The sequence below is a fragment of the Solanum dulcamara genome, chromosome 12, assembly GCF_947179165.1.
Source record: "Solanum dulcamara chromosome 12, daSolDulc1.2, whole genome shotgun sequence".
Lineage (NCBI taxonomy): Eukaryota > Viridiplantae > Streptophyta > Magnoliopsida > Solanales > Solanaceae > Solanum > Solanum dulcamara.
In genome coordinates, this window is record NC_077248.1 from 66,756,422 (window position 1) to 66,898,151 (window position 141,730).

The 141,730-nt window shown below is 34.3% G+C and overlaps 16 protein-coding genes, 7 non-coding genes and 1 pseudogene across 27 annotated transcripts; 6 read left to right on the top strand and 18 right to left on the bottom strand.

Moving 5' to 3' along the window:
• Positions 1-5,604: 5,604 nt before the first annotated feature.
• On the bottom strand, positions 5,605-7,979 carry LOC129875864 (uncharacterized; annotated as a pseudogene).
• Positions 7,980-9,621: 1,642 nt separating this feature from the next.
• Positions 9,622-12,517, bottom strand: LOC129877415 (protein LHCP TRANSLOCATION DEFECT). The gene is made up of 2 exons (XM_055952912.1): positions 12,231-12,517; positions 9,622-10,092 (listed from the first exon to the last, which is right to left on the bottom strand). The coding sequence occupies exons 1-2, from the start codon at positions 12,483-12,485 to the stop codon at positions 9,835-9,837; spliced, it is 513 nt and encodes a 170-aa protein (XP_055808887.1). The 5' UTR covers positions 12,486-12,517; the 3' UTR covers positions 9,622-9,834.
• Positions 12,518-12,622: 105 nt separating this feature from the next.
• TRNAM-CAU (transfer RNA methionine (anticodon CAU)) lies at positions 12,623-12,694 on the top strand. Its single transcript has one exon. It is a non-coding gene; the product is annotated as a tRNA-Met (tRNA).
• A 2,901-nt stretch (positions 12,695-15,595) lies between these two features.
• Positions 15,596-19,266, bottom strand: LOC129877073 (uncharacterized). Of its 2 annotated transcripts, none has more exons than XM_055952550.1 (2): positions 18,847-19,266; positions 15,596-16,924 (listed from the first exon to the last, which is right to left on the bottom strand). In XM_055952550.1, the coding sequence occupies exon 2, from the start codon at positions 16,874-16,876 to the stop codon at positions 16,376-16,378; it is 501 nt and encodes a 166-aa protein (XP_055808525.1). In that variant the 5' UTR covers positions 16,877-16,924; positions 18,847-19,266; the 3' UTR covers positions 15,596-16,375. The 2 variants fall into 2 exon arrangements, with proteins under 2 accessions (XP_055808525.1, XP_055808527.1); XM_055952552.1 differs by lacking the exon at positions 18,847-19,266 and adding an exon at positions 17,757-18,783.
• Positions 19,267-20,557: 1,291 nt separating this feature from the next.
• LOC129875974 (microtubule-associated protein TORTIFOLIA1-like) lies at positions 20,558-28,428 on the top strand. The gene is made up of 7 exons (XM_055951240.1): positions 20,558-21,507; positions 23,849-24,040; positions 24,560-24,662; positions 24,744-24,797; positions 24,892-25,337; positions 25,416-26,297; positions 27,838-28,428. The coding sequence occupies exons 1-7, from the start codon at positions 20,791-20,793 to the stop codon at positions 28,033-28,035; spliced, it is 2,592 nt and encodes an 863-aa protein (XP_055807215.1). The 5' UTR covers positions 20,558-20,790; the 3' UTR covers positions 28,036-28,428.
• On the bottom strand, positions 28,416-32,057 carry LOC129875975 (probable serine/threonine-protein kinase PBL23). Its single transcript, XM_055951241.1, has 5 exons — positions 31,802-32,057; positions 30,827-31,008; positions 30,351-30,540; positions 29,661-30,052; positions 28,416-28,925 (listed from the first exon to the last, which is right to left on the bottom strand). The coding sequence occupies exons 1-5, from the start codon at positions 31,956-31,958 to the stop codon at positions 28,629-28,631; spliced, it is 1,218 nt and encodes a 405-aa protein (XP_055807216.1). The 5' UTR covers positions 31,959-32,057; the 3' UTR covers positions 28,416-28,628.
• Positions 32,058-33,317: 1,260 nt separating this feature from the next.
• On the bottom strand, positions 33,318-36,498 carry LOC129876313 (protein PLASTID MOVEMENT IMPAIRED 1). Its single transcript, XM_055951724.1, has one exon. The coding sequence runs from the start codon at positions 36,300-36,302 to the stop codon at positions 33,636-33,638; it is 2,667 nt and encodes an 888-aa protein (XP_055807699.1). The 5' UTR covers positions 36,303-36,498; the 3' UTR covers positions 33,318-33,635.
• Positions 36,499-38,694: 2,196 nt separating this feature from the next.
• On the bottom strand, positions 38,695-38,775 carry LOC129877992 (small nucleolar RNA R21). Its single transcript, XR_008763697.1, has one exon. It is a non-coding gene; the product is annotated as a small nucleolar RNA R21 (small nucleolar RNA).
• A 259-nt stretch (positions 38,776-39,034) lies between these two features.
• On the bottom strand, positions 39,035-39,114 carry LOC129877997 (small nucleolar RNA R21). The gene has a single exon (XR_008763700.1). It is a non-coding gene; the product is annotated as a small nucleolar RNA R21 (small nucleolar RNA).
• A 369-nt stretch (positions 39,115-39,483) lies between these two features.
• LOC129877993 (small nucleolar RNA R21) lies at positions 39,484-39,563 on the bottom strand. The gene has a single exon (XR_008763698.1). It is a non-coding gene; the product is annotated as a small nucleolar RNA R21 (small nucleolar RNA).
• Positions 39,564-39,904: 341 nt separating this feature from the next.
• Positions 39,905-39,984, bottom strand: LOC129877995 (small nucleolar RNA R21). The gene has a single exon (XR_008763699.1). It is a non-coding gene; the product is annotated as a small nucleolar RNA R21 (small nucleolar RNA).
• A 271-nt stretch (positions 39,985-40,255) lies between these two features.
• On the bottom strand, positions 40,256-40,338 carry LOC129877998 (small nucleolar RNA R21). The gene has a single exon (XR_008763701.1). It is a non-coding gene; the product is annotated as a small nucleolar RNA R21 (small nucleolar RNA).
• Positions 40,339-41,497: 1,159 nt separating this feature from the next.
• On the top strand, positions 41,498-45,147 carry LOC129877420 (vacuolar protein sorting-associated protein 22 homolog 1). The gene is made up of 7 exons (XM_055952918.1): positions 41,498-41,653; positions 41,764-41,874; positions 42,828-42,963; positions 43,287-43,441; positions 44,014-44,121; positions 44,616-44,705; positions 44,828-45,147. The coding sequence occupies exons 1-7, from the start codon at positions 41,603-41,605 to the stop codon at positions 44,930-44,932; spliced, it is 756 nt and encodes a 251-aa protein (XP_055808893.1). The 5' UTR covers positions 41,498-41,602; the 3' UTR covers positions 44,933-45,147.
• Positions 45,148-51,349: 6,202 nt separating this feature from the next.
• LOC129877604 (protein FATTY ACID EXPORT 5-like) lies at positions 51,350-55,375 on the bottom strand. The gene is made up of 3 exons (XM_055953127.1): positions 55,003-55,375; positions 52,956-53,043; positions 51,350-51,740 (listed from the first exon to the last, which is right to left on the bottom strand). The coding sequence occupies exons 1-3, from the start codon at positions 55,199-55,201 to the stop codon at positions 51,668-51,670; spliced, it is 360 nt and encodes a 119-aa protein (XP_055809102.1). The 5' UTR covers positions 55,202-55,375; the 3' UTR covers positions 51,350-51,667.
• A 1,492-nt stretch (positions 55,376-56,867) lies between these two features.
• LOC129877044 (purple acid phosphatase 18-like) lies at positions 56,868-62,177 on the bottom strand. The gene is made up of 5 exons (XM_055952523.1): positions 61,995-62,177; positions 59,810-60,478; positions 58,302-58,490; positions 58,137-58,225; positions 56,868-57,267 (listed from the first exon to the last, which is right to left on the bottom strand). The coding sequence occupies exons 1-5, from the start codon at positions 62,130-62,132 to the stop codon at positions 57,048-57,050; spliced, it is 1,305 nt and encodes a 434-aa protein (XP_055808498.1). The 5' UTR covers positions 62,133-62,177; the 3' UTR covers positions 56,868-57,047.
• Positions 62,178-62,984: 807 nt separating this feature from the next.
• LOC129877020 (reactive Intermediate Deaminase A, chloroplastic-like) lies at positions 62,985-66,398 on the bottom strand. Its single transcript, XM_055952495.1, has 6 exons — positions 66,147-66,398; positions 65,385-65,500; positions 65,240-65,284; positions 64,427-64,500; positions 64,286-64,335; positions 62,985-63,415 (listed from the first exon to the last, which is right to left on the bottom strand). The coding sequence occupies exons 1-6, from the start codon at positions 66,328-66,330 to the stop codon at positions 63,321-63,323; spliced, it is 564 nt and encodes a 187-aa protein (XP_055808470.1). The 5' UTR covers positions 66,331-66,398; the 3' UTR covers positions 62,985-63,320.
• Positions 66,399-67,286: 888 nt separating this feature from the next.
• On the bottom strand, positions 67,287-68,048 carry LOC129877119 (protein translation factor SUI1 homolog). The gene has a single exon (XM_055952598.1). It carries the CDS (start codon positions 67,981-67,983, stop codon positions 67,516-67,518), a length of 468 nt encoding a protein of 155 aa, XP_055808573.1. The 5' UTR covers positions 67,984-68,048; the 3' UTR covers positions 67,287-67,515.
• A 4,541-nt stretch (positions 68,049-72,589) lies between these two features.
• LOC129877048 (autophagy-related protein 8C-like) lies at positions 72,590-75,761 on the top strand. Its single transcript, XM_055952526.1, has 5 exons — positions 72,590-72,748; positions 74,284-74,339; positions 74,433-74,485; positions 75,061-75,179; positions 75,474-75,761. The coding sequence occupies exons 1-5, from the start codon at positions 72,712-72,714 to the stop codon at positions 75,566-75,568; spliced, it is 360 nt and encodes a 119-aa protein (XP_055808501.1). The 5' UTR covers positions 72,590-72,711; the 3' UTR covers positions 75,569-75,761.
• Positions 75,762-78,570: 2,809 nt separating this feature from the next.
• On the bottom strand, positions 78,571-78,643 carry TRNAF-GAA (transfer RNA phenylalanine (anticodon GAA)). Its single transcript has one exon. It is a non-coding gene; the product is annotated as a tRNA-Phe (tRNA).
• Positions 78,644-79,369: 726 nt separating this feature from the next.
• LOC129875970 (uncharacterized) lies at positions 79,370-84,587 on the bottom strand. Of its 3 annotated transcripts, none has more exons than XM_055951233.1 (4): positions 84,232-84,587; positions 82,728-82,888; positions 81,413-82,249; positions 79,370-81,124 (listed from the first exon to the last, which is right to left on the bottom strand). In XM_055951233.1, the coding sequence occupies exons 1-4, from the start codon at positions 84,494-84,496 to the stop codon at positions 79,481-79,483; spliced, it is 2,907 nt and encodes a 968-aa protein (XP_055807208.1). In that variant the 5' UTR covers positions 84,497-84,587; the 3' UTR covers positions 79,370-79,480. The 3 variants fall into 3 exon arrangements, with proteins under 3 accessions (XP_055807208.1, XP_055807207.1, XP_055807209.1); XM_055951232.1 differs by having other exon boundaries at positions 82,728-82,891; XM_055951234.1 differs by lacking the exon at positions 84,232-84,587 and adding an exon at positions 82,488-82,579 and having other exon boundaries at positions 82,728-82,853.
• A 2,614-nt stretch (positions 84,588-87,201) lies between these two features.
• Positions 87,202-91,640, top strand: LOC129875938 (uncharacterized). Of its 2 annotated transcripts, none has more exons than XR_008763250.1 (7): positions 87,202-87,521; positions 88,196-88,262; positions 89,002-89,048; positions 89,468-89,555; positions 89,917-90,065; positions 90,159-90,259; positions 90,626-90,712. XR_008763250.1 is itself a non-coding variant. In XM_055951188.1 (7 exons), the coding sequence occupies exons 1-7, from the start codon at positions 87,300-87,302 to the stop codon at positions 91,305-91,307; spliced, it is 732 nt and encodes a 243-aa protein (XP_055807163.1). In that variant the 5' UTR covers positions 87,213-87,299; the 3' UTR covers positions 91,308-91,640. The 2 variants fall into 2 exon arrangements, 1 of the variants encoding a protein (XP_055807163.1); XM_055951188.1 differs by lacking the exon at positions 90,159-90,259 and adding an exon at positions 91,233-91,640 and having other exon boundaries at positions 87,213-87,521; positions 89,917-90,050; positions 90,626-90,724.
• Positions 91,641-92,520: 880 nt separating this feature from the next.
• Positions 92,521-96,148, bottom strand: LOC129875937 (chlorophyll a-b binding protein 7, chloroplastic). The gene is made up of 5 exons (XM_055951187.1): positions 95,989-96,148; positions 94,649-94,843; positions 94,087-94,124; positions 93,198-93,712; positions 92,521-92,742 (listed from the first exon to the last, which is right to left on the bottom strand). Exons 1-5 carry the CDS (start codon positions 96,042-96,044, stop codon positions 92,725-92,727), a joined length of 822 nt encoding a protein of 273 aa, XP_055807162.1. The 5' UTR covers positions 96,045-96,148; the 3' UTR covers positions 92,521-92,724.
• A 12,728-nt stretch (positions 96,149-108,876) lies between these two features.
• LOC129877847 (uncharacterized) lies at positions 108,877-112,559 on the bottom strand. Its single transcript, XM_055953382.1, has 3 exons — positions 111,937-112,559; positions 110,109-110,195; positions 108,877-109,511 (listed from the first exon to the last, which is right to left on the bottom strand). The coding sequence occupies exon 3, from the start codon at positions 109,507-109,509 to the stop codon at positions 108,877-108,879; it is 633 nt and encodes a 210-aa protein (XP_055809357.1). The 5' UTR covers positions 109,510-109,511; positions 110,109-110,195; positions 111,937-112,559.
• Positions 112,560-125,596: 13,037 nt separating this feature from the next.
• LOC129877421 (uncharacterized) lies at positions 125,597-134,772 on the top strand. Its single transcript, XM_055952919.1, has 9 exons — positions 125,597-125,894; positions 126,581-126,652; positions 127,601-127,690; positions 128,152-128,194; positions 133,459-133,565; positions 133,790-133,885; positions 133,971-134,161; positions 134,288-134,357; positions 134,510-134,772. The coding sequence occupies exons 1-9, from the start codon at positions 125,694-125,696 to the stop codon at positions 134,606-134,608; spliced, it is 969 nt and encodes a 322-aa protein (XP_055808894.1). The 5' UTR covers positions 125,597-125,693; the 3' UTR covers positions 134,609-134,772.
• The last annotated feature ends 6,958 nt before the right edge of the window (positions 134,773-141,730 follow it).

The window sequence follows — 141,730 nt, forward strand, 5'->3', positions numbered from 1 at the left end:
CATGTCTGAATTTCATTAAATTTTTATGTGTTATTGATAATATTACCTTTAACTTTTCAACCCCAAAACTAGCAATGAGGGGAAAGGTGCATTAAGGACATTCCTGAATTTCATTAAATTTTGGCAAAACACATGCACAACCTCTCTAACTTGCCCTCATTTTTTGTTTTGACATTATTCTTGTTTCATTTTAACCCTTCAACTCCATTTTATGTACCATTTAAACACAAAATATTAATTTAAAATTTTATTATTTTTATATATGCTCTTGAACTGCAGTTTTGCATTTTAAAAATCAATGTTCGTCCGATGGTTTTCATCAAAAAAATAAAAATTGATGGATGAACATACTTTTTTTAAAAAAAAATTATTTTTTTTTGAAAATTTTTCTGTATTTTTTCGTGAAAAATAACTGGCAAAAAAATACAAGTATAACTACCAACAATACTAATACACCATATTCAAAATTTTACGTTTTTTTAATCAAAAGATTCATCGTGAATTGTAAACTCTGCAGTTGAAATAAGGTCCGCCCAAATAAAATAGTAACAACCCTTCAACAAGGGAAACGAGTGTGGGGTTTTTGTGCTTTAACCCACTCTAACACCTTGTTTGGATGATTGTTACCTGTTGTATTGTATTACATTGTTAATTTAAATATAATGTTTGTTTTTATTGTTACTTAAATTCTATTATATCGTATCGTTTAAATCCATCGATAGGTAATGAAGAAAATACTCATTTTATGTAACGATCGATTTGGTGTGATCACGTCGTTACCTTAATATTTTCTTCTCATTTTTATCTCTATTTTTTATTTTAATAATTATATTTCATCTTTTACCATATATATTTTCATAGAAGCTCTACCCCATACCTTACTTTTCTTATAAGTTTATCTTTCAAATCATGAATGCGTGACATTATGTAACGACAACTCGCAACCAAGTATTTGATTTCAACATCGATTTTATAAATTTTTAAGGGATACAATCTGTCCAAACACTGTATTCATTAAAATAATACAATACGATATAATACAACACAATACAATATAATACGATACATTATGAAACAATACGTAACAACCATCCAAACAAAGTGTAAGGTTTTAAATTATTAAAAAAAGGCAAAAGGAAGAATGATAATTGTCTCCCCAACAGAATCCTCAAATGTAACTCCCAAAAGATTTTCATCACCATCTAATTCTACAAGGATGTTGTTGGGTTTAATTGATACCGAATGAGAAATGGATGGAAAAATGAGTTGTTCCCTCTTGCTTTATGAAATAAGCATTTATCTCACATAAGTAGTGGAAATAAAATGTCTCCTACTTAAAAGTAGAAGCACTCCTTCATGTTGCTAAAGGGTCAAGAAAAGAGTCTCCACTCGCACAGTCGTCGTTGCTCGGCTCGGCTTCGGCTTCGGATTTGGATCTGATTGATTGATAATGTTTTTGGACCAAATTTCCTTCAATTGTAATTAATTATTATTTAATTAATTGAAAATCCTAACCCGTGATCTGATCCATTTTTTTCTTTTTCGGATTAATTTAAAACATTTTCTTCTGAAATGTTGCAACCTTTTCTGAAAAGTTGCAAATCTTTTCCCAACGGGCAGAATTTTCTGAAAGGTTGCAACAGAATGTGGGTCCTCAAGTGAAAGATCTAAACGACCGCGAGAAGAACCAAAGGAAAGTAAACCAACCGAAGAGGATCCAAGGCGTAGCAAACGTCGAAGGATATCTACTTCCTTTGGACTAGATTTTGTGACATTCTTGCTTGAAAGTGAGCCTCAAATATTTAAAGCAACAATGTCTTCTTCTAATTCAGCATTTTGGAAAGAGACAGTCAATAGTGAGATTCAATCAATTTTGAACAACCATACATGAGAATTGGTTGATCTTCCTCTTGGAAATAAACCTTTAGGATCAAAATGGATTTTTAAAAGGCAAATGAAAGCTGATGGCACTATTGACAAATATAAGGCAAGACTTGTGGTAAAGGATATAGACAGAAACAAGGCCTTGATTACTTTGACACATACTCGCCGTAACTAGAATAACATTTATTCGGGTGTTAGTGGCACTGGCAGCCGTATATGGTCTTGAAATCCATCAAATGGATGTCAAAACGGCTTTCTTAAATAGAGAATTGGAGGAAGAAATTTACATGGAACAACCTGAGGGTTTCGTAGTTTCTGGTAAAGAAAGGAAAGTGTGTAAACTTATTAAGTCACTTAATGTACTTAAACAAACACCTAAACAATGGCATGCAAAATTTGGCCAAACAATGTTGGCAAATTGATTTAAGATTAATGAGTGTGACAAATGTGTTTACATTAAAAATACTCCAAATCATGAAGTCATTGTTTGTATATATGTTGATGACATGTTAATAATGAGTAGAGATATTGCCGATGTGAATGCTACGAAACGTATGCTTGCTAGTGAATTTGATATGAAAGACTTAGGGGTTGCTGATTTGATCTTAGGAATTAAGATCCATAAAACTCCACAAGGTCTAGCATTATCACAGTCACATTATATTGAAAAGATACTTGATAAGTTCAAGTATTTAAATTTCAATATTGCAAAAACTCCAATTGATGTAAGTTTTGCACTTCAAAAGAATGAAGGTTAAAGTGACTCACAATTGGACTATGCACGAGTTTTGAAAAATTTGATGTATATTATGAATTGTACACGACCAGATATAGCATGTGCTATTAGCAAGCTGAGTCGATTTACGAGTAATCCCAATCAAACTCATTGGATGGCAATGAAACGAGTCTTGGGGTATTTGAAACACACCCAAAACTATGCTTTGCATTATAATAAATATCTTGCAGTAATTGAGGGATATAGTGATGCAAAATGGATCACCGGATCATCTGAAGTTAAATCCACAAGTGGATATGTTTTCACCGTTGGTGGAGGAATAGTGTCTTGAAAATCATCAAAACAGACATGCATCGCCCGCTCTATAATGAAATTTGAATTTATAGCTTTAGACAAGGCCAGTGAAGAAGCTAAATGGCTCCGAAATTTCTTGGAAGATATTCCATTTTGGCCCAAACCTTTGACACCTATATGTATACATTGTGATAGCCAAGCGGCGATAGGTAGGGCAGGAAGCGTTATGTATAATGGAAAATCGCGTCACATTCGATGGCGATACAATAATGTTAGACAACTATTCTCTAGTGGTGTTATCACTATTGACTACGTAAAGTCAAGAGATAACATATCAGATCCACTAACAAAAGGCCTATCTAGAGAAGCTGTTGAAAGATCATCGAGGGGAATGGGGTTAAGGCCTATGACAAGTCATCATGGCGGTAACTCTACCTAGTAGACTAGAGATACCAAGAACTAGGTTCAAAGAGATCAAACAAAGTTATGAATACGGTTCAACATTGTCAAATAACTCAACCCATTCTCGTGATGATGACAATGTTCCGAAACAAGGATAAAACCTTAAGGCTTTTTAATGAGTTAATAAAGTATTAATGTTTTTTTTAATGATTATCTAAGTTTGACAGAAAATGACTAGATAATGTGTCTATAGGACTACATGTTTAGAAATCACCTATGCGAGTGTGAAGTATAAGTCGTTTCAAGGGAATGACGGTAAAGGCCCATTCTTTATGCATTCACGAAATCAGGCGGTGTTCATGGCTGAAACGAACATAACCGTGAGAACCATAGATGGTTGAGGGTTAATTGTGTGACTTATGTTGACTAGTTATACAACAAAGTTCGACGGTTCAAAGATATGCATCTACCGATTGATCGAGTATATCCTATATAAGTTCACTATGGAAAGTTCAAAGGGAAATCTACTTATCCAGATGCAATTAATCTTCGCTTGTATATCACACTTATCCGTACATTCCTTTATCTTATAGTCATTCCCATTCATGTGGGGGATTGTTGGGTTTAATTGATAGGTTGAATGGAAAATGGAGAGAAAAAGAAGTAGAGGAAAAAATGAGTTGTTCCCTCTTGCTTTATGAAATAAACATTTGTCTCACATAGGTGGTGGAAAGAAAAGGTCTTCTACTTAAAAGTAGAAACACTCCTTTATGTTGCTAAAGGGTCAAGAAAAGGGTCTCCCCTCACGCCGTCGTCGTCGTCGTCGTCGCTTGGCTCGGCTTCTGCTTTGAATTTGGATTTGGATTTAGTCAAATGATCTGATTGATTAATAATCTTTTTGGACCAAATTTCCTTTAATTATAATTAATTATTAATTAATTAAAAATCCTAACCCATGACCCGACCCATTTCTTTCTTTCCCGGATTAATTTAAAATATTTCCTTCCGAAAGGTTGCAACCTTTTCTGAAAAGTTGCAAACCTTTTCCCGACAGACAAAATTTTCCGAAAGGTTGCAACCTTTTCTGAAAAGTTGCAAACAGACTATATATTTCTGTTGATCCTCAGAATTGTTCCTTACGAAAAATTTCTGACAATCATCTTTTTCTTCTTTTCTGCACTTATTAAAAAAACGTGTGATATACTGCCTTCGAGTGGTTCGTAGTCTCCTTAATTTGCTGTACCGCTATTTTTGGTGAGTAAATCGTTCTATCTTGGGAGGAAAGATTCCAAAAACCTCGGGTACGTTGAGGGGATAATTTCGTTAAGGACATACTGTGCATTTATTTGGCTCGATTTTTGTTCTTACATAATTTTTCAGATACTGTTCTTATTTTTAGTTTCTGTCCAGTTTCTGTCTTTTATTTTCAAAAATTATTGTTACTGTTTCAATATTTTACAATACAGATGTTACGAGGCTGACTTGGGCACCGCCAGATCCATATTTCTTTCCCAAAACAATCCTGAAGTTTGTCGTTTCAATTTATTTGTCTTAACTATTCTTATATATCCTATCAAACGAGCCATTATCGTTTCAATTTATTTATCTTAATTATTATTTGAACAATTAAAGAATATATTTTTTTGCCATAATTTTTTTCATATACTTTTGAGTTATTAACTTGAAATTGAATAAAACGTATTTGACGAAACGTTTTACAAAAAAAAAAGCATAAAACGCATTAGATGAATGCGAATTATAAACAAAATGTAATACGCATTCGATGAATGCGATTTAAAAACAAAACATAATACGCATTTGACAAAGCATAAAACGCACTTTACGAATGCGATTTATAAACAAACTTGAAATTACATTCGACGAATACCATTTATAAGATGCATCGGTTTAAGAGTATTTATAAACGATTTAGAAATTCCATAGAATACAAGATTTATGCTTTCTAATTGAGATCCGGTAGATAGTGAGCTTGTCCCTCTACCCTTCTCCACTAAACTATCATGCTTCCAAACTCGTAACACATGTAACAAACTAGACCACGATTTGAAATTCAATGGATAATAAGGGTCGTTCCTTTACTTTTCTCTACTTAAATATCAGGTTTTTACCAAATGCAAGATTCGAACTCATGATATACACATAAAAACTAGACCACAATTTGAAATTCAATAGACAATGATCTCCTCACTCCATCCTTCTCCACTTAAATATCTGACTTTTACAGCAAAACAACCAAACCACAGTTTGAAATGGCGTTACATGAATCTCTAGAAGTCAATAATGGGCTCACCAATGGTGAGATTTTTCTTGACAGTCCAAGGCAAGTTAAAGAGCTTTGCTATAATGAATTTGAAAATCTTATTCACATTGATGTTATGAGTTGCACTTGAGAAAAATAGAGTTGCTTTCATTGCCTTTGCATATGCCCTTGCCTACAAACACAATTCAAGAATTCATAAATAGTAGTACAATAAAACATTTCTATAACAACATCTTATTGTCATGATCAAGTTTTTTTTTGGAACCGATTTTTCATCTTAGAGAAAAAGTCTCATTTTTTGCAATTGATTGCTAAAGAAACTCCAACATGAGGGTAATTTCCAATCATATTTATAATTTGAGGGGGTAAATATGAACAACTTTACGAAAAAATTTGAAGTTTCATTAATAATAAGTGTATTAATGAAGTAAAAGTTTAATTATAGATTCGTTAAGAGAATATTGTTTTCCGTTAAAATATTTCATTCATGAATTTGAGACTTCTAACTAAAAATGTATGTTGTACATCTTATCCATCAAGAGTTAATGATGATATAATATTATCACTCCATTCTTAATCTGAAGTTCCAACATTGAGCCGAATGAATTTTTTTGACAGTGACACTTTTCCTTTAACGAGACTTACGCAATATAAATTTTGATTACTGTTGTCTTGAAGCGAGTACCAAACACCGAATAAAAATATCTCAATAACTATACTAAATGCAACATCTAAAAATTGGTGGTACCTGAGAGACAACAGTCCATTGAATATCTAAAGGAAGTTGAACAAAATCATCAAATTTGGTCCCAATTAGTATGGGAATAGCAGTCTGCAATTTATTTTTATTTTTTAAAAAACAAAATCATCAAACCAATAAAGTATCAACCATATGTATTGTTGTTATTTTTTTAATTTTCTTTTCCAAAAGCTTAACTCGACAATTTTATCGGGCATCTATCACTCTATCAGTATTTTTTATCAACCATACTTGATTAGGGATAAAACAAATATCTAATTAGGGAGAAAAATATTCAGAAATTGTGTTTTTATTCCTACAAATTATAACAAGAAATGTTGATTTTAATTCTTGTGATAACTGACTAAACACATTTGATTTTCATTTATTTTAAACGTACACTTTTAATCCATGTGTCACAATTCACCTGTATAATTAATTTTTTTGAATCACATAAATCAATTAATTAATGAAAAATATAGCAAAAAGAAAAAGAAAAATAATAATGGAACATACCTCCAACATCCCAAATTGTAAATGCAATTCTTGAACCTTTTATGGCTAATGTTTTATCCATTAAATTCAATCCCTTCATTTTCACTCACTTCTTTTCTTGTTCATCACCAACATACTTTATCTAAATAAATAATTAAAAAAATCCAAGAAAATGTGAAACAATAAAAGAAAATCATTAGTTGCATATATATATATATTATGATTCAAACAAATCATATATAATTAAACTACAACAAATATGATGGGATGAACGAGATTCTTCCGTCCTCAATTTAATCGAAGGTCTAAGGTTTACAAATCACAAAACGGAAAAAAGTCATGCTAGAAAGGCCTCGTAGGAATGACGTCCACTGACCACTTTTGGACACCACAAATGAAACTCCATGATTTATATTATCTCGGAGTTTGATGTTGATTTTCAAACTTCAAAATGATTATTTTTTAATCACAAAAGGCTAAAAAGTGATTTTATTTTTTAAAATCTTCTTTCATGTGTCGCATAAATTCAAATTATTTAGGCAAGTAGGTACCAAATAATGAATGGTGAAACAAGAAATAAAGACCCTTAAGTAAAAATCTTGAGTTAAAAACATAATAAATAAATAAATAAATTCATAATAGAAAACACTTATTTTTAAACGAGAGCATGATACTTCACGAATCTGAATTAATCGGTCAAAAGGTATCAAATACCTATCATGAAGTAAAAAAGATACTTAACCAAAACGTTTCATGTTCGAGTACCAAGAATAGTGAAATTCATATACCAAATGATCAAACAAAAAGAAAACAATTAATAAAAGAAGAAATTAATTAAAAATCATAAAACTTACCACAAAAGTTGTTTTCCCAATTTTGCAGTCACTCAAAACACTCTTCTATGCAACTAAATCTGATTCATCATCACTAAATATTTTTGCAGTCTCTGAATCAACAACTTTTAATTCTTGAGAAATATTTTTTGTAGATAACTTCTTGTACTTCTTAAATTTCCCACTTGAGCAAACTCTAATTCTTTTCCAAATTGATCTAATTTTTTTCATAAAGATTGATGTCTTTTCAACTATTTTCCACTTTCTAGTGTTGATCTTAATTGCTTTAATCCGCCAAAGTCGATGATTCATCATTTTTAATCAAAGGTCTTGATTGAGCCGAGTCTTACGAAGTGATCTCCCCTCCTTATATAGGCGTTATGCACGAAGATGAATTAATCGTGCCATTGAATATTGAATATCAGATGATTAAACCAAAAAAAAGAAATAAGTCTATCTTTCTAGTGATTAATTTTTCATGGATCTTTTTTGAAAAAGAATGAGAAGAAGAAGTATTTATGTGAGTCTTGGGATTGGAGAAATTTTCGATAAGAAATCACTTCCTCTTTTTATAAAAAGAGGTTTGATGTAAATACGTGATGAAAGTAAATATATATTGGGAAAAGGGAGGGGAAGGAGTGAGATGTACAATTGCCCAATGACGAAAAAGTCCTACTAGCTTTCTTTCTTAGTTTCAACGTTACTTGAATATTTTCGTCAATTCACAGTATTTTATCTAAAATTTGTATTATATCATAAGAAAATTTCCGTGTCATGATGTTACTTTTTTTTTTAAAGCAAGACGACAACAAAAAAAAGGAAAGTGTTTGTTGTCTGATACTAATATTTGGGTCTTAATAATACAAATTCTCATCGTATGAATGAAAAAAATACGTCCTACTAAAATTTTTTATATTTCAGAACTCGAACTTAAGAAATGTAAATACATGGTCATTAGTTTTCTAAAGTAATTTCTTAATATGTCAAAATATATTTTGTTGGCACAAATATATGTTATTTATAAGTATCAACGTTAATATTAAGGATCAATACCTAGGAATAGAGAAAAAGAGGAAATAACAAGTAATGACATTTTTATATGTGTTTTTCCAAAAGAAACAAAGCACTAATGAATTAAGTGAAGTTGTTTCAGACATTACTTAATTATATCAGACGTTAAATATCTTTTCATTCTTATTTGTAGGTTTTAGAACGCGGGATTGTATATATATTTGTCAAATGACAAAAAAGTCTTACTCACTAGCCTTTTCGATTTCGATGTAGCTAGGGTATTTAGATCGATTCATATAATTCCACCTAAATTTTATATTATATAATAAGAAAATATTTGTGTCACGAATCACGATGTTACCCTTTTTTTAAAATTATTTTGGTAAGAACCAATATTTTTTTTAGAGAAATTTGTTTTTGTTCTTATTTGATACTCCATCAATTAAAGGAAAAGTACTCCCTATTGAATTTTTTTCGATTATCAAGGCTCAAACACAAACTTCTAATCAAAAATTCTAAAATCTTATCCATCCAGCCATAATTTCACATAATAATTACTTTGAGAACAAAACTTCTGAAAGGAGAACATCATATTTTCATAATTTATCTTGTTAGAATAAACAATGATAGGATAATCTTTAATAGCTTCATTAGTTGGTCGATTCCTCTAATCCCTCTCATTAATCTTTTGGAAAAAAGAAGTGATCTAAGTTCAAGATTTTGGACATGGGGATAAATGAAGTGTTCTTATGGGAAGAGTTATTGCATCTTCAACCTTTGTTGCTCGGATTCTTCAAAATGCATGTCAGATCCTCTAAAAATAGTTCCTTATTAAAGGATTCAACAATAATTTTGAAAAATCCGAGCAACAATAGTCTCTGACTATGACTATGAACTATTTTGTTAGTAACAATGTATGAGAGCATAGGAAACAAGATTCTAATGCTTCACCATCAAATCAAACTTTATAAGTACTCAACGAACGTTACAAATCACACAAGGATAGATTAGAAACCTCTGGTAAAATGCCCGCCCGTAACCTACAATTCTGAAGCATGCAAAGCTCTCAAAACAGATACAGAACATAGCTCACATATGGTAACATGGCGTTGATCTAAAATATGGCGAAAACTAATGCTAACAACAAAACTTGATATTCTTACGCCTTCTGGGCTTTAAAGTTAACGATGAAATCTTTGACTTCACCGTTAGCAGCCCTATCAAGGGCAGTACGTCCGTCTGCATCTTTGACTGTGGAATCTGCTCCGGCTTTCAGTAGTTCTTCGATTTTTGGCAAGTCGCCTTCAGTGGAAGCCATCAACAGTAAAATATCGACAGGGTGTATGTTTTGGCTTAAAAGAGCCTCCATCTTGTCATATGTTCCTTCAACTGCAAGCATGCCCATGTAGTTGAAGTACTGCAAGAAGTTACACGAAATTCAGTGAGTCTTTTAAAATAAAATAAAAAGGGGGCACGGGAGTACAAGGGGGAGAATCGAACCCTCACCAACAACGTGAAAGTCCAGGTAGCTAACCAACTGAGTCACAAAGATTCCTCGAAATTCAGTGAGTCGTTTCCATGATAAACAGATTTTCTTTATGAAATTAGCGCTCTCCACAAAATTATGGTGAAACTTTGGCACTATCAACCAGTGGCCGAACCAGAAATATATATAAGAAGATTCAAAACATAAAAGTTTAGATTCAAACGTGTGACCTAAAGTAACTTCTGAACTCCCTTTACCATGACACAAGATTTTTTTTCTAATGACGAGAGCATTCGACGGTTTATATGTAACCAAAAACAATTTTTTTACCCTATTTACACAGTAAAATAATTCAATTTAACTCCTTACCTCTTACTAGCTTCGTCCCTGACATACAAATGCTCAACAAATATTACTTTCAGAGAAACACACAGGCTCAAAATGTCACACCTGCTCAAAATTTGGGTAAAAGACACGTATTGCCATGTCATACACGGGGATTCATGCAAGACACCTCTGTCAAGTGGAGGTGTTCAAATGGTCGACCACTAGGAAAACTGAGGTGTCTAACCGAAAATTTGTGCCAAGTTTGAGGGGCTATCCATGTATTTGGCCCATAGATTATACACACTGATCAAAGGGTTTAAGGACTCATCTACCCAAGATACCAGCCAGGCACTCAATATTAATATGTTACACCATGTCGATCATCGTTTCTTGTTTACTTCACTTTAAATTTACTTCATTAGATTCAGTAACATATAATACATATATATTTGAATCATTAAAACGAAAAAAAAAGTTATCACATTATCGTTTTGTCAACTAGAGTTTGTTGAATGATATTTCACAGTAAGTTATGTAGTTTGTTATTCATAAAGCTCATGACTTTGCTCAAAAAAGAAAGAGAAAAAACATATACAATAAATCACCATAGTCTATGTCTAGCACTGACTGTAAATCTTGAATTCGACTATGCTCCTACAAACAAAGTCATATGTAAGCATGTTTATATATATATTATCTATGTAGAAATTACTAAAATCTGCAACTATTAACGTCCAAACCCATAGTTCCAAAAGATAAATCAGTACACTAAGCTCAATGCTAAAATTTTACTGGCCGAACACATCAAGTTTAAATCTTGAACTTGGCTATGCTCCTATTGTCCTACATAACAGAGGCAGACATAGCATGTTTGCTACGGGTTCAACTACCCAGCATTTTCAACACAGAGCGAGTGTGTGTGTGTGTGTATATACCCACTGCACTAAAGCTCACGCTATGCATAAGGTCCGGAGAAGGACCGAACCACAAAGAGTCTATTATACACAGTTTTACCCTGCATTTCTGCAAGAGACTGCCAAGACCTCCTGATCGCATAACAACTTTTTTACTAGTTACGCCCCCTTCATATATCATCTAGGTAGAATGTACTAAATTCCAGAAAACCATTTTTTGAAGGTCGAACACATAAAGCTTCCATCTTGAACGCATGACCTCCTGATCAAACGACAACAACTTAACCAGTTACACCAATACTCCCCTTCATATATCATCTATGTAGAATGTACTAAATTCCAAAATACCATTTTTTGAAGGTCAAACACATAAAGCTTACATCTTGAATACATGACCTCCTGATCAAACGACAACAAGTTAACCAGTTACAGCCAATGCTCTCCTTCATATATCATCTATGTAGAATGTACTAAATTCCAAAAAAATCATTTTTTGAAGGTCAAGCACATACTCCCCTTCATATATCATCTATGTAGAATGTACTGAATTATAAAAAAGCAATTTTTTCAAGGTCGAACACATAAAGCTTAAATCTTGAACTCTGACTTAAAAAAGGCAACCTGGTGCACAGAGTATCCCAACTGTGTGATGTACCATACATCTCTTTACATCATTTATGCAAAAATTACTAAAATTTTCAAGAAATATCAAATTCCAAAACCCATAACTCCAAAAGACAAAAACTTTAACAAATTCAATGCTAAAACTTTAATAACCAAAACATAAAATTTAGCATTTGGAGGGAAAAAAATAAAAGAAAACCCCACCTGTTCAACATCATCCCTATCAAAATCATCACGAGATTGACTACCATAAACTCCAGCAGTTTCAGCATTTTGTCTGAAATTAAACCAACAAGTAGTTCTTGAACCACAATTTGGCCCCAATCCATTTGGTCTACACCATCCTATTCTTTTCAATTTTGAAACACCTACAAAACAAGAATTCAATTTTACAGAAGAAAAATTGGGTCTTGAAGAAGAAGAAAAACTTAAGTGGAGAGTACAAGGAATTGAAGCCATTATTGTTGTATAAAGTGATTCTCTTGAAGCTCAAAAAAATCTACCACCTTATCAACTGTGTTGTTGATTTTTGGATAGAATTATTTGTTTTTAGTTTTTGGTTAAATAAATTTGAAGTATAATACATGGACAACAAAATCAGAGTGGCGCAGCGGAAGCGTGGTGGGCCCATAACCCACAGGTCCCAGGATCGAAACCTGGCTCTGATATATGTGGAAAAAAGAGCAAGCTTCCCAAACCAACTTTTTTTCTTTTTTTCATTAGAATAATGAAAAAAATATTCTTTTAATTTGTTTGACTTATTTTGATTTGACGCAAATTTTAAGAAAAATAAATAAGACTTTTGAATCTTATAATTTTAAATTAATGATATGTTAAATATATCAAAATATCATTTAATTTTTACCCTTTGGGATGACCAGTGGTTTGAGCTTGAGATTTTCATGTTGGAGGTCGCTAGCAAGGGTTTGCCTTCTGGATCGAGCTCATCGCACCGAGCTTGTCTAGTTCGGATTAACTTTTTTGTGTGGTTTGCGAGCTATAGAATATGAGCAGGGGTTTTACCCTGTGCGCATCCAAAGAATAGAGACTGTGGGTTTTCCTTACCATAAAAAAAATGTCATTTAATTTTATGGTAATGAATCGTTCTTTTTAAAACGAACTAAAAAGAAAAATGAATCAAGGAAATTGAAACAAATGAAATAGTAATTTACTCCTATCTCATGGAGAAGAATTATGAGATATGATCAGCATAAATACTTTATAGTTTAATAATAAAGTATTTGTTGGTGATATATGTGAAAAAAAGAGCAAGCTTCCCAAACCAACTTTTTTTCTTTTTTTCATTAGAATAAGGAAAAAAATAATCGTTTTAATTTGTTTGACTTATTTTTATTTGACGCAAATTTTAACAAAAATAAATAAGACTTTTGAATCTTATAATCTTAAATTAATGATATGTTAAATCTATCAAAATGTCATTTAATTTTTACCCTTTGGGATGGCCAGTGGTTTGGGGTTGAGATTTTCATGTTGGAGGTAGCTAGCAAGGGTTTGCCTTCTGGATCGAGCTCGTCGCACCAAGCTTGTCTAGTTCGGGTTAACTTTTTTGTGTGGTTTGCGAGCTATAGAATATGAGCGGAGGTTTTACCCTGTGCGCATCCAAAGGGTAGCGACTGTGGGTTTTCCTTGCCATAAAAAAATGTCATTTAATTTTGTGGTAATGAATCGTTCTTTTTTAAACGAATTAAAAAGAAAAATGAATCAAAGAAATTGAAACAGATGAAATAGTAGTTTACTCCTATTTCGTGGAGAAGAATTATGAGATATGATCGGCATAAACACTTTATAGTTTAATAATAAAGTATTTGTTGGTGTTTATAGTTATAATAAATTTTCTTTTTTAAGAAAAGTCAAAAAAAATTGTGAGTTATACGTTCAATAAAGAAATATTTTATTGATAAATTGACAAATGACAATTAACGTTACGTAAAACTAACTAATAAATAGGTTGCTCAAGCAATTGGTGGATGATATTGTGTAGCATTTATCAGCCAGGATGAGTAATGACAATTTAATAACTCTAATAAGTGTAATTGTCAAAAGTCAGAAGTAGGTTAACTGATTGAAAGCAGATTGAAAGCACCGTCAAAAGGAAATGGTGCAACGGATGAAGATGTTTTTTTTTTTAATTAGAAGTTTCGATTTTAAATTTTGATAAGAAAAAATCTTCAGTAGAGAATGCTTTTGCTGAATGGGCTCTAACACAGTGTGAATTTAAATTAGTTGAGCTTCAATATAACTATCAAATACCGAATGAAAAAAAATTTAATTGATAGAAGTTGAATAAAGACTTTCAGTGAACATTAAGCTATCGAGAAAGTACCAAATATTGATAGTAACAAAGGTTACCGACTTTCGATGAATATAGAGTCAACGAATTTAAACGAACAATGTCACGAATCTAAGATTACAAAAGCCTTCACCAACTTAGATAGGCATATAGCATTGCAAGAAAATGGAGGAGAGGATCAATCTTTCCTTCTATATGAATTTTAAATTTGTGGATCTCCTGATGATCATTGTTTGCTTGCTGCTCTCTTTATTAGTGTTAATCTCGCTAGTGTTGAAACTGATAATAAACAGTTAGTGTATTTGATAAAAATGGTGCCAATATAAGTTAACCGAAATATCTTCAAAGCTATTTACCAAAAAAAAAAAATATAAATCTAAAGTATGTTTATATGGAGAAATAATTAGTCCAAAATGAATGATAGAAAATAAAATGGAGAAATAATTACTCCACAATTTATATTTTATTGTTCTCTCAATAAAAGGATAAGAGTGGTGCAATTCTGAATTCACTCGCGACCCCACTAAAGAACTCTTTCATATTTACATGATCACCTCAATATAATCAATAAATTATAAAAAAAACAATAAATTACAATTATTAATTTCAAGATTAAATTTCTTTAATACTAAAGTTTAAAGTATAAAGTTTAAAATACCATCTAGTACTTTTCATCTCCCTTGTCACTCTAGAAAAGTTGATAAATAAATATTTTCAAAGAATTCAAAATTTAGTGTCAATCGATTCAAAATAAATATAAATATATATATAATTCGACTCAAAAGTAATGAGAGCAATTGAACCTCTAGAATTTGTTTTAGATACACATGATTGTGGCCCAGAAAACACAGCTCATTTGCCACTGTTGATAATTAGATCAAGTTGTACTATTAAAGGGCTAAAGCCATAGGCAGTTTAATGCCTACACATATGCCTATGGAAAATTGTATTAATTACACTGTATAACTCAAGTGTATTTTGAGACTCCTTATATTCCGCTACTGGTTATAGGATGTTATTGGTTCAACCGCAAAAACACAACTTTTCAAACAAAAGATAACATTGGTTTTATCGTGCTTTTACTTTTTTATAATTTGACTCTTTAGTGAAAATTTTATTGGCTTTTTCGTGCCTTTACTTTTTTATAGTTTGACTCTTTAGTGAAAATTTCGACTCTACCGCTGGTTAGAGGATGTTAGGATCAACAGCAAAAACATAACTTATCAAACAAAAGGTTAAAAGGACAAACTCATCACCATCCTATTCAAAGTTGAAAAACAACACATAAATGAATGCACAAGTAGTTAGAAGTTGAGCAAATTTAAAGTCTATTTTTTAACTGCAAGCACATGAATAAGGTGATCATAGGGCCTCCCTATCTTCATTCAAGCCTATAGTTTTCACTTTATAACCAAAACAACCAATTCTCATCAAAACAAATACTTCTTTTCAACTTCATACTATAATTTTCCCTCATATAATGCAAAGATATGAGTATAAAGTTGAGAAGATTGCTGCAAATAATTCTCTTGTTGAGATAGGCAGCAGAGGAACCGTCGGATCCCTCGTGTTACGAGAAATCGAGTACTTCAATAAGCTACAACGAAACCATCACAACCACACTCACAAGGTATGTTGCTCGAACTCTATAAAAATGCTGCCCACTACTTTTGGAGTATCTGACATGCAAAACCAGTCGACATTTTTGAGGAGTCTGAGTAGCATAGCTCACAAGCCACGTCAAGTTTTGGATGTGGCTTCTACTAGCAGACCGAGGCTTGGATCATTGGTCGCGAATCCCAACAAGAAAAGAAGGACTAGTAAGTTGATGATGCCTAGCATGTGTTCAATGGTAGAAGTTGTAGAATGTAATCAACCAGCTGGTATTTCAAGATTCACTTACAGGAATCTAAAGGCTGATGTTTGAAGCTTGTTGTGTACCTAGACCCTATGTTGCTTGGACTCTTCAAAAGTGTTGCTTGGTTCGTGCCGGATTCTTCAAAAGTAGTGCATTTTTGGAGAGTCTGAGCAACATAGCTTAGACCGAGCTGTCAGATAGCTTTGTGAAACGGAGCTTCTTTAGGCTATTTTTTATAGGGGTAGCCCAAGTTCTGTCCATACTTCTGCATTTTACATCGACGATTTCCACCATGTAAGGTCCCTTTCTGTCAGGTTTCTTGCTAATAGGAGTTCCATCTACTGAAATGTTTTCTGATTCTAGTATTGGAATTTGATGCGTTTTTATGCTGTTGTGCTTCGTCTTCCTTAACGATTCGGGGCTTTTATTGTTATGCTTAGATGTTGTTCCACTGCTGCTTGCTTCATCACTTGATGTTCTCGGCTTCATTCTCTTTGGACTTGTCGCGCTACCAGCAATGAAACCACAAACAGTAGGAGATTTATTCCTAGATGATGTTGGTGTCTGAGAAGACAGTTTCTTGGAATCTAATTCTCTTGACATCAAGGCACTAACTTTACCGGTAGTTCCTACTTTAATCGAACCTCCACCGACTTTGGTGGCTTCTAACGTTTGAACCATGATTTTTCAAATTTTCTTGGATTGATCCAGCAGATGTTTAGTTAGACCCTGCAAGGAAGTAGCAATCACAGCATGAATAAATAAGTTTGTATGACGGGATGAGCTACAAAGCCAAGATTGCCACGAAATCACGGTTAGCATAAACTTCAATTTGCTTCTTAGAAAAAAGCCAATATCTTAATGTTATTAAGATCAAACACACACTCGGAGAGCCGTAGTATCTGCAACGAATAGGCGAGCAGTAATAATCTATGTTGCTTGGACTCTCCAAAAATGCTACCACACCCGTGTCGGATCCTCCAAAATTACACTAGTTTTGGAGAATCCAACACGCGCTTAGCGGTATTTATGCAGAATCGGAGCAACATAGGTAATAACTATTAACAGATAGTCATTGGAGGGCAGATACAAAATACAACTTCGACATAATAGTGATCTGGAAACCATAAATACGGAAACATAACTTTCACTACCCTGCAAGTTGTACTAAAATGTTGGCGAGCTCATCGCAATTTCTCAAAATGACAACAGAAAGGGAGAGGCAAAATGGATTCATTACTAGGCAAGTACAGCGTCTACTTAGACAGGCAGAGGAGTTGAGTTATCTTTGCTTATATTTGCAGTTCAGATATATTATATGTAGCTCAAAGGAAAAAAGATCCAACACGATTACCAAATTAAACGCAGAATTACCAAGAAGTGTGAAGTTTAGTAAAAATAATCATGTGTTTTCAAAAATTTCTAGCAAACAGAACTAGAGCAAAATGTAGTAGATCAATTGATAACAAATTGAATAGGAAAAATTAGCCCATTAGAGCTAGAAGACCCATGAAGAAAGTTATCAACTTTTTTCTTTGCTTTTCCACCCGGTATTTGGTACCTGCTTTTGGGGCCCATCTAATCTGGATTCATGTCGGAAAGTCTCACTTTGGGAGTAAAGCAATCCTTACAAAAGCAACTCGATACCTAGACTTTTGATTAAGAATGGATGAGTACTTACCACTCTACCACAATCTTTGGTGGTAGGTTGTCAACTATAGATAACGCCAAGGCAGCATATCCCAAATCATAATCAAGATTATAAGAGCCCAAAATTGGAAGGAAAAAAAACATGAATTTGAAATTTTATAAAGTCAAACGAATAGACAGCTCTAAACTGAGTGACCACAATGCACTAAACTTAAAATCTCAAAGAATAACTCGAGAACCGCAACAAGAAACCATGAAAAAAAATTAGTGATAACAAAGTTCTTAACAAGATTACGAGCACTGTAAAGATCCATATTCCAAATAGTATCAAGATCATAAGAGGAACCCAAATTTGAAAAAATAAAAAACATAGAAAAATTGGAACTTTCCAAGGTCAAATGAATAGAGAGATTCAACTGAGGCAGCTACAACTTTGCTTGCGAGTTCGGTAGAACCTAATAGTTTTGGCTCAAACCTTGTATTTATGTTTTCACTTAATATGTATAAATAATTAATCAAGAACCCAATAAAATGCTTTTCTAGAATCCGAAACTCACAAACACAAAATCCTAACTCGGCATCTGAACTTAGTGACCACAATGCACTAAACTCAGGAACCCCAATATTGTGAGAAATGGGTCACAAAGAAAGATTTGTCAAACAAACCCCCACAAGAATAGAGGCCTCGGATTCGACCCCGACTACGGAAACATTTCTATTACCTCCCTCCACCATGGCTTCTCCATACGAATCCGAATTTAATAAACAGGACACCAAGTGACAAACAAACAAAAAAAACTGTAGATAACATCAAAGCAATGTAAAGAACCATATCCCAAATAGCATTCAAGATTATAAGAGTAACCCAAAATTGGAAATAAAACACATAACGATTGAAACTTTATAAAGTCAAATGAATAGACAGATCTAAACTGAATGAACCCAACAAATAAACTATGAAAAAGATTGGTGATAAACAAAGTTTATGAGTCAAAATTTACCAGGAGAAGTAACAAATTGAGCTCTTAAAAGTGTTATGAGAAATGGGTCACAAAGAAAGATTTGTCAAAACAAACCCCACAAGAAGGATAGAGAGTAGAAGAAGAAAGCAGCAAGAAAGATGCAAAACCGATCATGCCATCATCAGCTTAAAACAAACAAACAGGATAATAAATATTAAGTCTTCACAGAAGCTCTCAAATTTTCAAAATTTTGTGTCAATTTCAAGGTATGTTGTGCTAGATGAAGCATCAATCTCTATGTTCAATAGAAGAAGATTTTAAAGGAGACATGTCACATCTGAGAAGTGGTTAAGCTCCCCTTTGATTTTTCTGCTTCTTATTTTATTCATTTCTTGGTTGTTGAATAAGTATTCAGTAAAGGTCATAAAGACATGATATGATTTAGGTTTGGATTATTGAGAACACCTATTTAGGTTGAAAGTTAGTAGATATTGTACTATTGTTCTGTTTAGAGTGATTGATATTTGTTATTGTCATTATATTAGTATTATTGTCGATTTTGTTTTGATATTTTGATTTTTGTATTATTTTTATTGTCATTGTCTTTATCTTATTTGTTCCTCAATTTACTTGAATCAAAGATCTTTCGAAAATAATTTTTCTACCTCCGTGAGGTAGTAGCAATGTTTGTCTATACTCTACCGTCTCCCTAGCTTCTGGGATTTTTCTTGAAGATGACTTCTTTTTTTCTTTTTTTTTTTGTATTTTTGTTTGGCAATTTGAAAATGTAAGGAGTATTCGAATTGTGGAGGCGAGATTTCTTATCCTCGAATAAACGAAAAATGGTATTTTGATATTTGTAAAAATGAAAATTTTTCGTAAAAAACTGACGTTAAATTATGTTGATATTTTGACCATCTTCATTTATGTAGTGCTCATTTTAATTCTCTTTGATGCTCTGTTAGTGTTATAAAGATCCTCCATGGAAGGAAAATCATTTTAATTCAACTCAGATTTGACTTGACTCTTTAGTGATTTCAATTTCAAATCATGTATGAAGATGATTATGAGGTGGTTAATTTTTATTTTATTTTTTATAAATTTAGGCTATTACTCAAATTTGAGTCATCAAAAATGGCTATTTATGCACTTGAGCCGCAATAAACAGGTGACTCAAAGTGCTTAACTTTGGGCTTAGAAATGGGCTTCGGCCTAGGTCATTAATTAGGCCATAAATGGGTCACTTGCACTTTAGGCCCTATTTTGTGTTGTAACATCTGCTTACATTTTATCTTTTTCAAATTTTACTTTGAAGAAATTAAAAAAAGGAGATTATGATGAGCTTGAGTCGATTATTTTCAAGATTTATTTTTTATTTTTTTTATGTAGTAAAATCACCTTACAATATGAAATTTTAAGCTTTTAGAGAAGAAATGTTCTTGGTGGATGAAAGACTTGAGGCACTTTTTATTTATTAATAGTCGTGTGACCATGATTCTCTATCTGATATTATGGATAATGATATTTCGTGTAGGCGCACTCTCTCATAATAACAATACTATAATAGATGAGAAATATCAAAATAAATATGCTATTATATAGAAGTTTGATTTGTTATTTTTCTTGACTAATAATCTCATGTTTTCTATTATACTCAATAAATAAGATTTTTTTTCATCGGATCAAATGACGATGCTACTGTTATAGAGATGTTTGTTTTTCCTTGTAAATAATTGAACCAAACCCGTAAAAATTTTGGCTCCACAACGCCCCCGCCCCCCTCCGCACCCCCACCCCTACCAGTGTTCACTCAGAGCAGATCTCCTTTTCCTTTCAAATTTTTTCAATCTGCTCTGTAATTTGTTGCTTCCTTTTTCAGTAACCCAAAATCTTCTTCTTCTTCCACTATGCCTCCTCAGTGACCTCCAAAATCAACTCACATTGTGAAAAAATCCTATAATTTCTCACAAGATTCAGGTTCAAATGGCTTCTCAAGTACCCAAATCTTCAAAGTCTTCAAAACCCACAAATCAATCGTCATCATCCGCACCACCTTCAAGGTCATCATCTTCGTCGTCATCACTTTCAACCCATTTAGCCATGATTGAGCTGAAGCAAAGAATCCTTACATCTATCTCTAAGCTATCAGACAGAGATACCCATCAGATCGCTGTTGAAGACCTCGAGAAAATCATCCAAACCCTCTCAAATGACGGCGTTTCAATGCTCCTTAACTGTCTCTACGACGCCACAAATGACCCAAAACCCGCTGTTAAGAAAGAAACCCTTCGTCTTCTCCCTACAGTATGTGCTTCGCACGGCGATTCTGCGGCGACCCATTTGACGAAAATTATTGGGAACATTGTTAAAAGGCTGAAGGATTCGGATTCGGGTGTTAGGGACGCGTGTCGCGATGCGATTGGCTCGTTGTCGTCGCTATACTTGAAGGGTGAAGGTGAAAGTGGAGGGATTGGGTCTGTGGTTGCTTTGTTTGTGAAGCCATTGTTTGAGGCAATGAATGAGAATAGCAAGACGGTTCAGAGTGGTGCTGCTTTGTGTATGGCTAAAATGGTGGAATGTGCTTCGGACCCACCTGTATTGGCTTTTCAAAAGCTATGTCCAAGGATCTGCAAGTACCTTAACAATCCAAATTTCATGGCAAAGGCTTCTCTGTTACCTGTTGTTTCAAGCTTATCACAGGTTCTTCAATTCAGCTAATTGTTTACCTTAACATTAGTCTACATGTTTATTCATTTTTGAAATGTAGTGTTGTACTCTTCATATTAGAAGTAAACCTTTTGTGTTGGTGTTGCAGGCCAAATATAGAGTAATAGATAAATAGAAGTGTCCCATATCTAAAGGCTTAAACTTTGTATGAGATAGCTCGTGTAATTCACCTATGAAATCTCAATGCTGCGGAACAATAAAATATTTTGGCATGTTTGGTCCAAAAGCATCAGCTTGCACGCGAGGCTGTGTGTTGCAGACCTGAAACAAACAAATAGAAGTATTCTATCTCCAACAATTTAATACATTTAGGCTAGGGGATTCACAGAGACTAAAAACTTGCTTGCTTTAAGATGTCCCAGTATTGGGCACACTTCCATTTTTTAGTCTATTGAAAACAGAATGTCATCTTTCTATGTTTAGGAACAATTTAACTTTAAAATTTGCATTTGATCCTTGATGAGATGCCACATAAATGTTTAAGGCTTGTGTAGGACCACATGTTTCAAAATTTTTTCTTTCTTTCTTAAACTCCATGCTAGTCAAACGGTGCCACATAAATTTGGATGGAGAAAGTACTTATTTGTTGTATGTTTTTTTCAACTCTCAAAGTGAATAAAACACTAATTTTTCTTAATGATGTTTAGCTACAAAATGAGAATCAAATATCATTACCTATCTTTGCCTTATGTACAATATTGAGGGATTGACTATAGGCTTTTTGGGAGGAAAAAATGAAAGCCAAACTGGAGTCTGGTGAAGGACTTAAAGGTTGTATGACATTTACAATGTAGTGTGCATGTAGTGCTCCATGTGGAAATGATGATTGCAATGTCTAATGTGTCTGCTTGAATATTCTGTGCTTCTGGAATTGTTTCCTGTCATTATCATTTGATGTCAAATGCCTCTTTTTTCAAGGGAGCAGCAACTAGTCAGTTGTTACATACAGTAACCTGCTATACGTATTCTGCATAATTAAGATAGCATTTCTGCATCTTTCTAGCTTCTCAAAGCACTTATACCTCTCTGGCCTTGTTTCACAACAAAATGATTATTAGTGGATTTAGTCGTCCCCCAAGCTGCATGTATCTTGAGGAGTGCATTCAATTATGAAATGCAATTAGCATAATTTGAACATGTAGGTGATGATCAGGTTTAAATGTGAGTATAGATAGATCTGAAGTAACTAGAGAGCTGAATTGGGTCTAAAAAGGCAAAAATGCAGGGAGAAACATTTGTTTTTGATGTTAGTTAAGTGGTACTTTTGGAAAGGGCGGTGCTTTCTAGGATTTTTAGTGAAGCGGAACGAAGGATTTGAAGTCTGACTTTGAGAGGAAGAATGTTCCGTAGTTCCATAAAATATACCCCTAAATTAATATGATGGTGTGAAAATAAATAGAAGGCCCAAATTTGTGAAATTCTTAAGGAATAAATTTAAACACTCCACTGATGGTTTATCAATCAAGAAAAGAAATGTTCCGCTGATGCATGGATCAATCCGATCAAGTTATGTTCAAATACTGGTTTATTCATCCCACCAAAACAAGGTCGTCTCTACTCGTGAACTCTAGGCTATTCCAAAGCTCTTGATGCATAATCTCTAGGGCCATTCTAGAATACTTGAGTCTCCAAAGTGAAGAGAGAGACTGTTTAGTTACCTTAGAAAGTGAATATAATGTTAAGGTGTCAACTCTCAAGATCTGTGAACAGTGAGGATCTCGCATTCTGCATATCTAAAAGAAGTACAAATGGTAAATTCAAAAGTTTTTGTGGTATGAACAAGGTATAAATTATATCAAATTGTAGTATTATACCATAGTTTGAGCATGGTTAAGTGGGTCACTAGTATTCCATGTAGACTGATTGGAGAAAGATTAGGAATATGTTTGTTTTTACTAAAGATATTTTGTTAAGCATACGTATAGAAGAAAAAAAATGCATTTTCTTAAGAGTGTAGTCTGGTTATACCTTTTCTTTATAGTTTATAGGCATGAGGTCTAGTTTTACCTGACATATCTGTATTTCTTTTATTTTTGATAGATGTTTGGATACTTGTAAATTATTCTTCGGTGATGACTTTTGGTTGCTTATGGTCGTGGCTGAGGACTCATCTTTTTATATTAGATTTACTGTCCTTATCCCAATATTGGCAAAATCATATTAGTACATGAACTACGCTTTGAGATAATGCACATCTTTGAATTTTTCTTTCTTCTTGTGCATAATATTTGGCATCACATATAATGGAAACTTAAGTGTCATCTTTAAAGTGGTTGTGTGATATTTAAAGCTTGCAGATATCATATTATTGCAGGTAGGGGCCATAGCACCGCAAAATTTGGAACCTTTATTGCAGACCATTCACGAATGCCTCAGCAATACAGACTGGGCAACTCGTAAGGCTGCAGCTGACACATTAAGCGCCCTGGCGTTGAATTCAAGCAACTTGGTAGCAGGGGGAGCCACTTCCACTTTAACCATGCTTGAAGCTTCTCGGTTTGACAAGGTACCTTCCTGTAGTAATTATGTAATGTAGTGTTAGGGTAGTTTCTTAGATTAGTTTGAGGGGTAACTATAATCCTAGTTTGGTAAAAGCTTGGTCAACAGTAATGAGACCATGCCTAGTCAATGTTTCCCTTAAGAGAGAGTTGGAATGATTTAGATCTGGCATAAGTATAGTACTGAAGGCAAAAGTAGGAAGTGCTAAAATTGGTGGATGATCTGTAAATGATTGTACCTTATTTATGTCGTGTAATGCAATAATAACACTTCTGTTGACACGATTATCATGGAGCATCCCCAAACTTGAATCTAAAAAATATAAACTGCATTCTGATGAACCAAAATGAAAACATGGACGAGATAAGATTTATCCATATCCTTGAACTTGAAGTTTGCAAACAGATGACAATGATATGCTAAATGTTAATTTTGTGGCTACATTCAACTCAGCAATATATGCTATTTGTTTGTCATTGGAGGTAATTTTGTTCTTGCAAATCTAAAATGTATTTGGGTTTTTCAGATAAAACCTGTGAGAGATAGTATGTTGGAAGCTTTGCAGCACTGGAAGAAAATTGCTGGGAAAGAAGATGGAGCCATAGATGATCAGAAAGCTTCATGCCTTGGTAAGCGGGGAAGCATGAAATTTTATATGCTGCTTTAGATCTAAGGATTTCTTTCCTGCTTTAATGGGAATATGCTTTCAGATGGCGAATCTTCTGAATCTGCCGGATCGTCAGAAAAGGACCTCCGAAATGCTGGTGAGTGGAATGAGACTTTGGTATAGGATTCATCTTAAACTTTTTCAAATGATCTCTTTCCAAAACTAAGGATAAGAATTTTTCTGATAAACAGTGGGCATATTAAAGAAGAGAGGTCCTGCTTTATCAGACAGAAAATTGAACCCAGAATTCTTTCAGAAACTTGAAGAAAGGAGTTCAAGTGATTTGCCTGTGGAAGTGGTTGTCCCTCGCCAATGTCTTAATGCATCGAATGCACCAACTGAAGTAGAGTCTGAGCCAGACAAGGCAGAAACAGGACAGAGAATAATGAGGAAAAGCCAGTTTGATGCTAGGTATAGTAACACGGAGAGTCAAACCTCTGGGGTAAGTGGCAGAGAACATGATACTGTTGATGAGGGAGATTTGAATCAGAGGGAACAATCCAGTTACCGTGCTGGTTTTGCCAAAAATGCTGGTCCACCTGAGGGGTTTGTGGCTAACAAAGGTAACTGGCTTGCTATTCAAAGACAATTGTTACTTCTGGAGAGACAACAGGCTCATCTGACGACTATGTTGCAGGTTTGACTAATTAATTTGTTTTTTTCAAAAAATGGTTTCATTAACTACTTCTCTATCGACAGTTCTCCCAAATTGCAGGATTTCATGGGTGGATCTCATGGTAGCATGGTGGCTCTCGAGAACAGAGTACGTGGCCTCGAAAGAGTCGTTGAAGATATGGCACGTGATTTATCCCTTTCAGCAGGTCGAAGAGGTGGTACTTTTACTGCGAGATTTGATGAATCTCTTAATAGGCCTATTGGGAAGTATAATGGCTTCCATGATTACTCTAGTACCAAGCTAGGTAGAGGTAGTGAAGGGAGCATACCATTTGGAGAGAGGTTTGTACCATCGGATGGTAACTCATCGGGAATGAGGGGAAGGAGCCCACCACGTAGATCTGATAATCCTGATGCTTGGGACTTCCATTCATATGGTAAAAATGGGCAATCAGGATCTAGGAGAGGTACAGGTGGTGGTCCCATGGATGCTAGGTCATCTAAACTAGAAAACGAGATAGATCAGGTAGGCACCAGGAGGGGATGGGCCAAAGGAGCAGGACCTGTTAGGTTTGGCGAGGGACCTTCTGCCAGAAGTATCTGGCAAGCTTCAAAGGATGAAGCAACCTTGGAGGCGATCCGTGTGGCTGGTGACGACAATGGAACTGCTCGAGGTACTAGAGTAGCTATTCCAGAATTAGAGGCTGAAGCGCTAGCAGATGAAAATAATATGCAAGAGCGTGATCCAGTTTGGACTTCCTGGACCAATGCAATGGATGCATTTTCTGTGGGTGATATGGATTCAGCTTTTTCTGAAGTTTTGTCTACTGGAGATGATTTCTTCCTTGTGAAGCTGATGGATAGATCAGGCCCAGTGATTGATCAACTCTCAAATGAGGTGGCAAGTGAGGCTTTGCATGCTGTTGCCCAGTTTCTTCTGGAGCCAAACCTGACAGACATCTGTTTATCTTGGGTCCAACAGGTACAAAAGTCTCTAATGCCCTGGTAGCAGCTTTTTTGACTTTATGTTAATATAGTATTCTTCTCCCAGAGTAAGTTGTGAAAGTAGAAAGTCTCTGCTGATGATTACTAAAAATTTTCATGTAGTTTTAGTTGTTCTTTTAGGGTAAGAGAGTAGACATCATGGAGCTCCTCTGAGACACATTTAGCATGATTATCTTGCCTAATAACCTATATTGATTGGTATCCTTTTGTTGGTTTGAGGTAGAAACATTTTGGACATATTGCTGCACTGCCTTTCTAATTCTTCCAAGAGCTATTAATGTGTCATGACTGAAGGAACTAAATCTAAGGGTAGATATGTCATGCTGTTTGTTCTTGTCTAACAGTTATGGAGATATATGAGGAATACTATATCAATTGCATGCATTAACATTTATATTTTGTTTGGAACCTGCTGCTACCTTGTGGAACCATTGAGAAAAGGCATTATACATAGATAGATACTTTAACTTGGCCTCAACTGGCAACTAAACACTCCAATTTTGAATGTGCACATCTAAGCACCTCAATTGGTCTTCAATGTGTCAATTGAACACTCCAATTTACAAAATGATTTAGACACCTCCAAAATTTATGTGTCACGTCAACGCCGGGTGTCCATGAGACACACTAAGGATGAGTTGGAGAGTTTAGTTGCCGGTTGAGACCAAGTTGAAGTGTCTAGATTGCCAGAGACCAAGTTTGAGTGTCTGTTTATGTATTATTCCTTGAGAAAACAACTAGTACCTCAATCTCCTCTTACCCCGCACAAGCAGTCTGACGAGTTGAGTTTTGCCTGGGAAGGGGGATGCAGATTACATAGCACTTCAAGTAATCGTGGTGTCCGGGTCAACTTTCGCGCACCTTGACTAATTCCGCGGGATATAACCTTGTCCACCCAGTCTAGGACAGATGGAAAGAAATCACCTAGTGTTTTTGTCTTTATTGAGATTTGAACATAAGACCTCATAACTTTCAACCCACTTCATTGACTACTAAAAATCTAAAGCTAAACCTTCTATCATCCACTTAGTCTTTTAAATGATGTTTCTCCAATTAGGTAGGTCGTGTCTGGACTGCCCAACCGTTCTGCTTTTAGTTTGTTTTTTGAAAAAAAATGTGTTTGGTTAGGGTATTGAAAGAATATCTTTTGTTTGTGCTGGAAGAATTGTTCTCGGAAGAGCCTTTTGATTGCAATTTATTTTATTTTCAAAGAAACAATTTCCTGATTATATGTTTTCTTCCAGAAAAGAAAACAACTATTTCCAGAAAACTACTGTTTTCTATAATAGAGCAGGCTATACGTTTAATTATTTCCCACATTATTTCTACTTCTTCTTCTTCTTCTCTCTCTCTTTCTCTCACACACGCACAAGCAACCCACCCACCTCATAATCTGTGTTGAACTCCTCTGTGGCATCTATGAAGTGCGAACCACTTAAGCTCTAGCTTGATATATATTGCATTTAAGTTTTTATACTGACTATATAATGTCCTTTTTCTTCCTATTGTAATTTCAGTTGCTAGAAATCGTCATAGAAAATGGACCTGAGGTAGTGGACCTTCCTATGGAAGTAAAAAAAGAGCTGCTGTTAAATTTGAATGAAATTTCATCATCAGTAGACATGCCTGAGGATTGGGAAGGTGCAACACCGGAGCAACTGTTGTTGCAGTTGGCATCTGCGTGGGATATTGATCTGCAAGAGCTGGAGAAGTAGTTGTGTGCTACTAATTCTCCCGTTACATGAAGTTAGTGTCTCGTGAATTTTCTCCGGGCCAAGCACAATTTACTTGGAAGCAATTCTTTTCCCAGTCATTCACCCACTGTATGAAGTTAGTGTAGTGAATTTTCTCAGGGGCTTGCTCAATTTACTTGGAAGAAACTCTTTTCCCAGTTTACTAGTAAAGTTTGCAATCATTTTTGCATTGCTTGATATTTTGAGATTTTATGTAAATTTTGTCAATGCTTTATTCTTCGAATTCGTATACATGGCAAGTCTGTTTCGCTTGCAAATCACAATTGTGCTGATATTCTACTCCTAATTGCGAATTGTTCTCGCAGCTCAATAGTGAAGTGGTCCATTAAATAAGACTTATATTTTTCATATATAGGTAAGTTGTCCATTTAACATTGATAGATTGAACTTTAGTCATGTACTATCTTTGAATAAACTTGAAAAGCTACATGATTTTGGTCATCTATATGCATTGTATATACATTAGCCTTCTAAACTTTTTGACCCGCTGTACAAAATCTGCAGAAACTTCACAAGAAAAAAGTGTTGATTATGCTTAGAAGGCTTCAGTTTTGTTATGTATCAACACTAGCTTCATTAGTTCCAATGTTATCTGTATTACTTTGCAATGGGGTTTTTGGAGTGTCTGCAGTTTCCTCCTCGTCCTCGCCCTTCTCCTTTTTCTTGTTCCCTGCTAGAAACGCCAAAGCAGAGACTACATCACTGATCAACGGACGAACACTGGCTTCATTTTGTAGGCACATTGCTGCAATTGCTAGTGCTTGATACAGTCCCTTCCTTGGATAGTTCCCTTCCAACAATGGATCCACCATTAAGTGAAACTTTTTCTTGTTTCTGAACAATGGTTGTGCCTGTCAAGCAATTTGTATAAGAGTTTAACATTCATACACTGATACTAGGCCTTTTTCTAAGATTATCAGGTCACCGAAAAAATAAATATGTGTATACTATCCATTCCAGCTACGGGTTTGGTTAAACCTAATATTTTTGGCGTAGACTTTGTATTTGTTTGAAGAAATACATTTAATATGTGCAAATTATTAATTTAGAATTCGTAGACTCTTGAACTCGTTAACTATAAATTAAGGATCTACCTCTGAGGTCAGAGTTGCTACTATGTGACAAGGAGGTCATATGCTTATCCGTGGGAATGGTCTCTTGTAGAAGCATTAGATAAGGCTGCAAGATAAACCTAATGTGGTTCGGGCCTTCTTCGCAAAACATGATTTCGACATAATACAAAGATAGATACTTTAACTTGGCCTCCGCTGGTTGTTGAACCCCCAGCTTTCATTGTGACCATCTAGACACTTTAACTTGACACAGGTGCATCTCGCGAACACCTTAACTTTGAAAATGCACACCTTTAAGGGGGTGCATTCTAGATGAGCATTCTTAAAGCTGGGGTGCTTACGGGGCCAACTTAAACCAAGTTAAGGTGTCTATGTATTATGCTGCAAGAGTTCTGTGCACCATGCTACTTTTTTTTAGTGGATATAAGTTTGGCATGGTTCATAATAGTGAAAAAGAAGTGGAAACTCAGTGCTTAAGCATTTTATTAATGACATTGAGTTCTATTAACTTACCCACTGAACAAGATTCTGTTCTTCACTTGGTTTTGAGGTGTCAACGACTCTTCTTCCTGTGATCATCTCCAAAAATACAACTCCAAAGCTATAAACGTCGGATTTCGTGGTCAATTGTCCTGTGGAAGCATACTCTGGTGCACAATAACCATAGGTTCCCATGACCCTTGTGGACACATGACTGTTATCACCAGTTGGACATAACTTGGCAAGTCCAAAATCAGAGAGCTTTGGATTGAAGTTCTCATCTAAAAGTATGTTAGATGCTTTAAAATCACGGTAAATCACTGGAGGATTAGCTTTTTCATGCAAGTATTCAAGTCCTTTTGCTGCTCCTTCTGCAATTTTCATCCTTGTATCCCAATCAAGTGGTTTTCTATCTGGACCAAGTTCTGCCAAACAAGGAGATTATATAGTCGGTCATTAATCAAAACGTCTAACTTCTATACACTGACATTATAAAGTTCAGCCTCATGTTAGTGGCATTGTTATTCTCAATGCTCAAATATGTGCTTTAAGATAATGATTTAACAATGTAAATCTATGTTACTCGGATTCTCCAAAAATGAACTGCCTTTGGAGGATCCAACATGCACCTGTCGACATTTCTTAAGAGTCCGAGCAACATAGATGTCAACTACTTCATGGACACATATTTTCAAGATTTGTAAAGACATATTAATACATTACCAAGAAGGTGGTCTTCTAGTGAACCATTTGGCATGTATTCATATACTAAAATTCTTTGGTCACCATCTGAACAATATCCAACCAAATTGACAAGATTAGGGTGATGAAGAAGACTCAATATGAGAACCTCCACAAGAAACTCTCGAGTTCCTTGGAAACCATTCCTGTCATGCTGCTTCACAGCAACATCCTAAATCAGAACAATAAAAGATGAAGAAGTTAAACCTTTAGTCACCACAAAGCATTTTGACTCGGCGTTTGAAACAAGTAGTATTGTGAGACCTCTCTATCACAACATTCACTATAATGGTCAAGTTTACTTTTGTAGCCGATTTTTCATGTTATATGTTCTGTATATGTAACATCATTTCACTATAGTAGCCAAAAAGTGACAAACGACGTCATTATAGAGAGGTTTGACTGTATATATAATAGTGAAGAGAGGAGAAAGATAAACAAAAATGACAGGAAAGTACTAGATTCTTGCTTTCAATGTGGCCCTTGTACACTCTTCCAAAGCCACCTTCACCAAGCAATCGATCGTTGTTGAAGTTTTGAGTGGCAATCTTCAACTCCAGGTACGAGAAGATTTCTGCAGAAATTTTGCCTTTTCCAAGTTTTGCTATTTCTTCTGCTATGTACTTCCTTCTGCTGCTATCTGCACACCAGGTTTACAATCTTGATTTGTAAAATATGAATTACAACAATGTTTATCATGTGAAAGCTGGAGAAAACTTAGGTCCCTTTGGAAATTAATTGGTTTTAGTTATGACAATACCAAGAAAAGTTATTCAATGAGCTCCCAACACAAGCATTTCATATGGTGGTTCGACTATTTTTATGTTGGCTGTCAACCTATCAAAAACATCAGTTTTTCGATGAACTTTCAACAAAAGCATTTCATATTGTGGTTCAACTATTTTTATGTTGGCTGCTAACATATCACAACCTTCTTCAATGAACTTCCAAACACAAGCATTTCATATTGTTGTTTCGACTATTTTTGTGTTGGTTGTTAATCTATCGTAACCTTATTCAATGAACTTCCAACACAAGCATTTCATATGTTGGTTCGACTGATTTTATGCTAGCTGTCAACCTATCGCAACACTTTTCAATGAACTTCCAACACAAGTTCAACTATTTTTATGCTGGTTGTTAACCTATGACAACCCTTTTCGATGAACTTCCAACGCGAGCATTTCATATGGTAGTTTAACTACTTTTATACTGGCTACCAATCTATCGCAACCCTTTACCATAGTTAAGCTCACACAAAACATAGTTTTTCAAACACATGCATTAATGTGATTTATTTACATTTGATGTCACACAAATCATGTTAGAATTCAAATACAGAAAGGCAAAATTGTAACAATTTAAAGACAATGCCATTCCAACGAAGTTACAAAACAACAATAGATGAAACAAAAAGGAAAGAAAAAAATTACCAGTTCTAATAGAAAGATTATCAAAGGAAGATAGAGATTTGTTGTTTTTATGTTCTTGATTGCTCTTTTTCAAAGTCTTTTTATGAAAGCTTTCCTCCTTTGAAACACAACATCTAAAACAATTCATCTTCATTTTCTTCTTGCTACCCAATGTCATACCTAATATTCACAGCAATCATCAAGAATGTATTTTTTCAAAAAAAAAATTGTTAGCTGATTTCGATCATGAAGTTCTTGTTTGATCAGCCGTTGTCAGAACACCACAATATTCATCTTCCTGGGGTTAATGTTCTTCGGGATTTGTCCAAATATATCCTTATTGTTGCAGAATTTAATAATGAAAATTTCAAGATAGGACATCAATAGGAAGACATCAACAAAATTGATAATCCACATGAAGATTTTTATTTAAAAAAATGAAACCCCTTTGATCCCAGAAAGAACCAGTTTCTGGTCTTCCAGGGAATCAATTTTTTTTTGTGTTTTTTTTTTTCTTTTTCTGTTGGCAAAAATGTTTGTTTTGTTTCCTTGCCCTTGAGACACAACAATTTGTTTGGTATGAAAGGAATGTACCAAATACATTTTATTCCTTCATTGGAGATTATTACACTTGCCAGAAAAATATTTCTTTGAAAATAAATAATTTTCTATGAGTTTTTTTTATATATATATACATCTGGTATCCGGCACGCACTATCTTGACTAATTTTTGATTCGTTTCGTGTAGGAAGGAGGACACATTCCCTATTCCCTATTAGGAAATATTTTCATTCTTACGATTCAAACCCGAGACTTTTCCATTGAACAATATGAATCCCTTAGTCATTAGAGCATGTTATGTAATTAGACATCTACATATGCATTTTCACAAAGAATTGATGTGTACTTCCTTCAATTGATTAGTTTTGACTCAAAACATGTATAACTACTCCCTTTGTCGCGTGTTACGTCACACACTTTTCTTTTTAGTTTGTCCAAAAAAATATGACACATTTCAGTATTTCTGGTGATTTAAATTCTAACAATACTGCTTTACGGATACCGAGTATTAGGAACAAGAGTTTAAGTTATATGTACCATTAATATAAAGACTTTCACATTATCAGATCACTCAAAGGATATTTTTGTTGTTTCAAACACAGAATCTTGCAGTATTTTCTTCTTTCAAACATTTCTCTGCATTAACTATTGATAGAGTTTTACTGTTTTTTTTTATTTTTCGTTTTTCTATTAAGATGGACGTTTATTTGGAGCAGCCCATCAGGCGTTACTGGACTTGGTAAGCACCGACTCGTTATCCTTCCACTGCATAGAGCAAGAACTATTTGTTGATCTGTGAAAACAGCCTCGCGCAGTTTTACTATTACTACTGTTATTTTTTTGTGTGAATTTTGTTTTTGATATGTGGAATGCCTATATGACCTAATTTGAAAATGTGTATATTTATGTAGTCTGTCTATAAACTAACTTTGGCATATGTGTTTATATATGTTGCCACGTCTTCAGTACAAATTACAAATTGACAGTCATTATTATTACTCATAGAAAAGACACAATTAATCTCATTTACAATCGTGAAAAAAAATAAAATACAAACTATGATGTCGAGCACACGCCCTGTGCATAGCACGGGCTGTGCTCTCCCGTCTAGTTGTATAAGAAAGCTGATGCAGCATTTCAATATTTTCCTATACTAGAAATGGAATAGAGTCTACACAACCATGAACAAATGCAAAACATTATATAATTTCCCCCCCTTTTTTTGTTGCTTATATCTTTGGAATGTGGAAAGAATGACGAAAAAACGATGTACACCACCCTTGCTGCTGTCTGTCTACATGATGAACTTGATATTGGGATTTCTTATCGATTTCAGCCACATATCAGCCATTACACGCGATGATATGCTCCATAGCTTATCTTGGCCTTTTAGTGGTGAAGTTTTCTTTACTTTTTTCCCCATTTTACATAGTCCATAAGCTACTAGCCACTGCATTGCTGTCAATTTCTGCTTTTCTGTGTCCCACGCGTTCTTCCTCCCTCCGCTCCTGACTTTCAATCCTCCAATAGCTAGACACGCGATTTTAAACTTCTTTTCCTCATCATCAAAGTTGTTAGTTTCCTCATCCATAGGAGCAGCTTGAACCAGTGCTATCATAGGTCCTCCAACTGCCTCGAATTGTCTCAACGGATCCCTCAGTTGAACCACAACCGAGATCATTATACTATCACTTTTGTTATCTTTCGTCCAGTCTTCGAGTGGGACTGCAGAGTCCAACGGATGACCATCATCATCTTTCTTGATAGCAGAAACGTCGAAAGGAGCCTCTTCTTCTGGGATATCTGCCTGAATTTTCAATGCTTCGATTGTCATTGCCTCCATTTTCTGCAGTGTGAACACAAGAATCTCATCCACTGTCAATGGTTTGTCACTGATGTTCCATATCCCTGTAGAGATCCTCTCGTTCCGGCTTGAGTTCATTGCTGTTGCCATTGATTTCACTGCTGCAACTGTCTCAGCAGCGGTTGAGCTGGCCCCTCCTTCTTTGTTCCTCCCTTGAATAATTGCTGAAGCAATGCCTTCAAACGCTATCTGCTCCGCTGTTTTGCCAATGAGTTCTTCCATTGGCATCATCGATATGATCTTGGACGTAAATTCCTCTAGTCCAACAGCTGCCATCTTCTGGAACAACTCGAATCCATTCATAGACGACGGAATTGATGGAAGGACAAATGGTTTTGACATCTGCATTGCAAGTTTTGGTATGTCTTTTCTCAAAACAACGGTATTAAGAGGATTCATAGCTGCCAAAAAACCGCCATTTCTTGTTTGAACAACACATCCCAACCCCTTAGCAAGATCAGGTATAAATATGCCCGATTCTCTCTTTTCATTGTCTTCATTTCCTCCTCCTCCGTGCAACTTCAACGTGGGGGTTTCTTGATTATCTGTCTTGAGCTGATTAACGTCTGGATCTTCGAGCATTTGGAGGAACTCCCTTGTCACGGTTTCCTCATCCGCATCCAACCTTTGGGATTCAGAGTCATCCTCCTCCGTCTTGACTTGATTTTCGTCTTTAAACATTGATTCAAGTGCTTTTATTTGTTGAGCAATGGAATCAAGTGCTGATAATCTTGTCAAATGCATTTGATCATGCACGACTTCCTTGACAACCTCATGGCTTGATGATACCGATCTTTTATCAGAATTTCCTTCTGATCCATCATCTCCTTCTTCCTCCTCTCGTACCTCTTTTGTTGCTTCATCTTTATCATGACTTTCAACTCCTTTATCTTGAATTTCAATTCCTTTATCCACTATATCGAAATCAGGAAGATCAAGATCCTCTGCTTTCGACTCTGGCTCCTTCTTAACAGGCTCATCGTCATCTAGATTAAGCTCATCAATCCCTTGAAGATTTGCTGTTGTTCCTGTTTGTGAAGGTGTCCAATTAGCTGAACTTAAACTAGACATTCTTGGACTCGGGACACTAAAAGACGTTTTCGACTGCTTTCTAGCAAATGAAGACGAGTAACTCTTCGTGTTTTTCGTTCCTCCTTCAGCCTGACTATATATCCCAACTCCACCATCTTTCTCCATGATCTGAAATCCCAATTTGAGTACCAACTCTCCTCCTTTTGCCTTCCCTGAAAGAGTATAACTCGTATCCCATTGGCGTATCCGGTTTCCTTCAAAACTCTTTTGGATTGACTCCTCAATCATTTCACTCAAATCAACCATGTTTTTCCCAAAATCAAGTTCCTCTGCATCAACTGCAAAGACGAAAATGGAAAATGGACGGGGCTCGAATTTAAATCGAGCCCCTCCAGTACTACTACTACTGCTGCTAGTAGTACCCATCGCGGATGTATAATAAACATGACACCTGATAAAAAGTGTTTCTTCAAAATCTGCAGCTCCTTGTGAAACTCTAGATGGCATAGTTTGTACTGCTCCATCTTTAGTTTCTTTTTTTCTTACACAAACAGATAGTCGTAGACCGTTCATGGACGCAGGTAGTCCCTGAACGGTCACGACTTCAACTGAGAATAAACAACTCAACTTTTGCTTACCAATGTGAGCAAGAGCGCGAATTGGTTTCCAATTCCACAAGCCTTTCTTCTCGGAGTTCGAATCAGCACTCTTGCTATCCAATTTCTTAACGAACTTCGCGTTACTTGTAATGGTGTTGGTGTTTTGTTGTGTTATATTGTCCTCACTCTGGATGTCCAGCTTAGGCCGAGAACGCCAAGGGGATAACGACATCCTCCTGGACCTCGGTTTAGGATTGACAACGCCACTGTCAGTGTCGTCATTTTTTTTAGCACCACCGGTTAGGGACTCGATTGGAGGGATCGAATCTCGAGGCAAGACTAGGGAGGCGGTTCTTCGGGTTGTTGTAGTGTGTGATGGTGGTTGATAGAGAGTTTCGCTAAGTGCTTCGAGTTCTTGCAATAATTGTGTATTGGAATTCCTTCTACTTGTTGTGTAATCCGCCATTACAAGAAGCGTATGATACAACAGATAACAACGTTTCTTGATTGATCAACCAGAGTGAATTATGTGCTTTGAAATTCACAAAAGAAGAAAAGAAGTTTTTTTTTTTTAATTTGTAATCTTTTTGGAAAGATTTTGCAATGTACTAAAATGATTGATTGGTTAGAAATTTTGGAAGAGATATGAGTTTTAAGTTAGGTGAGAAGATTGATGTAGGCATTTGAGGACTGGAAAATTCTGTAGGGATAGATTACTTGGTGCTTTGTGAACCAGGTATTTGCATGAGCTTTGTATGTGATGGATAAGGCAAGAACGTTTGTCTCTATATCTATGCCCTACCCACCCACCCCACCTCAAGTAGGGGCCAAACTACATGTAGTTACGGGGTCCGATAGAATTCACTAGCTTCGTACACATATTTACCTTCTGTTATGTTCATAAAATCTTGCCTGTTAGGCAAAAAGATAGCAAGTTCCGAGCTAGGACAATTATTGTATGAGGTCTGCCTAATTCTCGAGGTAGAGACTCATAATAGATTGATATAAATATCATGGTTGTCCCATTATAAAACTAGTTTGAAACCAATAAGTTGTTGTCTTAAAATTATGAATTTGCCTCTACCTGCTTGAGATCTAAAATCCGTAAACGTAACTTGATCATCTCAATTTATGTGATATTATTTGACTAAGCATAAATTGATCTAGAACCCATAAACTTAACTAGATCATCTCAATATATGTGATATTATTTGCCTGAAGACTTTTCAAATTTACGATTTAAATTCTAAAATAAGTCATAAATATTTATGTAATTTAAACAATCTAAGTAATGTCAATATAAAATGTTTAAACCCTGTTTCGTTTACCTCCAAGCCAAATCAAGGAGTTTATCCTAGAAATGTATAAACAACGATTTTTTCTTTTCCTGTGGCCATCCCAATGAGTCGAAACTAAAACTTTTATTATCTATTGAATAATAATTAAAGTAAGCCTTGAATTTGACCCTCAAAAGTTTGATACAAATAAACGAAATTTTTGTTTTGACCCTCAAAGCTTTGATACAAATAAACGGAATTTTTGTTTTTACGTCGACGAACAGTATACCCCATTTAATTGTGGTAGTTGAATAAATGAAATTTGACGAACTAATTGATTGACTTTCATTCAGTTATTCTTTCCGCCCTTTCTAATCTATTAATAACAAAACAATTTTTTTCAAGGTACGAAATCAAAATTCCAATGATTTTTGCTATTCTAACCTTTCCAGCCATGATTTTTCATATATATTTTTACGTATTGAGAAATTATATTTTACTAGATACGATCAGAGCTTTTTGAGTTTTGTACATATCTAGTTCGGTCTTTGCCTTCATATATTTTGTGCTATATTTCTTGGACTCTTATCTTTTGAACCTAGGGTCTATCGAAATCAATCTATAAATATAGAAGTAACATCATCAACATGAGTTGTGGTGTAATTGTATAATTGTTTCATCCTTAATCAGAAGTCTCGAATTCAAGTCCTGGATATAGATATAATTATATTGGGAGTGCCACCCCAAATGAGTTATGCAATGCGCAATCCAAATTTAATCAAAACTCTAATGCAGGACCTCCCAACACCAAAAGGAAAACCCAATAAAATATATAACATCAACAAACATTCTACCTTCCCCAAACAGCACTCATGGGAAGTCACCGAGTATATGTTATTGTTCCTTGGACCCTTGACGTGGATGACAACTAAAAAAAACAAAGCAACAAACAATGTCAAGAACAATCATAACATGTACTCTTTTTTTGGGGGGACTCCACACAATCTAACACAGGAGAGACAAGTATATCAAACAAAGAAAGGATCTGAATAAGTACCTTTGACAGTATCTATTCACCACATCCAACTAATAAAACTAGAATATAGTACTACACAATTGACAGTTGAAAGTTTAAGTTTCACAATAAATCTCATACATCAACTCAATAAACATCATATGTATAAATAATAGAAAAATATTTAAAGATGAGTAAATTACCATATTACTTACTATCTAAAAAAACAATAGTAATCCAGAAGGATGCCTAACAAGAAAAAACACACCATTTTTAAGCAATAAAAACTTAAAAATAGTTTAAAAGTAACATCTGAGTGTCATTGTTCATGCAAGTCGACACAACTGTAACTACAACAACAACAAAACATACCCAATGTAATCACATAAGTGGGATATGGGAAGGTAGAGTGTACGCAAATCTTACCCCTACGTTAGGAGGTAGAGAGGTTGTTTCTAATAGAAAACGGTTTCAAGAAAATCAACAAATGTAACTAAAACAAAAACTAGTTTTTACTAGTATCAAATCCCTTTGTGAAGTAGAAGAAACAAAATAAAGAAACAAGAAATCCCTCAGAGTAAAGCTTTTCATCAATGGTCATCAGGCCACTACTTTTAAATTATTCAGCTAACTTCATCACAGGGATTCAAATACTTCTGAAAAAACAAGACACATTATAACACACATCACAGTTATAAACAATATTCTAAGACGAGGTAAATCAGCATATTATTGACTAGTACTCCAGAAGGATGATGCCTAACAAGAAAAATGACACCACATTTTTGGGCAAAAAACTGGTTTAAACGTAATGTTGAGTGCCATTGTACATGCAAACTGATACTACATTTGTGGTAAACTAACGCAAAAACTACTTTTTACCACTTAATAATAAGTAAACAAGAAAAACCCTCAGAACAAAGCTTTTCATCAATGGTCATCAGGCCACTACTTTTAAATTATTCAGCTAGTTCATCACAGGAATTCAAGAAACATCTGAAAAACCAGACACATAATAACATATCACAGCTATCAATAATTTTTTTAATCACCTGTCGCAATATAATTTCATTAATTGGCTTCGGTCCACAACCTTAAATTTTCAAAACTATTATTTATGGAGAAGCAGATTGCATATTACTGACTAAGAAAACATTAGTACTCAGAGAAGAATAACACCTAACACGAAAAATACCCCATTTTTTCAGCAATTTTTTTTAACGTAACATCAAGTGCCATTCCACATGCAAATCAGCAATACAGTCTAAAGATGTGGTAAAATTAAAGCAAAAACTAGTTTTTAATCATATCAAGTTCCTCCTGTTAAGCAGAAGAGACTGAATAAGTAAACAAAGAATCCATCAGAACAAAGCTTTTCATCAATGGTCATCAGGCCACTACTTTTAAATTATTCAGCTAATTCATCACAGGGATTAAACAACAACAACGACATACCTGATGTAACCATAAGTGAGGTCTAAGGAGGAGGGTGGTGTGTACAAAACCTTGTAAAGAGGTTGTTTTAGTTAGACACTCAGCTCAAGTATAACACAAGACATATTATAACATATCACAACAATAAGTAATTTTACAAGATGAGGTACATTATTTATTACTGACTAGAAAACAATAGTGCTTCAGAAGGATGATGTCTAACAGCAAAAAGACACCATCTTTACGCAGAAAAATTGTTTAAACGTAATATCAAGCGCCACTCTACGTTCAAATGAACACAACATATGTCGTAAAATTAAAGCAAAAACGCAAATGCAGAAGAATCCCTCAGAACAAAGCTTTTCATCCATGGACATCAGGCCACTACTTTTAAAATATTCAGCTAGTTCATCACAGAGATTTAAATATTCTGAAAACAACACAATTTATAACATATCACAGCAATATAAAAGAAATTTAAACTGGCTTCACTCATTGGAACAAAAAAGTTCAGAAATTTTCAAATTGCAGCAAATAATTAGAATCTTAACTTGTCTATCAACTAGTTGAAGGAAAAAATACTAAGAAAATTCATGTTTTTTTAAATTTATTTAACAGCAACAATCTAAAAGGACACTGAAATTATTCAATTTAATTTGAAAAATTCACAACTAAAAAAAAGTTAATATAATTCATCCCTCAGAATTGATTTAGTCTTCCTTTAAAGGTCAGTCTACTTTTAACGTTAAATTTAAAAAGAACTCATCATAGGGATATATCATGGAAAAAAAAAGATTAAAAAAGTAACTAAAATAAGCATCGCTCGGAATTAATTTACTCATCAAAAAACAATACTTACTGTCTCCGCACAGCTGAAATTTCAAGATTCAAATTTCTAAACTTTGACAATGAATTCGGACTAATAACTTTAGAATGCACGTAGAGAAATTCCGATAAAAAAAAACTTAATTGAATCTCGAAATTCCAATCAAACCATAAGCAAAATATAAGTATCCCAAAACAGAAGAATAAATACTTATCAACATCAAATGTTTGCACCAAATCAAATAATTAACTGGAAGAATCAATTAAAGTAACACAATCATCTTACTTCAATTGGTGTAAACACTCGATGCAGCTAAATCTTTACGAAACAGAACATGGAAGATCTAAATATGACAGTGAAATTTGCTGAAAATGTAAGAGGAAAAATGAGGATAAGGGCGGCGGCGGCGGCGGCAAATATAGAGTATAGAATTATAGGGTTTCTGTTATATAGAAAGAAGATAATGGGGCAGTAAGCCCAAATCTTGATCAAGGCCCACTCTATTATTTGGGCTTCACCGATTATATTATAGAAAAATTCCATAAATAGCGCTATTTTGATTATGCTATATTTCAATTGCACGAATACAATATGTGATTATAATTGTTCAAAATGTAGCAGAATAAATGTATTTGCGTGTATATAATCTCATGCTAACTTAAAATTGTGGATACTATTATAACTGTATGTGTAGTCAACTATATGTATATGTCTGTATTTTCAAAATAGAAGTTGAGCATATACGTGACCAACTATTTGTGGATAATTGTAATTGTGATTTTTGAATTTACAAATACATGCAAATGTATATATATGGTACAAAATTACATAATCAAAATATATTTATCGAAGGATAATCAATTAAACATCATTTATTAAAAAATTAAATTATATATATAATATATATATATATACCATGCATGACGAAGTCACAAATTATGCCTCAATTTTAAAGCTATAAACAAAGTATAAAACAATAATAATGTTGTAGCATGCAAATCATGTCATACCGATATAAATATCTTAAGTAAGTGTTGATCATATATATTAAATATTTTTTGTTTATTCGAAATTTTTGACATTGGAGTTAAAAGATGAAATTGTATTTAAAAGAATATTTTATTTGATCGAAGAAAATAAAAGGAAGAAACAGCTTAACAGGTAAGAGGAGAGGAGAGTAAAGACCGACGGAACTTCACATAATCAGCTGAAGGATGAGACGGAGACCGGGAATCGGCGGTTTGCAGAACGCCGCGGCGGCTAGGGTTTGTGATCTAAGTTTATTGTTTTTGATTATTATTTTTTTTCGAAAAAAATTTGGTATATTTTGTTGTTTAATTATCTGTTTTTTTGTTTTTGCGATCTTCATTTGAAGGATCAATATCGATTGTTAGGGGAAAATGTTGCGAAATTGAGAACAGATCTTATGAAAGAGCAGCTCGCTACTTTTCGATCTCAGCTTGAAGACTTCGCTCGTAAACACAAGGTTTTGCATTATTTTGTTTTTTAGTTGATCGAGCATTTTTTTTATTACTCCTTCCGTTTCAATTTGTTAGTCTAGTTTTAACCTACCTTCCCGAAGCAGAGCCAGAATTTGAAGTTAATGAGTTCAGGATATATTGGATTCTTAGTTAATAATATGTACATATTCAATGAATTTTATGACGAATACAGAGTTTGAACCAAAGCTGTGTGCTGGGTGAACCTATTGCGATTACTCTAGCGGCCATGCTACCTTCGACTTTGGTTGAATTATCTGGTAGGAATAAGATGATTAAAGCATCTGATTTTGCGAAATTGAGATATCCATTCCTTATTTTCCTTAAATAAAAAACCAATGTATTGATAAACTACAGAAAGAATAGTACTGTGAATCATAAATTCTTTTTGTAATTAGTACTTGTAATTTGTAAATATTTAAAAATATAGTTTGAGAAAGAACTAGATAATTCCCGAACTGTCACGGTCTCATATATGTTGTGAGGAAACATGTATGTGTCTAACTCTAATTATCCACCTATTGATTATTCCGGAAAAGACATGAAAAAGATACATTTTCAGTTTATTATGGTCAACTTGGGATTTATGTGTGGTTGGTTATCTTAGCAACGGGATCACGATTGAACTCCATCATTTTTAATTTTCTCGAAGATAATGGTATTGGGATAGTATACGTGGTGTTTTTTAAGTTCGGGCAGCAAGCCAGCAACCAGGTCGGTTGAGCTTGATGGGTATTTTCCCTTTTCTTTTCTAACTGGAGTGTTGTAAAAGAGGATCCGTTGTGCGTTCTGCCTCTTTGGTACTTCTCTAATTAAATTTATCTGCATGCATTTTACTTGTTTAACAAAGCATTTTAAATAAAAGAAGAAAGTTTTGGTTACTACAAAGCATTTTAAATAAAAGAAGAAAGTTTTGTTTACTCCTTGTTTCATTTTTCAGAATGACATTCGCAAGAACCCTGCATTCAGGGCACAGTTCCACGAGATGTGTGCTAAAGTCGGAGTAGATCCTCTAGCATCAAACAAGGGTTTCTGGGCAGAACTGTTGGGGATTGGTGACTTCTATTATGAACTTGGTTGGTATCAATCTCCTCCGTAATTTTGGTTATTGCAAGGCATGCTTAGCAACTTCTTTTTAACGGTACATGAGAGGAACATTGCATATTATTTCACACTGCAGTTTGACATGTGGGTTGTAACTCAGCAGTTTTAATTCCCGTAGTTATATGACATCAAACTTTGAGCAGTATTCTATCTAGTGGCTCGTGCCTGTTATTTTGTGTATATTGTGCTTAATTCTTGTTTTTTTTCTGTTGAATATCCACAAATCTCAAGTATTATGATTTTGTTGATGAATCTCCAATAAACTGGACTTAAATGTAGCCACCTGTCTAGGCAGGGGTACAGATTATTGAGGTATGCTTGGCTACTAGACCCCACAATGGAGGTTTGATAAGCTTGGATGATCTTTGTAAACTGCTTGGTCAGAGACGGAAAGCTGTTCGCGAGACAATATCTGAAGATGACTGCTTGCGTGCTATAAGCAAGCTGAAGGTATTGGCTCAACCTTTTATGTTTCAGTTGGCAGTAGCTGAATGATGCATTGAGCAACTGATGCTAAATATACCAGATCCTCTTTTTCCCATACTCTGAAGAGCATATTTCACATTTTAGTGCTTTGTGCATCTAATTATGAAGATTCTTCATGTTTCATACTTGGATACCAGGATATTTGATTTTGCTAGTTGCTCCATTTAGCAAAATAAAGTAGAAAAAGAATTTGTACTACAAAACCAGCCTGTCACCAAAAAATTGGTGAACTACAGGATGATTTTTTTTTTTTTTGGTTAAAACAAGTGCCGTCTGTTTTCTTAAGTTTTTATAGGTCCTTAGCACACGAAGCACCCAAGATAATGGTGAACATATATGTTGCAGGTCATTGTTGCTCATTCAATCCTCATTTAGATGGAAGATAGGGAAAGTACAGAGCTATCTAAAAACATGATCTAAAGTTCGTCATTTGATTCATTTCTCTTGAACGTGTAGTAACCGTTCATTCTTTTTGGACTGGTATGTTTTGCTATTGTTGCTCGAACTATAAGCTAACATCTGATTGCATCTTTCAGGTATTAGGTAGTGGCTTTGAGGTGATTACAGTGGGAAAGAGAAAGCTTGTTAGATCTGTCCCTACCGAACTGAATAAGGATCACAATGAAATTTTAGAGCTGGCCCAGGTATAACCTTTTGTTCTTTATGTTCCTCCAGATCAATGTTGGTGGGTAATTTCTCTCTGTGGACAATTTGTAGTTAGGTAATTTCCATGCAGCAAAAAAATGTCACTTTAACTTGACACAGTCATTTTTCCCCTTGTAGTATTTAAAAATTTGGTTTCTTCAACCAGTCCTGGACTCTATTTTGGCCACTTAAAGGAAATCTGTCATTTTGGCCATCCAGTTTTCCTATTGGATCCATGAATGTTACTAAAAGGTTTACATTAGCTTAAGAGAGTTTTCCCCAGATTGTCAGTGCTGACTTTGAAACATTGCCTAGTAAGTGCAGCTGAGCTTGCTTGATTATTATATATATTAAAAGAGGAAGGGCAGTAGGGCGTCCGGGAGGAGGTTTCGCACCATGCTCCATTAACCCTTGGAGTTTTCTTGATTATATGTATAAAAAATAATTAAAAGAGGAAACCTTGTGAAGTTGTTTTCTCGTGCCTTTGCTGCAGGCTCAAGGCTTTGTGACCGTTGATGAGGTACAAAGACGCCTAAACTGGTCTTCAGGTCGTGCAACTGATGCGCTTGAAACACTGTTAGAGGTAAATTGTTGATGTTATTCCTTCTACTTCTTTCCTCCTGTCTTTCCATCAAGGCTCTAAATATTGCTTTCTAGATTTTCTTGTGATTGGACTAACAAATATGGCTCTCATGTATCCAACAGGAAGGGCTTGCCATGATCGATGATGGACATAGAGATGGCAAACGTCGATACTGGTTCCCTTGTGTGTCCTCTGTCTCCACCTATGTAGGTGCAGACACTCTTTAGCGTTTTCCTTGTTCAGTTATGAAAAAATATTTTGCTTTGCACCCCAAACGTGGAGGATTGATTTCAAATAGAGATGCTACTTTTTTATCTGTTTCCATGGTCCAAAAAGCTTTTGATTTGAAGATATTGCATATGTTTGCTAAGTGTTTTACCCTATTTATGTAACTCCGTACAGTGGAATCATAGTGTTGAATCATTCGTTGTTGTTTGTCTAATCCTGATAGCATATTTTTATGGCATACACTGCAAGCCAAATTGGTATTATAAAAGTTGTGAATGGGTTGATAGTATTGCTGAGGGTCTATTGGAAACAGCCTCGCAGGGGGTAGGGTCGGCCTACATCCTAACATCTCCATACCCTACTTGTGGGATTACGAGATATGTTAGTTGTTGGTTGAGTCTTCTTGTTTGCTGGAAAATGTTGTTTTGAATTCGTTTGATAACAGACTAATATGAGGAATGATGAATAAGTTGGAACTGTATGATCTCTCTTTCTCATGACGTCGTGCCTAATTATTTTATATATATGGCCGTATTCAATTTTTGAAGTTGCTAAAAAGTTGTCACTTGCTGAAAACTAAAAAGTCATGAATTCAGGTTTCATGACTTTGAAATGATTAAATGAAGGGAGAAGGGCATGATGTATCTTGAGTTTGCTGTTTAGGGTTGATCCCTCGTTATTACTGTTATAGGGTCAGAATTTTTTAAAAAACTAATATTTTTTGTGGCTATATTGTAATTAAAACTATTTTTCTGTGGCTGTATTTTTGTTTAGTTTTTAAATTTGTAAAAATATTTTGGGCATCTATAATAAATTATACAAGAAAATTAGTGAAATAATAAATTTGATGAAAAATAATAAATTCAAATTAGTCGCTAAATCAAAGAAGTCAAAAAAAAATGTATGGAAAGAATCATATGTACCTTTACATGAACTATTTTTTTAATAAAAATCTAAAAAACTTAATTTTTTAGAATTAATTTTTTCACTTGCATTTGAAGAAAAGGATATATATGAGCCATTTGTGTAATAATATGGATATATATATGAGCCACTTTTATAACGAGTGATACATCAAATATAAATAATAAAATTAAGATAAATATATCAGGCCCTTTACCCTTAAATTTTTGTCATGGCGAACAAGGTGATTATTGATCACAAGGACATTTTCAATGGATATACCAAATTCCAGGTCGAACGAAGTCGGACAATAATGTTAAAGAAAATCAACATATAACTTTTAATCATTTTTTTTACGAAATCTTTATGGGGTCCTCCATAAGTATTCAGGGGATCGGTACTTGTAGACTCGACACAATCCATAGCATATTCATAGCATTCAGGGGTCGTGTAAGCAGAATTAGGTGATTTTCTCATTTTTCGTATATGTTAGTCCATGAATATTTTGGAGATATGATTAACGATCAAATTTTTTTTAAAATCGTTATGGGAACCTCTGTAAATGCCCGGGGGAGTAGTACGTGATTGTCTCAGCACGATCCACGACATATTAATTGCATTTAGGGGCCGCAGAAATAGAATTGAACGATTCTCATTTTTCGTTTCTCTTAACCTATGAATATTTTGGTGATATGACATTCAATAATATTTTTCTAAAACCTTAATGGGACCTCTATAAGTACCCGTGGGAGAAGTACGTGTTATCTAAGCACGATCCACGATATATTCATAGCATTTAGGAGTCACACAAGAGAAATTAGATGATTTTCTAATTTTTCGTGTGTGTTAGCGCATGAATATTTTGGTGACATGTTTTGGTTAATTTTTTTTCAAAACCTTTATAAGACCCTTCTTAAGTATCTGGGGGAGAGTACGTGCAGTCGAGGCACAATCCACAACATATTCATTGCATTTATGAGCCGCACAAATGGAATTAAGTGATTTTCTCATATTTCATGTATGTTAACCCATTAATATTTTGTACGGCTTTTGATCAATTTTTTTCCAAAATCTTTATGGGTCCCTCCATAAGTATCCACGTGAGTAGTACGTGTAGCTTCATCATGATCCACAGCATATTCATAATATTTAGTGGCCACACAAACGGAATTAGACGATTTTCTTATTTTTCGTATGTGTTAGCCCATGAATGTTTTGGTGATATCGATTTTGGTTAATTTTTTTTGAAACCTTTGTAGGACCCTTCGAAAGTACCTGGGAAAGCAGTGCATGTAACCTCGACATGGTCCACGACATATCCATAACATTTAGAGACCACACAAGCGGAATTAGGCAATTTTCTCATTTTTCGTGTATGTTAGCCCTTGAATATTTTGGTGATATGACTTTCAGTTAAATTTATTTAAGCCTTTAAGGGAACCTTTGTAAGTACCCATAGAGGAGTATGCACAAACTCGGCCCGATCCACGACATAATCATAAGATTTATGGGTTGCACAAGTAAAATTTGGCGATTTTGTAGTTTTTTATGTGTGTTAGATAATGAATATTTTGGTGAACGGACTTTCAGTCAATTTTTTTTGAAATCAGAATGGGACCCTATGTGGGTACTCGAAGGATCAATACGTGCAGTATCGGCATGATCCACTACGGATTCATCGCATTTAGGCGTTCGCACAAGCGAATTATGCGATTTTCTCATTTTTCGTGTGTGTTAGCCTATGAATATTTTAGTTAACTAACTTTTGGTCAATTTATTTTCGAAACTATTATGGAACCCTCCGTAGGTACACGAGAATCAGTACATGCAGTCTCGACATGATCTACGGTGCATTCATAGCATTTAGGAACCGCATAAGCAAAATTAGGTAATTTTCTCATTTTTTGTATGTGTTAGCCCATGAATATTTTGGTGAACTGACTTTCGATCAATTTTATTTCGAAACCATTATAGGACCCTCCGTAGGCACTCGTGGGATCAGTACATGTAACATCAACATGATTCATAGCGCATTCATAACATTTAGGGGCCGCACAAGCGAAATTAAGCAATTTTTTTAATTTTTTTGTGTGTTAGCCCAATAATAGTTTGGTGAACTGAATTTTGGTCATTTTTTCTGAAACCATTACAGGACCCTCTGTAGGTACCTAGCGGATCAGTACGTAAAGCTCTGGCATGATGGATGACATATTCACAGCATTGAAGGGCACAAACAAAATTAGACGATTTTCTCATTTTTCGTGTGTGTTAGCCTATGAATATTTTGGTCAAATTATTTTTCAAATCATTACGTGACTCTCCGAAAGTACCTAAGGGATAAGTACGATTAACATCGGCACGATCCATTGTGTATTTATAGCATTTAGGGATAGCACAAGCAAAATTAGATAATTTTCTCATGTTTTGTGTGTATTAACTCATTAATATTTTGGTGAAACTGGCTTTCGGTAAAAAAAAATCTGAAACCATTATGGAACCCTCCGTAGGTACCCGAGGGATCACTACGTGCAGCCTTAGCATGATCCACGACACATTCATAAAATTTAAGGCCGCACAAACGAAATAAGACAATTTTCTAATTTTTCGTGTGTATTAGCCCATGAATATTTTGGTGAACTAGCTTTCGATTAATTTTTTTCCAAAACTAATACGAAACCCTTTGCAGGTACACGGAGGATTAGTACGTGTAGCCTCGACACAATCAAAGATTCATTCATAGCATTTAGAGGCAACACAAGTGAAATTAAGTGATTTTCTAATTTTTCGTGTATGTTAACTCACTAATATTTTGGTGAACTGACATTCAGTCAATTTTCCCCCCAAAATCATTACATGACCCTTCGTAGATACCCGAGGGATCTTTAAGTGTAACCTCAACTTGATTCACTGCGCATTCCTAACATTTAGAGGTCATACAAGTGAAATTGGGCGATTTTTCTCATTTTTCGTGTTTGTTAACACATGAATATTTTGGTAAATTGAATTTCGATCAATATTTTTTGAAATCTTTACAAGACCCTCCATAGGTAGGTTGATCAATTTTTTTTGGAAACCATTACGGGACCCTTCGTAGGTACCCGAAGGATTAATATGTGTTGACTTGGTAGGATTCACCATGCATTCATAATATTTAGGGGCCGCACAAGAGGAATTATGTCATTTTCTCATGTTTCGTGTATCTTAGCATATGAATATTTTGGTGAAATGACTTTAGGTGAATTTTTTTTCCAAATCATTACAGGACACTCCATAGGTACATAGGGTATAAATACGTGTAGCCTTGACACGATCCATGGCTCATTCATAGCAATTAGGGGTCGGCCGCACAAGCGAAAATATTCATTGGCTAACACAATGAAAAATAAGAAAATTATCTAATTTCGCTTGTGCCGCCCCTAAATGTTATGAATGCACCGTGAATTATGTTGAGGCTATACATACTGATCCCCCAGGTATCTACGGAGGATCCCGTAATAATTTTAGGAAATAATTAACCAAAAGTCAGTTCACCGCCTGTGTGGCCCTTAATGTTATAAATGCACCCTGGATCGTGTCGAGGCTATACGTACTGATCCCCTAAGAACTTACGTAGGGTCTCTAAAAGTTTTTTTTAAAAAATTAATAGAAAGACATATCACCAAAATATTAATGGGTTAACAAACTAAAAATGAGAAAATAATCTAATTTTGCTTGTACAATCCCTAAACGTTATGAATATGTCGTTGATTGTGCAAAGGCTACATGTACTATTCCACCGAATGCTTATGGAGGTTTCCATAAAGGTTTCAAAAAAATTGATCGAAAGTTATATAATCAAAATATTTATTGGATAACACACACACAAAATGAAAAAAATTATCTAATTCCGCTTGTGTGGCTCCTAAATGATATGAATATGTCGTGGATAGTGCCGAATCTACACGTAATTCTCTCTCGGGTACCAACGAAGGATCCTGTAAAGATTTTATAAAAAAATTGACTGCAAGTCATATCACCAAAAAGATTTATGAGTTAACACACACGAAAAATTAAGAAAATCGCCTAAATCGTGTTGTGTGACCCCTAAATGTAAGATTAATGGTGTGGATAATGTCGAAGCTACATGTATTGTTCCACCAAAATTGTTACGAAGGGTCCTGTAAATATTTTACAAAAAATTTAATCGAAAGCTATATCACCAAAAAAAATCATGGGTTAATATACACGAAAAAATTTAAAAATTGCCTACATTTTGTTGTGTGACCCCTAAATGCTAAGAAAATAGCGTGGATCATGTCAAGGCTACACGTACTGTTCTCTCAGGTCGTTACGGAGGGTCGTGTAAATGTTTTGTAAAAAAATTAATTGAAAGTCATAACACCAAAAAAATAATGAGTTAACATACACAAAAATTGATAAAATCATCCAAGTCCTATTGAGTAGCCTCTAAATGCTAAGAAAATAACATGGATCATGCTGAGGCTAATACGTACTGTTTTCCCAGGTCATTATAGCGTGTTCTGTAAATATTTTGAAAAAAGTGTCCAAAAATCATAACACCCAAAAATTTATTGACTAACACAAATAAAAAACTGAGAAAGTCGTCTAATTCCTATTGAGTAACCCATAAATGCTAAAAAAAATATTGTGCGTCATGGTGAGAGTATATGTATAGTTCTTCAGGTTATTACGGAGGGTCCTATAAAGGTATTGAAAAATGTTTTTGAAAATTATATGATCAAAAAATTCATTGACTAACACACAAGAAAAATTAAAAAATCGCCTAATTCTTGTTGAGTGGCCTATAAACGCTTAAAAAATAGTGTGAATCATGATGAAGCTATACATATTGTTCACCAAGATCATTACGAAGGGTCCTATTAAGATTGGAAAAAAAAGTGTCCAAAAACCATATCACCAAAAAATTTATTGATGCCACACAAAAAATTGAGAAAATCACTTATTTCCTGTTAAGTGACCCTAAATGCTAAAAATATGGCATGAATAATGGTAAGGTTATACATATTGTTCTTCCAGATTATTATGGAAGATTCTATAAAGTTTTGGAAAAATTTTTTCTCGAAAACCATATTACTAAAAAGTTCATTGACTTTAATACGAAAAGTAATATTACTAAAAAGTTCATTGACTTTAATACGAAAAGTAATCAAATTCATGAATTCAAGTTTCATGACCTTAAAAACTAAACTAAATGAACGAAGTTTGTCATGGTGAGCACGGTTGCCCCACAACTTAAAAGAGTTTCTCTCCCTTCCTATTTGCTAATTTCTACTACCTTGTCCACCATCAACAATAATAAATTCAGTGTAATTTCATAAGGATGTACGCCCTTATTCCTACGTTTATGTGTATAGAAACTATTTTCGATAAATCGACTAAAATCCAAGGATAAATATACAAAAACGACATTCAACACAGGTTTCAGATAACCTATCTATAAAAGCTTAAGCAGATGAAAAGAAATCACTAAATATGAACCTTGACTCATAGTCTTATGGTTAATCTAACTATTTTATAAATTTCTTTCCAAGTTGTTTTTGGAGATTCACTTCATTTGTTGATTGTAATTTCATTTAACAGCCAGAAATTACACCTTAGCTGCAAATTCAAATGCTGAATCAAAGAAAAAATGCCAAGAACAGTACCACAAATTCAAATTCTACTCATTGAGACAATGCTGTTCAGTTCAATAAAATAAAATAAAACAGTGTGTAAGTTTGGCCGTATACTATACGCAATAAGAGTCCAGCTCTTCTCAGTACAAACTACAAAGAGTCTGGAGCTGAAACCGCGGTTATAGTGAAATGCCATTATTCAGCTTTAGAAGGGAAATGGTTTCCACCCGTGGTGATCTTATAAAGGTAAAATACAGTCATTACCACACTGCAAAAGAAGATATCAACTCAGCATTATCGATACTCCTGATAATATTTTCGCAAGATATGAACAAACAGATTACCCACAAACCAATAATGAAAAAGGAAACTAAGCATGACAATTTGGTGCATTTTCTAACTTCTGTAATCCACAATAAAATTTTTACCATATACATGTATTTTGATAATAATGATGTCTAGATTAGTTTGCGCACCTCGACCTTTCCACCGATACCTGCTACCTCCAACCGGGTAGCTCCGCCCACCAAGATTTAGGCAAATGGGAAGAAATAACCTAGTTTTTTTTTCTTTGTTGGAATCTAATCCCTGTCCCCAAGACTAACATACACTTAATTGACCACTTTTCTTATTTTTACCCCTTCCAGCCTTAGGATTGGAAGTGAGTGGTGCTTATCATGTGAGCAACTACCACAAGGTCAAACTGTTAGGTGCAATCCACAATCAATTATATTATGACTACCCATGGGGTTTCGTTGTGATATCACGCAAATTGACACCACGCCTTCCCAGATGTGGTGTATTTCATATTTGATCATTTAATGGCAGTATTCCTCCCTACATTGTGAGCCTATGGTTCCCTGTGGCCTGTACTAACCTAAAAAATGAAAAACATACTCTTACAACCCAAGGTCAAGGTCAGTATATTCAAGGTCAAGTCTGGCCTTGATCCAGAAGGAGATTGGCTGGGACGGAGCTCAGGTCCTCGAGAATCCATACACTGCCAGGGAGCGCATAAAGGGGAAGGTCAACTGCTGAACATGTGAAACTGTTCAGTGTTCACTCATGTTAATCATGGGTAGTTAGAGTTGGAAAGTTTCTTTCTGACTATCTGCCATAGACGGAATCAGAGAAATATTTTTTTGATCTAGATGAAACTTGTGAACTTGCATTGAAAAGGTTAAGTGGATCAAGAAGTCTAAGAAAAAACATTACTTTACTAATTGGATAGTTTAGTGATCCCCATAATCTAGGAAATTTGACATTACTGTGCATAGCAACCAAATGTTCAGTTTGCGACTAAGGTAGTCCATAGATATAGAGACCATGATAAAGCAACTTGACATATTATATGTAATATGCATCAAGTGAATCACGCCACACAAATCTGAGATACTTATGAACGAAACAGAACAGATAAATGAAATACTACCACTAAGTAAGTTAATAACACTTGTATGAAATGCATTCTATTTGGTGTTACCTGATACCAGCAACGACACCAGCTGGCATTATCTTTGAAGTTTGCATGTACCGCTGTCCCATGATCCATGTTAACATAGCAGCACAAACTGTTTCAAGCGAAAAACAAGTTAAAGTGGAGATAATTTGTCAAGCCAAAAAAACATAGGAAATTCAATGTGATTGCAAGCAAATGAATGAAGCTTTCACTCTTTTACCCCTTCGAATCAGAATATGATCATGATTACATAAAACAAACAAAAACTTAAAACACATTTTCCCCATATCTTCTGTTTCTACAGAATTAAACTATAAACATTTTGGTAAAAATATTAAGATTGAACTTGACACTGCAGACTGCTTGGCATCCAGACTGTTAGAGGGATCTATACCAAGGATGTTGTGACTTTTGGTGGCATTGGGAAACAACAACATACCCAGTGTAATCCCACAAGTGGTCTGGGGGAGGGTGGTGTCTACGCAGCCTTACCCCACCTTGTGAAGGTAGAGAGGTTGTTTCTAATAGACGCTCGGCTCAAAAAAACAAGCATGTAAAGCAAATATAGTAGTGGAGACACCATGTTGAAAACAATGAAGAAGAGAAAAGTAGCAACGAAAAATATACGATAACTGAAGCAAAGGATCTTGGTGGCTTTGGGCAATGCTTCAAATTCATATTAGTCATCTTAACTAATTCATATTGCTGCTTTAAAGCTCTAGGTGATATGCTGAATAAAACAGAACAGAAAACTAGGAACGTGAAGAGGAATACATAGAGCAGTGAGTTCTTAAGACATTCCCGTGCAAGTTTAGTATAAGACTATGCAGTAAAGAATGTGACATTACGCTGGAAGCTAAAGAATCATGATTGAAGGAGTTGCTTAAACAATTGATGCATTGTTTTTCTTTAAAAACCTTCTTTATGCATCTTTTATAGCTGTATGGAGTTGATGATAATTAGTAAGAGGACAAATTGCCTTTTATCTCCCTATGGCTATCTCTCTGGCATGTGACATACACTTTCTCTAATACAGGTTAAAACAAAATGCATTATGTGACCTGTTCCGCTTTTACCATGGCTATAGCATGATCAGCGTCATGCATCACCTAAAAGTTGGCATTTGGACAAAGAAAAAATTATCAGATATGGGTACAAAGAAAAGAATTGAGATATACACAATAATTCCCTTTCTATTTGGTCTAGTTAGTTCTGAAGTTAATTTTTTTTTCCTTTCGGAGAAATCATAGCACAATCCAGTACTTATTCAAATGAAGCCATCAGTTTCCCATATGTTTAGTATCATTATTCACTTTCCCCGAGCCTAACAACCAAAAATTTCTCATTTCGCGGAAAGGTCCAATACCAATGTCTTATCATCTACTGCAAATCATACAATAGCTACACATAAACTTCATAAAACAGACACATAAACAATCAAGGAGAAAAAATTTCTCCCTTTAAGATATCTAAAGCAGAGCAGCAGAAAATCAGACCTTCTTACAGTACATAGAATCAGGCCTCACTACACTGTGTCAACATATCATGGAAACAAAACCATAGCCAAATCTAAAGTTAGGCTGCAGCAGTGACCATTGCTCGGACTCTTCAAAAATGTCGTCGGGATGAATGTCAGATCCTCTAAAAGTAGTGCATTTTTTTTTGGAGGATCCAACACAATACAACAATATTAATGGAGAGTTTAAGCAACATAGGTAAAGACAAAGTCATAACTTTCGCCAAGAGGATTCAAAATATAAAGAAGTACTCACAATGAAGCTAAGATCGAAGACGATTCAACATCTAATATATATATATATATAGAGAGAGAGAGATAAAGAAAAAAACATTAAACTTATATATACAATATAATATTTCAGTGAATGTGATTTGGATGAACCCCTTGCGCCACCTAGCTCCTCCCCTGCACCCCCTGGCTACGGGTTCTATAATTCCACTGCCTTAAATTACAGTAATATTCACACCATATGACTGATATAATATTTTTTTACTTACAAAAGAGTAAAGGGTACAATATTTCAACTTTAAATTTTTTGAATTTCTTCTATACCTGTTTCAAGAATCAAAGCAAAGTAAGAGTTTTTGCGCTTGTGAAATGCTTGGAGACTCAAGTAACCAGCTAAAACAAGCAAAAAACCAGTACCCAAACCTCCACCTAGTGAAGCTAAGCTTCCTTTCTTGAAATATCCAAAAATTCCACCACACACAAGAATCAACCCATAAGGGATTGTAAAGCAAAAATCATGCATTTTTCCCAAATGGGGTATTAGGAAAGATTGATATGTCAACAAATTTAGAAAAAATTTGAGAGATCAAGAAAGAAAAGATTCAATTTTTAAAGGATCTTGGTGGGTAAAATTTGAAACTTTCTAATTTTTGGAGGTGGGAATTGGCATATAATACATCTGATAATCAATTTGGTCAAAAGCTAAAAGTCTCATGTTACCTATTACCTAACCTCCATTTTTTTTTGCTTGATTGGTCTAAATTGTCCTCTTGCTTGTTGTTGAATTACATTCTTGTGAGGTTGATTTACAGCTTAAAAGAGGAAGTGTCAGGGTAATATTGTCAAGAAATAAACTGGTAGACATTTGACCCAGTGTGCTTGTGGAGTTTGTGGGCAGTCCACACGACATTTGGAACAATTTTGTCTTTTGTGTATTGTTTTTGTTATTTAGTGTTAGGTAATGTCTTTAAAAAAAAAAATCAATTTTTGTGGTGCTCAATTAAAGTTATGTCAAATATATCAAAATATTTTTTAATATTATAGCATTAAACATATCATATAAAAATTGAAACTAAACTATTGTCAAAAAAAAAGGGTCATTCTTTTTAGAATAATTTTTTTTAAAATGGAAGGAGAACTTCATCTGTCCAGAGTTATGTGATATATTTGACCAAGTTTAAGGGGAAAATAGAGATAAATGATCAAGAAAAATACATAAATTATTTAAATTCTTTTTACAAGTTTCATATTTTAATTATGAACTGTTATTTTCTTTTCTACATGAACTATCACTATTTATAAACACACTTCAATTATCAATTGTTCACTTTTTTTACTTGAACAATGGTGATAGTTCAAGTAGGATAAAAGAACAATTGATAGTTGGGATGCGAAACTTAGAAAAGAGATAATTAAAGTGTGTTTTTAACCATTAACTTACAAAAATAAAACGTTTAAATTGATAGTTTAAAATAAATCGTGGACATTCGTGTGATTGTTTCTAAATTAAGTTATCTCTCTATCTCAGTTTATATGATATTGTTTGACTAGACATGAAGTTTAAGAAAACAAAGACTTCTAAAATTTATGATTTAAAATAAATCGTAGACTTTTATGTGGCTATAAATCATACTAATAAGAATATAATGAAAAATTTATAGTTAAATTATTTTTTAAATATAAAAAAAGTAGCATTCTATTTAAAACAAATTAAGAAAAAAGTGTGTCACCAACCCAAAATGGCAACTAACCTTTTAAGCTACTAGTATAAAGCATCTTCAAAGGCGGATTCGAACTTGAACCTGATGGATTCAACCTATAAAATTCTTAGTATTAAACTTATACTAACTCTTACACACATAATACTAACTCTTACATTATGTGTGTGGGATCTAATTTTTTGCGATCTTTCACATATAAATTCATGTTCCACATCAAAATATATTTAACTGAGTTTGGATAGGGATAACTCATGACAATAGTGAAAGAAAATGGAGTTCTATCAATGTATTCAACTGCTTTCTCATGAAAAATAGTACACTATGTATAATACAAGTTTGCTTTTCTAAAGAAAATACAAACAAACGCAAAAACTAATGCTACTTGAAATGTTGAATATTTCCTTTCTGTACGAATGTAACTATCCACAAATGGCAACAATAATACAAACCACCTGACTAGTATTCTAGTGGTGAAACAAGGATTTTTACTGACGAGATTCAAAATATAAAAAATAAAACCAAAGAAGTTGAGGGTATAAATTCAACATCTATATATACATAAAAATAGTAAATATAGTGTGATTTTCCAGCCAATTGGATGAACCCCTTAGCTCCGCCCCTGTTATAAAATTCAATCGAGGGGAGGGACTAAGAGGCCATAAGAATCCTTCTCATTTCATGGCTACCTCTAGTATTGCACCCTGAACCAATCAATGAGGTTATCCAAACCTGATCGGACCTCACTGATTCATCGTCATCGTTCCTATGCCAACTCCAAAAGGCATGCGTTGAATTAACCATCTTAAGTTCACCATGACCGAAGCTTGCTTCGCGAAAGACTGACCATTCTGGTGAGGGCTGTTTGTACCTGTTGAAGGTGCCAACACATGTAAAGACCGTTTCATATTTTAAATAACGATTCTATTTTGTGTTTTTAACTACAGTTATCGACACAAAGAACAGGAAAACAGAATCTTATAGCTGGGAAAAGTAACAACAACAACATACCCAGTAAAATCCAACAAGTGGGGTCTGGAGAAGATAGTGTGTAGGCAGAACCTACCCCTATTTTATAGCTAGGACTAGTGGCACGTTAAAACTTCTGTAACTCAAAATGAAGGGGGAGGTAGGAAACCTATCTCACCTATGGGGAACTGTTCATTAAGTTTCCAGAACAGTTTAACGTGAGCTTTTGGCTTCACAAAGCCTGGAATTTTAGGAAAAATATTTATTGAGAAATAAGTGGATTTCTTACTTATTTTAAGGTGTTCGATAAGTAAAAAAAAAAAAAGAGTCTCAAGAACATCTATATTAATCTACGAGAACATTATGGGGGATGGGGAATGGGATAGGGAGTGGGAGGACGTGGGTGGTGGTGCGGGTTGGGGGAATGGGGGTGAAGAGACACAATGAGCTTGTAATGCCACTTATAAAATTTGTTTTCTTTAGTTCCACCAGGGAAGTCATTTTCCTGATTTTCAAGGAACTAGTTTTTCTAAATTTAGCCAAATTGAAAAACTTTATCCGGAAGATGTTTTCCTTCATATACCAAACACACCCTATGTGCTTGCCTTTTTACGTTTTTAATTTCTCCTTTGTTGTCAAAGTCATTCAACCACAATTGATAAACTATCGAGCTAAATCCAGGAACAGAAAATATACATACCATTAAAGAATTGAACTATTTGGTGCTACAGTTTTCAAGATGACGGGAGAAATTACTATAAGAATACTTACCTGTGAGCTAAACCTTCTCTATTTCCTCCATCGCCAATTGTAATGTGGACAGCACCACAAGGATCGGATTTACCATTGTAAACTCGTTTCTGTTGTCATCAAAGAAAACACTCAATTGGATAAAAGAATATTCAAAGAGAAACAGTATAAGCAATGCAGGCATACCGTTCGTTCATAAGCATGAACATGCCCAGTGAACACTAAATCTGCGCCAGCAGCATATAGCAAAGGCTCCATAGATGCCATCATGTCATCACCTTCACCTTGATGGGCTCTGTTACTATTATACCATGGCATGTGGAATAGCACAACTAACCAAGGTGTTCTTTTACGATCCACTTTTAGAAGATCAGCCTGCAGATCAAGGTCCATAAGTGAACTAAGTATGGAATGTGAAGAGATTAATTCTTAGGTTAATCCATATATAATACTCCCTCTTCCCAATTTATGTGAGGGGGTTCGGAGTACGAGAGTCGAAACACTTAACTTTGACTATAAATCAGGTATGGATTCTCCAAAAAAAAATTACATATTTGAAAACTACGCGAAAAGAACTACAAGTCAACATAGCTACTGTTCCAAAATATTTTTAAAAAATTGAGAAAATTATACTCAAAGAAAAAACAGATTGACTCGCAAAGCAGCAACACTTCCACAACACCTCCACAGTAAATGGGACGGGGAGAGTAATATACTAATAAAGCAGATAGCATTAGGTTGGGAGGAGAACTTCTAATGGTTATATGAAAACTACAAATAGAAGTAGGTCTTTATGTATCTAAGTTGTAGGTTAAGGAAGATTACATAAAGAAGCTACTTTGGATCTCAACCGACTCCCCAACCACCAGCACCAGATTCTTGCAGGATTTTCTAGTTCAAGTAGGGAAATCACCAACTTAGCATAATCAACATCTATGTTGCTCGGATTCTCCAAAAATATTTCTGCACCCGTGTCGGATCCTCCAAAAAAAGAACTACTTCAGACATGTATCACAATTTAATATTTGAACAGTCCGAGCAACATAGATCAACATGTTGGACTCTAACAATCCAGAAAGTATAGATTCTTAGTAGGCGTTTGGACATAAAAGATGTGATATTTGAAAAAAAGTCATATTGATTATTTTTTTTCTTTGAAAAAGAGTATGTGGAAGTTGAAATTTCGACATGTATTTAACTTGAAAAAAGTAGGTGGAATGAGTGGGGAAAAAATTCACATGAAAAACTTGTTAAAACCGCTTTTTAAAAAAAAATAAAAACTTGTTAAAACCATGAAAAACTTGTTCAAACTTGAACTCATCTTTAAAATATTTTTCAAAAATCACTCCAATGTATAACTAAACACTTCTTTGATGTTTTTTCCCTTAGTCTAACTGCTTAAAAAGCCACATGCCTCAGGTCATTCACTCTTCACCACGTGTACTAGGCTCTTTTTATGTGTAAGCTCCAAAGTTTCTTAATATGAAAATGGACAAAAATATCGTCAGATCTAAAAGTATAAAGCAACAAAATTATCTTCTGTTTCATTTGGCACTTCCTAAGGATTGGAAATTTCCTGAAATGTCATATGTGAAACTGTAAAACAAAAGCAACTTAATCCCTTACTACATGATCATAAATTCCTCAAACATAGTGAGTTTTCCATTTCAGGAATAAATGAGAGCTCATCTAACCTTCAGCCAGCTATATTGATCAGAATACTCATCATAAGGAGTATAAGAACCAAGCATAATGATATGAACCCCAGCGACATCAAATGAATAGTATAGATTTGAAGCAGATCCACTCTCCGCAAATGGCATCTTCCACCTTGAGTTATAAGAGACAAATCCATCCTCTAGAAATAGTAGGCTTTCTTTTTCATGATTCCCTTCTGTCACCATCCATGGCCTAGAACTAGCGAGCGGCTGAACGAGTTGACCAAATGTGTCCCACCTATGCTGTAAATAATCAGCATAAGAAAGGTCACCAGGGAGCAAATGAACGTCGTATTTGCACTGGTCTATGTGGTCCAAAGTTGACTTAGTCCATCCAGTCTGACCCAAATCACCGGCCACAGCAAAAGTAACTGGAAACTTAGAGGGTGGAGTTTTCAGCTGGAATTCAAGACCTTCTCCTCCACATCTATAGAAGTAAGTGGTATTTTCTTGCAATGGTCCAATGACAGTGTGGTGTATCTTCCCCGAACTATATAATAGATAACTATACTTGGTGCTTTCTCCTTGAGATATAGCACTATATTTTCCGGGGGATGTTCCATATTCAACAATAGAAGGAGAAGATCCATCACTGGTGACCCATGTGACCCGCATGTGTTTGTCCCCAGCTAATGAGATGTGAACCTGCAATGAGAAAATCAATTCCCTTGATGAAGTCCACACGCTCAAATCATGAACCCAATGCAAGGTATATCACTTTACAGATTAAAATCAACAGGTCTTTTGAAAATTTAAAAATAACATTAATAACATATTTAAACAAACATAAATGCCAAAAAAATTATATAGTTTTGGGCAGCTTACAAGCTTTACTGGTGTTATCAAATGGTCCTAGGGCATACCAGGGCTAATTTAATTATAATTGTCGTAAAAAGAAACACATAGAGTCCATACTTGTAATTGGCAACCTGCCTTTCTGTGAAGAAAGATAATATCGACTCAAGATCAGTCTTGAGTATTAAAGGAACCCAAAGCTGGTGAAATTTATATAAGCAGACTTAAACTGATCGTAAAGGCATAACTGTCCTTAAGGCTTCCACAGAATGCCTTTCTGTATGAGCATTTCGTGGAAGCCTTAACGAAACAAAATAAAAATTGATGATTAAAAGTCAATTCTTTCTCTCTTTTCTTATGTGATAATGATAACGACCAGGTCGTCTTGTTCACACACTTGTTACCTCCCAATAGATGTTTGTAACTCTGTCCACCAAATCTTGGACAAATGAGATAAAACGACTTACCATTGTTTTGCTCTACTCAGGACGTAAATCCTGGTCTCCCTCCAGACTCATTAATCACTAGGTGCTAAAAGCCAACTAATTCTAACAAGGGAAAAGGTCTAAATTTGACCATGTACTATTTGAAATTACTAAAATTTGCTCGGTTAGGAATTTTAGTTCATTCATACCCTAGTTGTTAGTAAAATTATCTCTTATTTCCCCCTTGAGACTAATGGAGCTCTAGCGTAAAATGTGGACTCCACATGCCCATATCCTTCCTAAAATAAGGTCTAGATTTACCCTTCAACTTGACTATAGTTTAAAATTACTCTCAAATTGGAGTGTCGGAGTTCTGTTAGGGGTCAAGGGCAAAAACGAGACCCTTTCGTGAGGCCCAACGAAAGTTCCTAACAAAGAAAATACTATTTTTTTATTTTCATTCTGTTCACAACAGAAAGATGAAACCAACTCCGCCTATGTGACCTCCATAGACTGCATCAATTAGCTGGTTCCAAGTCCAGACTAACAAAATGGAAATTCGAGCGAAATCAGAGTAATAAATCGAAGAAATGAACTTCAAGTCCACATAATTAACGAGGTAGAGGGAGAAATACATGTCCAAACATAGCTTCAAACTTCCAAGTACAATCTTTTTCAACTTAGCTGGCCATAGCTGAAAATTTGTCTTCAAATATCTATTTAGCCATGAAATTTGATCTAATTTTGAAAACCCGATCTTCAAATATTTTCAAGTCTCAAAAGCTAGTCAGAGCTAGTTTTGAATTTATGATCAAACGGGAGCTTAATTTGAAATATTTATTTTTTCCAAATATCACCAAATTCATGTCCAAAAACCTACTAAATCCACATAACTAACAAGGTAAAAGGGAGAATCATTTAACTTCGTTGATAATTTTTACCTGCTGAGGTTGCGAAGAAGCCTTCGGATTCCATGGGAAATGGATTGTTTTCCGGGGCGGCGGTCGGACATAATCGCCGGCGAATACAGTTCCGGCGATGAACAAAATAGCCGTCAAAAGGCGTAGCAATATCTTCATTGTTAATCCCCTCGACTGATTCGATACTCCCAAGTGTGTGTATAATATACCAAACTTTGGAATATTTTATCCTTTTAAAAAAAATTAATTTGGGCCAAAATATTTTTTAAATAACATTTTTGTGACTATTATTAAAGTCGATATAGAAAATTCATATAAATTTATTGTCAAATTCATAAAGATGTCTTTTTCTTTTCTTGACTGGTTAATAAAAATAATACATCATTCTTTTTAGAACTTGTTCGTGGTCTTTCACAAATACGAAATTGTTAAAAAGATTTTATATATATAGATATATTTTTTAATTGTACTGGGTTATATTTACTCACTTCCTCGAATAATAATGTGTTTGAAGTAGAAGATCAAACTATAAGTTGACTTGGCTTGTCAAGTGAGTTAACTTTAGGAATGTCAAAATTTAATTTAAGAAAATATAACTCAGTTCAAGTTGTTTAGACCTTGTCAAATTTAACTAAAAAATTTGGGTCAAACTTATAAGATACTTATCAAGGCATAAAAGAAACATAACTTGTTTTTCAATATTATATTTTTGGTCGATATAATTTAATTTCAGCGGGGCGAGGCAGCAAGGGATAGCTTCTAAAGAGCTGAAATTTAGGGCAATGTTTTATTAAATTTAATTGCATCAACAAATAGGAAATGATCAAACTGCATAGGCTTGCAGCATGAATTCTTTTGTGTACTAGGAAAGCAAGTTCTAAAGCTTCTTCAAGAGATAGAAGTTCACATAAGAAACCTATGTTACTTGTACTCGTAAAAATAATTGTTATGTGTGTCGGTTCTTCAAAAGCTATAGATGTATGAAGAATCCAATATGAGTACGACAATATGTGAGAGAAAATTGGTCCAGTATAAACATCCAATGTGGATAATCAGGATCTCTGCAAAGACAAAACAGGATACAGTAGGGCCAAAATATCACCAAGTTTGTTCTTCACAACTGCGTGGCACAATCGGATGTAATACTCACTGCCGCTGAGTTACAATACGTTCTCAAATAAAGTTTATTCTAAGCTCCGGGTAGTTGGAGCTGAAAGAAGGTAGACAAGAGCTCCTCAACTAGTAGCTAACTCCCGGCTTATTAAATTTAGGATTTAGGCTAGGAAGTCAGAAGACTTTCTCCTTTCGAGGTCTAATCAGAAGTTGAATACAATAGTTAAAGGGGAATCATAATGCTGCAATGCACTCGACTTCAATCCTTGCATTCATTGGCAATGCTGCTACCTGATAAGTTGCCCGAGCTGGTGCAGGAGCTTGAAAATCTGCAAGATAGCTAAGTTAGATTTACATCATCATGCAATGTTAAATGAAGCCGCATTGCTAAAGAAGACATTCTTTATAAAGTGGCTAGTTCTAGTATAAAGTGGACAAAGATTTAACACTGAATTTCTTTATTTTCCATGCAAAACAGGCTTTAAGCATTTTCTGCTCAATCTTTGCTTCGCTATAGGTTTTGTCTAACAAATTAGCAATTTCAACTACTGTTGAAGACAAAGAGTGACCATACTCTACGTGCATTTTGACTCCAAGAATTTAGAGGATTATATGGATGGTTTTCCTATTTTATAGCACATCAATTTGAGGTCTCTAACATAGTCTAGTTACTAATAAGGGACTAGCACAAACGAAAGGTCTGTACAAGTAGCATTCAAGAGCTGAATACAATGTCATGATTATCGACTAAAAGGTTTTTTACGTCGTCAGAGTACACATGGTCCATTACAGGCGCTCATGGTTGCCAACCACTTCTGCCTTTGAGGTCTCATCAAATTGTCGTATGCAAGAGCACACCAGTAGGCCTTTAATTGTTTTAGGCACAATCTCTCTGATATCCCTAACAGAAATACCAAAAGGAAACTAGGGAGGATGAAGAATGAGCCTTCATGCAACCAACAAAGCAGGACGAAGAATGAACTTTCATGCAGCCAATTAAGAAGTATGCTACAGAATACATCCAGTTTTATTGTTCTTAAATTCGTACACATTTATCCATTGTTTTAAGTTCTGTATTTAATTCTTCAAGATGATCTTGCTAGTGAGAAACAGAGGGTAGAATATCATCCCAGATGGAATGTTCCAAGGCAAAACATTATACAAAAATTGAAACTAGTTTTTCCAGTATCATGACTCACATTTAGCATAAATCTCATTCACTTTCTGGAAGTCGTTCAGATCAGCTAACCTGTAGAGAGAGAAGTATTAAAAAATAAATTAAGACTACAATGAGAGAAAAAACCGAAGGGGGTAGGAGAAGAAATAACAAAAGATCATACAAGATAGTTGTCTTAACAACTGAGGAGTAGCTAACGCCACTTGCTTTAAGTATCTCCCCCATATTCTTGAGAACCTGGATATCAATATTGAGCTCAAAATCTCAAGAGTCGGCATATTGAACTAAAAAGACAGAGTATTGACAACCTAACTATCAAGATAAAATCAAGAGCTGTTATTTCTCGGCTATCTACTGCTTTTGTTTTTGGTGGAAATATTTGAGAAATTACAAGCAGATACAGAGAACAATTTGTGAAATCAGGTCTGCAGCTCCCCAGCTTGCCGCCCTTCTTTTCCATTAAACATTTTAAAACAAACTCTGAGTTATGTCTTATACGAGAAATGCAAAGGTCAAACTATTCAATATGATGATGGATTTTAACTACCTCTTTCTGTCACGTAAATTCAGAACCAGACGATTAGCAATGCATGACTACTTAGAATTGAGGGCTAGACTGATATAATAGAGTATAAAAAAGCACCTACAACTGTCATGGCAATGATATCTTCAGATACATCTATAAAGCTGGAGAAAGAGTTTCAATTCTCAAATTTTGAATTATCTGGGATAAAGCATAGAAGTCTACTTTTTGGCAACACAGTTCTTTGCTAGCTTGGCAGCTGTAGGCAAGAAGAATCTTTTACAAGACAATAACACACCCCTACATCCCAAGAGAAAAGAGTCATACCACATTACACCACATGGAATTCCTAGATATGTTTACATCAAAATATTTATCCAATAACGACTAATTGGAGCCACAACTTTCAAGAAATGACATGAGCATTCTAATCACATCTAAGTACCAAAATACCTGCTCGGTTTGATCCTCCACACTTTCTGAGACAAATTTCCCAGTCTGCATTCAATCATAAGTTAGTAAAAGATAGCAAAACACAGACTGTTTCAAGCTTATGATAATAAACATTTGGAATAACTGATGTGACAATAGCACAAACCTCTGGAATAAGACCCAGACATCCAGAGACGAAAACAAAATTATTAGCTTTGATGGCTTGAGAGTATGGTCCCAGTGCTGCCGGAGCCTTATCAGTGTGAACAGCCTCCTTTACACCTAGTCACACACAGATGCTCATTAATAAGGTAAAGAGCATTCATGTTCAAAAAGCAATTAAGCATCAATTGTTCTGCATTGCACCATCAAAACTCTCATGTCATTGGTGATATGCATTTTTATCTTTTGGATAAGGCAAGATAAGTGCTTTTAAAAAAAAACAAGCATTAAAAAAAAAAAAAAGAACATATTGCTTTTCCTTTTCTAAATAAAGGATTATGGTCTACAGACTCTACAACCAAATTTTAAACTAAACTTTAATCTCAAACACAAATATTCCACTAGTGGTCAATGAAGTGGCTTGAGTACTATGACATGTTAGATTCAAATTCCAGCAGAGACCAAAACACCAGGCCAAGTTCTTCCCATTTGTTCTAGCCTTGCTGGACAAAATCCCGTGAAATTAATCCAGGTGCTCTCACGGACACCACCGGTATAAAAAATTATCAAAAAATAATTATTTTGTAGAACTAAATCGATAAATTAAAACAAAGAAAACGTCAGAAATCACAAAACAAAAATTTGTAGTACAACATCAAAAATATGCTTCAGAAGCAACAACACTCATCAATCAAATTCCCAAATTTTATTTATATCTAAATCAATCAACTCAGTCTCCATACAAACTATTTTGGGAGTGACTCACTGGCATCAGTGGAAATGCTTAAGCAAGCAAAGGGTTTTGATCGAACTGATGAAGACCCAAAAAAATTTGCCCCAGCAAGTGACACACAGCCCACTCCAAACACTACCGGAGCTCGGCTGCGTAAGGCGGCGACGTCCACTGCCGGAATTTGGAAGCGACTTGCTGCGGCGGCGGCCCACGTCATTTTCCGATTCTGTTTGCTATGGTTTTTTCTTCTGTTACCTGTTTGGCTTATTATTATTCCCTTTCCTTTTATTAATTATGGCGGCCTATTTTCGGAATATTTGGTATGGGCTACGACGTCTTATGGCCCATTATAGACCCCAAAAGTCTTGTTAGCCCATTTATTGTGTGCTACTCTATAACCTCGAAAATGATTGATCATAAATTCAATTTATATATATATACAAAATTCATAGAAAATATTTACTGACTATTCAATGCAGTTTGTCAAAATTGACTATACAGTAACAGTATAGTTTACATATACATGAAATATACACTGACTATATATTATGTTACATTCAAAAAGTTGAATATAGCTTAGCTATTCATTAAGTAAACACTGACTATACATGAAGTATATATTGACTATTCAATCTCGATCAAATCAAAATCACCTCTAAACAATCTCAAATCTTAAATATAAAATCCTCTCGATATTTCGAATCTTTTAATATATTATTCGCTTGAAACGATTCACATTTGTGGTACAACAAATCAGAGGCGGACCTGCATGTATAAGTGGACGTGCACTCGTTCACTTCGAAAAAATCATGTATATATATATAGAGAGAGAGAGATCTATTTTGAGAAACCGGCAGAAACTAGCATGCACCGTAGGGAGCACTGAACTGCACTTGGGCTGTTGGTGCAAAGCCAAAGCACCCACTACGTAACCAAGGTTCGATCCCTACTAGAACCTTATTTTCCTTTTTTCTAGAACCCTAGAAAAAACTCACCTTGAGTATTTGAGTTATCACACTCAATTGTTTTAAAAAAGTTAAAGTTTACATATTACCTTTAAAGGCTTAAATTTATGTTTTTTCAAGTATTAGCTTAGAGCTCATATGTATATATAAAATTGTGAACTCATTTATCACGATATGTTAACTTAAAGTCGTTATAAAACCCTGCAAATTTCAAACCCTCAACCCGCTTTGTGAATGGCATAAGTACAAAGAAACTGATGTTATTCTACTAAGGCTTGTGTGGATAAGAAATCACAAAATCTCTAAGAAATCCAAATATATTACTGGAAAAGAAAGAGCCATCCTAAGATTTCAAAGTAAAAAACACAACCAACACATAAAAAAACTAACCAATCTCTCAAAAATTACACACAACTACTATATTATGCTTCTAAAACTTAGAAACCATGAATCTTGATCTGTTCCTTCTTGACAATATCAGCATTCACAAGAAACTGTGAAACATTCTTGCGTTGATCACCTTGTAATTGTATCACCTTCCCAAGTTCCTTGTCCTGCACGACGTTGCCATTGCAGCAAAACTCTTTCTTGAGGTCTTTAAGTAATTTTTCGTAACTGAATTCTTTCTTCAGCCCTTGAATCGTCGTTAAGCTTTTCCTATTATTCCTCTGTTGTATACGAATGTGCACATACTCCTTTGTTCCAAAGGCACCCACGTTCTTGGCCTCCGTGAATGGATCAAATGTCATTGGGATTTGAACATCATTGAATCCAAGGAGACCAGAATGGGAGCCTCTGTACTTGGCACCAAGGGCACGCGAGCCCTTGGTACCAGGGGAGTCTGAGTCATTGGACTCAGCGAATGGATCAAAAGAAGTTGGGACTTGAAAGTTTGTATCGACCATATTGTATGTTGTTTGTATGAGAACTTTATAAATCCGATGTGAAATCAAAAAGTTGAGCTGAAAAGAAAAAAAAATCAATGTTAGATACTCAATAAAATAGTGAAACATCAAGAATCCAATTGCTACAAATAAAAAAAAATTAATCTTTCAATATGCATATTCAGAAATACAAATTTTAAACCTTTAACACCACCTTTAAAATTGGCTATCAATTAGTACGTCAATTAACTGACCTACATTGTGTAAAAATTGTTTGTAGATACAACAATACAACAGCATACTCAGTGTAGTCTTATAAAGTGGAGTCTGATAAAAAAAGAAATAAATAAAGTGCAAATACTCAATGAAAAAAAAAGATAGAAAACGTTATTGACCCGCCAACAGAGTCTAGTACGCCGGAAGTAAAGTACCTCACGACAAAAAGATGAAAGAAAAAGTAATTTTATCTTAAGAAAACTTCCATAGTAGACAGGACGGAGCTAGAAAAAAATTAAAGGTTCGACAAAAACATTAAAGACATTCATTAAATACGTAAAAATAATTTATTCAGAATTAAATAAATCGACAAACAACAATTGATTGAAGAGAGAGAAAAAAGAACTCACCTGTAAACACCAATAAAAGAAAGGAGGACTAAGATGGAGGATGAATGAATAAGGTTTCGATTATTTATAGGGTATATATAGGAAAAGTTATAACGGTTTTTCCTTTTCCTGGTCAAATATGGATTTAACTTTTTTGTCCTAATAAAAAAAGGAATTCCAATTCTAATTTGACAAGGAAGAAATTTTTGTAGGAATTTATATATATATAACTTTTAAAAAATATCAATTTTTTTATTTTAATATTAGTTTGATTTTGTTTTTTTTATTTTAAATAGAAACCTATTTCAAAAAAGTTATAATAACACATACAATTTTTAAGACCGCCTGACCAGCTTGTACGGATCTTTGATTATTTCACTAATACTTAATATCTTTTACCAACATAAATATTGAAATTTTAAAATTTATATGAGAGTATGCGATCGAACAATTGGGGAATTGTTTTAGTTGTGATAGTTAAACTAATGATATGGGTCATTTTAAGTCTGGAGTTGATATGTAAATCGAAAGCTATCCAAAAAACACAACAGGGAAAAATCTACTCAATCAGAATTCAAGACCGGAAACAGAGGAAAGAAACCCCCATGACTATTTACTTCTAAGACCACTGCGCCTCAGCTGACATGACTAATGAAAAGGAGAAAAAAGTACTTGCCATGTTCATCAAACTCAATCAACTAACTTCCAAAATTCAAGTACATATGAAAACATAAATATTTACAAACTTTCAAGATTCACAAACTGATCAAAAGAAATCACGTAACATTTTACCTAAAAAAAAAATAAAAAATCCAACAACAACACCAATATTCAATTGGTACCAAATTTTCAACCTTTTTCCCAAACATCCTCCAATGAGACCATCATTGATGATAATTTGCAAATTTATTCAAGAAATCCTGTTTTTGTTAAAACAGCATTTCTTACCCTACTTAGATCTCTCCCTTTTAATGTTCTTCCAACACCTTCACACACTGAAAAAGAAGAAATTTCTCTTCTATCAATCCTTTTAGCAAGCCATTCATGTGGTGGCATCACATTTTCTTCAATTTCTTCATCATCATAATCACTTACAAAATTATCAATTTCATTTTTTAATTTTGTACCATAAATCTTTGACCAATCAGGTATTTTTACTGGAGCGGAGTGATGGACAATCTTGAATTCTTGAATTGAATTCTTGTTTTTTGACTTTGGAATCATCTTGGTTGAAGTGGGAATAATTAGCCTTCTTGGATTCAAAGTAGTAGTTGTAGTACTACTTGTTGTGATGAACTTGGAACTAATTTGATTTTTTTGATTAACAATATCATCATTATTATTGTTAATATTATTATAACCCCAAATGTCTTCTTCTTGAAATTCTTCATTCTTGATTGATGCCATACTCTGAAAAAAAAAAAAATTCAATCAAGTCAACCAAGTAAAAATTGAATCTTTTTTTTTTTCCATTCAAACATAGAGAGATGGGGAAATTGTGGTAGGATGAAAAACATAAATTTCAATAAAAGTCAACCGTCTTCTCGGGTCGAGTTTTAGGTATGAAAAAAAATATGATAGGATATGCTTTCTCCGATGGACCTTATATTATACAAATCTGAATTAGTTGAGCTGCAATTTAGATACAATTATGTTGCTCGGATTTTTTTAAAATGTCGATGTATGCGCGCTAAATCCTTCAAAGTAATGCATTTTTGAAGGATTTAACACAAGTACTATAATATTTTTGAAATGTTTGAGCAACCTATGTCAAATATAAAACCAAACATATAATTAAGCAAGGACTACTTACCAGAATGTACTTTTTTTTTCTTCAATTGAAACTTCCAACAGAGAGCTTATTGCTTGAGATTATTTAATATCTGCATATATAGTAATACAATAATTTTAGCTTATTGAAAAGAGAATAAAAAAGAAAAACAAAGAACTAAAAAGAGATTAAAATAATATTTTTCTTTAATAAAAATTTCAACAACATGAAAGAAAAAAAAAAACTCTTACATTAAATCCTCTTAAGAACTCTATACATAGAGAGAGAAATGTGTAAGCAATCAAGGGGAGAGAGAAAGACCTAAAATTTTGTCCTAGAGATGTCTTAAATAATAGACTTTATTTGTATTTTATTCATTTTTTTTTATTTAAATAAAAAATTAATGATGTGATAGGGGAAAGTTGATAAACATGGAATAATGGAAAATTTCTTGATAAGGAGGATTTTACCCTTTTAACGAGTTTATCGATTTTGTGTGAACTGAGTTAATAAATTTTGAATATCAAATTAATATTATATTGATATTTTTTTAAAGATATACGAATTTTTCAAAACTTATACTTAAGCATCACAATAGAAAATTTACTAATAGTTCGTTATATCTTGACAATAGGATGTGGTATTGATTTTTCACATCCAAAATTTTATCCCTTCTTTAATAAAATTAACTATTATATCTTGTTTATTTGTTAAATTACAGCACAACAATAATATATTTAGTATAATTTTATAAGTGATGTTTGAAAAAAAATATATACATAAATTTTATCCCTACCTTAATTATTGGTTAAATTACGAATAAAAAAATCCAATTTCTCAAGGTGATTTCGATGAAGCTTTGATAATAACGACTTTTAATTAATTTGCTTGGCCAAAATAATCTAGTCACCCTAATTAACTTTATCTATATAGACAAACTTTTCAAAACAAAAAAATAATTAAAAAAAAGTGTTTAATTATTTTTATTTCCCCAAGACCAGGAGATTTTGCTAAAAGACGTGCATAGCACGTTCTGTAGGATTTTACAAATGCCATAATTCTATTTATTTGACTTGTAATTAATCTTAATTAAGATATTAAGTACTTATCTAAGTTGTAATATACTATTTGTTTGCTCATTGTCAAAAAGGCAATACAATAGTCAACATTTACATGCAATTTACATACTGAATAATTGTTTCCACTATATTCGTTCTGTGCAATGTTATAATTAATGTGTTAAGTATTTCGTTCAAGGAATATATTTTCAAAAATAAAACTCAAAAAAATTGACAGAAACCCATATAAACAGTAGATTATGTGAATTAATAAAAAAATATTTTAAATACAAATATTTGTCCAGAACAATTAGGGATGACCATAATTATGTCTTTATAACACAAACAATAATTCACTTCATTATCAATTAAGCTTACCTCTAGCAAATCAATAAATTTAATTTTAAAAAATAAAAATAGAAGACTTTAAGTGGAATTTTTTTCTCATCTCTATTAATCATCATATTGCTATAACAAAACATGAATATCGAACGCAATGTTTTTAAAAATTTAGTATATAAAATCACAATCTAATATATACATATCAAATTCTACAATGTGTTCGTTGATCCTAAAATGAAATTCTTTATTATACAATTACTTAAATATTTTCGATTTCTATCAATTACTTTGTTGAATGCCTTCTTATTGATTAAAAAAATATTTGGCCAAAAAATAACCTTCATATATTATAATCCGACATTATAATTTCGATATAACTCATTCACCAATCAAACTATCCATCGAAAAGAATGATACATGCACATGTCTTACCCTACCTTATTATATTAGGCTAAAAAAAATACTATCAAATAACATAAATAGCAAAAAAATTGTACCTTTGAATGTGAGTTCTCTCCCTAAAGCCTCTTTCTTTTCATAGCTCTATTAAATCTAAGGATCAAAGTTTGTTAAATAATTAACGAAGACCAAAAGTGTTTGACAAACTTAAAAGACGAAAACTAATCAGACTTCGTAACATAGTTTAGGAACTATTTTAAACTAGTTTCAAACACTAACAAAGATTATGATGAGGTGGTAAATATTCTTTTATCTAGTAAGAGGTCTTGAGTTTGAGCCTCTTGATACGAAGTTGTTTGTAGCTATCGGACAATTGTACGAAAAGAAAAATAGTCCCAAACAGAAAAGGACCATTCTTGTCATTTCCTCCCCAATTGATTAAAAGAGTTTTGTTCAATCAAAACTCTATACTTTTCATCTTCCTCTTCTTTAATTTTTTTTTTCAGATTTCCCCTTTTGCTGCAAAACCCTAATTTTACTTTGGATATTTCCTAATCGTAGCTAATTCATCACCATGGCCAAAAGCTCCTTCAAATTGGAACACCCTCTTGGTATATTCTCCTATTTATCAGTCTATTTTTGTGTTATTATTGCATTTTTGGCTCAAAGATTCCATCTTTAACTTTTTTTAGCTCAAGAATTTGCTTGATCCACTAGCCAGTTCTTTTCCTTTTCTGTCTTTTTTTCTATTTTGGTGTTCTTTTTTTGATGGGTTTGGAGGTTCTGTCAAACCCTTTTTCCATATGCTTGATTCTTGATTGCCTGAAAAAAGTTACTTACGATAAAAGAGTTGATATTGAAAAACACACCTAAATTATCATTTTTTTGCGAGTTTCATATCTTAACTATACGTTGTTCTCTTTATGTACCTAAATTGTCACTCCTTTTGTATTAAAACACACTTCCGATGCTAAGTTGGTCAATTATTCGTTCCCAATCGACAAGAGGTGTGTGTAGGTCAACTTAGTATTGAGGTGTGTTTTAATACAAAAGAAGTTGCAGTTGAGATATGAAGCTTGCAAAAAGGTGAAAACTTAGGTAGTTAAATAGAACAATGGATAGATGAGTTATGAAACTCGTGAGAAAGTGATAGTGTTTAGGTGTGTTATTTACCATTAACTCAAAAAAAAAGAAGCTACTATCCTTTTCTTTTGGGATTTTTTCTATTTTTTGTTCTTTTTTGTTTTGGGGAGGGGGGAGGAGGGAGGTGTATTAAAGATGTTCTAAATCTTGTGTCTTAAACTTTGCCGGCCATGTAGGATGTTGGAAGTAGGAAAACTTACTAAATATAGAAAGATACACTATTTTTAGAATGGACTAAAAAGAAAAGTAAGACACTTAAATTGGGACAGAGGGAGTAGTAGTTTACTTTGCAACTGGGGAGTTTAAATTTAGATCTCTGCTCTGTTACATGTTTGCGTCATTATAAGTCTGTTTTTTCTGTAACTTTCCGCTGGGCTGCTTCTATTTGTGTTTATTTTGTGGAAGCATGAATATTGTTGCACTTCTAATGATTTTTGAAAATTTTGGTGCAAATTTGCTAACTGTTACTTATCGAAGGAACTAAATGGTACAAAGTGGTGTGCAAAATTAATGGGAAAACATAGCTTTTGGAATGTGCCAGTGTTTTTTGTACCAGAAATGGAAGTACAAAAACAACAGAAAGCAATAACCTCTCTACCTTTGAGGTAGAGATAAGGTCTATGTATACTCTACACTTCCCAAACCCCACTTCGTGGGACTACTACACTGAGTATCTTGTTGTTGTTGCCAGTGTCCTCAATTTAGTAGAAGAATTTGGTTCTTAGTGCCATGAGTAAGTCGTTAAAATTTGTATTCAATGCAATTGATCCTAATGCCACAATAATGAGCTAAATGGTTGTACTCGTATAGGGGTCGGCATTGGACTTATCGTGGCTACCTGTCTGTACTCTGTTAGTTCAATTTTTTGTCGTTTCTTTTCTTAGATGCGTTATAGCCATTGGCTACCTCATCAACCAATAGGGATCACCGATGTAAACATTTATATTTCCTGTAGTCTAAAGTATGTTCCTGTATTATTAATTTTGGTGGTGAATTGTTCCAGAAAGGCGACAGGCTGAAGCTGCTCGTATTAGGGAGAAGTACCCTGATAGAATTCCGGTACTAATGCAATTTATCTTTCATTGTTGATATTAAAGTCAAAAGGCACTTTTTTTAATCTACATTTCATTGTTCTCTTCCTGCCATGCTTAGGTTATTGTGGAGAAGGCTGAAAGAAGTGACATTCCTGACATTGACAAGAAAAAGTTAGTCTTCTTGATATTCTTCTATGCTTTGTCCTTTATTATGTTCACACTCGTTATGCTTAGTTTTACTCGAGTTGATTTTGTTCGATAATGAGTCTTTTTACTTTCTTGAGAGTGTTGATGTGGCTACTGTACTTTTTGAGCTACGACGTGACTGATGCATGTTTCTTATACATCTTTGTAAAAAGTTAACGGTATATCAAAAGTATTTTCTTGGGCAGCAGATCGTTTTTTTAATATTGTAAGATGTAGCGGTTATTATTTTAGCTGAAGGAGGAGTAATTTGCACTTGGAAGGAGATATTTAGAGAACAAGATTGGTGTTATTGTCTGTTCTAAAGCGTATAAATGAAGAGCTCGATCTTTTAAGATATTCCGTCTTCATTTGGAAGTGGTATGCAGCAATTGAAGACATTGCTTCAAATTGTTTTTTCAAATATCAGCCAATTCATGTTCAAATGCATACTTTATAATGCAACAGCATTTTGTGATACTTTGAATGGAGTGGTCCGTACGCTCCTCCCCCCTCGCCAAGCATTTCCATTTATAAAAGTTTATTAATCACAATTATTGCAGGTACTTGGTTCCTGCTGATCTAACTGTGGGGCAATTTGTTTATGTCGTACGTAAGAGAATAAAGCTTAGTGCTGAAAGGGCTATTTTTATCTTTGTGAAAAATATCCTTCCTCCCACAGGTGAGCATAATCTTACCACAATCGTCACTGTGTTCTTTTTTTTTCTTTTTCGTAAAACTGTAAATCCTCGAGGGTCAGTGGCAGACGGTTCGAAACTCTGTGGATAATGCACCCGTCCCTCTACCTCTATCCACTTATATACTGGGCAGACAAATGCTTTTGTCTGTCTGCAACAGGGTTCAAACCTGTAATGTTGCTTTCTTACCACTAGACCAAAGCCTGGAGGCATAATTGTCGTTATGCCTTGCTCAACTCTTTTCTTTTCTGATTGTCTTTATTTCCGACCTTTTACAGCTGCCATGATGTCCGCCATTTATGAGGAACACAAAGATGAGGACGGCTTCCTGTACATGACATACAGTGGAGAGAATACATTTGGAACCTTCTAGAATGCAGTCAAACAGCTCTCCCTGTGCAAATAACTCTCTTACTAGAAAAAACTTGTAAATTCGTTCCATCTCGCGTTATCTTTCTTCTAAAAGACGGAATCTTCAGTCTGTTGCATACTTGTTTTACTTTAGTTAACATCGACTGGTTTCATGTATATATATATCTACTCTATGAAGTAACTCATTTTCCCTCTGCTGTTGTGTGATCTTGTTGGTTTCTTTTCCTTATCTTTTCCCCTTATAATCACAAATATTTTGATGTTTCCCCCCCTTTCTTGCAGATATTGAATGTTAGATATCATTTGGACTTTGTTATACTTTTGTTGTTTTTACTGCGCTCGTCTCCATTAATGTCAGCATGACTTGCTTCAGTGTTACATTTCCTTTTCGTACTTGATATGTTTTACTTAGCCGCAGAAACAACCATTCTACCTTTACAAGGCAGAGATAAGATTGTGTACACACTATCCTTCTTGAACCTCACTTGTGGGATACACGGGGTATGTTGGATTTTGTTATACTTAACTGGATAACATTTGATACTTAAAACTACTTGGAGATAGTCAATATCGATGGAATAGTCGAGATGGGCACAAGTCAGACTTGGATATCACCATTAAACAAAAAATGGGTCACATTCATTTCTTACACTTCCCTGCCATCATTTTACCTAATTTATTGAGTTCAAGATTTATTATTTATACTTGTTCAATGAATCTTTTTAACATAAATATAAATTTTAAATTTAAATTATTAGGTTCAGATGAATCTCCTAGGCCTCAAGTAGCAGTGAAACATTCTTAGATGCAATATCTCTAACTTGAAAAATTTGAAACAAAACAAACAATAGAATGTGAGCGTTTGATTCCACTCTTGCTTATTGTTTCTCTAGATTTTGGAACAACAGACATACAAACAACTCCCTTTCGATAGAAAAGAATAATCAAATCAATCTCGTTGGCTAGTCAAACTCAAAAATCTTATCAAACTGAAAAATTGAAGACGACCACGGTTCGGCCTTGAGGTGTACTAATTAATAAATCACAAAACCAACAAATATTTTCAATGTCACTTTTTCATACTTGAATTTGGATGAATTTCGAATTTAACTGAATTTAATATTTTATGTGAAACTTTTAAATATACGTATAAAAATTATCAAACATGATGAAAAGTCAAAATTCCTGACGCATTTTATTTATTTATTTTTGACTAAATATTGGACATTCCCACTAGTTATTCTAATGTTTGGCATATTTGTATTCATAATATCCATGCATCTGTACTCTATAATGCATTGGAATTTTCGCCCTTAATTAAATGAGATCACCCTATTTCAACACGTAGTTGTAACAACTTGCAACTACGTAATTACTTTTCCGACTCAAATTATTTGTCATATTATTTTCTTATACATCTCTTAAAATAATATTATCCTCTCATTTTATATTATTTGACTTTTATACTAAAAACATAATTTTCTTTTTTACTTATCCATTTTAACAAATGAAGAGATCTTCATTATTTTTCTACATACTATCCTATAAGAGTTCGTTTGGTTGGAAACAAGTTATCCCAGAATCAGCAGCCTACATAAAGTAAAAGTAATCAAACTTAGAGTTCTAAAACAACATTAATAAAGTCAGTTTAGTAAAATACACCTTTCACAAAAATATTTTTAAAAATTATACAAAGTCAACCTAAACCAAGTAAAATGAAACAAAAACTAATGAACATATCTCGTATTCATTTATTTGTCTCGGTATAAACACCTAATACGAATAAATTTTCCTAATATACTAAAGAATGAGTATAGTTATTTGGTAGGCCATGGCACCTATAAATTGACTATAATGTGTCATTTTCACATAGAAAATTGCATATAGCAAGCTGGAAATATCCTATGCCTTTCTAATTTGTTCATATACTGTTGCATCTATCCATATATATAGTGCTTAATTTATCATTCACCAAAAAGTACCCCAATTTTTTCATCACAAATATATGTATAAATTTTTATCTTTAAATTTTGTGTTTTTATGGCTTTGTTCAATTTTTGTAGCTATTTCTTCAAATCCTCAGACTCAAGAAAATTTGTCTGCAATGGTGATGTTTGTGTCTTAAAAGATCCCATTAAGAACAAAAACAAGTCCAAACGAAGCTTTAAGATCTCATTTCCTTTGCTTTCTTTGTGCAAGTCGTGATGAATATTACGATGGACGGTGATGTTTGGGTCAAACTTGTGCACAGAGATGGACAGAGGCGGTTTTAGGATTTTAGAATTTTTGAATTTTAAGATGCTGATTTCGAGTACTAGTAATTGAATTCTAGTACGATTAGTCATATTTAATGAATTTCTTAATAGATATACTTTGTTTGGGCCGAAACTGCTGAGTTCTGTCGAAACCGTATCCTTCAGGATGAAGAAAGTGAAGTAAAAATTCCACAGAATTTCTTATCTTTGATCCGTACACTATATTCGAATATTAAGAAATTCATTATATGTGTATAAAAATCTATATTGGTTGGATCAGCTTGTGCGTAGTGAAGAAAGTAAGTTACGGATTCGTTACAACTCAGTAACGTTGAGCCCAAATTTTATTCTGTATTTATGTTAAGAATCTTTTTGATAAATACCTATAGATATTAAATTTAGAATAATCCATTGATCTGGGTGTTGTTCTAGAATTTCGAACTAATTATATTTAATATTTATGCGCATCTCAACTATTTCTCTCCGGTAAACAAATCTATTGTGTAAATTTGTCTACCAAGAGCCCAAGACTCTCGCAGATGGGGGAAATCAAGCACTTTAAAAGATTACATTAAGTGTTTATTATTATTATTATTATTGTAATAAGGAATGTTAACGCAAAAAATATAAAGTTTATATTACTTTAGCTAAAAAAAAAAGACAAAGAAATTAAATAAATTTCGACAAACAAAGAGGAAATTTATGCATAAAAAATTGTTTTGCACAAACTGTAAAAATAAAAAAGTAATGCGGTGAACGTGGATCGAACACGTGACCTTCAGATCTTCAGTCTGACGCTCTCCCAACTGAGCTATCCCCGCTCGTTGTTAACATTTCAATTATGATTAATGTAACAGCTTATGTCATAGAAAGATCATTTTTGCCACCAGTAGTGCTATATAGTAATGGCAAAACTAGAAATTTAGCAAAGGTGATTCAAAGTTTAGTGTGTATATTTAGAGGAAATGGTTTTGTGGCTTTTTTGAAACTCTTTCAACTGATTCGCAACATCTTGAAATGTTTAGGCCAAAACAAATTGTTCCTCTCCAAAAGTGCTTATGTGGAAAATTTCATAATAAGCAGTTTTAAATGTTCGACCAAACAAGCTCTTCTAGCTCATAGTCTTTTTCCCCCCTTTTCTATAAATAGAGAGATTGGTTGCTATTTTAATTATATTATCCTTTTTATAGGAGGTTGATATAATGTAACATTAACAAAATTATTCAGTAAATAAAATACGAGAGATCTTTGTTCCATCATCTTCTTACGTTCCAAGTTGTTGGATATGAAATTGGGTTGATCTTAAAAGCTTAATAGATTTGTTAATCACGTACGCTTTAAGTACAATAATTACTCAAACGCAAAAAGTTATTTTACACAATGAAGCGTAAGGATAAATTAGTCGACAGAATATAATCCCGAAATAATTTAATCCGCAAGTCATCAATAACCCACCGTCAAAATTGGTTAATAGTAAATGACAACTCCTTTACCAATTAACAGATGAAACAGTCGACCAGGCAGAACACTTGAATAGCACAGAGAAATAGGAGGATGAAAATCAGAATTATCGAATAGTAAAATCAAGATTCAACAAACAATGCCCTTTACACTGCATAGGATTCTCAGGTAATGTACTAAGATTGGCAGTTCCTCAACTATGTCCTAGTCGCCATTAACATTGCACGGATTTTGGCCCTAAGATCATCTGATATCTCGGTAGATTCAGACGGCTGAGACGGGGCTCTTTGCTGGGAACTAGATACGTCGACTGAAGCTTCTCTGCTGACAGTACCTCCCAAACTTCCTCTTGATTGATCTGACACTTTGGTAAGGATCTCACCTTCTTCCAGTTCTTCTCTTTCTTTGGTACCTTTCTCATCCTTATCAGCCCTGTCATACCGCTGCTCTTCATCATCAGAAGAGCTTGCATGCTTATGTTTGCGCTCAGGTTCATCGTCGCTAGAATGTTTTTTCCTGCGCTTGTGTCTATCTTTGCTCCGATGGGAAGTTTTATGCGGTCTATCAGACTCATCATCGCTAGAATCCTTTGTCCTGTTTTCATGTCTGTCTCTACTGCGGTGGGAGGTTCTATGAGATCTATGTTTCTTCTTGGATTGCTTATAATCTCCCTCATAATCATCTTTCCTATTTTCACGTGAAGACCGATGACTTGAATGCTTTTTCCTTCCATGCTTATGCTGTCTCTCTACATCTCTTTGCTCATCATCATCTTCAGGGGATGAATGCCTTTTGTGGTGTTTCTTTCTTGATCGCCTATTATCTTCATCATCTTCACCGTCGTCTGCATTTTCACCATCTTTGTGTCTATGACGGCGTGATCGCTTCTTTTTTCTGGATCGCTTATCATCCCTTATCTCTTCACTTTCTTCATCTTCATCTTTTCTTGAAGAGCGGTGTTTCTTCCTGGAGTGTTGGTGCTCTTCCTCCTGTCCCTCTTCCTCTTCCTCTTCATCCTCATCTTCATTTATACCAGATCTTGACCTGTATTTCCTTCTTGATCGCCGCTCATGCTCTTCAGCTGTATGTTGCAGTTCAGATTTCTCATTTTCATTCGACACATTATTGTTATTTAATGGAGCTGTACTGCCTTCTCTCTCCACAGCAGCCAATTCTGCCAGAGCTGCACTGCGTTCTCTTTCTTTAGTAGCAACATTAACCTCTGTAACGGAACCTGATACGGCGGATTCCACTGACCCTCCAAGTGAATCTCTTTTGGCAGGAGCGGCTCCACCTTTTAACAGGGAAACAAACATCTTTGCCCTTCTCAGCCTCTCTGCTTTTAGCTTCTGCTCTTTGTTCAAGTGTGCTTCAGAGGAGTCTGCTTCACTTGCAGCTTCCACAGCAGCAGACTTTGCAATTTCCTTCACCTTTGGAATCGAAACACTATGTTCCATCCTCCTGTCAGACTTCTGACCAACTTTATTGGGCCCAGATGGAGGGACATTGAGAAAGCTTGAGGTTTGGCCACCCTCACTGCTGTGACCCTGACTATCACCGTTCTTAGATGAGCCTGAGATGATGCTCAAATTGGGATTCTTTATACCTCTAGTGGCTGCCTGAAGGATAGCGGCGGCGGCAGCAGCATCCACATTGACCCCAGCCTCTTGCTCTGAAGTTCTAGTCAGAGAGTCTTGTGTTTCCTTCTTGGATTTGCCAATCACCATCTTAAACTTCTCTTTCTTATCAAATACATATGGCAGATCATACTCCGCCGATCTTAAAGAGGTAGAATCACTTTCCTTCAAAGAAGGCCTCTTTTCTGATCCATGGACTTTTGACTGCACAACAAAGAGGAGAAAAGGACGCAATGTTAAAGTAAATTCCACACGCTTCTTTCCAAAGGGAAAATAGTATAACCAGGTTCACATGCATTAGCTACACCAATAATACAGAACCAAAGAGAAAAATACTGCTAATTGTTTTTTGTGCTAATAATTTGTACAAATAAACAGATGCTAAGTTCAAGGAACTAAAATAATTGCTCAAATTTTTTAGTTAATTGAAAAAACTTTAGCCATGTGAATGCAGAAGAACCCATATGTCCCAGACAGAGTAAGAGCTTTCACCTCTTGAGCTTTCTGGAGTACTTTCAGATAGTATGGGTGATATTGGTTGGACGGAAGGAGAAATGGGAATCTCCCATGTTTACTGTCCTGTTCCATAAGAGTTGACTCAAACTGCTTCCCATTCCGCAGAATGAACTCCACTATCTTATCAATCAATTTCTTCAGTTCAGATGGAGGCTCCACCAAAGGTCCAGACTTAGACGCTGCTCCTAGACCAGAAATGTCTGCCTTTATCTTTTCTAATGCAGCAGAAGAACTAAAGTCATCTTCCTTCTGCATGCTACTTCTACTTCCACTCTTGGAAGCACTAATCAAATTATTCTTTTTCAGTGCAGGAGCCTTTTCTTTATCTTTACTAGAACGAAGAGAATGAGTAGAAACTTTCTCATTCATTTCTTTCTGACCATTTTCACATGCCTTAGAAGTAGATTCAACCCTTTCAAGCGGACGGGTGATGCTCGAAGTATCCAAGGAATCAACTGCTGCACTGGAAACTCTGGATCTAGGATCATCCCCATTTGCAGGCTCTTCATCCTCCCCGAACCCATAAACAGAACCAAGCATAGATAAAGCACCTCCAACACCATCATGTTCCTTGTGCTCATTAGAAGTCTTTGTTCCTTCACTTTGAGCGTTCAAATCACTATCAGATTGTAAAAGTTCAGGATGATCAACAAGAAACCTAAAGTATGCATGAAGACCATGGTCAGGCATTAAGAACCCAAATGTTGGATTGTTTCCCTGCTTCACTCTGAGTACAATTTCTGACTGCCCACCATGTTTGCTCACAAACAGAGCAGTCCTTGCAATTATTTGATGCAATTTTTCCGTTGGTGGCTGCAAAAAGATAGAAAACCAAAAGCAACAAAGACTCCATTAACATGTAGAATTCACAATTCCGGATGAAAATAAGCTAGAACCTAAGATACAATCTGAAGCTTCAAACATATCAATCAACGAGTATGTGTATCCATTACTAAAAGTAAAAGAGTAATATCAAGTGACTAAGGGAAGATCCCTCTCAATTAGCAACAAATTGTCCTTAAGAGAAAACTTTTTATATTCCTAATCCCACCTGCACTGCCCCTTGGTCATGCATCAAAAGGGAACAAGGTGCCTGTGAGTGGCAACCTTAGATCAAAGGAACTCCATCCCTGCTCCGAGCATCTGAAAACTTAGACACGGTGAGCCTTAGAATAACATATTGTTTAGACAACTAGTAGCATTGGTCACACGGGAAAACCTCGTTAGCATGTAAACACAAATATCCAAGCTTTATGAGAGGCAGAAAAGAAAATGAAGAGCACAAGCTTACCAAGCACTGAAGAAGGCTTTCAGGCACTGGAAAGGAGGGACGGAAGCCAGAGCTTTCCCGGGCCTCCGAACTTTTTCTGTCAGCAAAATCATCAGTGTTTCCATATGAGAAGCCAACAGCACGATATGCACCAACATCTGCTGACTCTTCACCTTCTTCTACTTCTAAAGGGAGAAATCATAGGATCATATTCATATAATAATATCCAGAAGCAGTGTAACACTCACAGAAGCAACAGGAAAAAGACTCCAGACAGAATGAAATCAGGTTAAAATAATGATACTGGCATTGATAAGCAGTAACGATCTTACTAGTTGTAAGATACGGATATGTATATAAAAGGTCCTATTGTGAAGCTTTAAAAAAAAAAAAACTACAGCCGCTAGCTAGCTAGCCAGACAGCCAGCATGCTACATTTCCACAGCCTGCTTTATTTTAAGATACTCCAACACCAAAATATCCTCCCCAGAAGTCACTGCCTGCCTATAAAAACATTTTCTATCAACCCCAATTTCATCATAAAATAAAATCATTATTCTCAGATCCCCCCTTGAAAGATGAATAAGAAGAAACACATATAATAACCATCTAGGTGAGGTTCACAGCATTATAAGCTGAAGGATATCTAGGGCAATATACAATAATTAATTTAAATAGAAATGATACCATCAGAGGAAGTTTTCATGACTAACATAATACCAGACAGGCACAGAATGGACCCTCGACTATTCCCCGAGATTGTTCTATATATTATTTTACGTTTTGCAATGTAATCAAGTCTGTTCACTACAGCAAATGCACCCAATGGATACCAGATCCTTTTTTTTGGTTGGATGGTTGGTTTTGTAGGGGGGGTCCATTGATAGAAAATCCTATTAGTGAGCATCAACATAGTTCACGCAACAAATTATTGTAGATGCGGATCCAGCATTTTAAGAGTTGAGTTTGCATAAAATGGTTTTCCAGGCCAATGAATTCTTTCGTGCAGCATTACATGTACCTTATAGATGCGTTCAACATAAATAGTGTAGAGTAAAGAGATAACTACAAAGTAAATACAATTATCAGTAAACATTAAGTCAGCAAACTTAAGCATAAATATATCTAATTCAAAGCAGTTCCATTATATATATATATATATATATATATATATGTATGTATGTATTTCACATTAGAAATGAAACTTAACTAGCAGAAAGAATCACTTTACAAATATTAACATCAGCTAGACACTCGTTATAGTTTATGGACTGTTAACTTTTTTTTTATCAAGGTTCAGTGTTAACTTCGAAACATTTTATGCTAAAATCAACAATATATACACGAATAATAGAAAGAACATATTAGCAGATATTAACATCAGCTAGCCACTCATTATCGTTTACCGGATTGTTAACTCCTAAACATTTTTATGCTAAAATCAGCATAATATATACACGAAAAATCATCCGCCCAACGTTTGAACAAAAAGTAAACAAAGGAAGCAAGTAAGAGTTAAGTTTACCTGGTTCATCTGAACGCGGAGGAAGATCGAGGTAACGTTCATGATCGAGCTCGAGCTGAATCGAAGCATCGACGAGGTTAGACGAAGAAGAAGAAGAGTGGGACCGCCGCCGGGAAGGTGGAGGGGCGGAGAGAAGGTGGCGAACATCGTAACGATCAATCTGGAGAGAGTTCCATTCGACAAGAGCGTCACCGGAGTTGACAAACGCTGCCATGGTGTCGTCGTCGAAGAGGAGAGCATGGAGGCCGACCACATCTAGATCCATCGGACACCGAATCGCCCTTAATCTCTCTACGGTCTCCGATAGGATTCGAGTGAGAAACCCTAGAGAATTAGGAACTCTTTGGTGAATTGGGAATTGAGAAGATTGATTTTTTCTTCTATTGGATTGGGCCTGTTGAATTAGGCAAGTGGGTCAGGTGTTGGGCCAGTGTCTATTTAGTATGTTCGGATCACCTTCCCTACATCTCAATTAAAATATAATATAAACAATTTACAAAATTAGCACACGTTGGAATTGGTCAAACAAACAACGTTTATTAAAGAAGTTATATAGTCGATTTTTGAAAAGCTAGCCCGTTTGGATGATCTTTAAAAAAATAATTTTTATGTATGAAGTGTTTTTAGAATTTTTAAGTATTGAAAGTTATTTTTATAAATAAGCAGTTGAGTGTTTGAATAAAAGTGTTTATGCTGAAAATAAGTTGTTGATGTGTTTGGCAAATAAGTGTTGTTAAGCACTTTTTTCTGTCAAAATGACTGAAATACCCTTAAAGCTATTAATACCATAATAAGTTCATTTAAAAGATTTTTAAATTCTAAAGTTGATTTAAATCAAAAGTAATTTATATTGTAAAATCACTTTCACTATAAAATGTTTATTTAAGTTATTTTTTTATAAATACATGTTACTTAAGGGGTGTGCATGAGCTAAAAGAGACACTTATTTTGGAACGAAGAGTTGTGTATTAATTATGAGAATATTAATTAAACCATTCTTCTTCCTCCAACAGATATATCCTATGTTAACGGTGATTAAGGGCTCAAATTTGTTGTATTTCTTAACAAAGCAAAAGGGAAAAGCGACGCCGCCATGACTGCAGATACCAATTTGCTATTCAAAGCCTTAACCGGGTTGCCCTGCCAAGATACGGGTCGAATTTTTCTCTATGTCGTGATTGAACATAGCCCTAAAAGGAAGCAATCAATCATCATAGCCCCTTTACAACATGAGCAGCACAAAGAAAGGAGAAAGAAAAAGAGAAAAATCAAGAGCAAGAAGGGTATTTAACGAGTGTTTGGATGAAGGTATAATGTTTGTTTTTCTTGTATATTTCAAAGGGTTGTTGGTTTTTTGTTCCATTAATGGAGAAATCACTGGCAAAACAGAGATGGGCAACCACCCTTTTACAGAAAATCCTATTTTTCTCTGTCGCCTCATTCTTCTTTCTTTTTTGTCCATGCTCGAATTTCTTGGCTAGTCACCAAGATTGAAAGTCTGTTTAGCAACCCAAGCAGAGTAATCAGATAAAGCCTTTTTATTAGTGGCAACGTTGTAGAACCAATCAGCTGGACCACTGGGTTTAGAGGCTGCGCTGTTGTAGAAGATGATGAACAGAGATCGTGGAGGCTGCGTTGTTGCTGAAGAAATGAGGAACAAATGTGAATTTTAGGGCTTTAGCTGAGAGGGTACTTTGGGAATTAAAATAAAATATAAGGGATATAGAAGTAATTTCTATGGTCAACGAAAATGCCTTTAAGCCATCAAAAAAAGTTAGGATTTTCAACTTTTCATTTTTGGGTGACTTTAAGAACTTTATGACTTAAATTTAGCATTTTAAGTTGATAGTCAAACACCACAATGAGCTAAAAAAAGCTTATAAACCAACTTATAAGCCCATCCAACGAGCTATTAGAATTAATTCACTTTTTCATGATCAACAATCAACTAAAGTGTTCTATACTTCTTTAGTACTCATACAAAATTTGATGGTGCCGATTGGTCCAAAGGACAAAAAGGGGAAGATAGGAAGAGCACCATAAGGAAGTTACTCCACTCTATAAATAATGCACTACAAATTATTCTATCATTTTTTAATTACTTTTTGGATAAAAAAATGTGGATTATTGTGGGAAAAATTAATAATAGTTTAAAAAAAGAAAGTTTTTTTGATGAATATATGAGAATTTCACCTTATAAGTTTTCGACAGTATCATTATGTTGATTAAAAGATAACTACAACTAATGCATTTTTTATTGGTAAACAAATCATTCCACCTAATTTGTTAACTTAGGAGTCATTCGGTTTAAATAAAGTTATATAGAGCATTGTAAAGATCGTTGTGAAAGTTTTTGAATATGCGTCTTATTCCTTTTAGACTCGATCAAAAGGAATTGACACAAGCTAGGGCGAGACAAGGCATTGCTTGTGTAGAAACAAGGTTGCGGAGGAGGGCAGATGGCCTATGTATAGCATAACTCTAAGTTGGAAGTTTAGATTCAGTCAAATGTTTATTGGGCCACATGAAGGGGTGCTGGTTAGGGGTTGTCTTGTGTGAATTATTTAGATAGGCGCAGATATTATATATTCAAAGACCACATATTCGAGAACACTTTAAATATGTGTAATTTTTTACTATTACAATTATAACTAATAGATTTATTGAATTTTATGTTGTGTATGCCCCATTAAAAAGAAGAAAAGCCTCCTAATAGGGATCCTCTTTATTATTTAATCTAAGTGTTGCACCAAACAAACAAACGCACACAAATATCTTTCATGAAACACATTTTTGTATTCTCATTTTAATTTTAATTTAATAAGCTTAAATTATATTAAGTAAACATTACGTACAAACTTTTTTACTCTCTTGTCCATTTCAACCATATTTTTTTAAATTTTAAATTACTACTTCCTCCATTTCAAATTTGTATTTATTTCCACACAAGTAACGCATCTCTTTTATAGGAAAAAAAAAATTGTTTGAAGAAGAATTCAATTCTATTTTGTGGCTTCTATTTCGTGACGTAAAACAATCAGCGACCAAACAAATAGCTGGACAGAGAAATGGCTGCTCCGGCTGCCGAGGGTCTAGCCGTGACGGCGCTACGGTCAGTGCTCCACCGTGTCCGTCAGGCTGCTGAAAGGTCCGGCCGCCGTGCTGATGACGTGAGAGTGGTGGCGGTGAGCAAGACGAAGCCTATTTCTCTTATTACCCAAGTTTACGAAGCCGGTCACCGGTGTTTCGGTGAAAATTATGTACAAGAGATTATCCATAAGGCCCCTGAGGTACTCATTTTCAGCATTGGTATTGTCAATTGAGCTTTAGATTGTGACAAATTGTTCCCAAAAGAGAGAAAAAATGATTCTTTTTTTAAAAAAAAATGGAATGTGTATTAATAGAGCTAAATAGATATATAAAGGATTCATATAGCTGAATTAATTTTGGATTGAGACATAAATGATACTCTTTCCATCCTCTTGTTGAGTCAATTTGACTAATATTAGATCAACTCAATATTTTAGAATTTAAATTTAAATGAGTACTCACTCTTTCAATTTATTTGTATGAGTTTGACTTGACATATTGTTTAAGAAAATAAAAACACTTTTGAATTATGTGTATATATGGAATGTACCAAAATGTCCATCTTGTGGTTTTAAATGCTTCACGTGGTAAGTTACTATTAAAGAGTTGCCAAAAAAAAACGGAAAGGTGCATTCTCTTTGAAATGGATCAAAAAGAAAACTAAGACAAACAAATTGAAATGGAGGGAGGCAATTATTCTCATGTCAACATGTTTGAAAAAATATACTGTAATTTAAAATGTTGATCAAAGTTCACAATAGTTGAATCTCGAGAAGGGGAAAGTGCCACATAAATTAGGACAGAGGGGGTTGTTGATAGTTGTGGATAGATTTTTCTCATTTTGCAATATTGATTATGTGTTGTTGATATGCAGCTTCCTGAGGACATAGAATGGCATTATATCGGGCATTTGCAGAGCAATAAAGTGAAACAACTCCTGAGTACGGGCTCATCTAAGTATTTGTGCGACCTTTTGTTTGTTATTATCCAACTTCCCTAAATTATCCATCAATTGACATCACTTCTCTCTCTCTACTTTTTGTGGTTTTCCAATGAGAGGTTGGAAGTTGTGTGTATGTATGGTACAACTGCACAACTAGTGGGTTCAGTGGTACTCAACAAAGGCTTCAAAATTTTGAATTCGCCTCTTGTTGCTAGCAATTAGCATCTGTTTCCTCAATGATGCATAGGATCCTATATTTGGTTAATTTGATTCTTTTCCAATTGTGATCTTGGTAAAATACTAGTCTGCATAATTTCCCTCAATGTATTATCTCTTAACTTTTTCCAACTAAAAATGTGTTATTTTGTGCTAAGGACCTGTAAGGTCAGATTGAAGTGTCTAATTAGAGTGTAGAAGTCTTTTTATTTAGTATCCGAACAGGGCCAAAATCGTCTCTCAATGCTTAATTTGGTGAACTACAAGCGTGCATATTTTCTCTTGGATGTATTATCTTCTGATTCACTTTTACCATTTCAACTGAGAACTTGTTATTTAGTGTAAGGGACCTGAAAGGTTAGAGTTGAAGTGTCTAACTAGAGAATACAAGTTTTTCTTTTCAGTATCCTGAAAAGAGAAGAACCCCCCTCCTTACTCTCAGGATGCATTTCTGCTTTATGTGTAAATAGGATAAGTATATCAATCTTAAAATTGTCTAAAGTTTGCCTACATCATTGCAGCTGCTGTTCCCAATCTAGCCATGGTTCATGGTGTTGATAACCCGAAGGTAGAGACTTTACCTGTTTCTTAATGCTTGATGAACTTAAGGAGTAGTCTCTCTGTTTAATCTTGAAAATGTCATATGCTGCTTCTATTTCCACTAAGCCACAGCAGTATGATTTTTCATTTACTTTCAGAGTCCAGCAGGATAATAAGAACTGAGATCAATATAACTTACCTCCACATGGTTATCATAACATCAATAGCTATATCAAAGTGAATGCACTGTCGGTTTATAAACTGAGTGCGGAGGAATGTGCTCCTTCATTCTTTTCTCTCCTAAGTTCCTTCTGGATCTGGTCATTGTCAAACACACCTCGAAGCTTTAATAAGTTCGTGTGTTTAGATTATGGTCTCTTTGAATGCATATTGTTATTTGTATTGAACAAAGTTGATCAATCATACAACTCATTTTCGAATCTACAGCTTGCAAATCATCTTGATCGTGCGGTTTCAAGCATTGGCAGGCAGCCCTTGAAGGTTTTGGTTCAAGTTAATACCAGTGGAGAAGAGTGTGAGTATATTTTCTCCTCATTCTTGTTTGCAGATCCTGAGAGAGACTGCTCGGCTTGACAACATCTCTAGTGATTAGGATCTACAAGCTATTAGGTTGTTGGTATTTTTCGGAGCAGTGTGGTTTAGGTTATGAAAGATTTCTAACGCATTGCTTCAAGTCCTTAGATTATTGGTTAACCTGATGAAATCTCACCAATTTTTAATCTGAATTGTTAGAATTTTTTCCCCACTGCTAGTAATGCATGTGTGATCGAGTTTGTACAATGCTTGTTTTTATGACGTTCAAGGCAAAAGAAGGACTCCAATCTTTCTATTTCCGAAGGAACTGACACATTCATCAATTTTTTAACTATATGCAGCAAAATCTGGCGTTGATCCATCAAATTGCATAGAGCTTGCCAAACATGTCAAGCTGGATTGCCCAAACCTTGAGTTCTCTGGCCTAATGACAATTGGAAGGCCTGACTACACTTCAACCCCAGAGAACTTCGAGGTGACATTCTGTAATGTATCCGTAATGTAGTTGTACATGAGTCATGATATATAAGAATTCTTAGCCCTCTCAACTGTTTGAAGATGTCCCATCCTTTACTAATAAAAGATGCAATGGAAGAACAGGTCTAAACTACTGAAAGCAGGCATTTTTTCTTGATAACTGTGGTGTCTATGTAAGCTTGCGCGCACCTCGACTAGTTCCATGAGGTACCTACTACCTCCCACCAGCACATGTATTGGGTAGCTCTGTCCATTAAGGTTTGGACATATTGGAAGAAATCACCTAGTGTTGAAAGCAAACCTTTTTCATCAATGGTAGTAGTCACCATAACAATTTTCTTCATCGTTATGGGGAGTTTTCTTTCCATATGTTGGACCTTTATGTTTAGTAGAGGGATGTTTTTCTTGTGCTTAGTATTTTTTTTGTATATGGAATCCTTAAGAAGTTTGTTATCGAATGATAGAATTGTGTGATGCATTTTGGGAGCTTCATGACAAAAATGCTCATGCTCCATCAAATTTCCCTGTTTCTTCAAATTGTTGATCACCATTTTTCTTGTTGTAATGCAACAGACGCTACTGAACTGTAGAACTGAAGTTTGCAAGGTGCTTGGTATGGCGGAGTCTCGATGTGAGTTATCAATGGGCATGTCTAGTGACTTTGAGTTAGCGGTAAGCTGATATTTTCTTACCTTGTTTATAAAAATCTGGTCTCTTTCATCCCAGTAAATTGATTCTGATTGAAAGAATCACTTCTTCTGATTAATTTCCTTTGCTAGTTTCATTTTACTGCTGCTTTTGTCATGTGAAAGCAGGTAGTCTGTCAATCTCTTGATTGCCTCTTAAGTTTAATTTAATTCCCCTAGCTTGCTAATGCAAAAATATATTTTCCTCCTTGACCTATTTTTCTCGTGTTGTGAACCAAAACAAGTTTTGACTCAGTTGCAATTGTTCGAGATGGCCATGTAATTCATTTTTTTGCTTTTCTGTCAATGGATTTCCTAATATATTTTGTTGACTATTGGTATAGTCTGTGTTGTTCCTGAAGTAAGCATGAAATTATGAAAAACATGAGCTGGTTCTATTTTGTTCATTTAAAGAATATTTAAACTGCATTTGGAAACTACTTCTTAAGAGAAGTAAACGTGTTATGTGTTGATTCTCTCTCGTAAAACTGCAGATAAAAATGGGCAGCACCAATGTGAGAATAGGATCCACCATATTTGGACCAAGGGAGTATCCAAAGAGACAATGAAGTCAGTATGAACTTCATCACATAGAACCATTCACGAAAGCAATAGGGAGTGAGTGAGGCCTTTCTGAATTTTTGTGCAATGGGGGAGAAAAATGAGGCAGTGATGACAAAAGAAGGGTGCTGATGCTTCAAACCCTAAGCCCTGTCCTACTAGAAAGTGATGTCAAAATTGTTGTGCTTTTGAATTATTGTATACTTTTATAACAGGACTAAGTGCCACTCTTGACTTGCCTTGATTCAATTAGTCTCTTGTTTTTTGTGAAGTTTTATATCTGTTACTTAATACATACACTACCACCCCTGGAGAAAAATGAAGATGTTGTTCTTACTTTATCTTGTGTGGTTGCTTGCTATATTTTGCATGTGAATTTTGGTTCACTTTCTACCTTGGTATACAGCTTGAAGTTGGATAGTGGACAAAAGCTACTTTGCCCTTGGATTAGCAATGTTGGTGACAAAAAACAAGCAGAATTTCCATGTTGTAATGCTTGATCACTATAAAATATGACACGACAAGAATTGAGGCATGACCATGAGTGGAAGGAAGAAAAAACAATACAGAGAATGAATGAAAAAGAAATAGAGACTCTGGGAAAGAAGAAGAAATGGCCAAATCGGGTGTTGAGAGTAAAGATCGGTGGATCAAAGTTAAATTTAGCATCAAAGATGATGTGAATAGAGGAAAACTGGTTAGTATGCTGTTTCTTCATATTTTGAACCTATTTAGTGAAAATGTTTACTCTGTCATTGGATCCGAGTGATGGTCATCACTCATCAGTTTACCTTTATGTATATGAAATGTATGTCTAACCTATCTCAGTGTCAAGGAACATTTATGTTTGTATACATCATCATTCCTCCTCATTCAAACCTTGAACTTTTGGTTAATTGATATTCTCTTTCAGTTTCATTTTGTCTGAAAACACATCCTAAATATTCCATATAGTACTATAGAGGAACATTGTTCTTCCTACCACAAAACAGAGATAATGTGGTGCATTTGCTACTTAACTTGAAGATATGTAATGTCATTGTATTCCATAAAAGAACACTTTAATCGCGAAAAAGGAAATGACATCAGGCAATTGTGAGTAGCGCGGGCAAGTTCATCTAGTTTTACATGCACCAAAGTGTGTTACTTTACTTGACCATATGTACTTCCTGTATCTTAATCAACTATTGCAGTAAAAATTTTCAATCATGCAAATGGGACTAACATATATAAATGATTTTCTTAGATCTGATACGAGTTCTCAAAAGTATTTGTACACTGCTTAGTCTTTTTCTACAGAGGAGCAAACCAAATGTAGGAATACTACATTGAGTGGCAAAAGAAACATTAAAGCTTTCTTTGCACAAATCTACTTCAAATGTTACTTTTACACATCATTACAACAAAAGATGCTCTGCTTGCTTCTCACTTGGGACTGAATGCCTGAAACATAATTAAAAACAACTTCAGTAACTCGAATTGCTGTCAAACTATATTAACTCATCACATAAATTGAATGGACGGAAGCAAATGATTAGCAAGTCCACATTTTTTTTCCAAAAGAATGAGCTATTAGTTTACAAAAAACAGTGTGTATCTTAAAAATCAAAACAACAACAATAACTACTATCAATACGTCTCAAACTCAAGCAAATTTGAAACGACTATATAAATCCTCACCAGCCATGTTGTTGCATTTTAGCCCATTTGATTCCTATGTTAAAACAAATATAGTTTCTCCATATAAGTCAAACAACAAGGACAACAATTTCATTGGTTTGAGTTTTCTTTCAAACCAAACAAACTACTCCCTCAATTTTAATTTGTTCGTTTGGTTTTAACAACAATTTCAATTGAAACAGAGGAAGTACTACGAGTTAAAATGAGGTTGTACTTACAGCAAAAATAGTGGCGTGACCGGGATCAGCAAGGTGAGCAAAGAGGTTCTCAATAGGTCCTGTTCCAGTGTAAATGTGTTGGAACCATGCACCCATCACGGCTAACATAGCAAGTCTACCGTTCTTAATCTCCTTTGTCCTTAACTCCTTTATCTTTTCAGGGGAACCTGAACCCCAACCCAAGGGATCAAACCATAAACCTCCTGGATAACCAACGTCTGTCCCTGTGAGTTTGTTGTTAGGGAAGATAGGGTCCGTGTTTACGCAACCAGGTTTGATAATATCTGCCCATCTTCTTCCCTCAGCCCAACCTATAAATATCAATTCAACGATGAACAGAGTCGTCGTGTCCGTAAAATATTCTTGTTCACCAGCAGTGTACCATGAAGGTGTGTTAAGGATTCCGAGTTTTGTGAGTAATTCTGGAATGAAAATTCCTGCAGCTCCCAACATTGCCCATCTGCAATGTACAATTTCTGCCTGCTGGTTCCATCTCAAGCTCTCTGGGTCAGATCCTGTACTCAATAATATATCCAAAAAGTGATAATTAATATCATATGAATATTGCGTCCAACATGAAACTTGTGATCGGTAGTAACTAATTTGATCTTCATACAGTTCTCGAGATATTGTCTAACGAAGTTTTGTTATAGCATCTATAACCGTTTTTTGATTTAAGTGGACAACCTGGCATATATACATATACAGGATGTTTAAGAAAGTAAAAAAAAAATCGAATCTTATGAACCTAAACTAAAATTAGATAGTTTTAAACATGTCACGTGAAAATTTGAATTAAAAAGTTATCAAAATGACATTTTTTTTTAAATCGACTAAACTAAAATGTCAAACAAACAAATTAAAACAGAGAGAGTAAATGGATATATACCGAGGCCAAGAGGATCGAAACCGAAGTCTCCGGGAAGGCTGCAACGGGAAGAAGAAGAATAAATTTACTTTCAGCATATAACTGATTACAAGTTAATTAAAGAATGAATGGTCAAAAATACACTCAAATTATTCTGATTTTGGGAGTTTTATATCTGTACAAATTACAATTAAGAATAAATAAACAAAAATACACTTAAATTATCATTATTTTTTATAGTTTTATATCTGAACTATCATGTGTCATCAATGGGCAAAAGCACGCTCAAATTATTCTGATTTTGCGTGTTTCATACCTGAACTATAAAAAAAAGTACACTTAAATTATCATGATTTTTTCGAGTTTTATATATGTGTATGAGTTTTCTAACTGAACTATCATTAACTATTTATCAAAACACACTTCAACTATCAATTGTTCTATTTTCCTACCTAAACGATATTGATGTAGAAAAAAACAACGATTAATAATTGAGATGTTTTTTTAATAAATAATTGTTAATAGTTCACGTAAATATTTCAATACATGAAACTCGAAAAAACGAAGCTAGATGATGACTGACCTGCCATCAAGCCATGGAGGAGGGGTGCTGCCAGGGAACCAGAGGGGTCTATCAGGGTCTGCAGCAACACACACTGTAGTCACTGCTCGTGGTGATCCAGCTGCAGGTGAAGTACTGAATTTGCTTACTCTCAATCTTCTCCCTCCAAGGAATGAAGCTTTTGTTGCTCCTACAATTGATCCATTTCTCCTCGAACTGCAACAAACAAATCACAATTTGAACTTAAGCATACACATTTGCATGCTAAAATTTTACTTCATCCGTCTCAAATTATTTTTTATTTTTTATTTTGCTTTAAATATCCTTTGTTGTTTATTGTATTTCATTTATCACACTATTTTGATGTTGTTATTGTTTCACTTCTGTAGACTTTATACTATTTTTCTTATTAATCATTATATTTTCTCCACTGTTGTTTTTCTTCATTCATTTGGAATTGATGCACTTGAGCCGAATTATTTCAAAAGTAGACTCTCTATCTCCATGAAGTAGTAGTAAGATATGCATATACATTACCCTTCTCAGATCCTACTTTGTCGTATTATATGTTGTTGGTGGTGGTGCTGCTTTTCAATTTTCGTGACATATATAAGAAAACTTTTAAAATTTATGATCTAAAATACTAGTTGATCATTTATTTAGCGATAAATTATTTCATTAAAGGTAAAAATAAATTTTTAAAATTAAATTATTTTTTAATTTTACACGAATGACATTTTTTTAGACGGAATAAAAAAGAAATGTGTCAGAAAGAGTATTTATTAGAAGGTTTTTTTTGGCTATTTAAACACCATTTATATCTAAGTTATAATATCTCTTCCATTAAATATTTACTCAATATGTATATTCCATTAATGATTATACAATTGTCAAAGTCACGCTACCATAACAACAAAAAATGAGTAAAAAAATCTAAATAGACACCTAAGACTAAATTAAATTTTAACAATTTCAAGAAGTAATAACACCCTACAATTAATAACTTTATAGACTTCAAGAAAAAAACTAGATATCAGGTAAAATGAAGAAAAATTAATTAATTTTGAATTGAATTTTTAAAATAACAACTATTTAACATATAATTTGAGATGAAGGAAGCAGTATATTAGAAGGCTACACTTGATTTTAAGACATAATCAGTAGCATAGTTACATAGACTCAAGGATGATCACTTAAACATCTTAATTTAGTCGAAAAATTATATTATGCATATGAAAAATTAATATCGTGTATGTAGATCAAAAATATCTTTTTAGAAATATATACTTAAACTTTTGAACATTCTTAATAAAAATTTTAACTTCGCCATTGACAGAATTTGAGAATCGAAGAGAACTTGCCTTGGGGAAGAAAAAGCAACAGCAGCAATGGTTGATGAAGCACAGGCAGAGGCCATGTCAACAAATTCTTCACTCTTGTTGTGCAACTATAAGAGATACTGAGATAATGAGATTTTGAGGTATTTTATGATGAGAATGAGCTTATCTTGATGGATAGAAGAGTCAATATGTGATTGGCTACTTAAATTGCCATGTGGCAACCACAATCCATGATTGTGGCTCTTATGTTTTGTAATTGCATCCCTTTCCCTCTATCACACTCTCTATAATGTCTATGTATATTCTATTATTTTATTTATTCATAGAATTATGCTAAATTTATTATTGTTTATAATGTAAATATTTTATTTTTTTACAAGCTTCTCCTACAATTTTTTTTTGGTTCTAAAACAGAATTTTTACTCAAAAATTCATAATGTGAAGAAGTCAAATAGATTTATCATCAACTATATATATTAAAAGATAATTTTAATCATATCAAGTTCGAATGAACCCCTTCTATCATGAGCATAGGACCAAAAGGATTCATCTAAACTTCCAGGTGGAAAATTATAATATTTATACATGAATAAATTTTTATATATATTTATATATATATATATATATATATTGAATCTCTTTAACTTTTTCATATATTTACTTTTTCTTATTTTATAACCTTTAATATAAAAAATTGATTTCGTCATTGTCGTCGATCATAGCTAGCTTCGCCAATGTTCTCCACACATGCACATTGTACAATACCTTTTTATGTGCTTCTTCTAGGTGGCATAAGCACGTGAATGACACGTTTTCTTCATTGATGGTGTTAAGGGTGTTGATCAAATCTAATCATGATTAGTAAAATAATTGTAAACAATCATTCTTTTTAATTAGATTTTATCCTAAACAAACTAAAGTCAAATCAATCTCGAAAAAAATATATTACTACTATAAAATATTCACAGGTGACATAATCACGTGAATGACACGTTTTGTTCATTGATGGTGTTGCGGGTGTTGATCAAATCTAATCACGATTGGTAAAAATAATATGAAAGTAATTATTATTTTTAATTAGATTCTATTCCGAACAAATTGAAAATCAAGTAAATCTCGAAAAAACATATTACTACTATGAAATGCTCTTACGTGACATAAGCATGTGAATGACATGTTTTCTTCATTGATGGTCCTAAAGGTGTTGATCACATTTAATCACGACTAGTAAAAAATAATATGAAAATAATTATTATTTTTAAGTATATTTTACCTAAATCACATACTGAAAAGGCTCAATTACGATGTATCCCTCATTTTTATGAAATTACGCGATTTTTCTTTTTTTTTCTTCAAATTTCTGATACATTACTTGCTGAGCTGATACATCAATTTTGGGGGGTAAAACAATTAATGTTGTTGGGTTATTTATGGAAAGTAACGTAATTCAAGTTATGATTGATTGTTTCAATCAATTACCATGCTAATTAAGACAAAGAATTCTTTAAAAAAAGAAATAGAGCTTGACTATGAAAGAAAACTCAAAAAAACAGAGCATATCAATGGATGTCTTGTTGAAGCACGAGAGTTGCCTATAATTGACTTTTTGGAGCAAACGAGAATGTTATTTGGTGCTTGGAACTGCAAAAATAGGGAAATAACAGCTTATACAAAACATACTTTGGGTAGGAAATTCGAAGATATCCTAGTATCAAACACAATGAAGTGTTCGAGAATGAAGGTACACACCAATTATTATTTTTAAGTAGTTATCTACTTGATACATAGTTGCTTGATACATAGCTATAGGATACATCAGTTATGTATTTCCTGTTATCAGTATTACATAATACATCATTTCTGTATTTGATACATCATTGCTGATACATATCTGTGATAATTATTTAATGCAGGTTCTTGCTTCATCAGAATATCTTTATTCTGTTTATGTGTCACGCCCCGGGAGGGTACCCTAGACGTAACCGGCACCCGAAGGCCATTTCTGACCTCCGAGCGAACCACCTGGTCCAGTCACTCCTTCATTCGAGCACATTCTCTTAGCAGGACTCAATTTAAAGAAATACTTTTCATAATAAAAGGGCCGAAGGCCAAACATTTACAATTAAGAGAAGACAATAAAAATAGGACTCCCCAAGATGACCGCTCGACCTCCCCATACTCCAGTCTATGAAGCCTCTATTCAAGTCTAAAAGGTGTCAATGACAAGCCCATGGCTACCAACAATCTAAATAGAAGAAAGGACAACAAAACTGTACAAGAAGACCCAATATCCTCCGGGAACTAGGAGGACTCACCGATTGGCTGGAAGTGTATGCGGATCTTCAACGGGGCGCCGGTTGATGATCTCTAGTACCTGTCTCTGCATCATGAAACGATGCAGGCCAAATGGCGTCAGTACATGGAATGTACGAGTATGTAAAATGGCCGAATACAACGATCATCAAGGAAGAATCAATCAACTCGGGAGCTCAACTCAAAAGGAATGACAATTCAATCAAATGTCCTAAGTCTAAACAAGGATATGATTTAGACTGGACCAATCATATACAATTCAACTCAATCTGACTCAGAGTACTATCAAAACCTATTTGGGAGTTTCTCTTAACCGACAACCATCACTTATGAGCCAGTGAAAGTACAACAAACCGACGTTGTTGCCGCGTCCGTTCATACTTTGCCAGGGCATGAACGAATCAACAAATCATGGATCCAATCCAACCAGGTCCTATAATGTCAGGACAAATCTCTGGGGAAGCATCCGACTTTAACGGTTCCATCCCCCCTACATTTGGCGACGCAGTTATTGGGTTCGAGTATGGACTATACTCTTTCCTAATTCGGTGCTCGATACTCCTCCCAAGACTCAATGCTCATAAGACTCCATCCAATCAACTCAATCAAATCATATCAACAAGTCTCATTACAACCTTGTCAACTCATCAACTCTATCACAATCAAATCTCAATCATATCTTCAAAAGAGGTTTTAAATGCACATATATAACATCATTTAGATATAACCAATCATTACCTCCATCCGTTTGTGAAACATTTGAGGCTCAGCACAATTTCAAGACTCTAAATTTGACCTTTCATATTAAGCAACATGTTTAAGAAAAATAACATCCTTTATCAAATCTACATAATTTAGAAGATCAATAAAACATATTTAGCAACTCATTTCTTCATTATCTCATACTCACATAAGGGCTCATTTTAGTAACCTCTTAGCTCAACAACATTGACACATAAATAATCAAATAAGATGGGAACAAAACTCATTCAAACATGTACCATACCAAGAAACTCCATTTCCATGAATATCTAACCTCAAAACAAGAATAGGGCACATGGGTGAACTCAACCCATGTTTTGGATAGCCTTACATACCTTAGTGAAGACTTGAAGAAAACCTTGTAGTTGGGTCTTCAATGGAGGACTCAAATCTTGAAGTTCTTGGACTCTTTTTTTTGTTGGAAATGGAGAAGAAGAGAAGAGAGAGGAGCTAGGGCTTTTAGAGAGAGAGTGGGGGCTGAAGAAATGGTCCCAAAATGTACAAGGCTTGTGTATATATAATTTGGGACAATTCCCAAATTGCCCTTCCTCCAAATTCTGAAAATTAGGCCAAAACGCCCTTGGCGCGATAGTGGCGCGTCGCGCCCTTACAGCGCCAAGGCCAATTACGCCTAAAACCTGCACAACTTTTAGTGGCGCGTCGCGCCAGGGACCAAACTACTGAGGCATGTTTATGGCGCGATAGTGGCACATCGCGCCCTTACAACGCCAAGCCCATTGTTCTGAATCCTGGGAATTTGGCCTGAAAACCCTGCACAACTTTTAGTGGCGCATCGCGCCAGGGACCAAACTACTGAGGCATGTTTCTGGCGCGATAGTGGCGCGTTGCACCCTTACAGCGCCAAGGCCATTTCCCCAGCAGTTGCAACCCAGGCCAAAATAAAATTCCTGTCGTGCTAGTTCATCTTAGGATCATCATATCTTTTGACTCTAAACTCCAAAATTTACGTTCTTGGTGGCGTTGGAAAGAAGACTCGACGACCTTTAATTTGATAGGTCGTGGGCCACCCAGATTGACGTCTTTCAAAAGATAGGGTCGTTAAAAGTCGACCCTTACATGAACTCATCCTAAACTTAGCCACGACGGATCTTTTGGGCTTAGCTCGGTCCTAGGGGTCCTCAATGACCCCACATCACCTCCAACGCTCTTAAATTCCTCAGGGACTCATCTTAACTCAAGCACATACTTCGAAATAAATACGATGGGCCCCACACATATACAAAGAAGGCCCGAATCTTAGGGAAAATTTTGAGGGGTGTTACATTATGAGTCAGGTATAAGATACATTGTGTGTCTTGAAAGAAAAACGTGCAATTGTGGCAGGTTTCAACTAGACGAGATACCATGTCCACACACAATTGTAGTGTTGAAGAGCAAGAACATTACAAACATGCACCCATACTGTTCTGATTACTACAAGCCAGAGGCGTTGGCAAATACTTATGAATTTCCAATGGTTCCAATGCCAGATAAGAAAGATTGTTCTGTTCCGAAAGAAATTTTGGAAGAATTCGTCTTGCCACCAAGATACAAAAAGATGCCAGGAAGACCAAAGAAATAAGAAATAAGTACTCTAGTGAGAAGATAAGAACGAACACAAATTCTTGTAGTCGTTGTGGCCATGAAGGCCACAACAGAAAGACTTGTAATTTCATTCCCAAAGAGAAATGATGTTTTGTTATGCCAGGATAAATTCTATTTGGATCATGTACTTACATCTACATAAAAAAAATTACATTGTGGGTTGTATTTGATACATATATCAATTAACTAGAATAGTAATTGAATATCAATAATTGATACATGGATGGTTGGTAATTATATTCATTGTAAGTTATTTGGTATTGATAGTAATTTCGAATCTGATACATAAGAATAGCGGATACATAAACATTCGACATATTAAGGTTGATACTTTAAAGGTTGTTGTATTAGTTTGTCAATTGGATTGTGGTTGATACATAACATGTTGTATTGATATAGATTGCAGATGTATCAGGAGCTGTAAAGATTGATGCATGAGATTTTGATAAATAAATGTAGATGTATCAGAATCATTAAATCTTGACACATTACAATCTGATACATAAACAATATGTATCAGAAGCTGTAAAGATTGATGCATGAGATTCTGATATATAAATGTAGATGTATCAGAATCATTAAATCTTGATACATTACAATCTGATACATTAACAATATGTATCAGAAGTTGTAAAGATTGATGCATGAGATTCTGATACATAAATGTAGATGTATCAGAATCATTAAATTTTGATACATTACAATCTGATACATAAATAATATGTATCAGAAGCTGTAAATATTGATGCATGAGATTCTGATACATAAATGTAGATGTATCAGAATCATTAAATCTTGATACATTACAATTTGATACATGAAATAGATGTATCGAAAGCATTCAAGTTTGATAAATCAAAATATGATACATAAATATTAGAAAAACTTAAAAGTCTGCTAAATTATTGAATAGCCAAAAAAAATGTTTACTATTGGTGCAAAAACATAATTGTACATTCTACTACTATAAAAAAAACTTAAAAAAATACTCAACGTCCATCGGTTCTCCGAATTGGACACTCGTATACACACATATTATCTTTTGTCAATCGACAATTAAACACGATATAGAATTTATATGGGTAGCACGTTATCTCAAACTGTCACTTATATATATACCAAAATTAGCTATTTCTTGGGGAGTCTTAATTATCAAAAATAAGATAACATAATACGTAAGCCGACAAGGCTTTCACTCCGAATGTAAATGTCCAAAAACATATGCCATACTAGTACATCAGACAATATCTACATACAACCCACTCATGTGTCTACAGACCTCTAAGAGGATTAACAATAGCATATGACGAGACAGGGCCCCGCCGTACCCCCAAAATACACAAATATATACATTATAAGGATTAGTACCAAAAGTTTAGGCTCCGAGACAATGGAGCACTTCAACCCGTTGAGTAGAATCCTAAGGTGGCGGCTCTCCAAAATAAGTATCTGTACCTGCGGGCACGAAACGCAGCCCCCCGAAGAAGGGGGTCAGTACGAAATATGTACCGAGTATATAAAGCATAAAATATCGTAAAGGAGATCACATCTGAAATAAAGATTCAGGAGTCAAGTGTCATAATCAATAAATCACTGTACCTGTGTTATAAAATAAAGACATGCATATCATCATCATATATCGTACCTGGCCCGTTATGGGACTCGGTATCACAATTATATCAATATATCGTCATATGTATATATATACCATACCCGGCCCTCTAGCAAGGAACTCGGTGAATAGAGTAGTGTACACTGATACCGTACCCGGCCCATTATGGGACTCGGTGCCATAATCATATCGTCATATCATCATAATATCATATTATCATATCACGTACCCGGCCCTCTAGTAAGGGACTCGGTGAATAATGTAGTGGAATCCATACATGATAACATACCCGGCCTATCGTAGGACTCGGTGAATAATACCATAACAATATGCACGAATAAGGTATCATTAGCAACCTTGCGAAATTTGATCATTATCGGAGACTTAATAGAATAAGCAAAATAGTCCATCATTTGAAAACCAAGACAATAGTCATTATGAATCAAATCAATTATGGATTATACTAAAATATGAATTATACCACAACATGAGTTATACCAACTAGGATGGCTGGAATCATACACATGAGTCAAGACATAACAATATAAATTTTGAAAATCAAGAACGGTAGCCATCCGAGTATATCTACGAATACGAGTTTCTTTGGAATTTAAGCATACGTCATTCGTTCGTTTCATATGGATCATGCCAAAAGAAGAAGATGTTAACTTTACATACCTTTAGCGTTTATACGTATACGTTGTCCAATATTGTCTCAACCTATATTAAAACGTTAAGCACTATGATTAAGCTATGGACAAGAATAAAACGTAGTCTATCGTTAGTAGGTTATTTCTAAAAAAAATTGGACAGCACCTCCCCTATACCACTCACTTTTCCCACTTTTAAACCAGCCATATAATCATCAACCAACATCAACAATCCAAAATATTGACACAAAATAAGATTTATTATTCATGTTACCAAAGCAGTAAATTCGGAAAGTCAAGTACCTCACGTTGTATCTAAAATTTGAAAATGAAAACGGCAAAACTGGACTTTATAACCTTCATGAAACATTTAGATCTATGTCTTAAGTTTCCAATGCAAAAGAAATCAACTCAAAATTCATTTTCTACAAAGAGATATCATCAAAATACGAACAGCTATACATGAAGGAATTTTCAATCCAGAATCTGGACAGAATTTGTCTTAAGATTCATGCTCAGTTTTCGACATCATAACAGCAGATATAGACTAAGACATAAACATAAGAGTTGTAGGTACGTGTATTAGCTTTCCAAAACATGTTTAATATCTAAATTCGAAGGTCTACACAATGAGATATTCCAGAATTACTACCAGCTACTCAATTCCAAAAACGGGTTTGAACATTCAAAATCTTCATACACCTTTTTCCTCCAAATTCAAGAACAACAACTCATCAACAACATCAAAACAATATCAACCATTATTATACATCATCACTAACCTAATTTCATCCATTTAATCTACCTAAAACAACCCTTTAACCCATAAATCTCAACAAATCACCAAACTAGTTTATAACACTATTTTCTCCGTTCTAATCCGTTAAAACTCTAACTAAACTTGTTAACAATGAAAAGGAGACTTTAATATTACCTTGAATTTGCAGCACCACATAAAATCTTCTCCTTATTGGTTGATTTCTAGCTCAAATTGAAGCCAACACGACGTACAACAATTTTCTCTTCATGAGCTTCGGATTTCGGGACTTAATTTTGGTCGGATTTGGGATTTTTCTCAAGAACTCCCTTTCTCTCTCTCTTTGGAAATTTCCAGAATTATGTTGATCTTTGTATGAAGGAATAGTTACAAAAAATCAGATTTAATTTTGTGGGTATTGGGCCTGACCCGAATTAGAATTGGGTTGGGCCGAATTCACTATTTAGTTTGGCCTGTCAGATTTAAAACGTCTATATCTTATTACTCCGATATCACATTTCGTCCCACGACCTATGGTTGGAAAGATATTTCAATTATCTACAACTTTCATGTTGAGAGTTTTCCCAAATTCTCAAATTATAAAGAGGTTATGGCCTCCCGAAGTCAGCTTACCCGAAACGTAACTTTAAGAAAAACATATTTGATGGCTTCTATTTTGATTCGGCTTAAGGGTCCTTCTTGAGATGTATTTTACTACACATAATTTATTCATATAACTTGGCATCTACAACAAATCATGTCCTTTTAAAAATTCAAAATTAAAAGCCCTTGAATTTATAATCGTTAGCTTACGAATAATCCAAAATGCAAAAATACGGAATGTAACATTCTTCCCCCCTTTAGAACATTCGTCCTCGAATGTTAAACCCGCCTCATAAAGTCTTATAAGAAATTTGGGGGAATAGTCTTTTTTTTTTTTTTTTTGCAACAACAAATAGTTTCATATGTCAATCAATATAATTAATCGAGAGGTTTAGATTACCTGTAGGCGTAGAAAACAAGTGAGGATACTTATCCTTCATCTCTTCCTCGGCTTCCCAGGTCATCTCTTCTCTATTGTTATTTCGCCACAATACTTTGACGGAAGCCACATCCTTAGTACGTAACCTTCTGACTTGGCGATCAAGTATAGCTATAGGGTTTTCCTCGTAAGAAAGCTCCTCCGTCACCTAGATATCATCCATGGGGAATACTTTAGAAGGATCACCAATGCATTTGCGAAGCATCGACACGTGAAAAACAGGGTGCACTGCTTCCAAATCAGATGGTAGGTCCAACTCATATGCAACCTTGCCTATTCTACGAGTAACCTGATAAGGGCCAATGTAGCGCGGGCTAAGCTTTCCTTTCTTACCGAATCTCATTACCCCCTTCATGGGTGACACCTTCAAAAACACCCAATCACTAACCTGAAACTCTAAGGGTCGACGTCGATTGTCTGCATATGATTTCTGTCGACTCTGGGCTGCTAATAACCTTTCCCGAATAAGCTTCACTTTATCAACAGCTTGTTGAATCATATCGGGTCCGATTAACTTAGCCTCACCAACATCAAACCAGCCAATAGGTGACCTACACTTCCTGCCATATAAAGCCTCATACGGTGCCATCTAAATGCTAGAATGGTAGCTGTTATTATAGGCAAACTCAATAAGTGGCAGATGGTCATCCCAACTACCTCTAAAGTCAATAATACAGGCCCGTAACATATCTTCTAGCGTCTGAATAGTGCGTTCAGCCTGCCCATCAGTCTGAGGGTGAAATGCTGTACTAAGATTTATTTGTGTTCCCAATCCCTTCTGAAATGATCTCCAGAAGCTAGCTGTAAACTGAGCCCCTCTGTCTGAGATAATAGATATGGGAATCCCATGAAGTCTTACTATCTCTTTGATATATAACCTTGCATAGTCCTCCGCTGAATATGTAGTTCTAACCGGAAGAAAGTGGGCTGATTTTGTCAGCCTATCTACAATCACCCATATGGAATCATACTTCCGTGGAGTGCGAGGTAAGCCTGTAATAAAATCCATATTAATTGCTTCCCACTTCCAAGTCGGGATTTCTATCTCTTGTAATAGTCCGCCAGGCTTCTGATGCTCAATTTTAACTTGTTGGCAGTTTGGGCACTGGGCTACAAACTTTGCTATATCCTTCTTCATTCCATTCCACCAGTATAAACATCTAAGATCATGATACATCTTTGTCGACCCTGGATGCACAGAATACCGGGCATAGTGTGCCTCTCCCAAAACCTGTTGTCGTAGCCCTATAATCTCAGGTACGCATAATCTGCCTCTATATCTTAGCACTCCATCAGGTGTGACCTCGAATGGGGTCCTTTCCTTTTGAAGGGTTTCATCTCGGTACTGTGCCAGAATAGGGTCTTCATACTGGCGTTGCTTTACCGCTTCTATGATAGAGGATTCAGCAACTCCTCGAATAAAAACTCTACCATCACTAGAATCAGCCAAACGGACTCCAAGGTTAGCTAACTGGCAAATATCACGGATTATCTTTTCTCGTTCTGGTTGTACATCTGCCAGGCTACCCATGGATTTACGGCTAAGTGCATCTGCTACAACATTTGCTTTCCCTGGGTGGTATAGAATATTAACATCATAATCTTTCAGCAACTCTAGCCACCTTCTCTGTCGCAAATTCAGGTCCTTCTGCTTAAAGATATATTGGAGACTTTTGTGGTCCGTATAGATATCAATATGTACACCATATAAATAATGCCTCCATAGTTTCAAAGCATGAATTACTGCTGCTAATTCCAGATCATGAGTTGGATAATTTCTTTCGTGCTTCCTTAACTGTCGGGAGGCATAAGCTATGACTCTACCATGTTGCATCAATACACATCCTAACCCAACACCAGAAGCATCACAATAAATAACATAGCCATCTGGTCCTTCAGGAAGGGTTAGAACTGGGGCCGTAGTCAACTTGTCTTTCAGCAACTGAAAGCTTTGTTCACAGGCATCGGTCCACTGGAACTTAACGGCCTTTTGAGTTAGCCTTGTTAAAGGTGCTGAAATTGAAGCAAATTTCTCAACGAATCTCATGTAATATCCTGCTAGCCCAAGAAAACTACGTACCTCAGTAGGTGTCGTAGGTCTAGGCCAAGTCTTTACGGCCTCGATTTTCTGTGTATCTACTCGAATACCATCAGCTCCAATAATGTGCCCCAAGAATGCTACTGAAGTCAACCAGAATTCACATTTAGAAAATTTAGCATACAACTTCTGGTGCTGGAGCACCCCAAGTACCTTCCTCAAATGATCTACGTGCTCCCCTTCCGATCGTGAGTAGACCAGAATATCATCAATAAATACAATCACGAACAGGTCTAGGAATGGCTTGAACACTCGGTTCATAAGATCCATAAACACTGCTGGGGCATTGGTCAGCCCAAAAGACATCACCCGAAACTCATAATGCCCGTATCGGGTCCTAAACGCAGTCTTTGGAATATCTGCCTCCTTTACCCGTACCTGGTGATAGCCTGACCGCAAGTCTATTTTTGAAAAACACTTAGCACCTTGCAATTGGTCAAATAAATCATCAATCCTGGGGAGAGGATATCTATTCTTTATTGTCACCTTGTTCAACTGCCTATAATCAATACACATTCGTAGTGACCCATCTTTCTTTCTCACGAATAATACCGGTGCTCCCCAAGGTGATATACTGGGCCTAATGAAGCCTTTTTCTAATAGGTCTCGCAGTTGCTCCTTCAACTCCTTCAGTTCTGCGGGTGCCATTCTGTAGGGAGGAATAGATATAGGCTGGGTATCTGGCAATATATCTATATTGAAATCTATCTCCCGCTCAGGAGGAAGACCTGGAAGTTCATCTGGGAATACATCTGTAAATTCGTTAACTACCGGAACTGACTGAAGAGTCGATTCCTCTGCTTCCAAGTTATGGATACGAACCAGATGATAAATATAACCCTTTCTAACCATTTTCCTTGCCTTGAGGTATGAAATAAACTTACCCCTCGGTGATGCTGTATTGCCCATCCATTCTATGACTGGTTCTCCTGGGAATTGGAATTGAACTACTTTTTCTCTACAATCAACATTAGCATAACAAGAAGCTAGCCAATCCATGCCCATAATAACATCAAATTCTGTCATAGCTAACTCTACCAAATCTGCCTTGGTGTGTCGACTATATATAATCACCGAACAATCTCTATATACTTTGTTGGCTATAACAGAATCTCCTACCGGTGTAGCTACCTCAAATGGTTCTATTGATTCAGATTTTATTCCGATTCTACTAGCAACAAAGGGAGATATATATGATAAGGTGGAACCTGGATCTATCAATGCATATACATTCTGCGAGAAAATCGATAATATACCTGTAACTACATTTGGCGACGCCTCCTAGTCCTGTCTACTAGCCAAGGCATATATGCGGTTCGAAGGACCGCTAGAACTGAAAGATCCACCATGGCCTCTACCACGGCCTGCTGTTATCTGAATACCCTGCCCCACAGGGCGCATAGCTACAGAAGAAGATGAGCCAACAACTGACCCAGTAGGCTGAGCTGCACCACTTAAATTACCCCTAAATGGACACTCCCTCATAATATGGCCTTGACGGCCGCAAGTAAAGCATGCACCTGTAGAAAAACGACATTCTCCAAAATGTGACCTACCACAACGAGGACACCGAGGCAAAGGTGGTCTCGATTGACGCGAACCCCTGTTTATCTGTGAACTTGAAACCCTGGAGCTTTGACCGGATCCTGAATACCCTGTGCTATTGAATCTACTACCTTTGAATTGTGGGGGTGCACTCCGGGCTGGCTGAGAAGGATATCTACTGTACTGCTGAGGCTGCCCGCCTTGAAATTCCCCAGAATAACTAGCCGATCTAGCTCTTTTACGCTGGCCTCTATCATGATCTCTATCGGGCTGACGCCCTCTGTGCCGATCTTCTACCCCTTGTGCATATGCCTGTACCCGAGCAATGTCCATACCTGGCTGAGAAGCCATTGCCATACAGCTATCAATCAAATAACGATCCAGCCCCATCACATACCGATGCACTCTATCAGCCATGTCAGCTACAATAGCTGGTGCATGTCTCGCCAACGAGTCAAACTCAAGGCTATAATCTCTGATGCTCCTGCCATTCTGCCTCAATTGTAAAAACCTGTCTACTCTGGCTCATCTCATCTCTGGAGGTAGAAAGTGGCCAAGGAAGGCCTCCACAAATTCACCCCACACCGCTGGAGGAGCACCCTCGCCCCTAGATAACTCCCATGACTCATACCAATTAACAGCTACATCACGCAGCCGATAGGAAGCTAACTCAACAGACTCTGTCTCAGAAGCCTTAATTATTCTCAACGTACGCTGCACCTGTCGGATAAACTCCTGCGGGTCATCCCCGGGCCTTGACCCATAGAACTCTGGAGGATTACAAGTCAAGAAATCACGAGCCCTTAAACTATCATGTCTATCAGCATAGTCAACCCCTAACCCATGCCTGCGAGCCTGCCCTGTCGCTATTCTGGTCAGCAACTGAACTGCATCTCTCATAGCCCTGTCCTCTGCCCCTGGCTGAAGAGCTGGAGGCTCAGGTACTGGAGCCTCTGGAGCTGGCGGTGAAGCAACCCCCCGATCCATAGTGTCAGTTGCTGCTTCTCTCTCCTCATATGGCGGTGTAGTAGAGCTCGCCGACTGGAGCACAACCTCAGGCATAGACTGGGCACGGGCCCTAGTAATCCTCGGGGTCCGACTAGTCTCTCCTACTACTGACTTTCCCTTTTGGGCAGCTGTCGCTTTTCTTGGAGGCATCGCTGTAAATATAATAGTATGTTAGGGAGAAATTATCCTGATAATATAGCTCTATCGCACGATTTAAAGTAAAAGAAATGATAACATCCTAAATATCCTGTAGCCTCCTGTTTATAGATGTGGTGCACAACACACCGATAAACAAGACTCTACTAGACACGGTCTGTAGACATTCCGAGGATGAACTGCTCTGATACCACTTTTGTCACGACCTAGCCCCGTAGGCCGTGACTAGTGTCCGAATTGGACACTCGTATACACACATATTATCTTTTATCAATCGACAATTAAACACGATATAGAATTTATATGGGTAGCACGTTATCTCAAACTGTCACTTATATATATACCAAAATTAGCTATTTCTTGGGGAGTCTTAATTGTCAAAAATAAGATAACATAATACGTAAGCCGACAAGGCTTTCACTCCGAATGTAAATGTCCAAAAACATATGCCATACTAGTACATCAGACAATATCTACATACAACCCACTCATGTGTCTACAAACCTCTAAGAGGATTAACAATAGCATATGACGAGACAGGGCCCCGCCGTACCCCCAAAATACACAAATATATACATTATAAGGATTAGTACCAAAAGTTTAGGCTCCGAGACAATGGAGCACTTCAACCCGTTGAGTAGAATCCTAAGGTGGCGGCTCTCCAAAATAAGTATCTGTACCTGCGGGCACGAAACGCAGCCCCCCGAAGAAGGGGGTCAGTACGAAATATGTACCGAGTATATAAAGCATAAAATATCGTAAAGGAGATCACATCTGAAATAAAGATTCAGGAGTCAAGTGTCATAATCAATAAATCACTGTACCTGTGTTATAAAATAAAGACATGCATATCATCATCATATATCGTACCTGGCCCGTTATGGGACTCGGTATCACAATTATATCAATATATCGTCATATGTATATATATACCATACCCGGCCCTCTAGCAAGGAACTCGGTGAATAGAGTAGTGTACACTGATACCGTACCCGGCCCATTATGGGACTCGGTGCCATAATCATATCGTCATATCATCATAATATCATATTATCATATCACGTACCCGGCCCTCTAGTAAGGGACTCGGTGAATAATGTAGTGGAATCCATACATGATAACATACCCGGCCTATCGTAGGACTCGGTGAATAATACCATAACAATATGCACGAATAAGGTATCATTAGCAACCTTGCGAAATTTGATCATTATCGGAGACTTAATAGAATAAGCAAAATAGTCCATCATTTGAAAACCAAGACAATAGTCATTATGAATCAAATCAATTATGGATTATACTAAAATATGAATTATACCACAACATGAGTTATACCAACTAGGATGGCTGGAATCATACACATGAGTCAAGACATAACAATATAAATTTTGAAAATCAAGAACGGTAGCCATCCGAGTATATCTACGAATACGAGTTTCTTTGGAATTTAAGCATACGTCATTCGTTCGTTTCATATGGATCATGCCAAAAGAAGAAGATGTTAACTTTACATACCTTTAGCGTTTATACGTATACGTTGTCCAATATTGTCTCAACCTATATTAAAACGTTAAGCACTATGATTAAGCTATGGACAAGAATAAAACGTAGTCTATCGTTAGTAGGTTATTTCTAAAAAAAATTGGACAGCACCTCCCCTATACCACTCACTTTTCCCACTTTTAAACCAGCCATATAATCATCAACCAACATCAACAATCCAAAATATTGACACAAAATAAGATTTATTATTCATGTTACCAAAGCAGTAAATTCGGAAAGTCAAGTACCTCACGTTGTATCTAAAATTTGAAAATGAAAACGGCAAAACTGGACTTTATAACCTTCATGAAACATTTAGATCTATGTCTTAAGTTTCCAATGCAAAAGAAATCAACTCAAAATTCATTTTCTACAAAGAGATATCATCAAAATACGAACAGCTATACATGAAGGAATTTTCAATCCAGAATCTGGACAGAATTTGTCTTAAGATTCATGCTCAGTTTTCGACATCATAACAGCAGATATAGACTAAGACATAAACATAAGAGTTGTAGGTACGTGTATTAGCTTTCCAAAACATGTTTAATATCTAAATTCGAAGGTCTACACAATGAGATATTCCAGAATTACTACCAGCTACTCAATTCCAAAAACGGGTTTGAACATTCAAAATCTTCATACACCTTTTTCCTCCAAATTCAAGAACAACAACTCATCAACAACATCAAAACAATATCAACCATTATTATACATCATCACTAACCTAATTTCATCCATTTAATCTACCTAAAACAACCCTTTAACCCATAAATCTCAACAAATCACCAAACTAGTTTATAACACTATTTTCTCCGTTCTAATCCGTTAAAACTCTAACTAAACTTGTTAACAATGAAAAGGAGACTTTAATATTACCTTGAATTTGCAGCACCACATAAAATCTTCTCCTTATTGGTTGATTTCTAGCTCAAATTGAAGCCAACACGACGTACAACAATTTTCTCTTCATGAGCTTCGGATTTCGGGACTTAATTTTGGTCGGATTTGGGATTTTTCTCAAGAACTCCCTTTCTCTCTCTCTTTGGAAATTTCCAGAATTATGTTGATCTTTGTATGAAGGAATAGTTACAAAAAATCAGATTTAATTTTGTGGGTATTGGGCCTGACCCGAATTAGAATTGGGTTGGGCCGAATTCACTATTTAGTTTGGCCTGTCAGATTTAAAACGTCTATATCTTATTACTCCGATATCACATTTCGTCCCACGACCTATGGTTGGAAAGATATTTCAATTATCTACAACTTTCATGTTGAGAGTTTTCCCAAATTCTCAAATTATAAAGAGGTTATGGCCTCCCGAAGTCAGCTTACCCGAAACGTAACTTTAAGAAAAACATATTTGATGGCTTCTATTTTGATTCGGCTTAAGGGTCCTTCTTGAGATGTATTTTACTACACATAATTTATTCATATAACTTGGCATCTACAACAAATCATGTCCTTTTAAAAATTCAAAATTAAAAGCCCTTGAATTTATAATCGTTAGCTTACGAATAATCCAAAATGCAAAAATACGGAATGTTATGAAACCTCTCTTAGTTTTTTTTGGATCATCGATGTAGCTAACATAACCATCCTTGGCCTCCAGACATTACAGACATGCACCCATACTATGCAATTCCTCTCTGTTTTTTTGCTCGACCTCAAGAAGTAAGAGGCATTTGATGATTTGCCCTTGAAAATTACACTGGGGCATATCTAGATAGTGACCAAATATGGTTTGTCGAAATAATTGTATAGCTTCATCACATATTGATGATTTGAAATCATCAATAAAATTAGTCGTTTATGCAGTGCCGAATCTTAGGGAGTGTGAGAGGATCTTCTTGATGACGTACTTCATTCCCTGCATTGACATGAAAACTGATTAAATATAATTTAATTTTTGTATTTAAACATGATGTATCAGAAGCATTATATCTTGATACATGAGATTCTGATACATAAACAAGATGCATCAGGAGCATTAACGTTTGATACATAAAAATCCGATAAAAAATGATGCATCAAAAAAAAATAAGAATTTGATACATAGAGTAGATGTATCAGGAATCAGTAAAACTTTAGAAAAATGATATTTAAAAAATTATATAAATAGGATGTATCAGATTCTCATGTAAATTTGATACCTGAGAATCTGATATATAAATAATATGTATCAGAAGTAGTAAATCATGATATATGAGCATTTGATACAAAAAGATGATGTATAAGAAAATAGATAAGAATCTGATACATAAAGTATATGTATCAGGAATCAGTAAAATTTTATAAAAATGATATTTTAAAAAAATATAACAGGATGTATCAGATTCTCATGTAAGCTTGATACATACGAATCTGATACATAAAATTATATGTATCAGGAGCAGTAAATCTTCATAAAAAAACACATTAAAAAAAACTTATAGAAACTCATACTTTTGGGAGATTAGGGCGTGTTGAAACCCCTTCAATCTTCTTGTCGGCTTCTTTGGATGAATGTTGAACTTGAGATTTCGACTTCAATTTCTCACGAAACTTATCCATCAATGATGGATCGTTACGATGTTTGGATCTAACCTCGTCCGGTGAATCAAGATTTTCTTGATTTTTATTCAACTAAGTGAGACCAATACTAAAAGATGGAGATGATTCCATGTGTACTAGTGAATAATGTGAGGAAAAAAAATTACAGAAGAAAACAAAGGAAATTGAAGAAGGTGAGAATGAAGTGAGATACCATTAAAGGAAAAACTTAAATATACCTTACTTAGATTCTTGAAATTGAGTAATAGATGGACTGAAATTGAAAACAAGAAACTGCCATCAAGGAGGCTAAAGAATAGGCGTGAATTTAGGTAACTGATATAAGGTAAAAGTGATGTATCAGTGAAAGAGTGAGAGAATTAAAAAAATAGGGATTTTTGATATTTTTCCAACTAGTTGGGAGTAGTAGTAAATATGGTAATATAACATGTGTAAATGGGTAATTTTTCCTATTTTTAATTAGATTTTATTCTAAACAAACTGAAAATCAAGTCTAACTCGAAAAAATATATTACTATTATGATAGCCCACAAGTGACATAAGCACGTGAATGACACATTTTTTTCATTGATGGTGCTATATGTGTTGATCAAATCTAATCACGATTGATAAAAACAATAAGAAAGTCATTATTATTTTTAATTAGATTTTATCCTGAACAAATTGAAAATTAAGTCAATCTCAAAAAAAATATTGCCACTATGAAATGCTGATAGGTGACATAAGCACGTGAATAACATGTTTTCTCCATTGATGGTCCTAAAAGTGTTGATCAAATCTAATCATGGGTAGTAAAAAATAATATGAAAGTAATTATTTTTTTAATTAGATTTTATCCCAAATAAATTGAAATCAAGTCAATTTCAAAATGTATATTGCTACTATGAAATGTTCATAGGTGACATAAGCACGTGAATGACACATTTTCTTCATTGATGGTGCTAGGGTGTTGATCAAATGGAATCATGACAAGAAAAAATAATATAAAAATAATTATTATATTTAATTAGATTTTATCGTGATTATTGATGATGCTAGGGGCGTTGATAAAAATCTAAGCACGATCAGTAAAAAATATTATGAAAATAATTATTATTTTTAATTAGATTTTATCACAAGCAAATTAAAAATCAGGTCAATCTCGTAAAGATATATTACTACTATGAAATGCTCATAGGTGAATAACACATTTTTTCTATTGATTGTTCTAGGGGTGTTGATCAAATCTGATTATGATAAGTTTAAATAATATGAAAGTAATATTATTTTTTAATTAGATTTAATCCAGAACAAACTGAAAATCAAGTCAATCTCAAAAATAATTAATTGTTACTATGAAACGATCATAAATGGCATAAGCACGTGAATGCCACATTTTTTTTATTGGTGGTGCAAGGGGTGTTGATGAAATCTAAACACGATTATTAAAAATAATATGAAAATAATTATTATTTAAAATTAGATTTTATCCTAAATTAACTAAAAATCAAGTTAATCTCGAAAAAAATATTTTGCTGCTATTAAATATTCATAAGTGATATAAGCATGTGAATAACACATTTTCTTCATTGATGTTGCTAGGGGTGTTGATCAAATCTAATCACGATTAATAAAAAATAATGCAAGTAATTATTATTTTTAATTAGATTTTATTCAGAACAAATTGAGAATCAAGTTTATCTTGAAAAGGACCTATTGCTATTATGAAATATTCATAAATGACATAAACATGTGAATGAGACATTTTCTTGATTAATTGCAGTAGGGTTGTTGCTCAAATCTAATCACGATTAATAATAAACAACATGAAAGTAATTATTATTTTTAATTCAATTATATTCTGAACAAATTAGCCAATCTCAAAAAGAACATATCGTTGTTATGAAATGTTCATAAGTGGCATGAACACGTGAATGACACATTTTCTTCATTGATGGTTCAAGCCTTGGAAACAGCCTCTGGCAGAAATGCAAGGTAAGGTTGCGTACAATAGACCCTTGTGGTCAGGCCCTTCCCCGGACCCTGCGCATAGCGGAAGCCTTAGTGCACCGGGCTGCAAGAAAAAAAAATAAAAATGGTGCTGGGGTGTTGATCAAATCAAGTCAAGATTAGTAAATAAATAATATGAAAATAAATACTATTTTTAATTAAATTTATCACAAACAAACTGAAAATCAAGTCAATCACGATAAAATATATTGCTACTATGAAATGATCATAATTGACATAAGCATGTGAATGACACAGTTTATTCATTGATGATTCTAGGAGAGTTGATCAAATCTAATTACGATTAACAAAATATAATATGATGTAAATTATTATTTTTAATCAAATTTTATTCCGAACAATTACGAAGTAAGAACGTGCTCTAGACTTTTGTAGCATAAAAATAAGTAAATTATAACATAATTTAAATCTGTAGATTTCATTAGCAAAGTTGTGAGAGATATCAAAAGTCGATATTAGAATGATTTCAATAATTTGATTTATAACAAGTTAACAAAGGCTTTTAGGGGAGGTGCAAAGTAAATTTGAGGTTCTAGTAAAGGCAAATGTACAACTCAACATCATTAATTCTTAATGAATAGGGAAAGATTAATCAATCGCACGAGCATCTAGCAATCACTATTTATTTCTACATGCCAGCACTTTCGAGCCTAAACATGCAATCTAGCAAAACTAACCCGATCCTTAGCAAAACCTTCTCTCTCGAGAGAGATTACAATTGATAACATAAATCAGCGGCTATTTGATGATTTGATCACTTCACATTACTATTTCTAGCTAACAAAGAAGATCTAACATAAAAATATGTTTGCAATCATATTTCATAATTGATTCCATACTAAATTAACAAAACCCATTTCAAATTAACAATTGATAAGCTGTAACAAAAATCCAAATGTTGAACAACAATCTAACTCATTAGCACCCCCCTAGAAGCAAGGAATTTAGCCACACATTACAGAAATTAAAGAAATTATACCCAAATAATTATCATCCATTTGATTCAGCAAAGATCGAAATCCAAAATTCAAAGCCCAAAGCGAAGATCTCTAAAAAAGAAACTCAAAACCCCAAGATAGCTTTCGGGTTCTTGTCTCTCAGTCTTAGTGGTCAAAAAATGTCCTTCATTCGCCTTTGAAAATTCTATTTATACAAGTGCAAAACGTTAGGCAAAATTGTCACTTAGAACCACTTCGACGATGTTAGTCGAACTCGCCTAAGTGGTCGGTGTATCGCCAACTTGATCGTCACCTCACCTATTGGAGCTTTTCTCCTTCAGTCCACGATCTCTAGATAGGCGAGCTCGATCTCTCTCGCCGACAGGTTCGGCGAGTCGCCGTTTTTTCGCCTCTCACATGGGTCTTCAGTCACTTTCTTTCCCTAAGGCTTTGTTATTTTTGACGAGCTTATACTTGCTCGCCTTCACCATCCACGAATCGCCGAAATTATTCGCCTCTCGCCCTTCTATGATTCTCTTGAAACCTTTTTCTTCCACTGACATTAGGCGATCGCGATGCAACTCGCCCAAATTGATTCGGCGGATCGCCGAATGTTCGTGTTTCTCGCCAAAGTGTTCAACTTTTTGGCTTTGATGTCTGATGAGATGAGCGAGCTAGTGAGGCATTTGGCGACACATAAAGGGCTTTTTTCGGGCTTCAGCTTTTATTTCACCCAATTTTGTCCTTTTTTTATTTTTTTTCTTCGATGTTTAACTTATGATTGGTCTTCAACACCTTTCACCTACAAATGATCACTTTGAAGTCAGTTTTGGACACAACAAAGACAAAAAAGACACTAATTTCTTGCATTTTGAGCTATAAATGAGTCTAAATTTTTGACTCATCATGGGTGTTGATCAAATTTTATCAAGATTAGTAAAAAACATATGAAAGTAACTATTATTTTTAATTAGATTTTATCCCAAATAAATTAAAAATCAAGTCAATCTCGAAAAGAATATTTTGCTACTATGAAATGCTCATAGTTGATCTAAGCACGTGAATGGCACGTGTTCTTTATTTGATGTTAGAGGGTGTTGATCAAATCTAATTACTATTAGTAAAAAATAATAAGAAAGTAATAATAATTATTATGTTTTAATTAGATTTTATTCGTAACAAACTGAAAAACGGGTCAATTTAAAAAAGAGCATGATGTTACTATGAAATGCTCATAAATGACATGATCACATGAATAATACGTTTTCTTTATTGATGGTGCTAAGGGTGTTGATCAAATTTAATCATAATTAGTAAAAAGAAAGATTTTAATTAAATTTTATCACAAAAATAAAAATAAAAATCAAGTCAATCTCAAAAAAATATATTGTTACTATGAAATGCTCATAGGTGACATAAGCACGTGAATAGCATGTTTTCTGCATTGGTGGTTTTATGGGTGTTGATAAATTTTAATCACGATTGGTGAAAATAGTATGAAATTAATTATTATGTTTAATTAGATTTTATCTCGAACAAGCTGAAAATCAAGTCAATCTAAAAAATAACATATTGTTACTATGAAATGATAATAAATGGCATATGAATGACACATTTTCTTTATTGATGATGCTGGTGGTGTTGATCAAATATAATCAGGATTAGTAAAAAATATTAATAATTATTATTATTTAATTAGATTTTATTCTAAACAAACTGAAAATCAAGTCAATCTCGAAAAATATATATTGCTACTATGAAGTGCTCATATGTGACATAAGTAGTGGTAGAGGTAGGATTTTCAGTAAGGGTGTCAATGGTTGCAGTCAAAATATATAATTATGGAGCTAGTAGGGCTAGAACAAATGACCTGCTAATAAGTGGCATAAGCACGTGAATGTAGGGGTGCGTATACGTTCAATTTGATTTTATGTATTATCAATTTAATTTATCAATTTTTGATTTTTCACAGTTCAATTTTTGATTTAATTAATAAAAAAAATATTCATTTAAATTGGTTTACTAATTTACCAAAGAGAAATTAAGGGGGATAGCCTATGTTAACAATGAGTAGATTTCTAAAGTTTCTACCATTTATTTTCCTTACAAGAAGAAAAGATCTCTTTGTCAACCATATGGCCAATCAGTCATTTTTTAAAATAAAGAAATCAAAAATAAAGAGCCACTAGTAAAGAAAGAAACTTACTTTAGGTTTGGATTTTTGGATAATGTGAAGTTGTGAACTCAAAATAACGGTAAGGTGTGAATTAAAGGCTAAAGAAAAAAATCAGTAATTAGTAAAGTACTAATAATATTAATATTTAATATTTATGTAGCGGTAAAGTAATAAATTACTATAGTCTTAATGAATTATCAGTTTACCCAATAATCTAATATTAAAAATTAAAATCAAACTGATAACTCAATATTTTTTTTATAAAACTATTAAAAATTAATAATCTAATAGAAATAAATAAATTTTTTTTTTTGATTTATTGATCAGTTTAATTTTTGCACACATCCACGTGAATGACATATTTTCTTCATTGATGGTACTAGAGGTGTTGATCAAATTATAATAAATAATACGAAAATAATTATTATTTTTAATTAGATTTATCCCGAACAAATTGAAAATCAAGTCAATCTCAAAAAGAACATTTTGCTTTTATGAAATGCTCATAGATGACATAAGCATGTGAATTGCACGTTTCTTCATTAATGGTGCTAAGGGTTTTAATTATACAATTTGTGTGGTTATTTTATAAAATTTATATCACATCGATTTATAATAATTTTATTTTATATAATAAAAAATATATTTTTTTTAAACCTTCGAATCATCTCGATTTCTTTTCATTATCGGTACGATTCTATATTTATTTTAAAATTTTATAAAAGTTAGTACACGCTATATATATATTTGCGTACGACTTTGATAAATTATTTTTTTAGATATTTATATATATCTTTTATGTTAAGGTCAATGAATCGAATTTCACTTACTATTTTATTGAATAGAGAAGGGTCTGTACAAAATAAGTAAAGCATAAAGTAAAAGACTAAAACAAAATTAAATTGGTTCCCAAATTAAATTGATACTTTACTGTTTTCATGAAATTTAATCAGCTCTAATATGTTTGTTTTGTGTTTTGTGATTTGTGATTATTTTTTTTGTGCTTTTGGATCCTTCTGCATTTTTATTGCTCTCTCTTTATGTGTGTTATCTGTGTAATTAACTGTGTTTTAGGTATCTTTGTTTTCTCTATGTTGCTTTACTTTGGTGTGTGTTACTTATATGCTGATTACCTGCAAAAATGAACAAACAGTTAGTAAAATTTTTCTTTCATAGTTCTCCTTTCATTAGGAACTAATGTGAATCCACCAGTTCCGTTCGATTTTATATATTAACGGTTTGATTTATTAATTTTTGATATGTGAACATGCTTATCCGATAACCAAATCAATAAATTATTTATTATCAATTTTTAGTTTTTAACGATTCGATTTTTGGTTTATTCGACAAGAAAATGACCATATATACATGATGTTCATAAAAATAGAAATAGTAGCAAGAATAGAACTACAACACAAATTTCTACATTGATCACTTTTGTTAAAGTCATAATTGTTTGAATTCCCCCTAAAGACTCCAACAATAAATTGATGAAACAATATTAATTGTCTGTCTTTGTCACAATCAAATCTAAAATTGAGAAGAGAGAAAGTAATGCTGATTTATGTCGAGAAGAGAGAATGCCACAATAGATAGAGAATGATGCTAGTTTGTATTGCCTATTTTAATATAATCTTGTTGGGTTATCGGTTTAATCATTAACAAAAATCATAAAATCAGAAATAAAATCGATAAATAAATAAAGAATTTTACAAAATTGTTTAAAAACTGTGAACTCAATAACCCAATATCGATAAAGTAATAGTATTTTTTATTCAATTTTATCGATTAAATCGATTTTTACACCTCCGTACCTCCCATAGAATTTGAACTTGAGAATTTTCCTTTTTTTTTTCTTCTACAGCCTAATTTTTTTTATGTTTTGTATAATCGAATTTTTGGGCGGGAAATCATCAACTTATCACTATTGATTATCTTTTTATTCTTGGGATTTCATTTCTTGAGAATTGCTCTCACAAAGTCTCTTTTTTTTTTGTCAATGTCAAAGTTAGTGGCATGTCAATTTGTTTCCTTCTCTAAAAATATACTTAATAATCATTATTTTGTGTTGTATTAGTATTCAAATTTTCTTTAAAATGCTCATAACTCGTCAAAAAATCTTTCAACTTTTTTTCTACAATATTATTCATTCAAAAAGAATTAGTTTCAACTATTACTCTACTCAATAATTGAGATGTCAGAATTAATTTAATTTTTATTGAAATAATATAATAAGTTTCAATATTAGAACTTTGAGTATTTATATTGTCCTAGTTTATTTCAACACTTCAATTATAAATTATAAATTTAATATATATAAAATATTTTATACATGTATTATTCAATACAATTTGATATTTATTCAATTAATTTTTAGTATAAATAAATTTTTTTATCTAATTATTAATTTATATGAAAATTATAAATTTTATTAAAAAATAATCTATACTATATTAAAAGCACGAAGACTTTTAAAATGTTGATTGAACTTTTTGCCCTTCATGAAAAGACTCCGCTTTAGACAAAATCGTCTTTTCACCTTTTCCCTCAAATTATTATTTAATTTATCTTTATTATATTATTTATTAAAATATATGAAAAGACTCCTCAAACATATTGAAATGAAAATTAATGTTGGTAAATATATATGAGGTTTTACGAAATTGCAAATATAAAGTTTTTCCTTTTTGATAGAAAGTCCGAATGTAATATCTTAATAATTTACCCCCTATTTTAATAATGGAATTATATACAAATTCTATTATAATTGAAAGTCATCCAAAAAAAAGTAAAATTAATCCAAATGTTCAAGTAGTTGAACTCAAATATTGTATCACCTAATATTACTAACGAATATTCTTTAGTTAGTTAAGTAGGGTGTTCACGATTAGAGTAGAAATCGATACAAATCGAAATATCAAATTAAATTGATTCATTTATGTAATATTAAAAATCTGTTCGTTGAACTTTTTATTCTTTATTAAAAGATTATGCATAGATAAAATTAACATTTATTATTTTTTAAAAATTAATATTTAATCAACTCTTCACTTAATAAAATAAAACTAGCTATATATTTGGATTCCAATATTTACATAGTAACTAGAAGAAAGATTCATAGAATAAAAAGAAATTCTACGATAACTCGGATTTCTTTTCCTAAAACTTAGGACTTTAGTTTTTGTTTTATACAACTCTTGTATTTTCCTTTTACTCATTAGTCAACAATTAAGTCAGAATGAGTCTGGTTGAAATGGGTTTTTAAGCGCAAGGTCTTGAATAATTGTCATTAAAAAATGTGTGATCATATTAAACATTATTATTTTAGGTTGTATTATTGTGTATATTATTTTCGATGTTTACTCTATAAGGAAAATTATTTATACAATAGCCGTTCTAGAAAGTAACAAAAGAACGTTAAACATAATTTCAGAAGGGCTTTTCTGCAATACAATCTATACACTATTATTTCTTCTTTTTATAAACATTTATTATTAAGTAATATTATACACACGAGCAAAACATATACACTTATATTAAAAGCATGAAGGTTATTAGAAATGTTGATTTAACTTTTTGATCTTCATCAAAGGACTGTACAATAGATAAAATTATCATTTATTATTTTCCTCAAATTATTATTTAGTTGATTTTATAATATTGACTCCTAAAATATATGGAAAGAAAAAATGAAAAAGTCCTAAGACATATGGTGAGAGTAAAATATATACTAAAAAGTATTAATAGAATTAATATAGACTCCTAAAATATATAGAAAGAAAAATTAGAAAAAGACTTAAAATAAAACATTTGAGAAGGAAAATTAATATTTAGGTGAATGTTTTAATTTAATTTAATTTTTTCCTTAAAATAAGGATATCAACTAAACTTGGATCTCCCGTGTATTAGTTGTGGGGGTGGGGTGGGGTGGGGATATGATTAAACAATTTTATTTCTTTTTGAAATAAAAAATGAATAAATATTTAAAGATTTTAAGTTAGAATGTATTTTACCATATTTAGAGTCCTAAATTATACTCCCCTATCCATCTTTACTTCTTTAATATACTAAAAATATATGTACAACAATACTTGACCAATTTATGAAATCAAGAAATAATTTTACAGTTAGTTCCTAATTTATCTTTATCATTAATTATACTCATTTCTATATTACATTTTCAAGACATTGTGTTTATTATATTCAAGGGGTGATATGGTAAAAAAATTCTTTTATTTATAGCTACTTAAGAAATGTACAAAGTCAATAATGGACAAGTATTGTTGGACAGAAGAAGCATAATATGAGTAAAATACATGGTAAGTATTTATTAGAATTATTGTAGACTATTAAAATATATGAAAAGAATAATTAGAAAAAGACTCCTAAACTAAAATATATGAAACGCAAGGCCGTCTAGACCATAAGGCCACTAAAGCAATCGCTTGGGGCCCTAGATTTTTCCTAAAGTATATATATAGTATTTGTTTACTTTATTTAATGTGGAGGTCGCTGTAATAATTGAAAAATTGAATAGTATTTAATTAATTGTAGCATCTTTTTTTACATGGCAACCTATTTTGTTAACTTATTTATATTTTGGTAATTATCATGAACCCACATTACAATTCCTATATATACTTTTTTTATTCTCCAAACAATTTTAATTATCTCATTATTGAATATTCTACCGTCTACCAAACGGTTAAACCTTTTGCATTATGCAGATTCTATAATTTTGTATTTATAAAAAGATCAAATTTATTTTTTGATGTGTTCTTTAAATTTTAAGCCCTGCAACAAATTCATGCTAGTATCATTATATAAACTTTTTAAATTTTGAGCTAGATTCTATTATTCTAACTTTATATTATATTTCTTCATTGAATATTTTTATTGTTAACATTTTTTTTCCATAAGGTCTACGTACATCCAACCTCTTCGAGACTTCACTTGTAGGATTACATTGAGTATGTTATAGTTATTCAATTTATATATGACAACTAAAAGAAAAAGACCTCTTTATGAAGTTTGGCTCTAGGCCCCCGAACTTGTTGAGACGGTCCTGATGAAACAGAAAATTAATATTTAGGTGAATATTTTAATTTAATTTTTTTTCTTAAAATAAGGACACCAAGCAAACTTATCTTACGTGCATTACTTGCGGGGATGGCGGTGGGGTGGGGGTGGGGTGGGGATACTATCTTATTTAATATTATTTTTTAAAAGTGAATAAATAATTAATGACTCCAAGTTAGAAATTACATTGCCATATTTAGAGTCCTAAAATATGTGGTAAAATTAAAATATATGATAAAACTATTAGTAGAATTAATGTAGACTCTTAAAATATTTAAAAACAGGAATTAGAAAAAGAATCCTAAAATAAAATATATGAAAGAAAAATTAATATTTAGGTGAATGTTTTAATTTAATTTATTTTTTCTTAAAATAAGGATACCAAGTAAACTTGGATCTTACGTGCATTAGTTGTGGGGTGGGGTGGGGGATACTACCTTAAACAATTTTATTTCTTTTTAAATTAAAAGTGAATAAATATTTAAAGACTCCAAGTTAGAATCTACTTTGTCGTATTTAGAATCTTCTTAAATTATTTAATTTTAATTTGCAAAACACAAATTGTCATGTACACTTCTAATTATTGTTATATATGTCAACTCTTGTGAATTTCCTTTCATGTATTTTCATCAAAGTTTTTGAATTTTTTGTTCTTGTTGTGATCGATTTAATCTATTTTTTATTATTTGTTTATTTAATTGAAATTGTTATCCAACATGCTTTTCATTAGGTCCATGTTATTTACTTTTTATCTTGAGATCTTATTTTCTCGAGAAAAGAAACAAAATTGATACATTTTTGATATTATATATTGTTCAATATGGAGGAAATAATAATTTTACCATGAAAAAAATTATGTTATTTTTTTGAATCAGCATTTGTGAAATCTACTTCTTTCAAATAGAAAATAATGAAAATTATTACAGATGTGATGCAATAACATAATATATAAAACTTTTTGAGAATTATAGAAAAGGAAAAGAAAATTAGATTTAACCTATTTTGGTGTATTGATATCAAATAACATTTAAAGAGAACAAATCCTTTGAGAATTATTATCCTAATATTTAAGAATTTAAAATTAATTAAACTTCTAATTATTAAAAATATTTACTTACAAAATATTTTTCTTTTAAAATTTTTTGTTTTTTGAATTATGCTTAAAATACTATACTAACATTTAAGCAAAAAGAAAAGAAAAGGTCAAAAAAACCGAAAGAATATAAAAAGAGAATCGAAAAAAGGGAATTGCCGACGAAATTGCCAGAAGAGAGTATTGGAATGAATAAGAGAAGTTTTCAAATGGTGAACTCGACGTCCACTTGGCGTTGGATCAAACTCAGGAAAACAAAGTTAAGTTATTACTTATGATTTCAATAATATTCATATTTTTAATATAATGCTTCACTTACAATACAATCAAAAGGCCTACCACGGAAATTGCAAATGCGTCGATCAAAAAAACTTTCAAATTTAGCTAGAAAAATTTACTTAAATATTTAAGGTTAGAATGCTTGAACTTTTTATTCTACTTCTTTCTAATTTTATGATATTGATGATTTCTATTGTTAATTTTGGTGCTAACACTTGTGGAGATCATATAATACAAAATAAAAATAAGTAAATTGTATTGATTTTACTTTTTAATTGGTAGATGTGATATCATGTGGATAATTTTTATCTTAAACATAACGTACACTTGACTAGTAATCTAAAAATCGATTTGGTGGGTTAAGTGTTTTTTTGAAACGTGGACACGTCTACATATTGCCACGGTTTTGAATGAAACGGTGGAGTTTGTCTTTGTTTAGTCCGCAAACAGAAGAAAAAGGAGAGAAAAAAGGCAGAGAAAGCGAAAGGAGAAAAACGAGAAAAGAGAAATGGCGAACTTACCTCAGTCTTTCTCAGTCGGCATCGGCGGAGGTTTCGGAGGTTTCGGAGGAGGATCTTCGTCGTCATCGTCGTCTTTCGGTGCCGGAGCTCCGGCTAACAACGATCGCAACATGCAATCCGCTGAACAGCTTGTGCTTGATCTCAGCAACCCTGAGCTTCGTGAAAATGCTCTTTTAGAGCTTTCTAAGGTTTAATTCTATCACTTTAGAGGTTAATTTTCGTGTTTTTGTTTTACTTTTGTATCGTTTTAATCTTTCTATTGACTCATCGAGCATGATTTTGTATAATTCAATTATGAATTACGGTGAAGTTGTGTTTAATTGAGAGTTATGGACCCAGGGCTAAAGTTTGAGAATAGAAGAAGAATGGAGATGCTAAGTTTTGATGACTGTATAGACGGTTGTCACTTCAGAGAGTTGAATTGTAATTGGATTCACCAAAAATTGAAATGGAAAATGATTTTGTTGACTGCAGAAGGTATCTGTTCGATGTTTGTTGAGAATAGGAGGAAAAAAAGAGGTTAAGAGGTTTACTTCAATGTTTCATTTAGCCGTCGTATCGTTTAATTCTTTCTATCTACTCCTCGGGGCATGGTTTAGTATAATTCAATTCTGGATAATGGTAAAGTTCTGTTTAATTAAGAGTTTAGAGCTAAAGTTTGAGAATATTAGAAGAATGGAGATACGAGGTTTTGATGGCTATTAGATGCTTGTCACTTCACAGAGTTGAATTGTAATTCGATTCACTGAAAATTGTAATTATATATGTGGAACAACAAATAATTTGACATTTTGATTGGCTATCATTTTGCTGTTTTGCTGAATAGTATTAAGATTTACCTAAAATACTTATTGTTTTTGTTTTCCTTTTCCAGAAGAGGGAGCTTTTCCAAGATCTGGCCCCTTTGTTGTGGAATTCATGTGCTACTATCGCTGCACTCCTACAGGTATTTTGAGAAGTTTTCGATTATAATTCTAGAGTTCATCTCATCTCTCAGACACACATGAATGTTAAAGTACCACTCCCCACTGTAATTCCAGCATTTCTTCACGCACATTTCTTTAGTAATCACTGATTACCTATGCTTCACACTGCACCATTAAAAGCAAGGAATAAAAGGAAGCATCTGAATGACCTTTCAATTGGGGTTACTGAGGAATTCAAATGGTTAAAATTGAAAATGTCTTGTAGAGTCCCAGGTTTTTCCCCCTTAACATCTTGTAGAGTCTTAGGATGATAAAAGAAGTTTGTGAAATTTCTGGCTGGGGAGGGAGTGGGAGCTAGTCCCACATTGGCCCATGGCGGCTTCCCTTGTTGTAGTTTGTACTTAGCTCATTCCAATAATGGAAACTGCCCAATGTATGTCACTTTCATTGTGTTGTTGGATTGCTTTATCACTGGCTAGAACAAAGATGGAATAAAATGATTTGAGGTAAAAATTGGAAATAAAAATACAGGGATAGTCTCAAAAAGAATCCTGATGTGCTTTTCCTTATTGGTTGGATGTAGATGAAACCGGTGGAGCCAAAACGCCACTTCGAGGAAACATTAACCCAAAATATGAAAATATCACCACTAGAAGGAGAAACTATTCTGTCATATAAATCTAATCTCGATTTAACTGCTTTTCTACCTTGGCCCAGCTTAGATGGTAAAAAGAAGCTACTATATGTAGTTGGTTGTATGCTTTATCAGAACCAATATTCTTGGTTCTGTTAAAATAAATCTTTCTACCATGATGAGATTCTGGACTTCTATTCTCAACTATTTCATTCGTATTTCTCGACCGTCTATTGTATACATTTCTTGTCCAACTATTTGATTCTTATTTCTATAGTGTGGAAGTCACTAGCTGTTTCTACAGGGTTGTAAACGTTAATTTGCATGTTTGCAGGAGATAATTTTTATCTACCCTGTTTTGTCACCTCCAACTCTGACTCCTGCACAATCCAACAGAGTTTGTAATGCACTAGCACTTCTTCAGGTATATAAACTTCTTTTCCTTATGGGCTTTTTCTCAGTGGTTCTTGATACTGTTTCTATTATTTTTTCTTGTTGTTAATCTTTAAAATAATGAGTTATTGTCATTATATGATTTCCTTATAATGATTAAATGTTCAGCAGTAGGTGTAGAAAATTGGATATGTTTGGGGTTGTGTTAATATGTATCAAGAGATGTGGAGGGTGAACACAATAGACTGGAAGGTGTACAATTTTTTTTCCCTTGTAAAAGGAATACCTGTTCATAGTGAAGTAGTTTTAAATTTCTTTCTTTCTTGGAGCATGGAAGTATCACCTCCAAATATCTATTGTTATCATAGTATACGTGCTTTAAGATGTAATTGTATTCCCATTATGCCTCTGATATTTAGTTTTTTTGCTGGTCAAGGTCAAATCTTCTATCCTTCCTATTGAAATAGTTTCTCGTTGCTTTCTATTTTGCAGTGCGTGGCCTCTCATCCTGACACCAGAATGTTGTTCCTCAATGGTAAAGATTCTCCTTTTTTTTTAAAAAAAGTTCTCTTATCCGTTTGTCAATGGCAATAAGCTTGGCCTTTTTGATATACAAAAAAGCCTTTTCTGACTGTACTTTTAGGTGGAATGTCGTTGGAAAGCTAGAAAATTGTTTCCTATGTTGATTTGCAGTTGCTTTGAGATGCAAATTCTTTCCATAACAATGACACGGACACAAAAATCTCAACACTCCTCATAGTTACATCTCTTATACCTCAGGCACTTGCTTAGTGCTTTTTCACTTTCCTCGAGTGTAAATATTCCCAGTCAAATATTAGCCATTTGTAAAATAATTTCAACATTATTAAAGTATTTTTGTTGACTAGATATTTATATATGAAAGAATAAAGTACATGTTTTTGTGAAGGATCAATATTGATCATCATATCATGACTTGTTTTTCAAGGTCAAGATTAATTGTTTCATCTGAATCTTGAAAGATGAAGTATAAGTCTTTTAACATATACATATTATTTTTTACTTATTTTGCTTTTATGAGTACAAAAATGTAATAAAGCATATCTTATCTAATACTTTTTCATAACTGATATTCATAGTGTATGTTCCTATCAACAAAATAGATTCAAACCTACTGAATCAGCATAGGAAAGCTCCTGAGAAAATTAAATCTGATAATAACCCATACTTCCCCGTCACAATTTATGCGACACTTTTTACTTTGTGAGAGTTGGTCGGAAGAATTTTTGAATCTTAGGTCAACTCAATATTTTAACCTTAAATCTAGATATCCAAAAGCTACTCAAGTAAACCATAAATTGCATTTCTTCAAAATACCTTAGAATATTGATCAAATTTACATAGTTTAAAAAGCTGAAGCGCCACAAATTGAGAAGAGGTAGTAGCAAGGCCTCTTTTCAATGAAGTCCTTAGACCTTACTCGACATATTACTCCTTTTATATCTTAACCACATTACACTCGTCGTACTGTAATTCCAGAGTCACTTTTTCCAAAACACGCATTTCTAAGAAAATTAAGTATTTCCTTTCCAATTCAAAGTCTCTGCCTGATAATAAAAATAAACTAAAAGAAAGCAATAACAATCTGTGATATAATGGTCTACGAACAACAATAGTATAATGTTGTGTGCTTTCCTACAACTAATTTGCACATATAATAAATGTTGTATCAAATGTGTAACTAACATTATCTTTGATAGGGGTTGAACAAAATAATTATGTTAGTCAAATATTAATGGAAGTGTATCCGAGTATCTTAACCAGAAGGATAGTTTGATCAACTTCTCCTAAAGAGGAAAAATAAGTGACATTTAGGTGTGTTCGGTATGAAGGACAATGTTTTATGAAAAATGTTTTCTAGGAAAATAAGTGGTTTCTTACTTATTTTCTTGTGTTCGATGATATGCCCAAACTTACACCTCAATTAAGAAGTATAAAGCGACCGCTGTCAAATATAGAACCCAACTAGGTTAGGGTCGATCCCACAAGGAATGCGGAGGAAATAATTCTACTAGCACTTACACTAGCACTTATGTTCAGTTGTAGTCGATATTTCCCGAAAGTAAAAATGCATTAAGTAAAGTAGGGTCTTGGTTCAAATTAGTAATTAGTAGCCGTGTTTGCAATCGCAAAGGAAAACAGACTTAAAGTTGTGAATAATATATGGAAGTAGCTAGGACTGTGTTCCTTATGACATTGCAACTCAGTAGGCATATCGTATCAATAATCCTTGCTCAATGCGTAGCATGCAAAATCTAGCAAGTTAATGACACCTAAATGCCTTTCGACCCCCTATTAGATGAGTTTCACTCGTCACTTCTCAGTCTCAGAGTGTATGACCAACTAACCTTTTCTTTTGACCTCAGAAGACTATCCCCTCTTGGGCTCAAGTCCTTAGGCGGTTGTTTGGAGTTCCGAATCTTTGTTGTAGTTATTTTTTCCTAATCACTACTCCTCTCCCAAGCAAGTATTGAATATATGCGAGTTTTAATGCGTGCACTCGTTAAAAATCAATCAAAGCAAAGATAACAACAATGCATGCTAATACATTGATCAAGAATTACTCATACTTGACCCACATTATTACCTAGTCATGGTTCTCACAACCCTAGTTGTGGAGTTTAGTTGCTCATGTTCGCGAGAACAAAATTATGAATTTGTGTAGAATACATGTAACAAATACTTCTGATAATTAAACAACCAATCTCGAAGTAACAAAGGAATAATGAATCAAAAGGTGAGCAATAATATTAATCTCGTCAAACTCTTGAAAATATCGTTCACAATGCTCCAAATCTGCATTCAGAATGCGTAAAAAATAATAATAAACCCTAACATGGGCTATTTATAGACATACTCAAGCCCTAAACAAAATAGGAAAAGTTTAATTCGGCACTTGTTCATGCTCAACCTTCACGGCCCGTACAGAGGTTCACGGTCCGTATAGGTGCTCGTGAACTTCGACTTAGCTTCATAACTGGCTTTGACCTTCCCTCTCCATGGGCATCTCTACGGGTCGTATAGCTTTACACGGCCCGTGAAGGGTCTCGTATAGATTCCTTCTTGTTTCCTTCACTTTTCTTTCACGGACAACATTACAGAGCGTATAAGCTTTCACGGTCCGTATAGGGTTTCGTGACACCTGCCTTAGCCTTTTCTTAATCTTCTCAGCACACCTTTTACAGGCAAGTTCATGGACCGTCCAAACTTTTACGGTCCGTATATGGTCTCGTGGATTGCCCCCAGCTTCATTTCCTCAGCTTTTGCTCTCCAAGTGCCTTGATTTACTTTTCCTGCACATTTACACAAAAACAGATCATATCTACATAAACATGCTCAGGATTTCACAATAATCCTTTGTTTTGAGTATCGATAGTGCCGTAAATTCACGGCACATCATTCAGTAGTAAATCTATTATTCTATAAGTATTTTTATGTAATATAGGAAAAGAATATGGGAGATGGTGATGGGGTGGTGGCGACAGGGGTGGGTGAAAATAAGGTGTGTTGGAGGGTGTGGGGAGGACATAATCAATGTGGAATGCTAATTGTAGAACTTATTTTCCTTATTTCCATTAGGTAAGTCATTTTCCTCATTTGTAAATTGTAAGGATCTTGTTTTCCTAGAGAAAATATTTCCAAAAATTGACTAACAAACATGACAAAATTGAAAAACATTTTCTGGAAAATGTTTTCCTCCCTGCCAAACATATCCTTGCTAATTCCTGCAATTTCGTTATCGATAACCATTTTGCACCACTTTGTTATCAAGCAGATGCATATAAAAAAAGAGTAAGTGATAATTAATAATACATCTTATAACTAGTATTCGTTAATGAAGGTGTTACTGCAATTTAGATCCCTGTCAATAACATGGTTCATGTGTATATGAATCCAGACCAAGACCAAAAGAAACGATTCATGTGTATACAAATTACACAATTCCTTGTAAACCTTGTCCACTTTCTTTAGGGCTTTCATTGACAAATGTTTGTGTTTTTTCTCTACTCTCTCAAATTACTTGCAGTACTTTGTTATTCTTGTGCTTCAACATCTTTAATTCACATTCATGACTTTTTTTTCCTCATCATGTAGTATTGTATTTGTTTACGATGAGTATAGTAAGTACTTTCTATTTTGAGTACAAAACAAAAAAGAATGTTAAAAGTACAAAAAAGCGAACTTTAAAATTTCAACTTTCCAAGAGTTAAAGTTTTAAAGAGATTGAACATAAACAGAAATAGAATTATTATGGGAAACTTATTTAAAATATTTCCGATAAAAACTCTTTTCTCCAATAAAGCATACAACGCAAGTAGTGTTTAGAATTTGCACCAGAATTCATTCGGCAACCGCACTCTTCATGATTTATAAATTTGTAACTGTGTGTATGATCTGGTCCATTGTGAACTCAAGTGATTCAGTTTTCGTCCCTTAAAATGGAGTATAATGCGATTATATTGTGCTTCGGTGTGATAAGGCACGTATCTTCCATACTTATTCAAGGAGGAAGAAGCGAAGAAAGATAGGAGAAGATAATGATTTGCATCTTCTCAAATTCTTTGAGGTTTCACGTATGGAGGATTGATCAGTTTCTTACCGTTATTAGGAGTTATTTGACAGTTCCTTATAGTTACTAGAAGTTATGTGTCTTTATCCGAAATGGTATGAAGTAATTATAGTTAGCTACTTATATAATAATAGACCCAGTAATGTGTAGGCAGGTGGTAATATGTCTTTTATATGCAGAAAGATTGTTCTAAGAGATACGAGGTACTTGTGTCTCTCTTTGTATTTTCTATTGTTCTAAGAGATACAAGATATCTCTTTTATCCAATATAAAACTTTGGTTTCTATCACGGTGTCTTTAGTAGGCTGATTGATTAGTGATTGGTAGTCCATAAAGTTGCACAATTTAACACTTCAAGAAAGAAAAAGTGTAGAAAGCAGATTAGTACTTGGCTTGGGGTTTGTTTGTAGCCGTTTGGTATTTAACGCATCCCTTCATATGATGTAGCGTTTCATTTTTCTTGTGGCAAGAGGAATGTTGGAATGTGGGGATCTTCAAAGAGGTGTCTGTTGTGTGTATATGCAGGTTTTTTAAAAAATAATAATAAGGGTATTTTTGGAATTGAACTTTCAAGTTAGGTTTCATGTTTTTAATATAAACTAGAGAGAACTCTTATTTACTTGTCAAAGGGCATTCCACGGACAATAGTCAAAGAATAAGATCCAAATAGCATCACATTAATGCTATTTTGCATTCGTTTGATAAAGCTTTGGAGGAGAATTGGAATTTGATTTACATATGAAGACATTATACTTGGATTTATCTTATACTACTATTTATAGTAAAAAGAAAATTATACTTGGGTTTTCTTTTCCTTGGAATTCACAACTGTCGAGTAATGAAGACAATCCTTCCTTGGCAGTCACTGATGTCCATAAAGAGGAAGAAATGAAGATTACATGTTTGTGGCCTTAGGATCATTGAAGCGCTGGTCGGTGCAACACAAGAACGTAGTCTTAGATAACTTCCGCAGCCCCATATTATTCATGTACAATGCTTTTGTAATCTTCAAAAACTTACAAGTACATCTCCAAAAAAAAGAAAAGAACCAAATAAAATGAACTTAATAATGACGTGTTCTCGAGATCTGGATAGACTTTTGTGTGATGATAATTTTAATTGTGATCCTTCATAGTTGTGATATTTGGTTTCCCTTGAATAAATCCTTCTGACAGTTTTCTACTTTGCAGCACACATTCCTTTGTATCTGTACCCCTTTCTTAATACAACAAGCAAGTCAAGACCTTTTGAATATCTGAGGCTCACAAGCTTAGGTGTTATTGGTGCCCTCGTGAAGGTAATATGTCTACTGTATTTCGTGTGCCTCTTCTTCTACTTACATTGTTAGTATAAAGATTTCATTGATGATCATATCTACTGGGAATGACATGAGAAGGAAACCATGACCAGTTATAATTTCAGGAGCTAAAGATGCTATGTATTGTATTCATAACATACCTTAATCAATTGTTATTCGAAAGCTTTAAAAGTACTTTGTTTCTTTTGATTTTCTCTGTGCAGGTTGATGACACTGAAGTTATCAGTTTTCTACTTTCAACAGAAATAATTCCGCTGTGCTTGCGCACGATGGAGATGGGGAGTGAACTATCCAAAACAGTTGGTGCTTCCCCAAGACAGTTTCCAATTACATCCTCCCCGGCTTAATTAGATTTTCATGCATCTAATCTATTCATGTCGACAGGTTGCAACTTTCATTGTGCAAAAAATTCTTCTGGATGACGTGGGTCTGGATTACATCTGTACCACAGCGGAAAGGTTTTTTGCAGTAGCCCGAGTTCTGGGGAATATGGTAGGTGCACTTGCTGAACAACCTTCATCAAGGTTGCTGAAACACATAATTAGGTGCTATCTTCGTTTGTCAGATAATCCAAGGTTAGTTTTCTGTATGACACCATCCCAGTTTTCCTTTCAGCTTGCTTATGTGTGATATATCACAGCCCTCTTTGGTCTTTCTCATTTCTGTGTGGCTAAAGGCGATGTGCATGGCTTTTATGGCAGGGCATGTGATGCACTGAGAAGTTGTCTTCCTGATATGCTCAGAGATACCACTTTCAGCAGTTGTCTTCGTGTACGTAATACTTGGCAATATAAGTAGCTCCTACCCCTTCCTCCCCCCTCCCACCAGGCTTTTCCATGAGCGATCATGAAGTAATCCTTTTCTGGCTCTTGACCCTTGTTGTTTGTTCTGACTGACTGTTTTTTTTTGCGTTATGTTATCAGGAGGATCCAACGACGAGGAGGTGGCTGCAACAATTGCTCCTTGCTGTTAATGGGAATCGGGTTGCTCTACAGGCTGGAGGATTTGATCATATGCTGTGAACTGAATTCATATAAATAGAACTTAAGTTAAGACTTCCTGGGATCTTTAGTTGGAGTATTTTCGTAATGCATTTCCGCACTTCTATGTAGTGCATTATGTGAATTATTATGAAGATTATTATTAGGAGATTGGGAAAAGACATGCATGCTCCTCTTCTCTTCTCCTTCACGCCCTCCTATTTTTCTTCTTCTTCATTTTTTTCTTATCACAGCCACTACTTTCTTGCTATGGCTGGTGGGGAAAATGGTTTCTTTATGGTAATTTTTTGAGAGAAAATCAGAAAACAAGGTTGAGGGATGGAATCCACAACTAAGATTGGGCGAAGTTGTCCAATAAAATATGTGGCTCGTTGGTGAAATTTTTTTGGGAGAGACTTTTGAAATTGATTAATCCTTGCTTCCACCATTAAATATGTCAAGTCAAGCTTTGATTATTCAATTTATTTATGTGTTTTTGTTGATTGTGAGCGCATGAAATACGAAATTTTCCATAACCTTCTTTTTCTCTGTAAAAAGTTCTGTGATTTGCACAAAATCCAATCTTTAAATCTGTTTTTATGGATCTGTCTTCCTCTCTGTAAAAATCCTCTAGATTATGCTCAAAATCAGTGAATAAATCGAGCACCAATTTCTTAATTGTCAATTAAGATCTTTATCAATAAATATTGATAATTGTATTATTTTTTGGTGTTGGAGGATGGAATTGGTGGTTAGGGGTGATGATTTTTTGTGATAGTGATGGTTTGTGATATTTGATGATGGGTGACGCATTTAGGTAGTGATGATTGTTGCAATTTTTGGTGGTGGTGGACTTGATGGTGAGTTGTAAAGAAGATTAAATTGGATGAAATTGTTGCTTTGCTTTGATGATTTTTTATCAATAATGAAGGAAGAAGGGAATGACATTGTTGGTGGTTTTCTTAAAAACAAAAATGAAGTCATTAAGGTAAGAATGAGAGAAAACAAAAGCAAAAATGATTGGAAAAAAGTGAATAAATAAATAAATTATACCTGTAGGTTTACATCGATTTGGCAGGAGCATGTAAATTATGTTGAATCGTGTGACTAACTTAGTATGTTTGTGGGGATAATTTCACTTTTTATAAGAATAAGTATGCAATAGATTGTTGTACTAGTTTGAGTGTGAAATCGACTTTTCGGAACAAGTTTGAGTTGAAATTTATGTCTTTTACCATAGGAGATTAAAAATGTTATTGGACCTTTTAGCAAACCTTTTTTGTTAAGAAAATTTTCACTTGATATTCTGTATTTATTTTGGTGTTCATTAATTAGAAAGTCTAATTTTTGAGGTAAAGTGTTTTTTACTTCAATCCAACTTTCTGATTAAGTATACAAGAATACTTATTATTTCACCACAAATATTTTTGATCGTTATAACAAACTTTTTTGAAACAGATATGAATGCAATTTAAATGCCAGAAAGATGACTACATTTATGAGTCGACTTCCAATGTTTAATGGAGTCCTCCATGTTATTAGGGCTCAAATTAAAGATGATTTCTTATTTTAATATCACATCTTGGACAATAATATTTAATTGGTGTTATAAAATAAGACTAAATCAATAATTTAATAACGATAAAATAAGAGCACGAGAGATTAAAAGAAATAGAGAAGAGAAAGTATTGCTATATCTGGGTATCTATCATTACAAAGAAATAGCTATATTTATAGCTAAAAACCAAGTGGGCAATTTGCCCACTTTGAGTGGGCCCCACTTAGGAAAAAGACACCCATTAAAGAGACATTCACCATAATTTAACACTCCTTGGATGTCTACAAAAAAAAATCTAATGAAACAACAAATATAGAGAGAGTTATTTTGAACACCATAGATGTTGTGCCTCGTTAAAACCCTACTTAGGAAAAACCCAGTAGGAAAAAGCCTAGTGAAGAAAAAAGAGCACACATATGGTAATACGCTTTGGGTGCTGCCTCATTAAAAACCTTACCAGGAAAATCTAGTTGGACAAAACCTTGGTTAAAGGAAAAAGAGTGCAGCGCGTATTTTACTCCCCCTGATAAAAATTTCATTTGATATTTTGGAAACAGCGCATTCCAATCTTATATCTTACCTTTTCAAAAGTTGATGTTGGTAATGCCTTTATAAATAAATCTGCAAGATTATCATTTGAACGAACTTGTTGTACATCAATATCACCATTCTTCTGAAGATCATGTGTGAAGAATAATTTTGGTGAAATGTGTTTCGTTCTGTCTTCTTTTATAAGCCACCTTTTAATTGAGCTATGCACGCGACATTGTTTTCGAATATAACTGTGGTACTTTAACATTATTTTTTCAGGCCGCATCTTTCTTTGATGAAACACATTCTCTACTTGCTTCTTGAATTGCTATTATTTCAGCATGATTTGAAAAAGTAGCAACAATAGACTACTTTGTAGATCGCCATGATATAGCAGTTTCTTCGTGTGTAAATAGATAGCTTGTCTGAGATCGAGCTTTATGTAGGTCTGATAAATAACTTGCATTTGCATAACCAATAAGGTTTGCGCAACCTTTATTAGTATAAAACAAACTCATATCAATAGTACCTTTCAGGTATCGCAAAATATGTTTGATATCGTTCTAATGTCTTTGCGTTGGGGATGAACTATACCTTGCCAGCATATTAACAGAGAATGTTAGATCAGGCCTGGTGGCGTTAGCAAGATATATAAGTGCACCAATAGTACTAAGATATGTTACTTCAGGACCAAGAAGTTCTTCATCCTCTTCTGGAGGCCAAAATAGATCTTTTTCCACTTCAAGTGATCGAACAACATTGGAGTACTTAATGGATGCGCTTTATCCATGTAAAATCGTTTTAAGATTTTCTCAGTGTAGGCAGATTGATGGACAAAGACCCCGTCTGCTAAATGTTCAATTTGCAGACCTAGACAAAATTTTGTCTTTCCAAGATCTTTCATCTCAAATTCTTTCTTTAGATATTCAATCGCCTTTTAGACCTCTTCAGGGGTTCCAATGAGATTTATGTCATCAACATAAATGGCGAGTATAACAAACTCGGATTCCATTTTCTTAATAAAAATACATGGACAAATAACATCATTTATATAGCCTTCATTTATTAAGTACTCACATAGGCGATTATACCACATACGCCCTGATTGTTTTAGACCATATAATGATCTTTGCAGTTTTATTGAGTACATCTCCTGAGACTTATTACATGTTTCAGGCAATTTTAATCCTTTTGGATTTTTATGTAAATTTCATTATCAAGTAAACCATAAAGGTAAGCTGTAACTACATCCATTAGATATATTTCAAGATTGTTATGTACAACTAAACTGATGAGATATCAAAAAGTTATTCCATCCATAACGGGTGAATATGTTTCTTCATAGTTGACCCCGGGTCTTTGAGAGAATCCTTGTGCAACAAGGCATGCCTTGTATCTTACAATTTCATTTTTCTCATTTCGTTTTCGCACAAAAACCATTTATAGCCAACTAGTTTTACACTTTCAGGAGTTTGGACTACATGTCCAAAAACCTCACGTTTAGAAAGTGAGTCTAATTCTGATTGAATTGTCTTTTGCCATTCTGGCCAATCACATCTATGTCGACATTCTTCGACGGATTTAGGCTCAAGACTTTCACTATCTTGCATGAGGTTAATTGCAATATTATATAAAAAAATATTATCCACCGTAATTTTCGATCGGTTAAAATTTATCTCACCACCGGTAGAACTTATTGAAAGTTCTTCATTCACTTGAGTCTCGGGTTTACTGATTTCTTCAGAAATATCAGGATTACTCAAATCTTGACCTTCTTCAGGAGATTCTTGTGTAGTATCATCTTTATTATTTCTCACGCTTCTCTTTCTAGGATTTTTATCCTTTGAACCCAATGGTCTACCACCCTTCTGGCGTGTTTGGGATTCAGAAGTTATGCTACTTGTAGATGGTCCTTTTGGTACATCAATCTAGATAGGCATATTCACTACATGGATATGTGATTAGTTATCCATTTCAAATCACTAAATGCATCTGGCATTTGATTTGTTATTTTCTGTAAGTGGATGATCTTCTGGACCTCTTGCTCACATGTACGGGTACGTGGATCAAATTGAGATAGTGATAAAATTTTCTACGCAATTTCTTTTTTGGGTTCCTTTTTCTCTTTCCCTAATGACGGGAAAATTGTTTCAGCAAATCGACAATCTGCAAATCAAGCAGTGAATAAGTCTCCAATCAACGGTTCAAGGTATCGAATTATGGAGGGTGAGTCAAACCCAACATATATGCCCAACCTTCGTTGAGGGCCCATCTTTGTACGTTGTGGTGGTGCTACAGGCACGTATACCGCACAATCAAAAATTCTTAGATGGGCTATATTTGGCTCATGTCTAAATACTAATTGTGATGGAGAGTATTTTTTATAATGTGTCAGTTTGAGACGTACAAGTGCTATTGCATGTAAGATAGCATGACCCCAAACAGTAATTGACAATTTTGTTTTCATTAGTAGAGGTCTTGCTATCAATTGTAGGCGCTTTATAAATGACTCTGCAAGGACATTTTGAGTATGATAATGAGCAATAGGATGTTTAATTTTTATCCCAATTGATAAGCAATAATCATTAAAATCTTGGGATGTAAATTCTCCAGCATTATCAAGGCGAATGGCCTTAATTAGATAATCTGAGAATTGCACTCTCAATCCTATTAGTTGTGCTAATAATTTCGCAAACGCCAGGTTACGGGATGATAAGAGGCACACACGATATTATCTAGATGATGCATCTATTAGGACCATAAAGTATCTATACAATCCACTAGGTGGATGAATATGTCCACATATATCTTCATGTATACGCTTTAAAAAGCTAGGAGATTCGATGCCAACCTTTGGGGTCGATAGTCTGACAATTAATTTGCCTTGATAACAAGCAGTACATGAAAAATCATCATTCGTAAGAATTTTCTAGTTCTTTAACGAATGTCCATTTGAATTTTCAAGGATTCGTCTCATCATTATTGATCCAGAATGACCTATTCGATCATGCCATAGCACAAATGTATTTAGATCAGTAAACTTCTGGTTTACGATTATATGTGCTTTAATTGCACTAATTTTTACATAATATAGGCCAGACGACAAAGCCGATAATTTTTCCAAAACATATTTCTGGCCTGAAACACTCTTGGTTATACCAAGATATTCAGTATTCATTTCATTTAGTGTCTTAACATGATATCCATTTCTGTGCACTTAGCCGTAAATCCATGGGTAGCCTGACAGATGTACAACCAGAACGAGAAAAGATAGTCTGTGATATTTGCCAGTTAGCTAACCTTGGAGTCCGTTTGGCTGATTCTAGTGATGGTGGAGTTTCTATTCGAGGAGTTGCTGAATCCTCTATCATGGAAGCGGTAAAGCAACGCCAGTATAAAGACCCTATTCTGGCACAGTACCGGGATGAAACCCTTCAAAAGGAAAGGACCTCATTCGAGGTCACACCTGACGGAGTGCTAAGATATAGAGGCAGATTATGCGTACCTGAGATTATAGGGCTACGACAACAGGTTTTGGGAGAGACACACTATGCCCGGTATTCTGTGCATCCAGGGTCGACAAAGATGTATCATGACCTTAGATGTTTATATTGGTGGAATGGCATGAAGAAGGATATAGCAGAGTTTGTAGCCTAGTGCCCAAACTGCCAACAAGTTAAAATTGAGCATCAAAAGCCTGACGGACTATTACAAGAGATGGAAATCCCGACTTGGAAGTGGGAAGCAATTAATATGGATTTTATTATAGGATTACCTCGCACTCCACGGAAGTATGATTCTATATGGGTGATTGTAGATAGGCTGACAAAATCAGCCCACTTTCTTCCAGTTAGAACTACATATTCAGCGGAGGACTATGCGAGGTTATATATCAAAGAGATAGTAAGACTTCATGGGATTCCCATATCTATTATCTCAGACAGAGGGGCTCAGTTTACAGCTAGCTTCTGGAGATCATTTCAGAAGGGATTGGGAACACAAATAAATCTTAATACAGCATTTCACCCTCAGACTGATGGGCAGGCTGAACGCATTATTCAGACGCTAGAAGATATGTTACGGGCCTGTATTATTGACTTTAGAGGTAGTTGGGATGACCATCTGCCACTTATTGAGTTTGCCTATAATAACAGCTACCATTCTAGCATTCAGATGGCACCATATGAGGCTTTATATGGCAGAAAGTGCAGGTCACCTATTGGTTGGTTTGATGTTGGTGAGGCTAAGTTAATCGGACCCGATATGATTTAACAAGCTGTTGATAAGGTCAAGCTTATTCGGGAAAGGTTATTAGCAGCCCAGAATCGACAGAAATCATATGCAGACAATCGACATCGACCCTTACAGTTTCAGGTTAGTGATTGGGTGTTTTTGAAGGTGTCACCCATGAAGGGGGTAATGAGATTCGATAAGAAAGGAAAGCTTAGCCCGCGCTACATTGGCCCTTATCAGGTTATTCGTAGAATAGGCAAGGTTGCCTATGAGTTGGACCTACCATCTGATTTGGAAGCAGTGCACCCTATTTTTCACGTGTCGATGCTTCGCAAATGCATTGGTGATCCTTCTAAAGTATTCCCCATGGATGATATCCAGGTGACGGAGGAGCTTTCTTATGAGGAAAACCCTATAGCTATACTTGATCGCCAAGTCAGAAGGTTACGTACTAAGGATGTGGCTTCCATCAAAGTATTGTGGCGAAATAACAATAGAGAAGAGATGACCTGGAAAGCCGAGGAAGAGATGAAGGATAAGTATCCTCACTTGTTTTCTAAGCCTACAGGTAATCTAAACCTCTCGATTAATTATATTGATTGACATATGAAACTATTTGTTGTTGAAAAAAAAAGCTATTCCCCCAAATTCCTTATAAAACTTTATGAGGTGGGTTTAACATTCGAGGACGAATGTTCTAAAGGGGGGAAGAATGTTACATTCTGTATTTTTGCATCTGGATTATTCGTAAGCTAACGGTTATAAATTCAAGGACTTTTAATTTTGAATTTTAAAAGGACATGATTTTTTATAGATGCCAAGTTATTTGAATAATTTATGTG

Bases quoted from the DNA above. Each gene is read 5' to 3' on its own strand.
- LOC129877119 (XM_055952598.1), bottom strand. From the start codon at position 67,983: ATGGTCGATACAAACTTTCAAGTCCCAACTTCTTTTGATCCATTCGCT.
- LOC129877020 (XM_055952495.1), bottom strand. From the start codon at position 66,330: ATGACGTGGGCCGCCGCCGCAGCAAGTCGCTTCCAAATTCCGGCAGTG. The intron at 64,501-65,239 runs GTATTTTGGTAC...ATTGATATCCAG, and splicing joins TGGAGGATCAAACCGAGCAG to GTTCTCAAGAATATGGGGGA. The intron at 63,416-64,285 runs GTGAGTCATGAT...GCTATCTTGCAG, and splicing joins GAATGAGATTTATGCTAAAT to ATTTTCAAGCTCCTGCACCA.
- LOC129877847 (XM_055953382.1), bottom strand. From the start codon at position 109,509: ATGCCTCCAAGAAAAGCGACAGCTGCCCAAAAGGGAAAGTCAGTAGTA.
- LOC129877604 (XM_055953127.1), bottom strand. From the start codon at position 55,201: ATGCATGATTTTTGCTTTACAATCCCTTATGGGTTGATTCTTGTGTGT. The intron at 53,044-55,002 runs GTATAGAAGAAA...CGCTTGAAACAG, and splicing joins TGCTTTGATTCTTGAAACAG to TTTGTGCTGCTATGTTAACA. The intron at 51,741-52,955 runs GTAACACCAAAT...CTTCTTTTGCAG, and splicing joins GGTGTCGTTGCTGGTATCAG to TGTGGTAATGACTGTATTTT.
- LOC129875970 (XM_055951232.1), bottom strand. From the start codon at position 84,496: ATGGATCTAGATGTGGTCGGCCTCCATGCTCTCCTCTTCGACGACGAC. The intron at 82,892-84,231 runs GTAAACTTAACT...TTCTCCCTTTAG, and splicing joins TCCGCGTTCAGATGAACCAG to AAGTAGAAGAAGGTGAAGAG. The intron at 82,250-82,727 runs GTAAGCTTGTGC...ATCTTTTTGCAG, and splicing joins AAAGCCTTCTTCAGTGCTTG to CCACCAACGGAAAAATTGCA.
- LOC129877048 (XM_055952526.1), top strand. From the start codon at position 72,712: ATGGCCAAAAGCTCCTTCAAATTGGAACACCCTCTTG. The intron at 72,749-74,283 runs GTATATTCTCCT...GAATTGTTCCAG, and splicing joins CAAATTGGAACACCCTCTTG to AAAGGCGACAGGCTGAAGCT. The intron at 74,340-74,432 runs GTACTAATGCAA...TGCCATGCTTAG, and splicing joins AGTACCCTGATAGAATTCCG to GTTATTGTGGAGAAGGCTGA.
- LOC129877421 (XM_055952919.1), top strand. From the start codon at position 125,694: ATGGCGAACTTACCTCAGTCTTTCTCAGTCGGCATCGGCGGAGGTTTC. The intron at 126,653-127,600 runs GTATTTTGAGAA...GCATGTTTGCAG, and splicing joins CTATCGCTGCACTCCTACAG to GAGATAATTTTTATCTACCC. The intron at 133,886-133,970 runs GTTGGTGCTTCC...TCATGTCGACAG, and splicing joins GGAGTGAACTATCCAAAACA to GTTGCAACTTTCATTGTGCA.
- LOC129875937 (XM_055951187.1), bottom strand. From the start codon at position 96,044: ATGGCCTCTGCCTGTGCTTCATCAACCATTGCTGCTGTTGCTTTTTCT. The intron at 94,844-95,988 runs GCAAGTTCTCTT...TGTTTGTTGCAG, and splicing joins GTTGCTTTTTCTTCCCCAAG to TTCGAGGAGAAATGGATCAA. The intron at 93,713-94,086 runs GTATATATCCAT...TATTGAGTACAG, and splicing joins TTTCGATCCTCTTGGCCTCG to GATCTGACCCAGAGAGCTTG.
- LOC129877044 (XM_055952523.1), bottom strand. From the start codon at position 62,132: ATGAAGATATTGCTACGCCTTTTGACGGCTATTTTGTTCATCGCCGGA. The intron at 60,479-61,994 runs GTAAAAATTATC...TTCTCATTGCAG, and splicing joins CTTCTTCGCAACCTCAGCAG to GTTCACATCTCATTAGCTGG. The intron at 57,268-58,136 runs GTAAGTATTCTT...CACCTTCAACAG, and splicing joins AGAGAAGGTTTAGCTCACAG to GTACAAACAGCCCTCACCAG.
- LOC129876313 (XM_055951724.1), bottom strand. From the start codon at position 36,302: ATGGCGGATTACACAACAAGTAGAAGGAATTCCAATACACAATTATTG.
- LOC129877420 (XM_055952918.1), top strand. From the start codon at position 41,603: ATGAGACGGAGACCGGGAATCGGCGGTTTGCAGAACGCCGCGGCGGCT. The intron at 41,654-41,763 runs GTTTGTGATCTA...CTTCATTTGAAG, and splicing joins AGAACGCCGCGGCGGCTAGG to GATCAATATCGATTGTTAGG. The intron at 41,875-42,827 runs GTTTTGCATTAT...TTCATTTTTCAG, and splicing joins ACTTCGCTCGTAAACACAAG to AATGACATTCGCAAGAACCC.
- LOC129875974 (XM_055951240.1), top strand. From the start codon at position 20,791: ATGGCTTCTCAAGTACCCAAATCTTCAAAGTCTTCAAAACCCACAAAT. The intron at 24,798-24,891 runs GTGAGTGGAATG...TCTGATAAACAG, and splicing joins AAAGGACCTCCGAAATGCTG to TGGGCATATTAAAGAAGAGA. The intron at 26,298-27,837 runs GTACAAAAGTCT...TTGTAATTTCAG, and splicing joins GTTTATCTTGGGTCCAACAG to TTGCTAGAAATCGTCATAGA.
- LOC129877073 (XM_055952550.1), bottom strand. From the start codon at position 16,876: ATGGTTCAAACGTTAGAAGCCACCAAAGTCGGTGGAGGTTCGATTAAA.
- LOC129875938 (XM_055951188.1), top strand. From the start codon at position 87,300: ATGGCTGCTCCGGCTGCCGAGGGTCTAGCCGTGACGGCGCTACGGTCA. The intron at 88,263-89,001 runs GTACGGGCTCAT...ACATCATTGCAG, and splicing joins TAAAGTGAAACAACTCCTGA to CTGCTGTTCCCAATCTAGCC. The intron at 89,556-89,916 runs GTGAGTATATTT...AACTATATGCAG, and splicing joins TAATACCAGTGGAGAAGAGT to CAAAATCTGGCGTTGATCCA.
- LOC129877415 (XM_055952912.1), bottom strand. From the start codon at position 12,485: ATGGCTTCAATTCCTTGTACTCTCCACTTAAGTTTTTCTTCTTCTTCA. The intron at 10,093-12,230 runs GTGGGGTTTTCT...AACTTCTTGCAG, and splicing joins ATAGGGATGATGTTGAACAG to TACTTCAACTACATGGGCAT.
- LOC129875975 (XM_055951241.1), bottom strand. From the start codon at position 31,958: ATGACATTGGGTAGCAAGAAGAAAATGAAGATGAATTGTTTTAGATGT. The intron at 31,009-31,801 runs GTAATTTTTTTC...CCTGGTGTGCAG, and splicing joins TAATCTTTCTATTAGAACTG to ATAGCAGCAGAAGGAAGTAC. The intron at 28,926-29,660 runs GTAAGTTAATAG...ATTGCTTGACAG, and splicing joins AACAGAATCTTGTTCAGTGG to GCACAACCATTGTTCAGAAA.